We start from the raw sequence: 123,427 nt of genomic DNA, 5'->3' as shown, positions 1-123,427 counted from the left end.
CCAGGATTCAGAGAACAATTAAGCCGGCTGCACAAAGACTACTGAAGGACGCTGGCTTTGATTTAAAAACAGACTTCAAAAAGAGAAACTTGAAACATTTTTGTGTCATTTTAGAATTCGGTCCAACATTTACAGTAAAGAGAGAATTTGAGATTCAGTAAAAAGAGACCCATGCTCATACATAGAGCTTTAAACATGGGTTGTCATCAAGTACTCTATATTTGCTTAGTTATAGAACACCCTTTCAGAAAGGACCTTCAGGTAAGGCAATCATTCATAGTTTGCAGTACATATTACCTGTGGTGTAGCACAGAGTTCAATTTTTAGGTCATTTTTTATTTTCTGTTTACATTTCTTTTTCCACTAGGAAAAATCACCGACTTCCATCAGGTGTTTTGCAGCAATGCATAGTTCAAACCACATCAAGTTCGCCGATGACACGACTGTGTCAGCATACAGAGGAGGTGCAGCAGCTAACGGACTGGTGTAGAACCAACAACCTGTCTCTGAATGTTGACAAAACAAAGGAGATGATTGAGAGCACAGAGAGATCACTGTCCACTTAACATCGGTGGATCCTCTGTGGAGGTCATCAAGACCACCAAATTCCTTGGTGCCCACCTGGCCGAGAACCACTCCTGGTCCCTCAACACCAGCTCCATAACTAAGAAGGCCCAACAGCGTCTCTACTTCCTGCGGAAGCTGAGAAAAGCCCATCTCCCTCCATCCATGCTCACCACGTTCTAGAGAGGGACTATCGAGAGCGTCCTAAGCAGCTGCATCACTGTCTGGTATGGTAACTGCACCGTATCCGATTGCAATACCCTACAACGAGCATTTGAGAAGATCATTGGAGCCTCTCTTCCCTTCATCACAGACACTTTTAGCACCTGCTCCATCAGCAAAGCCACCAGCATTGTGGAGGACCCCACACACCCCTCAAACACACTCTTCACCCCACTGCCTTCTGGAAAGAGGTACCGGAGCATCCGGGCCCTCGCTGCCAGACTGCAGAACAGTTTAGTCCCCCAAGACATCACACTCCTGAACACACAGTGACTGGAATGACACCACACACTTCATACACGTCACTACCAAGCACTTATCTGCAGAATCTCTCTCTCTCTCTCTCACACACACCTTCAGACACCAAGTTCTTTTTTGCACGTTTCCATTGCTCTTCCATATACCAGGATTGCAGTGATTGGTTTCACTAAGGTATACTTAAGAGCATCTCAAATAACCATTTTGAGTTTGCAGTTTAGACTTTACTCAAGATTTTACTTGCGTTTATACATAACCTGTTTATAGCACTAATGTTAAACGCATATGTGCCAGTTCACAGCTTTAATTCGTCAGGTTGAGGTCATTTTAGCTTCTATGAGGTCAATACTTAACTATTTAAAAAAAAAAATCCCCATGTCTAATGTACACCCTTTAAATTCTTTACTATTCTTTTCACTCTTAGAGTTTGTAGTCCTCTGGCATTAACCATCTGAGCATCTTTTCTTCTCTGGTCTTGGTACTGCACTCTGCTGGTGCCGCATTGGAGTACAATGTGGAAAAAAGAAACCAAAACCCAGAGTGACTCTGAGTGGTATCAGACTAAGCACACAAAGGTATGTTAACAATCCACATATTTGGCTAGTACACAAGAATGTTGTGTGACATTCCTTACTTGGTTGTCAATCTAGGGCTAACTATAGGCCTATAAACCCTATACATGTATACATAATTCTGTGTATGTAAATATGTTACCTTTGAGACTTTGTGTATTCTGCCTTGACTTATATGTTGCAAATGTCTAGCTAACAAAAAAATAATAAATAATAAAATAATAATAATTTTTCTTTATGACTCCACTCTTTAACCATTTATACACAGGGAACACTGACTCACCTATAGTTTGTGATTTAGCATTGATAAACTAAAGGAGCACTGATGGTGGCTTTAAACAGTCACATACTTCCATTAGTTGTGTCAGGTATAAAAAAAACAAAACAAAACACCCATATATTCATTCTGTGCCACTTGTCCAGGCCCGGGTTGCGGGGGCAGTAGACCCTCTCCTCGGCCACCTCCTCCCGCTCTTCCAGGGTGACCCCATGTGTTCCCAAGCCAGCCAAAAGATACAGTCTCTCCAGCACTGCCTGAATATGACATCCCCTAAATACCTCACCTAGGAGCCCTTACACAGCACCTTTTAATGCACAGAAATGTCGTCTCTATGCCAAACTCCTCATCAAGCTTCTCACCCTGCCTAACACGGTAAGGTGAGACCATTTGTAAAATAACAAACAAATAAAAATCAAGCTCACTCTCAGTTCCAACAAAGTGAAATTTAATATCTACAGAAAATGTGGGAGACACTAATTTCAGTCAGAGAAAAAAAAAAAAAAGCACACTTTCTCAGTAACATGACTTGAATATTTTGGAGATCATTTTCTAAATGAACTTTTTTCTGATCCTCATTTTAAAATGCAAAATTAATCTGAATTCTAGACAATTAAATTAACTTGTATTTACCATGTCCTCTTCTTCCTTGGAACAAAAAATAATCACTTGATATTCTCTCCATGAACAGTATTTTTCAGTCTGCCCTTCTCTTTTGTGGCCTACAGGGGGCATACAGTGCACATTTTATGTTTATGAAAAGCTACAGCCTGGCAGTGAAATTCAAAATGTGCAAAACCACTCTCAGCATTTTTTTTTAATAGGAGGAATCCTCAAAATGCTCTTTACAGTAATATTTCCAAAAGGAAACACAAACCTCAAATGTTCACCTGCATTTTTTGAAGCTATGATTGTTTATGCTCCCTCGCCTTAACGTGTATACGCTAAAGTATATACAAGAACTTCAAGACTGTCAAATCAGTAATAAAAACATGTAGAAGGCTTCATCAAGAATACAAGTACAGACAGTATACCCTCTCTGACCTTTAAACAGTTAATCATAGGGGGCTGTTTTTGCTTCACAAAATGTCAAAATAAATACCAGCTTTTATAAAATTAAATAGATTCTGAAGGCAAAAGAACACGTTCACAATGTCTCACAGGTTTAAAATGGCATTTGAACTAATTTGTATGTAAACTCAGGGAAAGAAGAAATGAAGCTTTCTGTGATATTCCGTGAAAATGTTACTCAACTTTTTAAAGATCTTTGTCATTTTGTTTCTAACCAGTTCATAGTCTATAAAAGTAATATGCATTCAGCTGTAGAATAATATGACGCACAACTTCAGGCTAATAATAAAGACCGTGTCACTGAAATCTAAAAAAACAACATAAAAAAACCCAAACAAAAATCTGACGGATTTTAAAAATTTTGAGATGTTACATCTTGCAGATAACATCCTAAGATTTCTAATGCCCTTTCAAATGAAACAAAAAAAGTTAATGCAATAACAAGCCCACAGATCAAATAGAAGAGGTGTAGCATTCTGATCGATCTGTTGGAGCTGGGACCCACTGGGGAATGTTCAACAAACTGCAAGGAGTGTTTGTGTTAACTCATATATCGCAACTTTTTCAACACCTTCTGACTCTGCTCGATTTTTTCTCTCTACTCCCAACAGTGTCCGTACAGATGCTGCTGTGATTTTCTTGTACAAATATTGAGATCACAACATGATTATCTCATTATTTTCTCAGACACATTCTGTTTTTCATCGGTCCATCTATGCATCTATTTTCTGGAGCCCCAGCCTATCGCAGGGCAAACACAGAGAGACAGACAATTTTGTGTCACCAATCACCCTAACATGCCTTTAGACTGTGGGAGGAAGCCGGACGCTTTGAACCCACCTGTAGGGTACTGGTGCTACTTTTTCATCCACCAAATTGACAATCACACTGACTATACACACACATAAAGTGTGTATATACGTCACTGAACTCTACCTACAAACAGATGGAATTCCTGAATAGAAGGAGACAGGATGCGGTAGGATGCTTTGAGGGCATCCTACTTACATTTTGGCCATTCACAATAATGACATAATCAAGCAGTGATCTATACCTAATAGAAGACCAGCAAACTTGGCTAACGGTGGAGAAACTCCTTTGTCTACTGATGCTGTGAAATTAAATGTGACCTTCTGCAAAGCCCTAATTTAAAAAGAAAATATACACCTTCCTAAAGGAAATCTGAGAAAACAGTCAAATCACACAGAAACAAAAGAAGCGTATATCAGACAATACTTCTCTGGTATATTGTTTAACATTGTAACAACTTTCAAAGTAAGCCTGCTATGATCTGCGCTGAGCATTACAACAGGAAACCTATTCATTATGCAAAAACTAGTGAAACGTTCTGACATGGTGTGACCCAATAAAGGTAAGTACCACAAAGAAAAACAAAAGAACTCAGCATGCAGTTAAAGGACTAGTGTCACGCGTAAGGCAGCTGAACATCTCGGTCGACTTCCCCGTTCAAAAGCTCTGCAAAGACGCTGCTCGACAAAGACGCTCATCAGAACAGAAGACAGAAATGTGTTAATGAGCATTTGGTGTTTTTGGCAGTTTCTTCTGTTTTTAAGAGCCACAGCTGTACAGCAGAAGAAGAAAGCGGTGTTTGAGGAGAGCACATGAGCTTTAAAATGAGGATGCTTAAGCGAAGCATGTATACTGCTTCCACCAACGTTTCCCCTTGCACTCAATGACACGCTGGGAGGATTCGGTAATTTAACACATGAGCAGCATTGACAACTTTGAGGAGATTTTGACAGGGCTGCTGGAGTGTCTCAATAGTTTCACTTGAAACAGTTATCATCGAAATTTCTACTTTGAGGCTATGAGATATGTAACTTCATCGTGAACTTCTTTAAAACTGAAGCTCTTCTTTCTTGCTTTCCTCTCTCTCTCATAATCATCGTCATCAATAATATCAATTATCATGCACAGTTTGTCCCGATAACCTACACATTCAAAGTTCATTACCCGCCCCGCCCCTCAAACTTCAATACAACATGCCACAGGATACAAAACAAAAAGAACACAAAAGGAAAAACAACAGAAATCATCACCTTGACAGGTAACATAGCTTATAATCAGTCTAAGGCAAAAAGACAAACTAAAGAACAAGTAGTGGGTTAGTGAATTTAGGAGCTTTCTGAAAAACACTTTTTGTCCTCGTCCTCACCAGCCTTCGTCGTGGGAAACCCTCTGCACTCCTGCACGGCCTGATTTCCTGGCTGGCGTCTACATGGATTACTGACGTGGGGAACGTTACACCCTGAAGCTCTCTCCTTTGCCATCAATATGGCGCAGACGGAGATAAACATCAGTGCCAATGCCCTGCATAGACTGAATAGACAGAAAGCCACCGAGGTACTCCGCATAGGCCCTAGACGTGGGTAGGCCGAAGCCAAACCTGTACAACACACACACGCAACAGGTTTAAGGTGATTACGTGAAGTGACAGAATCACACCAGGCTGAAAGTGATTTACTGTAGGTGAAACATTAAGCTGCAGGTAAATACAGGCAGCCATCAGAGCTTTTACTGGCTCATAAAGAAGCCTACTGGAATCATCGAGACTGGATAAAATCAATACTCCTCTCTTATCTCTGACACAAACAGAAGTGCATCTGTAATGAGCTTACCCATGCATAGGGTTAGACTGATTCCCACTGTTGGTGATGTTGTTGAAGAGGTTGCTCATGCGGGGATCCTGTGCACTCTCCTCAGCTGTGCTGAAGTGGTAGTCCATCACCTTGTCTATGATATTGTGAGGGATACCGCCGCCGCGATCCGAGATCCTGAATTAGAAAGAAATGGCAACAAAAACTTGTAACGATACCTTCCGTTTTAGGAAGTCTCCCCTGCAGCGGTGAGGAGCGCACAGATTTGCAAAGGAAGTACAAATTATTGGTCCTACACATTAAAAGAAATCAACTGGGCCGGTTTGGGTATTTGGTCATCATGCCTGGACAGGTAAACCTGCTCAGAGGCTCAGGACACACCTGGATTACAATTCTGGCACTCACCTGATGACAAAATCTATGTCGTTATTAGCGATGGTGACAACCACATCGGGGAGATTGTATGGGGTGTCCAGATGGCTCTCCATGGTGGCCCTGAAGATACAAATTGAAGATCGATGTGACAACTGTACTCCCATTTAATAACAATCCAGTATGCAAAAAAATATATCTTTTTAATAATACTTTTATTTTTCTACAGTCTGTCAATCAGAGGAGGCAAGAGCAAGTATTCAGCTCATTTAATTGATTAACTGATGCAATCCACTTTAAATTTGTGTGCTAAAAAGCAGATGTGTAGTCTAAACTACATACTTTTTCAGGCTTTTGAGCGAACAGTGAAGATTCTGTTGCAAACCTGTTCTTCTTGTGCAGAATACTAAATTAAATTGTGCCAGAGCCACTGTTGTGACACATGGAAATCTCAATTTTTCCAGGTGGATGACACACAATAATCTTTCTAAATGCTGGTCCAATAGCCCAGTTAAAAATTTTTAAAAAGGACCTGTGTGCACACCGACTTGGACTTGGCTTCTATGTCCAAGCTGAAATCAACAACATTCTCTACACTCGTTAAAAGCTACATCAAAAGAGCCAGTCATTTTCCAAATTGCACCCCTTCTCTCCCGCTGTTGCCCTGGAAACCATTAGCAACAGCTACACTGGTGCCAACATTAAGCCAGCTCCAGGGCTCACTCACACCAGTCAAACAGCACCAACTAAAATCTTCACTGCTCTCCCTCAATGATCCTTTATTGCCATCACATCATTGCTCATCTATTATTTTACTGATTCACATAATTTTTCACTGTCAGACAAAAAAAAAAAACCCAGCCAAATCATTCAATATAACTTTATTTAACACAAGCTGATTTGAGGTCAGTGGACATCTCCGTGGGTGAGTGAGTGGTTAGTTTACCTCATGGCGTTCTTGAGGAGCTCTGGCAGGATGTAATCCAGAGGCAGAGGGATGAACGGGAAGCGAGCTGCTACGTGTCCGTTGATCCTCACCCTGGGCGAGTTACCGTACTGGTGCTCGCAAAGACGTCTATCAAACACCAAGAACATTTCTCATGATATTGAAGACTACAAGGTCAAAAATATATACAAATTCGCTGCCTCCACACTATGAGTGAAATGAAACTGTTTCATGACACTTTTTCAAAAATTATTAATGACTTTTTTACCTGATTAAAAAAAGGAGGAGGAGCCACACGTAGTGTAGGGTGTTACCATGGACAAAGCACTAAGTAAACCTCACAGTTATGGGAAAGGTGTTAGTTTTGTCTGCGTGGGATCAGAAACCAAAGCAGTGGACCTACTAATGCTGCTGGATGACAATTACAGTTCATACAGTTCATTAAATGGAAGTCCAATTTCATTCACACAAATGTTAAACTGTAACGACAGAGAACACGCTGCATCGCTGATTGTTTCTTTGCAAACTTCCTTTGAACTTGGTTAAAATAAGTCTATAAAAGGTCATTTGATTAGATTACCAAAGACAAACAAGAATGAGAGCCCATTCACAGCTCCACACGCCGTTTCTGAAAGGCTATCTGATGAACTCGGTCAGCACACGCACAAAGTCACCGAAAGGTGAGATAAACTAAGCCGTACCAAACACTCACCTGGCAAAATCCACCCACTTCTCGATGATCTTTTTGGGTGAGAGACGTCTGCATATGATCCCAACAAAATCAGGCTGAAATGAACAAAAAAAAAAAACAACAACAAAAAACAAACATTCTTTTTAGTCAAGTCTAAAAAGTATTTCACAAAATAACTAAATCCCCTCTGATTAATCAATACTGTTGGTTTAATTACACAATAGCGTTTACTTAAATAGCCAGCTGCCAAAACAAACATGACGTATTTTATGCTTCCTTGTAGCTGAAGGTAAACACCATGAAACCAACAACTTCTATTTGACAGGATCCTGTTGTCCCAACCCAACATTAATCCCATGTTTGCAGAAAAGCTGGACAACTATCACCTTTCCCCTTAACAGTTACCGCATGATTTGCTCTGGGTAACCGTTCAGAGGTTTTCAAATCCTTCGAATAACAGTTGCACGTACATTATCTTCATGAAGGGCGAGATGGTGCGTGGCCAGCATTCGGATTCCCAAACGAGAGCACAGCGTTGTATCCAGGAAGTTGCGGATGACCATCTCATCCTGTGACAGCAAATAAAAAAAGCAACTGAAACTTCACAGTTGAAACTAACTTATCAACTCTAACAGCTTTTGGTGAATCACAGCAAACGTGAGGCAGTCTAAACTGCCAAGATTGCTGCAAAGCAAACATGAGGAGTATCTTTTATTTTAGCTCTACCTCCCATAAAGGTTCTGACATAAAGATGTAATTTAATGACCATTAGAAAAGTTTCCAGGTTTTTCCTGTGTAGCTGCAAATGCAAAGACCGCCCTCACTAATTTCTAATGCAGACCCACTAATTTAGTTCTGTAAGCAGGCCTGAAAGATGACATAAAGAGCATCAAGGGTGACTCCCTGAAAGCTTTAAGGGGTAAAGAGTTAAAGGCAGATCAGCAGCTTTCTTAAGAAAACGCATCATTGTTAGCTGAGAAAGCCTTAAATAGTCCAAATAATAAAATAGTGTTTAATTAAACTGAATAACAAACAAACTGACATTAATAACCTAACCTATGCAGACCGAGAGTAAGTTGTTTTAGTAAGGAGTCATTTCCAGCAAATGGTGAATCAGGTCAGTCTTAGTATCTCTGTACCTGGATGTGTCTGCGACACTCCCTGAAGCCCTGTGCCAGCATTGTGACCACATCCTTGTGGTCGTCCAGCAGCTGCCGCACTAGTTTGCAGAAACGAGCCTCCACGTCCTGATCCTTGATCTGCAAAAAGAGATGCTTCACACTAAACCCGAGAAACCCGACGTTTAAAGAAACAGCCTGCTCCAAGAAGAGCCTTTTAATTATTTTGGATTTTATATTTATTCTGGCTTGAATGACTCAACGCTTCATGTTTACCTGCTGCTCTGATAGAGTCAGCTTCAGTGCAGCAACGGCCTCATACTCAACACTTCTACTGCACAGAGATTTTTCTTCTTTCACAGAAACGCTGCTTCCATTTATGAAATTGTCCGTTTCTTTCACAACTAGGGCTTCACATTAACGGTTGTTTAAATCCATAAATGGTGTATTGAGAAATAAATAAAGAATGCACAGGACCAGTGACTGAGAATCAGTCGAGCAATTCTGTGCAAACCGCTGTCATTTTAAAGCCACCAATGAGAGAATTCAAATGTAAAAGCAAAGCAGGTTTCAGGCATACAGATAAAAGCCGGGTGAGCGTGACCTGCCTCTGTAGCACAGAGATGTTTTTAGACATTATGATTTCCCCTGAGAGCTATTGTAGTATAGGTGACTCCAACCCAGAGTCACATTATCTGATCCTTTGTCTCTGTAGTTTCCTCTTAAATCTAGGGACCTTTTATTTTTAGCCAACCTTGTGTCTGCCTCATCTCTTTAGAAATGTGTTTATACAAGAGAACAAGAGGAGTCTGAAAGTCTCAGCACAGTGCAGTGTTTCAACACTCCATAAAGAAGGTACACACCTTTATAGGCACTGAAATAGGTGTTGTTTTTTCTTAACCTGACAATGTTAGGGTTACTTATCAGATTTAAGTGTTTACATTAACACAAAGGAAAACATGTTCAGCCAGTTTGAAATCTCCAATCATACATGTGCGAACACACTGAGCAACTGGGTGTACTCGTCTGCTTTGTCCAGACCTAAAAAGAACAGAACACAATGATCACTTTGCTACTGCATGCAGCAGTCAGTGAGACAGTTTGGCACTGATAACCACGTCTGCCCAGGAAATGCATTACAGCTAGCAATCAAGGATGACTGTGATGGAACACGTGTTATAGCCCTGACAGTACACAAATAAATACAAACAATAATCAGTGTCGTAGAAAAGCTACAAATCCTAAACTTGATAGCAGAGAAGAGTTATCCACTAACCTTCCCTCTACGACCTTTCAATGCCAAACAGAATGATTGACGAGAAACAGATTTTCATTGACTCGAACAATGCATACGGCTAATGTTTAATTAGTTTTAATAACAGAGTCACGGCTTGTTTACTACTCAAATGAGCCAATCCTAAAGCGGCTGCGGGCAGATTCATCACACGTCTCGACAGGAAAAAGGTTCACACTTCCTGTTTTTGCTCATGAGCAAACCCACTCCCTGAGAAATAAAACTTGAACTTGTGACCCGTGTTTGTGGGCGTGTGTGTTTACTGTTCGTGTTTGAGTGGGTCGGGCACTCACCTCTGGAAAGTCACTGAGCATGTGATAGGCTCTGATATACAGTTCATGCTGTGAGAAAAGAAGAGAGATGCGGGCTATGGTTAGACCGATGTCTCTGTGATCGTTCACTCAGCCAGAAAACATCACACCACAAGCACTGTCCCTCCTGACTGGGCCTCACTGTGTTACTGACAAGTCCACGTGAGGCTTACACGTGGCAACTTTCACCAAGCATCAATGGGATGAGTTTTCTGTTACTTGCAGAGTTGAGCAATTTCTCTGAATCAGAATTCTGCATAAATGACTAGACTGGCTTATTAAAATCCATCTGATCATCTTGATGTGCAAAAGTTGGAGAGTTAAAAATCAGTTCCAGCAATTATTTCACTTCTGATCAAAGAGCTAAACAGTGAAGGTACAGTCACTCCGACATCACAAGTAGTGGCACAGAAAAGGAGCTTTTGCTTTATGTAATCGACACAGAGCGGTTCCGTGATACCAGAAAAGGAAGGAATCTAGGTGAAAGTTCACCAGCAATGAGACATGCAGAGGCAGCGAAATACTCAAAGTGCTTGCAGGGGAATTAAAGGCTCAGCGGGAACAATGACAACAACAATTCTTTTGGTGTCAAAGAGTCTGTTATATCCAGACACATGCGTATTTTTCTGTTTTTGAGATATATGTATAAAGGAGCTTTAAAGGACCTCTGTCTGAAATGGCATCTGAAAAACTAAAACTGCACGATCAGAATCCTGCTGATGTCAACAGTTTCTGCTGGAAGAAACATTTCCCATGAAAAATTAGGAAAGTAGAGAATGACAGCATAGTCATTAAGTATGAGTTATTGATATGACAGGCCTAAGTCATGTGTAAAATAACAGTATCAAAATGATTTACTGAACAGGGTGTGGCACTGATGTCGTTACAGTTAATCAAAAACAACCTTGCCTGTAAAAAGTTTGGAAGACTGTCAGAAACTTAAATAAAACAGTGTTTTCGATGTCATTTAAACCCTATTTATGATTTAAAAATAGTACAATGGTAAATATTACCAAATCTGAGAAATTGCATTGTTTCAAAATATTTTGCATTTGGTGCCAGAAAATCATTCCAAAGTAGTTGCGACAGCTTGAAAACTAAGTGGCAGGAAAACAAACCACAACTAAGTGCCAAAAGACTCCTCGAATGGCCACATCAGGTTGTTTCTGAAAGTGGATCAATCTCCATAGACTCCTGTGTTAAAATGACCAACTAAACAGCCTCAGAAAGCATCCAGAAAATAAAATAATGTTTTGTGGGACTTTTTTTCTGCTTCCTACATTTGGATACTGTTGAAGCTAACCGTTAAGGGCACGGCAGCTTAGACTGACAGGTGTGCTGACACCTTACTGCCTGCGCTCACCTCTGCTAACTCAAATAACTGAACTGAACCTTTCCACTGTGTTTGCAGTGTTGGTGCCTTCTGAAGTTTTTTTAATGACAAATAATAAGACAAGCTTTCTGATAATGACCATCCAGGCAGCCTGTGCCTCAGTTATGTGTATTTGTCTGTTACTAAGCACCACTTATGTGTTTATAAGCATGTTTATGATGCATATTGCAAACCAAGCTTCCTAAAAACTTTTTTTAAAAATCAGATGATAACTTAAAACCCCATCACTTTGTCCAAATATGGGAACTTCCACCTTAAAATGTCAAATGTGCAATTTGTTGCGGAAATATGCAATGCTTTTCCTCAAAAACAACATCTGGGTGGCAGAAAACAAAACCTGCATTTATTGTTCAGCATTAATAGTACCCAGGACAGTTTTACCACAAACTTGAATACAAACATGTGCTTTCAAATCACAAGCTGCAGCTCCTGCGTCAGCAGTGCCATTGATGCTCTTTATTTTAATAAAAAAACAGAACGGTACAACTTTCCTGGTATGACCCATGTTTACAGGATATGGATATCCCATAAAGAGTCTACAGGTTGTTTGATGTCGCCATTATGTGTATAAATAAAACCCCTCCTTTCAGTTCTTGCAGTCGTACCTCAGCTTGGTATTGAACCATTAACCTGCTGTACCTCTTAATGCACAGCCATACCTCCCCTTTGGCACATCAGAGTGGACAGGGAGCATCTTAAGAGCGCTTTCAGTCAAGACTTTCCTGCGCAGTATTGTTACTTTCTATTTATATAATCAGTTACAGGGCCCACTTCCTGTATAGCTCAGCAATCTGTAAACTGTATTTGTGTGTGTCTGGAGAGCTGAGCGCTTACCACTTGCAGAATCGTGGGGTTGCAGCCAATAATGAAGGGCAAACTACGGAAACCCTTGATGCGATGAGCGATTCGTACAGGCAGCTCCTTGTGGAGGTACTTGGCACTGCTCTGTGAGCGTAGAAACACACAGAAATAACAATGAAGAGTCTCAGAAGTCTCATTATTGTTACACTTTACAGAAATCCCAGCACAGCTGAAATATTTACCAAGATGTGGTGTCCATCGGCAGACTTCCCAGAATACAACAGGGTTGCTAAAGTCAGTCGAACAGAGGCCTAGGGAGAAAGCGGCACATAAAATTACACACACATTCATAACAGCAGGGTTGAGATTGTGTTTTAGTTTCAAGTGTGCAGCCGTAAAAACACACATGATTGTTATCCACATAAATGACTGGCTGTTTAGCCTGTGACAGATAAAGTCCTTCAGACAGTTCATGCAGATTTTTTGCTGGGACACTGAAGGACACTCCATACTTGTCTTAGCTGCACACTCTGGTCCATGTGACGAGCAGAGCTGAGTGTTCGCAAAACATAACGAAACATTTTCACTGCGGTATATAATTTATATTCAGAAAGTCCATAATCTGGCCTTCCAAACTGCAGTAACTCAGAAAACTAAAGCATTACTTTGTGATTGTTTGATGGCGGTTAAGTCTACCCAGACACAGACACAGAGACCTGGAGCTGTGAAAGCAGAAAAGACAGCTGTCTTTATCCAATCACTACATTTCTAAAAAGTCACACATGTAAAAACATTAGCAACTTTTTTTGTCTGTGAACTTATTTGCTTGGTCGTGAAAGAAAGGTTCCTGAGACTAAAAGCTCTGGGCACTTTGAAAAAACTGCAAAAGTGCTCGGAGCGAAACATCTAAAACTCAGCTTGTTATACGCTCGCTGCATGACTGTGTGTTTTATTTCCTCTCGTGAGGCCAAGCCTTCAAAAGCATGCACTGATGTCGAAGGCAGGATATGGATGTACAAAACACCACTGCTATTTTGATGTGCTTGCAGCAACAATGATGCATTTGCTTAGTGTATTATTATGTTCTCATTTGGTCCATTTTGGTGCTGTAGATAATAGAAAGAACACATGAAACACCCCCTTCATATCTGCACACACAGAGCCTGAAGCAGAAAAACCGGTCTGCAGACAAAGTTGATAACCAGCTTCGTGATACCTGTTATCACTGACTAGGCCTGTAGATTTTGTTGACTCAATTTGTTAAAACAAAGCCTGAAAACTGTTAAATCACAGTTCTGATAATTGCTTTAATTTAACAAAATGCATTAGAAAGAAAAGACAGTGGCTGCAGCAGACACCCTTCATTGTTTTAAATGCAATTAAATGTTAGAACTTCGCTCTTCTCTACACACAGCCCACAATTAGCTATCCTGTCTGCTAACGCACTGCCAACAGAGAACCACGTTCAGCTCATTACAGCTTCAACATCACCTAGACATCTTTGTTAGACTTTCTTGTAAGAGTACGTTTGTTTTCAAGAATTATTTTCCATCTCTATATCGATTAGAATATAATCAGATTTAAAGAAAAATTATCGATAGAAAGACAAGGAAGATATATATCTCTCAGATAAAGTCAGTGTCTGACAGTGATAGTTACAGAGGCTAAGATGGAGGTAAGTCACTGTGGTAAAGCAAGTCTAATATTTAATACTGTGCTCAGTCATCACTGACTAATGTATGTAAACTTGCCACATTATAAAACCTTACAACGGAGCCACAACTCCACCAACCACATTCATGTGCACTATAACAGTGCACATGAATGCAAGCAATGTTATGGTGTGCTCCAGTACTTTATAGCACTCCAACTCTGCTCACCAGCTGGAGCAAGTCGTGGCATCAGCTCCAAAATGGATCTGAGGGTGCCACAGCGAGATGCCAGTAGCACAATCTGAGCTAGCTAGAAAGACAAGCACACTAAAGAAATGGTTCATGGTTTGGATTTCCTGTTAAATCACTGCAGTAGCCTGATTAAATCAAACATACTACAGTGTGATAAAAAACATAAAAACTGTAGTAACTGTTAGAATAATGCATCTTTAAATTGCAGGTCCAGTCAATAACATTCATTCACACCCCACAGTAAGATGCAATTTGCAGGTGCACAAGTAAAAAGCATTGTGTAAATACACGCAGAATGCACAGCTGTATGCCTGGTGATGGTCTACAGATCAGAACAGATCTTAAGTTAGAACCCAGGATAAATGGAGCCTAACAGGCACACCTAAGTCAAACAGGCATCAGTTTTATAAGCTCTAGCTGTGTTTACCCCAACAGGACACTGACACTCCAGTGCTAAAATCGACATGCACAAGTGGAGAATGTACAAGTGGAAAAACACTACTCATTGCTCCAGGATCTAAATGCTAAGTAATGTCAGTGCAGTCCTAATCTTTACAGTAGGTCCTACACCCGCAGGTAGGACCCACTGGAAACAACAATCTGCTGGATTGGTCGTATTACATTATGTATACTGATGCAAACATTAAGCCATCGCATCGATATCACTGTACAAAACAATAACATTTGTCTTCCGTAAAGTGATAATGTTGTCGTTGGGTAGTGTTTTGTTTCAGTATTTCAATTCCTTCCTCTTTTTGCTGTAAGAGTACTTCTTATATTCACTCCAGCAAGTGAGTAAGTAAGTGAAAAAAACTGAAGAATGTGACCAAAAAAACAAAACAAAACTGAGTCAGGAGGAAGAAAATCATCTGTGCTATTTTTATTGGTAACAATAACAATAATAATAATACTAGTTAACATGGCGACATTCATTCAGGAGTTGTGGGCAAAGTATTTTAGAGACTGGCAGAACAGATTGTTACACTTGCTTCTCATTAACTGGGTCAACGTCAGCTCAGCTCCATCGCTGAAACTTTACACCATCAAGTCTCCTGTTATTGGACAATCTTCTTATATCTATAGTGTAGCTAATATTACAATTTTGCGTTGGCACCTCGTCTGGTCCGGTAAACATCAGCGACAGCAAAGAACCGACATTATAATTTGTCTAGAAGCTCAGCAGGCTGCAGATAAATTTACCCGGGCGTTGCGTTCAGGTCTTCGGTACCGGGCATGTCAGCCGCTTTACATTATTACTGAATTATTATTATTAGATAGACCATTAGAATTCAATACACTATATGACTTAAAACAACAACAAAAAAAATAACAGAACAAAGCACGCTCTTTACTTTTGCAAGAGAAATCTCCGAAATATTAAAGGAAAATTACAAATTATTACAACTACAGACACTGCAATGTAGGTGACAGCTTTATTCCTTTTATAGAAGGAAGTCGTTTTTAAGCTTCTAACTGACAAAACATTAGTTCTGAAGGCTAAAGCACTGCTCTTTTAAGTAGCAGCATTTCACTGCTTTTCCACCTGCCCCTGAACGTAGCACAACCCAGCCACAGCTAGCTACAGCTTGCTAGCTTAGTTACCCAAGAGTTCTGAGACCTTTTCAGGAGAAAAGACCGGGAACCCGTCACATTTATTACCTTTTCTGCAGAAGAATCTATTGCAGACTGGTTATAAAACGACGTGACAGTTTTCGACCGCTCTCGTGCCATCTCTGAATATCCCTGCATCGAGGACGTTGACCGAAATCTCTGGCTCCCTGTGCCTGCCAGCGGCGGTACTGTTTTGGTGGCGGGGGCCAGCAAGAAGGTGCCGAGCCTCGGCCTAGCCCTGCTGGCTGCGCCGCTCAGCATCTCAGCCGCTACACCCGCCAGGACCAGACGCATCTGGAGATGAGCTGTGTGTGCGAACAGGGCTGCCCTGCTCTCATACAAACACGGAATATCACAGTCGCTACGAGGCCATTAGGGTCGCGTCGTACTAGAGCACAAAGGCACGTATCTCTGAATACAGTTGCGTTGAGGGTGCAGAGAGGGCTTTGTGCGCATTGGCCAGTGGGGAAGAGAGCTGGGGGAACGACATGACAGATCAGCCAATCAGTCCACCAGAGGCGGAGCGAAGCAGCATCAACAACACCCCGGAGCCCAGCGTCTACAAAGCCCGCCCGCAATGTACTGTTCTGTACTGTACTGGAGGCAAAGCAGGAACAGCCGGTTGTGAAATTGCACCAGTCATAAGTTTTATTGGCCGACTTGAGGCTGAAGGGGACATTTTAACATATAGTAATCTCTCCACCCACTCTTTTCTTGCTACTCCCTTGTTCGGTTATGTCTGATCTTAATCAGCTACACTGCCATGCCAATTTTTGGTCCAAATTTATGTTACTTATGAATCGTTTATGCAGGTAGAAACGAGCTCAGGACCATTAATTAGAATGCCTTTTGCTACTTAGAATTTTTCCTGTTTGTTGAAAAAAAACAAAACGTGGTTAAGGGCCCTGCAGTTAGTGTTTGCTGTGTGCCTGTTAAGAAGTGAATAGTGCAAATCCCACAAGTTTCACTTCCTGTTAAATAAATGTAAATAATGATAGACAATGTCCCAATAATCCGCCCCAAGAACCACGGATTGAACCGCCCAGCCTCTTGCCTTTTACTGCCACCCAACACACTTTGAACCCAATCCTCATGGGGGATCCTGTATGTGGTGAGCCCACAGAAGACCCTGTCCCTTAAGCTCCTTCCCCAGACCCGGCCCAAGAGTGCAACTCCAGTAACCCTAACCCCCTAACCCTAATCCAGAGTAAACAGGTCCCTTAATTTTTTTTTTATCTTTCATGGTGCCCTCATCCAGGATTTGCCTTGGGAGACCCTACCAAAGGCAAAAGCCCCGTGACAACCCTGGGATCTTAGGATACATAGATCCCAGAAAATAGCTTCCACCAAACGGTAGATCGCTTCTTCCTTAGAGATAGGGTGTGGAGTTAATAAGTAATTTGGGAGGGAGTCCCAAATGAGTTTTCCAGGCATGTCCTAACAGAAGGAGGGCCGAAAATAGGTGTCAGAGGATAGGTGTTAGAAAATGAAATGATGAATAATAAAGAATGATGTGTCATCATTGTGTAGATTTTTTTCAAACCACTGGTGAGAGGGCACTTCTTAATACCTGCTATATTTCAATGTTAGGAAGATGACTAGGGCAGAAACACTGAAGGTGAAGAGAAAGACTCCCTCGGTCTTGTTTTGCACTCATATAGCCTTACATGAAGTGTGGTTGAATTAATACAAAAGTGCATTCTTTCTAAACTGTTAACAAAGGGACTCTGCTGACCTATGAAGACAAAAGAGGACAAAAGTCTGAGGTAAAAGTTTGGACATCCTGCATGGTTGGGTAACCTGTTCAGTAAAACTTGTTTGGGGAAGGTTTTTTTTGTAGCAGCAAGTCTTTTGATTCTTGTGTAGAGAATTTACAGCCATCCCTGCCAAAGTCTTGGGTTCCCAGGAGTCTCAGAACACCTTTAGGAGATTTCCTATTATTGTTTAGGTTTGTGGACCGGGAGAGTCCCGTCAAAACCTTCATCTTACACTTTCTGAGCTGGTCCATTGTAGATTTGTCATGGTTTTGGAACATTTTCTTCTTGAAGCATTCTTCTTTTCATCTTTGTCTTTTACAGATACTTCAATGTTTACGGCTGGAAATCATTTGTGTAATTGAATCCATTCTTCCCTGTAGCACCAAAGTACTCCCAGTAAAATAAGCTGAGTGGTTCTTTTCATCTACTTTTTGAACCCCTTTTCCAAACATATGATTCTGTAATGAAATCTTCTGTTTTTATTGTTGTAAAATGGTAATCTGCTGTTGTTTTTTAAGCATATACATTACTGGGCACAGTGGGTAGCATGCACCCTTCAAGTAAATTCCTTCCAAAGAATGCAGTCTGTGTTTTCAGAGCTAAGGAAAAAACAACCATGCCAGCCACCAAGTGGTTAAAATGAGAATAGTCAATACCAGGTACAACAGAACAACCTGTTTACATCTTTGCTGTACTTCTTAAGAATTCAGACATTTGATTGAACAACAGAATACACTTAAAAGCCAAAAGCAGTTAGAAGCAAGCTAAAAACGTCTTTAATTAAATAGAAAAAACAGTCCACGTTCAGCTTTAAAGCATAAAAACACAATAAGCACACTGACATGAGAAGTATTCAGAAAAGTAAATGTTGCAGCATTTTCACTCTTCAATGTTATCTGATCATTAAAAAGTAGCATGGGAAAATAAAAGCCTCAATCATTCACATTCAAAAACTATACTTATCAACAAAGCATATATTTCAAAAAAGAAACAAGCCGCAGATTCTGACGGCTTAAATCTGAATGAACCAATTTAATGTGAAACATGAAGTTTGTTACAGTGAAAATGTGGATAAAGATCCTACAGACATTGAGCAGTCTTATTATGTGGAGTCACAATCTGCTGTGTGCTAGGACAGCTTTTTCTGCTAAAACCAGGTCCTTACTGGTGGAAACAAGGGTGATGGAGGGGGTGAGACCTTACCACAACACATCATTAAAGTTAGGAATAATTCTTTGACACGAACTCGTGACCGTTCTGTCATTACACACAGATCTGCTAAAAAAAGTTTAACAAAGCTTTAACTACTTCAAGTTAAACTTAAACCAGCTAAATGGCTTTGTTAATGTTGAGCTCGCTTGTACTTTTACACTGAAGTAAACTTTGCACATCCAAACTGTGAAACTGTGCCAGGGAGTAGAAACAAGAAAACAAATTCAGTCATCAGCTGAATTTTGAAGTCCACGGTTCATTATTGTAACCATGTAGATCTAAATGCAGCCGTTTCTGTCCATTCTGGACAAATCAACAGATAATTCTGTCACAGTCAAAGTCACCTAGCTATGATCGCCTATAACTCATAACAGCAGCAACTTTAAGTAAAAACAAAAACATCTGAAAATTACAGTTTTATGTTTAAACTCCACATAATACACTATTGTGTAAAAAAAAGTAACAGAGTTCTTTTGTTCTTCAGTCTGTGATGCTTTTAGATGCTGATGTAGCATCAACACTCGCAAATTATGAATGTGCACATTTTCAGTAATGGGGCACACTCAGATTCTTTATGGCTGTGCAGTCCATGGTTGCTCAGGGCGACTCCTCTCTCTTCCACACTATCACCATATTCTTGTCACTAAGGGCAACTAGATAGCGTAGCTCAGGGTCCATGGCTACGCTGTTGATGGAGGGGCCTTCTACCTTGCCGTGGCCGTTCTTAACTGGGGTCGGCCACTCCAACACCTGCCAAAAACACACAACATGTTAGTGCTGAGTGGAGAGAAAAGCGAAATGCATCTGAAGTTTAGTCTCATTACACGCGGCCGACGTGAAGCTTCCGAAGTCTCAAATCACTAGTCTTTACATTTCATGTGCAGGCTGAAAGAGGCAAGCAAACTGAGCTCTCTTTAAAGAGTAAAGATGGATAGTGACATTTATTTCATTGAAATGTAGGTTTAAAATGTCTCCATCCTTTACGTTATCTTAATGGCCTGCACAGGCACTCCTGTGCACGATAATCCTGTGTTTATACGTGAGAGCTGGTCATTGTGTAATCTTCCAATATGAAATAAAAATCAACTACACAGCTCAGATCTCTCATATTTATGGTGGTTGCACACATCTGTTATCAGAGATGCAGACAAAATCCGAGGAAATTATGCTGAAGCTAAAATAATACTTGAATGGCCCGTGTTTATCTATTGTAAGCTTCCTGTGTGCATTCCTGTGCACGTGTATTTCTCTAGGAACAACACAGTTAACTGCTTCTGCAAATTTAAATGTCTTGTGAGTGCAAGACAAAGAAACTCTCTCTTTACGGGACTTCAGTGGATTCACACATGAAGGACAATGTTTCAGCCCAGTGCTGAGATCTGGGCATGTTGCGACATCACCAGAAATCCAGCTGGAAAACAAACAAGTGGGCAGATGAAGCGCCATGTGTTTTCACTTTTCAGAGCTAAGATTGTGAAACAACTTTAATAAGACATAAAAGTAAAAGAGAGCAAAAACAAGGACAACTAAGGAAAGTATAACTGATGATTAGGATAACGTTCACTAACCTGGGAGTTTGTTTTGTCTGACTGCAACTACCTCCCAGACTAATTTAATAGATTAATTTTTAGAAAAAAAAAGAACAAAAAAACAATCGATATTTCTCTAAACAAGAATCGTAAGAGAAAGCTACTGTCTGAAAATACAGATACCTCAGTGGGCAATATGGGTTTCCCAGTGTGGAAACTGTTTTTCTGGAGGTTGGGGATGTGGTATGTCCATATCTTGCCTTTGTCATCACCGCACACCATGTAGGCTTGACCTAATGATAGGAATGAGAACACAGAAAAGTACACGTGGTGAGTATCTGTGATGTTCTTGATCTAAGCACTATAGTAGTTTTTCACAAGTTACTACCAGGAACCTTTAAATAAACTTTAAAGTCCTTCAGGCCATTAGCTGTCTGCATTTCAAGATCTTCTAAATTAGTTCACATCATAGAGTGATTGAGTTACATCAGCTGTCCTCTCTGTTGTTTCAGAGCTGCAGGTCTGAGTGTGTGGCTTCAGTGGAGGTGTGTACTCATCTATTTGTGCTTTAGAATGTTTTATTTATCTGATTCACTACAACTTGGAGGGTTAAAATCATAACCCTGGAACGTAATTTAGATTGTAAAGTGAAAACATCCAGTTCTACAGTAAAGCCTACAGTCAGGGCAACTATGGAGTGGCTTCAGACCCAGTCTGGACTGTCCTTCTGTGTCCCAGCTCCCAAAATATCTGTGGTGACCTGAAGATGGCAGTTAATAAGCTTACTGCCCTTGTCTACACTGATGATGACCTGAAATGACGACTGAATGTTAAATGCATCCGAACTGATGAGATGAGGTGAACTTACCAGGACAGGTGTTGAGAGCCAGGTAGGGAATCTGAGTGTTGGCCCACTGCAGCTCAGCCAGAACCACAGCACGCACTGCTTTGCTCTTCTTGTCAGGCCGCTGAACCTTGGTCCTGCTCCAGCTCCACAGGTAAATGCAACCATACAGGTAGTTCTTGGATGCTATCATGATTGACCGAGCGCGCAAAGATTAGGAAAAAAAATGAGAAAAGGGAAATCAGGAATAGGAATAAGCAGGAGATTTTAAGCTAGACAATTTTATTTATGTAGCACCAATTTACAACAGGAGTCACCTCAAGGCGATTGATATTGTACAGTGAGACGCTACAGAGTGCCAGAGTCAGATCCTCAAACTTAAATGAAGTCAGGACCAACCTGGACTGACTGCCAACGCCAAGCATCGCTGAAAGGTCTAGTTATATCCAGCATGAGTCAATGTTTCCAGCTCAGAGTTGCATGTGTTTAAAGGCACTGTAAATAAAACTACAGTGGTATTGTGGTACACTTACCCACTATGTCATCATTAAGGAAACTCAGGCCGTCCACAGTGTGGTAGTCATGGTCTTTGTCTTCCTTCTTATATATGGGGAAAGTTATCTCCATTTCCTTGGACCTACCAAGGAGACAAAAACAAAAACACCGTAATTGTTTCTGGGTGGGCCGCATATGTATTCAGTTTTCTCATTAAAACATCAGTGAACAGATATAGTGAGCCAGTATAGTCTAGGTCACTGACTGTCACCAGAATAAAAGGTAGACTGGGAGAGATTCAAATCTCACCTCTTACTGGTGTTGTTGGCACCGAGCTGCGTGTTGTAGCAGTGCAAGCCGTCCTCACAGGCAGTCAGTAGGTGTGCACTGGGAGCAGTGGGGGGCAAGCAGATGTGCAGGGGGGTGGTACCGATTTCCAATACCAGCAGCTGACTGGAGGGTCAAACAGCAAATTTTCAATATCACAGTCTGAACCTTTCATCTTAATGTCAATGGTAGCAGCTTGAAAAAACATAAAAAATATATTTAAAAAATGTATTATTGATAAACAGTTATATATTTTAGAAAAGTCAGTACAACAGATGTGATCTGCTAAAGAAATTGCATCGCAAACACTTTTCCTGGCAGAAAGACTCACACAACTTTGAAGTTGTACTGGCTGTCCACCCCGCCGATATCCCACATCAAGATCTTGTTGTCGTACGAGCCCGCTACAAGACAGAGAAGTTGAGGCGGTGTTACTTTACAAGTAAGCCAGTTTAAACAAGAGCAAATCAAACTATGTAAAGCCCACTACTCTAACAGGTGAGCAAATTATTGCTAAAGCAATATCAGTGAGATGTGAGGACTTAAGAGCAGGCATAGTTAAGAATACAACTTGAACATAGAGACAGGAGTGTCACTTTCCATAGCCAACTGTTTACAAACGGCATCAGATCCCTAAAACCTTAAAAAAAATATCTGACAGAGAGAAAAACCTGAGTGGAAAACAGTCCAGCAAACATTCAAAGAGGCAGTAATAATTCCTAACTGGACAATTACACTACATCAGATCAAAGCTGAAGCAGAGGTTGATATGTAAACGATGGTAAATGATTACAACAGACATGGGAAATGAGTAATCACCTCGCTATTCATTTGTTTTCTCTTCATAAGTTTAAGCCTGACAAAATATTTATTTACAAACCATCTGATTCTCTGTCAGAACTTTAAACTCCCCATTTTTATCCATACTCGCTATTATGGTTAGAGTTTGTGTAATTAATTACTCACTGAAGAGGAAGTTTCCCTGCTGGTGGTTAAATCGGAGGACAGACAGCGCCTTTCGGCTGGCTCTGAACTCTCCGTAGGCCACGTTGTTTCTGGGATGAATCAGTTTGACTATCCCTCTCTTCCCACCGGCTGCAAGAATGCTGCAGTGCTGCGCTGAAGCATTGCCTCCTCTGGACATCAGCACTGTGGACCAGGCCAGGGAGAAGAACTCCTGGTGTAAAGGAAAGCAACAGACAGAGAGCTTTATTGTTTTCTTGCCATTATGAACCAAGTATCCTACAAGTCTGAGCAAAAGACAGAGAGAAAATTCAGGTTTTTAAAGCCTAACTACTGCAGACTAATCCGAATAAATGGAGCATACCTCCCCGGGAACTTTGTACTTCTTCATCACCATCCCCATTTCACAGTCAATCAAACAGATAGAGTCTCCTCCACAAGTAGCGACCAAACGACTTCCTCCAGCGTTGCCTGTTAATAAAGATAAAAAGCCTGAGTTTAATCCCACATTTACAAAAAACAACAACTTTCAAATCTCTTTCTTCTAATCCTTAAAGCTTTGTTTGACTTGGAGATGCCCTGCAACTGTTTTTCAACGTGTATTCAAACAATACCAGCAGAATCAGGCAGTGGCTGGAAAGCACAGGCCCACAGCTGGGTGGAGAAGTCCTCTAAGCTGTCCTGTTTGCTGTGGCACTGAAGAACATGGAGCGGCTTGAGACGCACCGGCTGTTGGAGGAAGGAATCATGAGAACAACAAAGAAGATGGAGAAGGGAGATGACTTTAATGAAGGCACAATCTGATGATACCTATAGCGATGCTACCAATACTGATGCACACAAAGCTCGAGCAAAAAAAAAAAAAAAAAAAAAAGTGGGGGGTTCACAGCTATTTTGACAATAAATCAGGTTATTAGACAAAAGAAAAGACCTGCTGGAGCTAAATGAAAAATTAAAGAAGAGCCAAATTACTAAAATTCATCAAGAGGGGACATATGTTCTGTACCAGCTGCCAGATGTACAAGTCTGCATGAAAACACGGACTAATACTGCCACCTACTGGCTGTCTCAAGATACATTTTGACTTCAGGTATGTTTTTTCCTTTTTTTGGATCTTTTGTCTTGGGAATTCAGGCAGATTAATTTTCCAGTGATCAATGGCATTGGCAGCAACTTTCCTGAGAATCTGACTGGCCAGACTAAAATTTAAATGACTGCATTTTCCCAAGCAAAGAGGTGTATTTCCCTTACCTGTGTGTCGCTGCGAATTTCTACTGTTTGCAGCATGTCAGCATCTCTCCGTGAATCCTTTTTGCCCGAACTTTCCTTCCGTTTCTTCTGAGCATCATCCTCGCTGGTTTGTTGCTCTTGAGAACTTCTCTTGGGTCTCTCTGACCTCCTCTCTCCCCTGCTCGGGGTAATGGGAGGCTGACTTGTCTTGCTGGGGACATTCCCGATTGTGTTGATTGGATTTTGTGTCTGAGGCTTGAGGCGGAATCTCGACTGGCGTGGACTGTCTTCGGCTGCAGAGGCTGCGGGATCTGTGCGAGGCTTTTTGTGAGGCCTCAGTCTTATGCTGGTGTCTATAACTGATTCAGTTTGTTTCCTCTTCGCAGGCTTCGAGACATCCTGTGTAAGACGAAGCCACTGTATGAACTTTAAATCTTCTAACATCACCATCAGTTGACTACAGAACTTTGGATATAGAGACACTAAGTAGGAAGCTGCTGATCTCTGGTGCAACTTCATTAATGCAGCAATATTTAGTGCACACAATGACTCACAGAGTTATTTTGAGTGCCTGTAGTCTCCACGCTATCAACTTCTTTCTTCGGTTCTATCAGTGAGAGAAGATACTCCTTAGCTAATATCCCCACCTAGGATCCAAAGGAGACAAAGAAGAAGTTATTAAATGTAACAGAAAGCAGCCAAAAACAAGTGCTAAAGCACTCTAAACTTACCCTCCACCTGGTGAAGTCACTGACTGAATTGGGCCCAAATTTAACTTGATAAGAAGCAGTGCTGACAAACTTGCTCTCCAAGGCATCTATTTTCTCTGCTGTGATGGGATCAGGGAGGCAGAAGCTATTCTCCCAAAGAGCAGCAATCTAAAATAAATAGCAATAGTTAGGACAGCGATTCCAGGCTACGTGATGAAACGATGACGCATTGCCACATCTGGGCCAGAAGTTGTTTTTTTTTTTCAAAACAACAGCTGCTAAAAATCATTTTTTGGTGCATGTTATGACTTTATGCAGTATCAAATGCAGGAACATTAACACCAACACTATGAAGTAGAGCAAAAATAAGCTATTAGTTCCATACCCTGGTCCTCAGATTATCACTGTAGACATAACGCAAGTGGTTGGCAGAAGTACTGACATCTTTACCGTTGTAAATCCTCAGATTGGGCAGCAACACCATCAGCTTGTAAGTGTCACTCACCTGATAACCAAAAGAAACATTAACAATTAAGTCAGTGTGGCGGCATTTTATGATGAAGGGTGTTCTCTCTGTGAACACTTTCCTTTCAAACATACTGTACATTTGATGTGACTGTGCAAATGTGGAGGACACTGGAGATCACAGCAAAAAAGGAAATGAGTTTAATTCCTCCATTATTTGAAGTTCTGTGAATGATTTATAGTTCAGAATTATTATATAATTACTCATTCTGATCACTGAGCTGACAAAGATCATATATATTTGTTTTGTGCCAGCTATTCGATCTTGTTTATGAGTGGCAGCCAATCAGAAGCAAAGGATGAAAATGAGCGGAAACCATTTTTAAAAGAATTTCTCTGCTAATAATACAGTTTTCATTGGGGCACTGGGATAATAAGAATGCAGGGATGTGTTTTGCTTTATCATATGCATCACCTAGAAAAACAACCAGATCCTACAGAGGAGCAAGGATTTCCTTATTTCCATTTATCGTCTGCAGGATAGTGGGGGCTGAAACTGTGGGGGAAAAAGGCTGGACAACAGTCTATCTTAGAGTTGATACAAAAAAGAGCCATTCACACCTACAGGACTTCATTTCACATCATCAGCATGTGTTTGTATTGCAGGAGGAAACCCTTAAGACAGAATACACAAACTCAGCAGACAAAGGCCTGAGCTGGCTGAGGGAGTCAAACACATGAATATTTTATTGTCATGACAACTGATGCAGCGTGCTCCCTTGCAATGCTAACACTAATAATCAGCTGGTATGATCATTCAGCAATGTGGCCTGACTCAAATATTTCTCCATGAGCCAAGCCAGACAGCAGTAGGTGTAGAAGTATGTGATTTTATGAAATACTGATGACAAGTGTCAGTTATAACCTGTTCATGAATTTGTCATTTGTGCTGTAGCTGCAAAGAGTGACCCTAAAACAGGAGTGTAAGGAGAAAACAAAGCTATGTGCTCACAGTGATGTAGAGGTTGCCATCCATCCTCAGCTCTTCTACGTTGCTTAGCGAGTCCAGAGTGGTAACGTCCTCGATCTGGTTGTCGCTCAGGTCCAGGAAACGAAGAGCAGGAAGCTCCAGGTTCTTGGGAAACTCCTGCAGCATGTTTCCAGAAAGATCCAACTTCTCCAGAGACTGGAGACGGGACAGCAGCTTGACAGGTAGATCCTGAAGCTTCAACCTCATCTTAGACAGGCTGAAACACAAAGAGCACGAAAGTTAGTGTTTCCATGGGGTATGAAATAAAATTACATATGACGCCGTTTAGTGATTATAGCATTACATCTATAATCATTTATTTAAATCTTATTGCATACACACAAATATCACAAAATTATAAAAATATTTCTATTAATTCAATGTTTTATTCCAGTTTTTAAATAGCCAACTGGAAAATGTCTTTGAATATTAGGGCCTTAGCTGTTTATATGCACTCAGCATTGGTATAAATGTCATGGTCATTTAGGGCTTCATAATTTCCAGGGTGGAATGAATGGATACATTTTAATTACTTTAAAAAAACAAGAATCATCATAAAAATACCATGACAATCATGCCCATGATGAGTGGATGTAAACTTGTCACCACAACTGTAACTAAGCATTACCAGTTTACTTCAGTGCAACTTTAACAGCAAGACACCTACAGAGCATAATAAGGAGAAACAAAGTCCTTACTTCAAAGTCATGATTTGCTCCAGTGTGTTGGCTTTTGGAGAGGCTTTCTCCAGTAAAAGTTTCTCAGTGATTTTTTCCATCGCTTATCTGCAGGAAGAAGCACAATTCAGGAGTGAAGATGGCAAACTGAAGATAGGGCTGAGATAAGTGTCCTCCTAGTTTGTTTATATTGTCAATCCTGTTCTAATCACACAACCAGAGCACCGCCCACATGGCCAAAACAAACTAACTACATCAATGACTGAAACTCCGTAAAAGCTCTTTAAGAATATAATTAGATACAAACAATAGGATAAGAAAACATGAATTACAAACATGGTCTGTAACTGCTTTAGAAGGCCTGATTAGTAATCAGCACCACTGATCAGCCTCGAGAACAATGAAAATTCCTGTGGATGAGAAACGCTGTAGTACAGACAAAGACTTAGAAAAGTAGATTTGTGTTTAACATTATTACACAGATATTGTTTACAACTGAGCTTGTTCCACTTGTTTTAGCTGATCTAATTACTCCTTTTTGGTATTTTTTCCATTTAGCAATTAAAATCCCCTCTAGCTCCTCAGCATGATGAATCTGTTAAAGAAATGGAAGATTTCCTCCAAAAACAGTTTACAATAAATTAGCGGCTATTCAACAATAACAGGCTAAATGCGATTTCATAACGCGCTATCCTTTAAGTAACGTTATCATAACGTCTATATAGAGATCCATACATACTAAGGTGAGGAAGGATATTTGACTTAAAGAAGATGAGAAAGCGTTATATGAGAATAAGTTTGAGTTTCTTCTAGCTAACCACGTTGTAGTGCCGACAGCCGTATATATCTCTATATATTTATATTTCTCGGCTACAAACACAAATAACAATTATTGACTTAATTAGAGCAAGCGTTAGTGGTTTTGAATTTATTATTAAACAACTTAAAACTTGCCAATATCTGTGATTAATATCACTTACCAAACACTTGAGCGAACTCACAACACTCTTGCTGAAACCGAGCTTTCCCGGGGAAATGTTACGTATATCCGGTGGGCGTGGTTTAAACACGAGATTGTTTTTACAGCCTGGGTTTTGCCTGCCAGGCACTAACCTTAACCCTATGACAATTGTACAATAACTTAGTTTTTATTAATATGATTCTTTTTCATTTACGTTAAGCACATTGAGTTTAAGTGTAATTAAAAGTGCTGTATAAATTAAATTGACATTGATTTAAAATTACGTTATTTTAAGTTCTTTGGATCACAAAGAAGTGAAATACTATTGACATTTCATTCCAAAAAGCCATCATCTGAATATTTTCTGCTTTTGTATAGTTCCAATGTGATAAAACAAAAAGGTAAAATTCATGTCATTTTTGAATGATTCAGTTGAAGTTGTGCCGTTAATCACCACTCAGAACATTTTCAGGATGTGGTTCAAAAGAAAGGGTCTAGAACTGAAGAGTAGATTATGCTGTCTGTAGCCCCTGAAATGCATTCATCTGGCACTCCCAGTTTAGAGCAATGAACAATGAAGACTTTAACAGAACGGCAAGGAGGGGCAAGAGGTCTAGGCAGGGTGGCACTGAAGTATATGAAAATCTCCTATATGTAAACGGAGTCAACAAAATATCCACAAAAACACTTTAAAATTATTTATTGTACCATTATCTGTTCTAAGAAAACAAAGGCAATAAGAGGCTTTTGGACAAACAAGCAAATAGTTTTTTTTCTCTCTCTCTCTCTCTCTCTCTCTCTCTCTCTCTATATATATATATATATATATATATATATATATATATATATATATATATATATATATATATATATATATATATGTATATATGCGTGTGTGTGTGTATTTTTTATATGCAGAAATTTGTTTTCTTATTTGCATCCTCTTTTAGCTTTGGTTGGATAATTCTCAAACCCTGAAAATACCCGCATTCTCCGCTAGGTGACGATAAAAAATGTTTTCGTTTGCTGCCTCTTCCTGACACAAGAAGAAGATGCAGGACGATGGCTCCCGACACCAGTGACGACTTGCCTTCATGCGCTTGTAAAGGTGTCCGCCGGTGTCTCGTTTGTGAAGGGTTGAAAGAGAAAGTACAGCCGGAGGCGAGTGAATCAAAGGTACTGTTTTCCAACAGAAAACTTTTATATTGTTTTTATAACAGGTAAAAAAAAATCAAATACTGCTAACAGCAGCGCACACACAACAAGCTACGGGTGCCCTCTGAGGACATTCCATCCTTATTAAAGGGATATTACTGCGGTTATAAATGTGTGCCAACAGCGTTTGTCATTATAACAAAAAGGCATTCACTACAAACTGTCAATTTCATCGCCAAAATAATAATAATTCTAGGAATACATTTGCGTTACTGTATAAATAACGATGTTTTTCTATTTATCTATCTTTCTGTGAAGATTGTCCATCATTTCCTCTACGATCCTCAGTCGAGGCTCGCTGTTGGAAAAGATGTCCAGGCTGCATCCTTCCCCTTTTCTGGGGTCTTTCTGTGGGAGAACTTCATATCAGAAGAGGAAGAGAAGGAGCTCATATGTGCGATGGACCAGGATGTGTGGAAGGAGTCGCAGTCCGGTCGAAGAAAACAGGTTAGCATGTTATCAAATAAAAACAGACAAAACATTTTTGTTTAGACTATGATGTCTAGAAGCGATTATCAGGGCTGTAAAATCAATATAAGTGCCAGTCCGAGTTTACTCAGGTCATCAACAGTGATTCACAGAGAGTTTGAGTCATACTTATCCATGCTGCCTTCAACACTGTTGATTGTTGATCGTGATATTTTAATTCAAAGGCTTCGTGATTCAGTTGGTTTAACTCATCAGTTTCTCGATTGGGTTTCATCATGACTAAAGGGTAAATGTGTCAGTTAATATTTTTAGAACTGCAGAAATAAACATTCCGTCAGTGGTTACTTTTTAACCTTATCATCTAACTAATCTAACCTGTTCACAAATTATTAAGCTGCGTTGATGACATTAACGTGTGGATGTCTAGAATCTTTCTAGAAATGAATAGAGACAAGATAGAAAAATCCAAAAAGTCAGAGACAGAGAAAATGTGTCCATATTTATTATCCCTTTCTCTGAAACACAATGAACAAGTCAGGCACCTTGGCATCATTGTGGACTGTGGTCTCAGTTTTGATAATCATATTAATAAAATAACCAGAATTGCTTTCTGCTACTTAAAAATGTATAGGTTAGAAAATTCTTATCTTAAACTGACTCTGAAATTGGGCCATGCTTTCAGATCAAGCAGGTTAGATTACTGTAACACTCTTATTTTGTGGGTGGGACATGAGATGAATTACTGATGTGTATTTGTTTTATTGCCTTTAAATGTTGTAGAGCTACATAGCTTTTTTTTAATCTTTTATGGTAAGCATACTAAGTATACCCATAATAAAATGTGCTATATAGATAACATTGTCGTCAATTCTATTTGATATATGTAGTATGGAAAGTATTTATATATATATATATATAGTAATGGAGTGACCAAAAGCCTCCTCCAATATTGTTGCAGGACTTTGGCCCGAAGGTGAACTTCAAGAAAAAGAAAGTGCGTGTGTGTGGCTTCAGTGGACTCCCTGCTTTGAGCCATAAACTTGTGCTTCGGATGTATCAGGAATCAACTCTAGCTGGCTTCCAGCCAGTGGAGCAGTGCAACTTGGATTATCATCCTGAGCGAGGTGCAGCCATTGATCCACACTTAGACGATTCTTGGCTATGGGGGGAGCGCTTAGTCACCATTAACATGTTGTCAGACACTACACTCACCATGTCTCTGGAACAGGGCCTGCCAGAGCTGGGACTAACAGGGGAGGTCCATGTAGCTGTGCACCTTCCTCGCAGATGTTTAGTAGTGTTATACGGCGAGGCACGGCATATATGGAAACACGCCATTCACAGGAAGGACATTCATGTACGTAGAGTCTGCAGCACCTACAGAGAGCTATCTGCAGAGTTCCTGCCTGGAGGGCAGCAGGCAGACCTCGGAGCCCAGCTGTTGAATATCGCCTTGAACTTCCAAGGCTCTCCAGTTTAATCTAATTTGATGGATCCAGAGGGAGCTGCAATCTAAATCACTTGGACTTGTCTTAAACTGTAAAGATGTGTCCTTTAGGCACCCTAGGGCTTGTTTGCTGGATCTGTGCCAGCTCCCCAAACAGTGAGCAGTGCTCACGAGGCTTGTGTGCATTAATTAGTTGAACATCTGCTGTGCTGCGAAGCCAAGCTGAAGTCAAATTGCTTTGGAAAAAATGTTGGGGAGAAATTGTGTTAAAATAGCTGCAATGTCATTATTTTATTCCACCACAAACTTCAATTTTCTTTTTGTTTTATGACAAATGGAGAGAATAAAGCAATTTTTTTCCAAAATATACATACACACTTATTTAGTGTTTGGATGATGGAGAGCACAGCCTTACACATCTCTTTAATGGTTCAAATCTGGTGAATGGTATAATTTAGTAAGCTTGATTATTTTTATTGTGTCAAAATCATTTTAAATATGGCCTTTAAAGTGAATTGTTGCATTGAATTGCATTTCTGTCTCTGTCATTCTTGGAAATAGACAGTCTCAAATTACAGATGTTTAAAAGTGGAAGCTTTTATTGACACATATAAATATATGTGTGTGTGTGTAGAGAGAGACTGACACAAACCTAATCTTTGACGTTGTGATAAGAACAAATCTTTGATGACAAGCTGAATAGAGAATTATATACTTGTTGGGATTGAAGCTTTTTTTTTCTCCTTCAGAACTGCAGTTATAATTGTTAAGATAAACATTTAACAGTAAAGTATGACTTAAAACAAAAACAAATCTGATTGCAAAAGTGAATCAAAAGATCTGTCACCTGAAACAATCATGTGCAGCAGCTGCCCTTTAATATCTGGCTTTGTTGAATCAGCAGTGGCTGCGAGTCATTGTTCTGAAACCCAGTTTGTCCAGTTCCCGATGAGTTCTCAGACACAGAGTGAGAACTACAAACAGGATGTGGCCCGCACACTCAAAACTAACTGCCTTTACAAAGTTTTTGTGTTCAAGTCATTCTTCTTGAAGTCATTGTCTATTTAAAAGAAACAGGAAATGTGCAATGGTGTCAAACCTTTTATTTTTCAGTTCTCTAAATGTGTTTTTGAGGTTGCTGCCATTATCCACACATTTAGCTTCAGTGGTCACAGATGTCTGTATTCACAACAGAGTCACGTCTCCGGTTCATCCAGCTGGCAACATATGAATTTGATTAAGGACTACAAACATGAAGACAAAACCTTTATTGTTACTGTGTTCAGGATGTAGAGGGATTGGGAGTGCCGCTGCTGCTTAGTGATTTACTTTGTGATATTTAAAGGAAAAAATAAATTATATTGTAAAAGAGATAACTTTTCAATAAAAAGCCAGGGTCAAATGAATTATTGTCTTCTGTATTTCCTGAATAGAGTGTTATTTCTGCTGGGGTTTGGAGCAATTTCTAATAACATTTTTCATGTTGGGGGAAATGAATTGTCACTGGAGAGATTACTTTACTAAATAATACATTTTTAAAAGAAAGCAGTTAAAGTTATGGATTTCTTTTTGCAGCTCATAACTCCTTTGAAATCACTTGTAAGCTCAGTATTTTTTAAAGATTTTGAATAAATGGCAATTTACTTGAAACAGCAGCTTAACTTAAATGCTATTTTAGCTGTTAGCAGAGTTATAATTGATTTATATTTTCAATTTTTTCTTGTTTCGTTTTTGCTTTTTATTTTTCTAAAAATGTTTAGTTTTAGTTTAGTTTTTTTTTTAGTTTCAGTCTCTTTAATTAGTATTATGTGGAAAGCATATGGGGGGGGGGGTGCAAGATTGAGGAAAATTAATGTATTAATATATCATAGTGAACTGAATATTACAGTAAAAACATTTTTTTTAAAGCAGTTGACTCATAGTCTAGTTTTGTTTTGTTTTTTTGAGTTAATTTTTTTTTACATTTAGATTTAGTTCTTAGTTTAGTTTCAGTTAATTATTATAACCTTGGCTATTTGGCTCTGTTACAGGTAATTTACGTTAAGCCAGTTTTAATTTTCCCAGGTTCTGCATGTTTGTTGACCGTGCTTTTACTTTGAAGGTACGGCCGGACATCCTTGTTTACTTTAGCTGCTGGCTTGCTGTTGGCTGGATCCGCTTCTCAACCTGTTTGTTAATCGCGCTGTGTGGCTTATTAACGCCCCGAGTTTATAATAAGCCGGGCTGATTTCTCAGGGGGGGATTTGACTTGCCGTCGCCGGGAGGCGGTAGGTCGATTTTTGAGGACAGATTAAGCAACACGGTGAGCATGTCCTGAGCTCGGAATCAAACTGAGAGGCTTTTCAAATGTAGCTTGTTAGCTAGCTGCATCGCGTACAGTGTACACACTGCCTTTTTTGTTCTGCTCATGGACAGCCTCTGCATGACAAATTATTACCAGTGTTGAGTGCAGGCAGGGCACGAAGACAGCGATCGTTTTGTTTGAAAACGTGTCAAGAACTGATCTCCGGTTGTCAGCCACCCACCCCCAGCCCAGCCCCGGGCTAACCCCCGGTCACCGACCGAATTAATGGCCGGAAATCCGAGAAGGGGCGCCGGTCTCATCGGCTTGATGAAGGACGCCTTTCAGCCTCACCAGCAAGCTCTCCAGCCTCACCAGCCCGCTGTGGTCGACAAGAAAATGGTGGAAAAATGCTGGAAACTCATGGATAAGGTACTGACAGTGGTTTTCCGGTAATAAATCCTTTACAAGAAAGGGGTTTGAAACAGTAAACGAAAAACTTCTTACTTGACTTTTTTTCTTTTTGTCTGTAACTCGACATCAGAGACAAATGCAAGGCCACTTTAACTGATTTTCTTTTCTCACATATTGAAAAAAGATTTAGCTCAACTTTTCCATCTGCTCCTTCACTTAGCGTGAAACTGCGGTTATATTGAATCATCACTAATTCCCTTTGCATGACATGAATAACCTCCAGGACATCCACACAGGAAGGTGCTTTGGCCTAAATTTAAACAATAACCTGTAAAGCAGTCTAAACCTGAAGCCTAGAACTGGAGTACAGTGGTGTCTGATTGTCTAATTGGGGTCATTTCTCCTGAATTAGGTCACATTCATATCCCTGGGAGGACACCCTATATTTAGTATTGGATAAGAAGAGGTGTACATGTTGCAGGGGCAAGGCAAGGTTCTCTATAGTCATTGCAGTCTATTTACTTTCTTTTGCAGTTGGCTATAACTAAAACAGATGAGCGGGAAGTGCAGAGAGATGGTGAGACAAGAGCTCACAAGATATTAATGCAAGTGAGCTGATGTAGGAAGTAACAGTGCATCAGATAATAGAGAGTGAACCACGGCATGCATGTGCAGTGTTCTGTGCAGACTCATTTACACCTGTGCTTGTAAATGGCACGTTTGAGGTCAAAAGCTTTCATACCTGGGTGGTATGCTTCAGGGCTGGGTGCTGAAAATTTTTACTGCCTTGCTGTAAAGTTGTATTGTGGGAATACATTGCCATCAAAGTAGCAAAATGAGGAATCCGAGGGTTTGGGGGAAGGGCTGGATCTGATATAAAGAGTGAGTGTGCAAATGTATGCAAAAAAGAAACAAAACCCTGCTTGCATGCACAGTTGGTCCACAGCAACGTGGGGAAAAGATGCACTTAAATGAATAGTGACAGGTAAAAGTTTCTGGTGAAGTTGATGCAAATTTTAGGTATTCAATGTGTTATTGTACTATGAGCCATTTCATGTTTATGGTCACAATATATTGGGCCTGCAAAGTTATTTGGTGGGTATGGGAGCATAATTGAGTGCAATTTAATAAGTTACCTTAGTTGTCAGGTGATTAGACGGGTAGTAAATGTCCGTCACAGATTAAAGAAGCAGTTCCTGGTCAAACTTTGATCTACAGCTTGTGCCACATTATTCTCCGATTACCGAAAAGACTCTATCAAGAACATTATCATCATAAACATTAGGAAATATTGGCTGAAACTTTAAACCTTGACATCTGTAAGAATGGCAATTTTGTCCGGTAACATCACATTGCAAAAATCGTGACCCAGTTTTATGAGCTTAAAATTTATAGACACATCCATATCCGAACTTGCGTGCGATAGCTGATGATCTAGCTGGAAAACTGTCACGAAATCTGTGATGTCTCCTTAAGCGCCCTCAGTATTAAACTGGTTAGTCCTGTATTTAAATGACCTCAGGCTTTTCTCCAGTACCATACTTAGACAAACTTAAAAAATGTTTTACCTTGACTGTGAAACATGCACATTGCAGCATCTCGCATTGCCACAGCTAAAGGTTTTAATCCTGTTTGTTTTATTGTTTTTTCGTTGTTTGCAAGTTAAAAATAAAAAAACATCTCTGAGCTGTTGCGTTCTCTGTCCAGGTGGTGCGTCTGTGCCAGAACCCCAAGGTGGCGTTGAAGAACAGCCCGCCCTACATCCTGGACCTTTTGCCGGATACCTACCAGCATTTACGCACCATTCTGTCCAGGTATGAGGGCAAAATAGAGATCCTCGGCGAGAACGAGTATTTCCGCGTGGTCATCGACAACTTGACGAACAAGACGAAGCAGACCATGAGCCTTTTTAAGGAGGCCAAGGAGAGGATGTACGAGGAGAACTCCCAGCCCAGGTAGGCGCACGTTATATCCGGACAAAACATGATTTGTCTTTGTGGGGGGAAACGGAATATTGCACCAGCAGAAAGCCAGGATGGAAAAGCTGTGAAGCAGGGAGTATCTGAATCATGGCACAGTTAAAGAGCTAATCGTTGTTTTTCTTGGCTTCCTATCAATAAAATAATCCCTTAAGCTCATGATAGTACGATAATTCGAGACCGTCTCTGTCCTATGGAGCACAGAACTGAGCTTTTTCACAGCATCTGTTTTGACATGAAATAGTTGGAAGGCACAGATGTTGATGATCACATTAATAAAGATCGTTACCTAAATAGAATAAAAGCTTCACTAATGGGCCACCTTTGTCTGAAGGTCTGCTGTCAGCATTGGCTGACTTTTATATTTTTATTTTAACCAAAATAAAAAATGGGTTCTTAATGAAAACCTTCCAAACTACCCAAGAAATACAACTCATACTGAGATTTTTTGTGTGCTATTTATTTATTTATTTTTCCATCAGATGATTAAAAAGATAAAAAAGCGGCATGCTTGCACTGCTGTGGAGTCATTTGTGAACATCTCTAACTCTGTGCATTTAAAATGACCAGAAAACTACTGGAAGTGCTGATGTCATTTAAGCTCTATAACATTAACCTGCAATCTTTTTGTAAATATTAATTTGAAGTATTGAAAAAGTTTGTCTTTTTTCTTGAAATGTTCTTACAAGTTTCCATCGCTGCGATTAAATCAAACCATATGAAGCAAAGTGAACTTTATAGGGAAGTGATTGCACTTTCGCAATCATGTGTACTTCCTCTGCTTCTCAGAAAGTCTTTGCTAAGCAAAAGTTCATCCTTCCTTTTACGCACTGAATTTTTATCAAGTGTAAGATGTTCTACACAAACAGCTGTGTTGGCATTAGCAAATGCATGTATAGGTCATCGGAAAGCCTTTTAATTGAACCGTCAAAGCTGAGGTCATGCTCAGACAATGTCATAAATATATATATATATTTTTTAAAAAGTCGTTGCCCAACTGGCTGTGTGCTCAGTGTGCGTCTGCGACTTTTGGTTCAGTTTTTTGCCATGTGTCACCTTGTGCCTCTTTTAAACTGATTTACTGTTTAAAGAAAACAAAACAAGTTTGGACTAGATTATGCACCCGCACTGGTTACGTTCAACCCCAATGAGGGTGGACTCACTTCCTCTGAAAAGTAGCGTTTCGTGTAGACTGCTCAAACCAGTTATCTTCAAATGTAAAGCAAACGCAAGTGTAAAAGTCAATTTTCAACATTGCTTCCCTTCTTCTGTAGTTATGTTCATCATTTCAGCTCTAAGTGGACATATTTTTATAAATTTGACACTTGAGTTGTCAGGAGTGGGGTTAGTTTGTCTGGGAGGTGGTGCAGCCAGCCACAAGTAATTTCACAGAAAGTGCTTTATATGCATTTAACAAAGTAACACCAGTTGTTTCAACAGCAGGAAAAGAAAAAAGCGAAGAAGAAAATGTCCAGTTGACTGTTGTGTTTGTTGAGAAAGAGGAAAAAAATTAACTGTAGATCCATAAAATGTACGAGACGAGTGGTACCATCTTTGATTCCGCCTGATTGTTTTGTACTCGAAAGTGTCTGGCTGCTGAAAGCTTCTATTTCTGTGTGCATGCAAGTGTAACTTCCCCTTTTTATTTAAAACCGAACATGGCGTTATAGAATACTAAAGACATTAGGCTGATGATACCTGTAACTAACTTGTTGCTACGGTTTCCTTTCATTGTCTCTCTTCCTTTTCTCTCACTTAGGCGAAACCTTACCAAGCTGTCTCTGATCTTCAGTCACATGCTAGCGGAGTTAAAAGCCATCTTCCCCAATGGCTTATTTCAGGGTGACAACTTCAGGATTACCAAAGCTGATGCTGCTGAATTCTGGAGAAGGTCATTCGGGGACAAGTGAGTTTTTGTTTCAGCTCTGTATTCTTATTCTTGGGTGATGCTCGAATGACTCATATTTCACAGTAATCCTTATTTATGTCATGCTGGCCATCGATTCCAGTTCATCTCTGGCTGATACAAGCAGTTTTATCTTACTTACTGCTTCCTGCCCCTTGCAAACAAAAGATTTAAACAGAAGTCAGGTTACCATATTAGCATAATCACATTCACGGGCAACATACATACGAAAAGTAAAAAAACACAACAAAAGCGCTGAAAATGAGCATTTATAGCAGTGGGAGGTCTGGGTTTTGGGGTCATGAGTAAGATGACCTCATGATTTGAAACTTTGACTGTGAGCATCCCAGCCATTTTATTAGGGGCACCTTGCTTCAGAGATGCCTTCATTTTTGTGGCATTGATTCAACAAGGTGCTGGAAACATTCCTTGCAGATTTTGGTCTATAGTGACATGACAGCATCATACGGTTGCTGCCACATACCCAGGTTTCCCTATTGGACTGAGATCCAGTGACTCTGGAGGCCATTTGAATGCTATTGCTTGGATGTTACTTACTGTCATGTTAAACCAGTTTGATTGGAGCTTTATCACCTGATGTGTTATTCTACTGAAAGCAGCTATCAAAAGATGTTAGAGATGTTTGTGGGGGGAAAATCACAGCAGATCAGCAGTTTATGAAATGCTCAGAGCAGCACCAACAAGCATGTCCCATTCAAAGCTCTTTCTCCCACATTCTGCTCAGTTTGAACCTAAGCAGGCAGTGGTAACCATATACATATGTGTCTGCATGCATAAATGCACTGAGTTGCTGTCATGCTCAGATATTAGTATTAATCAGTAGTTGAACACACGTATCTAATAAAGTCACAGTTGAGTGTGTGTATTTGAGGAAAAGCATACCAGGTCCCCTTTAGTCAACTAAAAATACACCTGTGTATATATTTAGAGTTGTCTTTATAAAGGTCTGCTGCCTTGTTAGCTTAGCAAATCTGCAATTTTATTACATTTTAGGTTCTGTTTAACCCCAAATTCTGTCTTAACTAATACTGAAAGGCAATGTTCCCACAACAAACATTTGTTTCCTCTCCCTCCCTTCTACCCAGGACCATAGTGCCATGGAGGACATTTCGGCAGGCTCTTCATGAGTTTCACCCTATTAGCTCAGGTCTGGAGGCCATGGCGCTCAAATCCACTATCGACCTCACCTGTAACGACTACATCTCTGTCTTTGAGTTTGACATCTTTACAAGGCTCTTTCAGGTGCGTCACAAAGCATTCAGAGTAGTTCACTGTAAAATTGCACAGTTTGCACTTTAATAACATTTTAGTAAAGGCGGTGAATTACATGAGGATGCTTAAATTTGTTTATTTGTTTAAAATTGAGTCCAGCTTAGTCTCTCCTGTGTAAATGCAGCAGCAGGGTCTGAACCCACGCGCATATGTTTTTCTGTAGTGTTGCCAGCGATCAGAGTTGGTGTTTGTAATTTTATTGCAGCAAACAGATCTTCTGTCCTATATGCATTATAGTCTCATACCTGATTTTTGTTGTGAATTCAACTTCAAAACAGCTGATGTACACAACATAAATAAAATGTTTGCATTTGTGAATCTGTGTCTTGTAGCCATGGTCATCTCTTCTAAGGAACTGGAACAGCCTGGCTGTTACACACCCTGGTTATATGGCCTTCTTAACCTACGATGAGGTGAAGGCTCGACTGCACAGGTTCATCCACAAACCTGGCAGGTAGGCCTCACAGATCAGATATATCCTATAATACTTTTGGGGGAAAATCCCTACTGTATTAAATATTTTGTTGCAGGAGTGTGAGTTTGTAGCTGTTGGTTGAAATAACTCTCTCTCACAGCTATATCTTCAGGCTGAGCTGCACTCGACTGGGCCAGTGGGCAATTGGCTATGTGACAGCTGATGGGAACATCCTGCAGACCATCCCGCATAACAAACCACTCTTCCAAGCACTCATTGATGGATACAGAGAGGGATTGTGAGTCGCATATCATCGGGGTTAATGAACTAGTATTTAGTGTAGATTTATAGCACTATTAAACTGCAAGCTGTCAGGGGAGAGTATTGTCTTTCAGCCTACTGAGTACATGTTACTTTAGGTTACTGAATTAATAGTGAGGAGGGTGGAGTCTTTGTAGTAGTTCCTCAAAATTGAACAAAAAACCTTATGAGGAACAGGTTGGAGAGTGTAGATGAAATGGTGTCACAATCGATGTATAATTAACTAGTTTGTGTCATCCTGCAGAGAAACAAACCTGTTTTTTTTGTTTGTTTGTTTTTTAAGGATTTTATAATGAGAAATTGTTTGGCAGCCTCGATGAATTGTAAAAACATGGCGAGGTTGTTGTTTCTTACTGTTGATTTCTAAAATCTGAAAATGACCCTTTTTTCGTGACTTGGTTGCGTTTCTGTGTGCCGTGGTTCTCCAGCTATCTTTTCCCAGATGGCCGTGCACAGAACCCAGACCTGACAGGGTTGTGTGAACCGTCTCCACAGGACCACATCAAAGTTACTCAGGTTTGTTTCTCATGTGCGTGCATGTTTTTAATGCAGAGAACAAATACAGATGCATAAAATGAGTGATTTGTAGGAATAAATCTCTACAGGATGAGAGTAACATGAGCAGCCGGTGTTGAACGGTCTCCCTCTTTCCCTCGTTTCTCTGTGTAGGAGCAGTACGAGCTCTACTGTGAGATGGGCTCTACTTTCCAGCTTTGTAAGATCTGTGCAGAGAACGACAAGGATGTGAAGATCGAGCCGTGCAGACACCTGATGTGCACCTCGTGTCTGACCGCCTGGCAGGTATGACCTTATCTGCCACCTCTCCATTTAAACTATAAACTTTTATTACACTGATTTGAAGCAGCTCAATAAATCCTGACAGGGATCTTCTTTTTCCTGCTGTAGAATTTTCTTTAAATTCAGTTTTTTGTGTTCAACGGTGCCTTTTTAAATAGGTGAATTAATAATAATAAGTCTTTGATTTAGATTCATTCTCAGATTGCAAGTGTTTTACTCCACTCTCTGATCTCTGATCTGCATGTTTAAACTTAAGTATAAAGTCTTTTTTTCTATATTTAAAAAAATTAGTAGTAGTAGTTCCTGCAGTAGAGGAGTCGTGTCATGTTCCTCAGTGTAACTGTTGCAGTCCCCAAACGTATACGTTCGGTTCTTTGAGCCATAAGATCCCACAGTGCTGCTGAGTTTTAATAATGAAAGTGTGAAACAAAGGGAAGCAAAAGAGATGGGAACTCCGGCTAAAACAAACAAACAAAAGAGGAAGGAGTCCATGAACGAACCACACCAGACTGTCTGCTTCAGGCTTCACCCCTAAACTACTTTTTTTTTTTTTCTTCCTTTTTTAACTAAGAACCAAAAACAAAATCAAAAACAGGCCTGTAGCAACAGAAAGGCAGGGACAGAGATTCCAGTTACTGACCATCAAGCTTCAGCAGCCAATCGGCACTGAGAATAAATCTAAAGTGAGATCAGGTTAACGAGGGTGCTGATAAAAACACAACAAGGTGACGACTGGACCAACACACCGAGGTCACGTGTAGCTGTAACTTTATTGTTTTATTAACGTTATCTTACAGTCAGTGAAGCTGAAGCACTTTCTTTTTGTACTTCCTATAACAAAATCCTTCTTATTACTAACAACTGTAACAACTTTTCCTCTTCAAACATAAAAGATTAAATAGACTTTACTGGCTGGGAACATAGACTTGCTAAGAGTGACACAAAGGACTTGTTTGCCATGAGTGAGTGATTAAATGAATTCATTTGATGTGCTGTTTATTCTTGATGGACTTTGGACTTTGGACTTTAGACTTCCTTATATGGAATTTATTTTGATTGTGGTTCACATCAGACGAACAATATAATCGTTGTCTTCCCAAGCGCAGTCGTGTTGTTCTCACTACTCTGCTTTCAGGACAGAAATGCTCTCCGGGCTAACTTAACAGATTAATTAATCGCAGCATGACTGCACAGTTCTTTAGACATAGTTTTTGTTAAAGTGCTCCTTCTGCAGATCTTTGATGTACACCATTTATTTGACATCTTCAGTTTTATTTACATTATAATTCATCCTATCCAGGTGACTCTTTTTGTGGTAGTTTTCATGGTTTCCTCCTCCAGCTTTCATTCTTGAAAAGACTTGCAGCTGTAATTTGGGTTTAAAGCAAAGCCTTTCACAAATGATGAAAGCTTCAGTCTGCTCCTTTACCTTTACCTCCTAACCTTGCTGTGTCTTTCTGTGTGTGTGCATTTCAGGAATCGGAGGGTCAGGGCTGCCCGTTTTGCCGATGTGAGATTAAAGGCACGGAGCCTATTGTAGTGGACCCCTTTCACCCGAAGGCCAGTGGGGCTTCCTTTGCTGGTTTCCAGGGGTCGAGCAGAGCAGAAGCCGCAGGCAACGAAGAGGAAGAGGATGATCGGCTGGAAGACCAGCAACTTGTCATGAGCAGGCTGGCCTGCACCAAAGTAAGACGAGCACATACATATATTTAGACGCTCACTGGGTGCTTTATTAGATGCAGCTGTTCGATTGCTTATTAATGCACATAATTAATCAGGTAATTGCTACAACAACTCAGTAAATTTAGCTAATAGATATGGTCAAGATGACCTGCTCAAGTTCAAGCCGAGCATCAGAAAAGGAATGAAAGGTGATTTGAGTGATCCTTATCGTGTAAATTTCTCTGAGGAATATTACAAGCACTTCATCCGCTACAAAATCTGTAAATCAATGTGTGGGTGTGCAGGTGGAGCGCCCTCCGTCTCCAGTGTCTCAGCTGCCTCCGGTGCCTCCGCGACTGGACCTCTTACAGCAGAGGTCCTCCGCCTCCCATAGTGCACTGAGTCAGGGAGCCACAGCCAAAGTAAGTACATGCCTGAGTGCACTAAAGACAAAAGACTTTGAGACCGACTATCTGTGGAAAAGAATTCAAAGGGTGGAAAAATAGTTTTTAGAAAAACACTTGCATTGGCCAAAGGTGCATTCAAGACTTACTGGTCACTGAAATATTCTCCCTCTGAATAGTGCCTTTAAGAAGAGCCCTGTGCAAACATACACTAAGAAGTTGAACCAGAAGTAATAACTGCTTAATCATATGGAAGTCATATGCAAAGTGTTAAGGCCAACACCTGCTGCTGGGACACAAACTTCATTACAAGAGCAGTACATTTAGGTCAGAGTAATATCACAAACTAACCACCTCCTATATCAATACATAAATGTATATGAATAGCTAACGATATAAATATCTAATGAATATCTTCTCTAGAAAAGAGCATTTATAGTTTTAGTTGTGATCAAAAGAGCCTGTGAGATAAAGCTGTAATGAGCCCAAGTATATTTAAGTCAATATTTCCTAGAAGCCTTGAAGTTATCACAGTGTGTGTCAGATGTCCATTTGATAGTCAAAAATAATCATGTGTTAACGTGGCTGCAGGTTCCTGGAAATTATGTGAATTGGCTAAGTGTTGGTATTCACAACTGCTCAACTGTTTGCGTGTGACTTAAAGATTAATAGTCACGCCTTTTTATTAAGCCTCCAGTGTGCTGCCAGCCCTGCTAACACAATTATTGTTATTACCAAAATAGGATGTGTGTGTGTGTACTTGAGTCTTCACATCTCTAACAAAAAACATCCTGTCCTGTGTCTTCTGACCCAGATGGTAGCCACTCACAGGGACAAGCCTCTACCTCTGCCTCCAGCACTGAGAGAGCTGCCCCCTCCTCCCCCACCGGAGCGCCCCTCCCTGGTCGGCCAGGAATCCAGACTCCAAAGGAGACCCCTCCCCTCCACCCCGGACCAGCCAGCCTGGGCAGCCAACTACATGGTGCCGCGCCCTGCAACGAAGGCCTCGTCGTCCATCCCTCAGAGCAACGGAGCCGGCGCAGAGGGGAGCAAACCGCAGACGGCGATCAATGCTGTGTACTGCCTGGCTGCGAGGTACGGAGCTCTGCTGCACTGAGGTGTAGTAGACAGGAAATAATGTAGTGAGACAAGAACTGATGAGGAGCGAATGGATATTTTTCCATCTTTCTTCGACCTTGCCAGCAGCGTTCTTAACATTTGTTTTGGTGATGTAATGTAGAGCCACATCAGTGTTCTGATCTATCAAAATGATGCCTTTCATATATTTCTAGAACTAGTAAAAAAAACTGTCAGTGTGTTTGCGTTTTGTGTCTCCTTCAGGATTTCTCAAATTTGTCATTTATGACCGATGAGAAAAAACACACTCTGTGATGTCTACCTTTGTTCAGGTCGTTGCCAGGGTCAGCGGTGTCCAGCGGGGAGAAGCTGTCGTCAGACGGTGAAGATAATGAGTACATGAGTCCCACATCCCTTCCAGCTTCCGGTGCCCCGTGGGTAATAACAGGCTCCTTGGTGCCCCCACCACCAACCCAGGGAAACAACCACAATGACATCAGGTAAACGGAACAGCAAGGGGGGTGAAGTTGCTTCTATTAGAAGAATGTTTTTCAGGAAAATGACCTCTAAAGGCTTCTCCGCAGCTGGAACTTATTGACACTTAACATGTGGGCTATTTATTTCCCATATTTTTAGGTTTCTGGATTAGTTTTAGTATTCTGACTCAGTTTTTAAAGGCCAAACATAATCAATGACCAGAAGAAGAACACAGCTTAACAGCATTGAAAGTATCACAGTGTGAGGCAAACAAATAGACAACACTGACCTGTGCTGAGCCCAGCAGTGTCTCTGGATTTAGACTACAAGTGAAAGAAAATCAGACCCAAAGGGAGCATAAAAATGACACAATTGGTCCCACTGTATGTATAGTGTAAAAGGAAGAACTTTACACCAGATCAGGTCAGATGACTTGAAGCTCCGGGGTGTGCTGTCTTTTGGAACAGGGCTATATGGCGCTGTCTTTAAGGGAAAAATATAGATGTTGGGTTGTTGGAAATACCAGCAGATCAACAAACATGCTCAGACCTTCCGGCAGATAATAAAATGTGCTTATGTGTGGGGTTATGTAATTGTATAGTGAATTGCAGAGAAAAAAATCTCGCTGGGAAAGGTTGCAAGTGAATTTCAAACAGTTCGTAGAATGAAAAGTGAGAAAGTTGGTCTATAAACAAGTTAAAGGGATAGTCTGACACACAGTAATGCAACCCTCAAATCTGAAGCTGTGTATTTTGTCCAGCAGGGGGCTCTCGAGGTTCCCATTCCTTAGAGAGAACTCTCTTTCACTTATTTGCTGTTTTTCACCTCCTTAAATAATTTAAAGGACAGTGCTTGAAGATGAAGGCAGCTGCATCTCAGCTTGTCTCTTTGATTAAAATGATGACAGTGTCTAAAATGTAGGGAATTCGAATGGATAGGAAATCTGCTTAAATTTTAAAACTCGAGAGCTGAAAGTTGTGGTGTGAGCCTACAAAGATGCCTTCGCTGGGTCCATGCATGACTAATTAGGCTTAAAATGTGTAATATTTGGAAGCATTCATACCTCTGTGTGATTGGTGGATTTTCGTTTGAAGCAGAGCTAGATGTTTAGCGGTCTATTTGTGATTTTAGCACACTGAAATGATGAGTTTTTGATCAGAGGTTTGGTGATTTAGCTTACAAAGTGTAGGTTCAGTCATTGAGAATATTACCTTCTCTGTGAGGATTAGTTTGTGTAAGAGTCAGGCATAAAGGATTGCCAACAATGGCCCTTTTTAAAATCTGCTTCTAATACTTTTTCCTTTCTTTTTGTTTATTTTGGTCATGTCACAAAATTTCAGATTATGAGTTAAGTGTAATTGCAAATAAGCCCTGCAAGTCAGCTCAGGATGCAGACTTTCCAGGCACACCGCTCTGTCCCCAACCACCTACAGTTCAAACATGCTGTTTGCACAGGGCATCCTATCAGAAGAAAACTGACTTTAAGGGGACGGTGGCCTGAAAGTATAAATGGCTTTATTTATTTATTTATTTATTTATTTTAAATCATGGAAAACTATTTGAGTCCAAGAATAAGATTCTTTAAATGAAAACGAGCACAGTTTGTTCCCCTTTAAATGATTCCTCTATCTCTCTCTGTCTCACTGTGTGCCTGCAGTGAGGTGGGGGACAGTGACTCTGAGGACCCCCAGGTCTACGAATCCATGTGTAACATCCAGGCCCAGGCCGGCTCGTCGGAGACGACACAGAACTCTGAGCTGGGTAACGTTCTCAGTTTCTCACTTCAGTGTATGGGAAGTGCTTGATCATTGTGGATTACTAACAGTAATCACACTATTTGTTCTAGTAGTAGTGGATAAACTGACATCACAGAATTAAGAATATCAGTGTATAACCTCATTATTTACCTTTTTTTTCCCTCCAAGACCATCCTCAGCATTCAGCTGTTCCGCAGGACAAAAAGGAGGAGGCCAGTGTGGAGGATGTTTACGAGTATGACTTTCCCAGACCAGTGGTCCCTCCTGCCCCCGCCAGAAGAGCCCTGTCAGATATCGGCGGCCCTTCTGCAGCCTTCAGCAATCTCAACATAGACTCTGCAGTAGATCCCAGTATGTGTGGGTTTTTTGTTGTTTGTTTAGTTTTTTGTTTTGTTCCCCCCCCCCCCCCTTTTTAATTTCTAATGATCAGCAGGTGGCAAAATTTCTGGTTGCAAAAAGGGAGTTGTGGTCATTAGTTACGTCGTACTGAACACAGCGTGATTTATATTTTAATAGTGATCACCAGTATGCTCAGCTTGAGGCTTCAAGATGATGCACGAACAAACCGGTGACATCCAGTTCTCGTGTGCAGGCTGTTGTCCACGGTATTAATGTTGTTTTATTGAGCATTTTTCCTCAGGCTGGAAATAAAACAAAGTGCCAAACTATTTTTTTGGCATTGAAGCTAATCACAATTAAAGAAAAATCAAAAAGTCCGAAAAGAAAAGTAGTCTTAGTCAGACTCAGTAGCGGTGGACAAATGAATATTAATTTGAGAAGTAATTAGGCTACATGAATGTAACTTGAAACTTCTTGTTTAACTTTGGCTTACTGCTTTAACCACACTGAAATCAGTGATGGAAATTGCTTTCATAGATACTCTAACCACAACATGCTGCATGTCGGGCCAGCTTGTGAAACTGCTCAGGCGATTCATGAGGTCAAAGTTACAACAGAATCCATCGTGCCAGGCTTGAAGCTATGTGCTTCTAGATGAACTACAGGTAGTTTGGACCAATCAGCCTTCTGTTAGGAAGCCACATTCATTCTAGGAGCAAGTGTCACTGCTTGGCAGTCAGCTTGGTAACAGTTATTTGGAAGCCAGAACTTTAATGTCATTGACCTAAAGGCCTTTTTTCCTGCAAATTTTATTTCTGCGCCGCATGCTGTGTTTCTTTGCCTTTCACAGACTGTTACAGATGATTTATCCAGTGTTTTTAGTTTTTTCAGAGTGCGGATACTTTTAACAGTTTTTAAGGACTTCCTAAATGTTTCTGTTTCTCAGATGTTTCAGGTTAGCAAATGTCTGGTTATAAAGGGAAATTTAAAATTATTTTTCCCACAAATCATCTGTGTGAATGTAAATGTGTATTTGACGTGTTTATTTTGTATTTGACTCATCACGTTTCTTATTTTTCTTTCATTTTCTCTCATTTGTTTCAGGTATGTTTGTAGCAGGCGGCGATCCCGAACGTCCCCCAAAACCTCTCCCGCGGCGAGCCAATTCTGACCGACGGCCTCGTCCGTTAAACCGCGAGCCACCTCCGCCGCCGCCAGACCTCCCTGGCCCCTCCTCATCTGCCTCCCCTGTTCCACCTCCGACTATTCCTCCTTCAGGTCCTGGAAGCTTGGCCCTAAACGGGGAGATTGAATGCCTCATATCCCAAGGCTACTCCATCCAGGACATCCAGAAGGCCCTGATGATCGCTCAGAACAACCTCGAGACGGCCAAGAACATCCTGCGCGAGTTTGTCTCCATCCCTTCCACAGCGCACATTGCCACATAGTCACTTTGCGCAGGCTCATCCTCTGTCTCGTCTCTCTCCACTCTGTGCCATTATCATTTACCAAGCACTTTCCTGCAGGGCCACAAGTACTTTCAGAAGGCTTTACTCTGAGGGATGATGCTGCGTTCATGTTATATCTCATCCAAAGTCATTTGTAGTGGGAAAACAGCAACGTGGGGTGGGGGTGGGGGGGGACTATTGTTAAAGACGATGTCAAGTGGCTGAAATTACAGTCTCAGAATCTCTTTTACTTGTAATATTCATTTGGAGATTGACGGTTTTGGCCTTAAACGTGAGAGGTCAACTGTAAGTCCGATATGACCTGAACACAGCATAAATGGAGAATCGGACCCTTTAAAATGGGCTTGCTGTGGCCAAGCTGTGACCCTGCTGTGATTCGCTGAGTTAGTTACATGCTGCGGCAGTGTCCCACGCTCTCATTAAGCTAAGTGTTAAAGCCGTGCAGACTTTGTTCAGCGAAGGGACCCCGCACATAGTCGTGTCCGACTGGGCGTCCCACCGCCTGCAGCCGCTCGGTCTGGTGCTTTTACTGGCTTCTTTGCAAATCGTGGCGTACGAATATGTAGCGATACGGTCTGAAACTGGTGATTAACTGTGTGGCAGTCGTGCTCGTGCTGATGAATGTGAACGTGTAGTCGCGGTGCAGTATTGCAGGGCTTCGATGTCGTACGCGTCGCTGTGGCTCGCTCCGTTTTCGATGGTATCTGACAAGGTGAACACAATTCAGTTGCCGTCTGTCAGCTCCAGGTTCGGTGATAGTTCTATGATGAAATAACAAATTTAATGTTTAAGTACTCTCATAATGTGTTGTGGTGTGCGTAGTATTAACAATGGCTGAGTTTGAGTTCTTTTTAATTCCATCGTTTCCTGCCACCGATAGAGGTGGCCCGACACTGAAGGCTGGTTTATTTAGTCGAAAGCTTCTCTCTACGCTCGTAGTTTCTTAGTTAATAACCGAAAGAAGCTCTTAGAACAGCTTCTCTCAGTTCACTGGGAAATCACATCTAAGTCTAAAGCCTAAAGCAAAAAAACAAAAAACTGAAAGTGGGGTGAAGTCACGTGGACTCAGGTACTCAGTAATAAGCCAGGTTATATGTAACGAGCAGATGCTAAAGGACACGCTCCCTCCATCCTCACAGACATTCCATAGAGTGGATTTTCTTTATATTTTTAGGTTTCCTGCAGCATATTTACATACAGCTACCATAGTTAAGATATTAAAATCTGTTTTCTGATTCTTCGATGAGCTCATTTACGTCCTCTAACTTTAAACTCTGGATATGACTCTAATGTAGCTGCGGCAATTCCATCTGTCCACAGTCCTGCATGACCATTTTGTGGATTTCAGTCACTCTGCAGTTCATAAAACTCTTCATGGGAGGAATGTTGGGGAAAGGCAACAAAAATCTCAGGATTGTATTAATCCGTCAAAGCAATTTACAACACATTACAACTGTCACAAATGCCAACAAATTTCTAAAACATGTTTTAGAAATTTGTAAAAACTTGTTTAAACTTGTTTAAAACAAAAAAATTGTATTAGTTATAATGTTAATAATGAACAGAATTCATGTTTTTAATCCCAATATTTGAGCCAGCAAAGAAGTCAAAAATTAAAATGAATCAAGCATAGCAGTGAGCCAGTAAAAACTTCCTGTGCAAGAATGCAAGAAAATAAGTATAATGTGGCATCTTAATTAAAAAAAGAAAATTATATTTCCTTACCATTTAAAAAAACAAACAAAAAAAAAACCATTTTTGTATTTAAACCAATTTCATGGGTAACAAAAATAATTATATTCAAGCATTAAAAATAAAATTTCAATCAAATAGCTTGTTTATACTGGTGGATTAACTGGTATGGAGATGATTTCGGTAAATACTAACACTGTTCTTTTAGAGCAGCTGGGGCACAAACCTTACATTGGATGGTGGTCTGATAAACGTGTTGTATAGCCAGCTTCTAGATGCGCAAGTGGTAACACTAAACACACTGCTGATCACTAGTTTCAAACTTAGAAAGCCATTTTTTGGGGGGCTGATTGGCTGATTTGAGCTATTTGCAGATATATTTCACTCTTGGTAATATATAACTGCTACTAAATGAAAATTAAAACGAAAAGACTAGATGAGCGAAACATCCTTCAAAGATTTATCCGTGATGTTTCGTAGTTTTCCACCAGAGGGCACTCTGTAACTTCCCTGTTGGCAACAGGAATGCTCTGAGCAGAGTGAGAGAGTAAACGAGTGATCCATGACATGTATTGTCTGTATTTGTGTGTATAGACTCAGAAATAACTATGCATAACAATTTTATTTTTTTTATTTCGGCTGCTGAAAGAAAAACAAAAACTGTTGATATCAGATTTTTAAATCACTAAATATCAGTTTTGTTTTATCCTATATGGGTCGGGAATAAATGCCCAGAATAAACTGGCTTGAAATTGTCACAAAACCTTTGAACAGGGACTCATAGAGTCTGACTTCTATTTTAACTTTGGTACAAAAAACAAAGAAATCAACAATCTGCTCCAATTTTACTAACACGTTAACTACTTCACGTGAAATTTCCAGCACGCGTGCTCTTCATCACACCAAAACTCTGGTACCACCACTAAGGATGAACTTAGATTGTAATACTTGTAGTGTTGCAATCCATTACAAATACTAGCTTTCCTGTAAAATGTCTGAGTTGACGATACGGGACTTTCTCCAAATTCCTGCTGCGACCATGTGCAGCTTCGCTGATTCATGTACGCTGCTGTGTAGTTTTACTCCCCTTTTCTCCTCTTTAAAAGCTGCTAAGAAGTAAACATCTGGTGAGATCAACACTCTTCCCATACATACTTTTATGAACTGCTGCTTTTCAGTGCACAGAGACCTTAGGTCCTTAACGCGCCAATAAAATATCCAAATTGACACATAAAAAGCCCTTTAAAGGTTTGGATTTCTCTCAGGTTATATTTTCTTGTCAATGGACCAAAAAATTCAGCAGCTGCCACTTCCAGGCACCACACCTATAGCGTCTGAGATGAGCCCATCGGTGGTATTCAGCGTCATACCTGCATGAGGGCTGTTGGTTTGTCTACTTAAGAAATTAAAGAAAGATTCAGATTGAAGACATTAAAGGAGAACAGTGATCTGATCTGAATCCAAACACAACACAAAAAGAGTTGCAACATCTGGAACATTTATGTTTTTCTGCATGAATATTATTTAAACCATAGGCTGATTTTTGTTGTTGTTCTTACAAGTCCTAAAGGTAGATAACAAGAACCCAGTTTAATCAAATGAGCCTGACGGTGAAAGGAAGCTCACTGTCAGTTGGTCACCTTTTCATTCCTCCGCAGCGACATGTACAGTAAACGTGCCTTCTGTCCATCACAACTTGCACATGCCAGCAGGCAAGCCAAAATAACCCCTCCACATTCACCATTTAAATGTGTTGGAAACTACTGCAGATTGTTTTCAGGTCAAGCGGTCTCTTGATTTCGCCATGGTAACACTATATCAGAACTACAGTTTATGCAAATTTGCCTTTTTAGATTAAAAAAAAATTAACTGACTTAAAAGTTAATAGCTAGAGCTCCACTTTTTACAGTCAAAATAACAAACTTTACCCCTGATTTGGGTGAAAGGGCAAAGGGTGATTGACTTCTATTAAACATGAACTTTATCTGAAAAATGTTTCTCGTAATTATCAGACACTAAGACCCCCCCCCCCCCCCTTTTTTTTTTTCTTTGTTCCCCCAATAAATGTGCTGCTGGATTTGGAGACAGTGCAAAAACCTAATACTTCAAACGGAACGAAATGAAAAGAAATGTTACTAAATTTCTAAATCTGATGCTAAGGGGGAAAAAAACCCCAGTAAATCCTGTTAAGAACCCAAAATACCCTGGAGTTGTCCTGCTGTTTTCTGGCTGTCTGTGATGCCACAGAAATGTTGCAGCTTTAATCGCCCCAAACCAAAAGAATCTTAAAACGTGTGCGTGCGCTGCTTCTCCTCCTCATCTTCCTCGAGTTGCCCCAGAACCGAGACCACGAATGTGTCTTCAGTCCCCTCAGCTTTGTTTTCACTCAGTCTTGGCGTTTTGTACCAAGGCAACTAACTAAATGGCACTAACTCCAGGACTGTTGTAGTCCTGATGTGTGATGACGCACTCAAGGCTCATTGTCCTGCTGTGAATCACTGCCAGAGGCTCCTCCGTCTCACACGCTTTCTCTCAGTGTCGCCGGTAACCTCGGCTGGTGTGTTGGTTCTGATCCGCTGATTAACAAGGAGTGTGTGCGTGCGCTTTATTCATGTTAACTAGCCTTCTCAACAGGAACTTGCCTACTAAAAAAAAAAAACTGTCTTCATTGCTTTATTATTGTCTATGTAGATATTTTATTTATTGTGTTTTTAATATCCTCGGCATTCATTGTGTTACAATGTTTTCATGCCTAAGCCATTAAGATTTTTAATTAAACTGTATTTTCTTTAACATTTGATCTGTGTGGTTTGTCACTAAACAGAAGCAAACAGATTCTCTATTAATGTGTTTGAGCATCAGGTTATTTGCATTTATCAAACTTTACGGGACACGCTAATGAAACGATCCTGCAATAACAATTTTAAGACTCGACACAGTACGCTGCAAGACTGTCATCTGCAGTGCATCACATTTTGTAAACGTAGTGGGTCTCCAAACATTTACTGCTGCATTATTCTGCATTCATTAGGGGTTGTGTTTCTGGCTACATGCTGAAAGTAAAAGTAAAGCCAACGTTCTCCACAAACTCCAGGAGGAGCTGCTTTTTCTCCTTTGTTTACTGCTAGAGAACTTGGTTTGTCTGCTTTTATCAAACTCAATTACTGAACGATTCTGCCTGAAGCGAGGTTAATGAGAGTGTACTCGACAAATTAAAAGATCAAAAAGGGTTCAGCAGAGTTGAAGGCAACTGTAGAGTCACTGCAGGCAACTTATTAATCTAAAGGTGTGCTGCGACCACTGTGCTATGAATTATGGGACACTGGAGGTGAATACATGTTTTAAAAGTTAGGTTCTCACATGTTTAAACACAAGTTCCACTGTTTTTGCATGCAGACAGTTTTGGTTTTACTCGTCGAGGTTCTGAGATTTATCTTAAATAACATTTTTAAGTCTTTTTCCATGAGTAACACCTGCCTCCTGGTTATTATCTAGACAAAGTTATAATATGGCTTTGTCAGTTTTTTGCATTAGAAAACGTTCCTGTAACATTATACCCAGCAGCCTACATGTGTATAAAGATATGCATGACAACGGCTGCACATTTCATTCATTCAGTTTCTTTTGTACTCCACGGGGTGGTTTAAATCCACCATCTGGCCACGGCCATTCTGCATGGAGTTTGCAGGTTCTCCTCATGTCTGCAGGGGTTCTGAGTACTCTAGCTTCCAAAAGATATCCACTTAGTGGGTTATGTTAAGTAGTGATTCTACATTGCTCATATGCAAATGGATTTCTCTGTTGTTGACCTGTCAACGTTGTACACTGCGGAGATAACTCTGGGATAAATGGGGGGAAAAAATTGCATGATGAATCTTTTGCCATCACGTAAGTATGGCTAAGATTGACAAAAGGTGTTTGTTTTAGATCTTCAACTGTATTTGAGAAACAGAGGAGCTGACATGGGATGTGGGTTGCAAAGTAGCTTGCTTTGAGCAGGTTAAATACTGCAATCTGTGTGAGAGATGCCTATTGGATGTGTAAAAGTGTGTCGGCTGAGTCATCACAGCCTGAACTAACACTGTGCTTAAAATGTTCAGTGTGCATTTTTCCTGTGAGGCACCCAATCACACACAATTTATTTCTGATTTGGGTTCTGAATTTACACTCTGACATCAAACCTATTAAGAACCTCTGAAACAAACCAGCTCACTGGGTTCCTATGTGTTGTTCCCCTACTGTTAAATAAACACTAAACGCTTAAAGCACAAACTTTCAGTGTAGAAAATATGATGTACTTTTGCTCTTTTCCCTCAAAAAAAAAAACGTCACAGGCAGCAATCCATCCATGCAGCGTAAATGCAAGACAAAGACAAAGTACCGAGTTGTGATCATGGTGGCGGCGTCTCCTTTGGAGGCTTTACACTAAATGAAGAGAGAATGGCTGATTTGATTTGCAGCTACATGAGCTAACGCTGCCTGAATTCATTGCAGATGTGAGCTTTGTTTTCTGACCTGCCTCCTTCCAGACTCCAGACTTCCAGCTGGAAATCTGAGCTACTGTTGGAGTCACTTCCAGTTCGTGCTGACAGCGGTTTGGAGGCTGCACTCCTTCCTGTCTTCTCACTGTGGGACTGTGCAGAGCTAACACAGAGCACACTGAGCTCACAGTTGCTGGGGTTCATATTTAGCCTCTGGGCTCTCACTTCAGAGCTCCCTTATACCTCTGCAAAAGTAATAACACTTTAAATGAAAACTTTAAATGAAACTTTATTTGGCTTTATTTTCTTGCGAAAAATATAAAAAAATGCAAGCTCAAAGAATCACATGTACAGTACTCAATTTACACACATGTAGAGAAAAAGAAAGAACACAACATTTTTTTCCCCACCAGTGAAAAAAATCCAGAGCAACAAAACAAAGAATCAGAAATGTTTCACTGCACACAGGACACTGTCGGTGTTATGGCTTCGTGCAGCTTTTCTAAACCATAATGACAGTTATTGCCTGAGGACAACCTGTACCTGGATATTTCTTCCAACTTCAGCTCAGTGGAACAAAAAAAGACACAAACCAAAAGCAGATAACAGAAAACACATCACTACTTTGTTAATGTTGCAAGTCATCGGGGCAATGTAGCGCTCTCAGCAACAAAGTGTATCTTTTTCACAATGATGTACACAGTGAGCAATATTCACAACACTGGGCCAAAAAAGGAGTGCACCAATATTTTTGCCTCTTTTCCCTCATCAGGCAGCCGGACTGCATTTGTACAGAGTGTTTAAGGTTAGCCACAGTTTCTGCCTCATGTACTATAATTACATGGGAGTAACAGAGTTGAGCACTTACTGAAATATAAATCGTTGAAGGTGTTTCAAAAAGCTTTGAAGATATTTTTCAAGAAACAAATCAACGTGTTGCTGTGTACAGAAGAATGGAGGAATAAATTCTTGTTTACATTGTACAAATGAGTCGAGAAGAAGCAGCTCATCATTTCTGGATATTGTGTTTTAAACACTGTGAGAAGAGTCTTCCAAATATGTTCAGAAAATCAGTAATGTTTAGTTTTCAGACTTCTGGGTTTGCTGAAGATTGTTCAAGCCTCCAAAATGACTGTAGACTGATATTTCAAGGTTTGAAAAAAAGCACCAAAGCACTTGCTTTAGTTTGGCAGTCCATAACAGAAATCTTAATGTCTGTAATTTATTTTTGTTGAAGGTTCGTGATAGTTTAATGGTAATGCCAAGCCAAGATTGTTTTAATCAGTCTGGCACAATGCCGTTCCTTTGACCAGAAAACTAAATGTTCAAATCTCAGGTCTTCACATATAATTTCTCAAAGTCTACAAAAACAAAAAGTGTGGCTGCCTGAGGGAGGAAAAAAGCTCAAAGCCTGCAGCCAGACTTGAAAACAGTATCTGCAGCATGTGTGTTGTCTGGACTCAAACATGCAAAAACACTGGGACGCCTTTTCAGGCAACTAGCTCTCAGTGGAAACACAAAGCAAACAGCAAACAAACAAATTCAGTGTATGATGCATTCTCAAAAACACAGGCACAGCAGATCTCTAACCTTTGACCTTTTCACCTTCAGTAATAGTTCAAGGCCACCACTAGCAAGTCTGTACAAACATGTATTTACAAACAGTACACGGGCTTGACAGCAGTTTCCAAAGAAGCTGCCAGTGTGTTGCGTCGTTTTGAGGCTCAAATTAGTGTTGGGATTAACCTGCTGATGATCATCGATTCGGGCTGAAATTACTCGTCTTTTTCTTAAATTCAAACACACTGACAAACCTCTCAGTATGACTGTATCATTTGGTCTCTGACAACACGTCCTGCCTTAAACATCACCTGGAACCATGAACACGGATCAACATGCACAAGACCCAGACGCTGCCATGAAATGAAAATCTGAGTGCCAAATTCCTTAAATAACAAAATATATATAATATATACACTTTGATAAAAACAAAAAAATAAAATAACATGATGCACGTAAGACGCCATCATACACACTGAACAACAGCCAAGAGCTGAACACAGTTTCAGGAAGTAGTACAAGAACTAATGAATGGAAGAAAACATTCACTCAAAAGAAAATACAGATCTCTATGTACATACCTGTGTGTGTTAATGTGTGTGCGTGTGTGAGTGTAATGTGCGTGTATGGTTGCGGTTCTGTGTCGATCATCTGAATACTGCTGTGAACAAAGCACGGTGGGTCGAACGTCCAGACTGTGAGGTGGTGTTACTCTGCAGGTATCAGGTCAGTGGGAGCGTCTCCTACCTCTGCTGTTCCAACACACACCCACTGCCGGCTTCATTTATTCTGCTGTCTGCTGCACATCTTCACAGGGGCTTCACCGGAGACAAAGAGGAGAGCGTCAGCTTCTCAGATACTCCTCTCAGTCCAGTGATCACACTGAATAAATCCTGTTTCCAGCTGCATGCACTACATGACTGTTATTCTATATTTATCACACATTCAGTGCAGCCCTGAATGTTACCCAGAATGCGACGGCACAAATGTCTAACTTGGATCAAACATTTAAGTTTAACTGAACAGCTACCAAACATGTGAAACTAACCACAATATAGACAATTTTCAACTTTCGCAGCCTTGGCAGTTGAGTTAAATCTTCACAGAATAAAGGCATTTGATGGGAGTTTTAAAAATGCTGTCACTACAAAAATTGTTGTTGGTGTTTGATGAAATGAAAACTGCAGTCATGGTTCACACAAAATTACTGGCTATACATAGAAGTTGAGCGTAAATTGTGACTGTTCATCCACAACAATAGTTACCTGGTCATTAGGGCCCTTTTTGTCTCCGTTGACAGCCTTTAGGAGGACGGCTTCCTCATTCTTTGTGTTGGTCTTCATCTCCACAACAATCTCATCTTTGGTGGTCTTCTCTTTGGTGCTGACGACAGAAAGAGATGTTGGGACATGTATGACATGGCTAAAGGCCCAGGCATCAGTGCTGGGCTTGGTATGATGGCAAATTCCAATTTAGACAGTTTACCTCTGGTTTCATAGACTCAGTAATTCCGTTTTTCCTTCTTTTATAGACCATACTAATCTTACACACGACTCAAAGTAACTTAGACTACAAATCAACTCAAATAGTCCTTTATTTTTTACACTTGAAGCACTTCACTTTACAGCCAATTCAGAATCGCTGATTAACCTCGCATGCATGTGTTTTAGAGAGCCAAAATCACAGTGTTACTTAATCATTTGGAAGAAAAAATGGATGGATGGCTAGATAAATGGCGAGAGTGTAAACCCAAAAATATATAATAAAAAATATATAGTGTACACATCTTAGGCCCAGATTTACTAACACGTTGCAACAGTGCAAACTGGGTGCAGGCGTAAAAAATATTGTTGGCAGCGTAGTGGCACGATTGCGTGACCGTGACCCTGTTGCAAATGTATCCCTGTCAGTTCCCTTTTCAAGATGCAAAATATAGGGAGAAAAATATTTAAATAAAGTGCACAAACTGATTTACAAACATCTACGATGTGCAATTTACTCCTAATTGAGTTGATATTAAACACAGAAAAAGCATGTTTTGTGCTTTATATTGATAAAGAAACAAATTGACTGTGCCTGTGTGTTAGAAAGCAGCACAACTTTTATAAATCACCCAGAAAACTAGCCACACCTGTCAACGCTCTTTAGGGCCTATTTAGTAAATCTGGCCCTTACAGAGTAGCTGGAGGCTTCAGACTGCTCTAGATAGCCTGTTTCAGCCTGTTTTTTCAACTCTTTTATCTCTATGATGCAGACGTTGCTAATATACTAATATCAGGGACATGTGATGCCCGTGAGCACAGAAGCTCCACCTTACATTTTGTTTGCCATGGGCAGCAAGTTAGAAAGTTTAAGTGTAAGAATGAGCACAATCGGTCACCTTTAAGCAGAATGAGTAGAGACAATACTTACATCTCCTGCTTGCCAGAGCGTCCACAGGGGATTTTTCCCTTCTTGTGCAGGAAGTAGATTACACTGCCAAGGAAGGCCAGCAGCAGCAGACACACTATGATCACAACAATGATCACCCCACTGCCCTCTGCGTCACAAAAACACAGACAGAGGACACACTGATCATAGGTTAATCTAAAAGGTTAATCAGGTTAACCTAGTTAACTTTATCAATAACGTTTCTGTTTACTGGTTCAACCTGCACATAACAATCACACTTCACTGAAGATACATGGTTTACTTTAAATCACTCAGTGATTTCGTGCCTGTTTCATAACATCACTGCAGTCGCCGGAGGAGCTTGTTCAGCTTAGACTTTAACAACATGAATATGAAACAGAAAGACGATGTCACATGTGTGGTGTTGTGAATTTTAAAGCTCTACCAGGGACTTAAAGTGTAAACATTATTGCAATGGCAGTGTTTTCTACTATTATTCTCTTTAACTTGTCTCTTGCAAAACCCTGTAACTATAAGGAAGTATAACGGGGTGTATTTACATACTGCATTACTTGCTGCTCTGCTACAAAGTAGTTTATTTAACAAAGTTCTTCTCTTTACGCGTAAGAAATAATTAACTGACTGTGAAATTATGTCTATTATATTGTCTCTATCATTTAACTGGCAGTGGATGCTGCAGTGCAGCAGGACTGTATGAAAAATCATTTATTCATTCATTTATAATCATCATTTATTTTGCTCAGCATCTGTGACCCGTAGCCCTAATAATTGACTTCATTTGAATTGCATTATCAATCCAGAATGTAGAGGAGCTGTATTATCACGTCATAGTCTGCTGGAACAGCATTTGTAAGAAGTAATAGACTGGTGGGAAATAATACGAATATTTTAAAGGAAAAACAAATTCTTCCAGGGTAATATTGTATTTTGACTCAATATGTCTTTTCAAGTCCGAAATAGCATTCCTTGATGGCTTTTTCTCACCTCATAAGACTTGCCTGGTTGCATGCCATCATCAAAAAATGTCTTAGACACCTCCTGTAGAGGTAACTATCACAAATGTTGTTTTAAGTACTTTGGGGGGTGTTTATATACTGGTCTGTCTGTGACCAATCCTGTCAATGGAATAGTGATGCAGTGATAAAACTTTACCGGTTTAGTAGCTGAAATATAAGTGAAGGCAGGCATAGTCCCATCAGTGGGCACTGAAGGCATCAGAAACAGAGGCACCATGCCATCACTGGCATCCCACAGCCCTGTTACTCATTAATTTTGGTGTATTTGTAACTCACAACAGCAACAATTGTTATCTGATGCATAAATATGTAGTACAAAAGCTTACATCCTTTCCTTTTAATCAAAAGTCTTTAAAAAACCTTTTGCTACATGTCATACAGCCACTGGTATATCTGTGTAGTCTCTCTGTGTCAGTTCATTGTATTGTCCGGGTCTTCTATGACTACAAAACTAGCAACAAGGCCAGGTGGTTATAAACTGATCTGCATTTTCTGTTCTTTTAATAAAATAAAAAGCAGTTAAACACTTCCACAGTCATGTGTTCCCAAATCTAACTCCAAATTTCTCAGTTTAAATCTCAAATAAATTTTGTAGTTTGTATAAATTCCCTCGACTGCACTACTCTAAGCTTTCTGAATATATACTCTATGCAATAAAGATGACAGCTCTTTGTGTCACGTTTATCTCCAAACAACAACGACAACAACAACATCTACGACAACGTAAAAACTACAAATTTAACCAAGTGGCTTAATAGCCTCTTTAATAGAATTCTTAACCTTTGCATAGGTGCGTGGGATGAGAGGCTATATAACCTTTGGCACTGAAACATAATTTTACACAAACAATGTGAATGAGACACTCAGCGTGCAAAGACATGGACAAGAGGTGACATGGGCAGAAGGATTAGAATAAAGTGATACTATTATCTTTCTATTCTGCTTTCCTAGAGAAAGATGCACCCAAAGCCATCCAATGTAAGGGAGAACTACTAAGAAGTTAGTTTTGAGGGCTTCTTCAGGTGTTTTTATACCCGTGGACACACTTCACACTTCACAGTCAGAATTCAAAGGTCATGATATTTTTTTGCATTTCATCCACTGAAATATCCACGAGTGTCCTGAATCCATATAAAAATTGAGAAGCACACCAAACACAGTGCATAGTGTTAATTCACTCTAAAAATACACATAACTGCAGTATTTTGAGTCCAGCCAATCTCCATGTGAGATAACTACAGCTCCCGATAACGCAGTAAATAAAAGTAAACAAGAATTTACTTCCTATGAGCACTCTACCCTAAATGGAGCACACACTGGGTTTTTTACTGTTGTTTTGGTTCCTTTGTATGGCCCATAGGGCCGATGAAGATTTAACAGTGACTGCTAAGATAACGTCAGAAAATTACTTTAATGCCCCTCGCCACAAATAAGTGCAAATTTTCCAGGTATGTAAAAATCTGCTGTAAAACAAGAGGGGTGTCTGGAAAAGTCAGTAAAAGTGAGACAGCGTCTGTTTTTAGTGTTTAATAAGTTATTTTATTTGTTTTAAAAATTCTGGTATAAATAAATAGTATTTGTACCAGGGCAGAGTGTTTGGTCTACGTACCATTCTAGCTTCTGCTGTGCTTGAATTTGCTGGTGTTACGATTTTTTAGTCTATATCAAACAGAATATTTAATGTGCCCACAGGCCATCCCAAAGATCTGCCAGCGAACCAAAGACAGGACTCGTATCGAGTCACTGAAAAGGATTGATAAATAATGTATAGACTCATCCAACCCTTCACTGTCACACACAAAACTTAAGTCAAAAGCGTGAAAACTGAGACACAAGTTGATAGAAACTGAACGAAAGAAAAATAGGCGTCTTTAACAAGAAGAGACTGAAGGGCAATAATCTTACCAGGAGTGAAGGGAGCAGTTGTGGTGACCCTGGGAACTGTGAACAAGTAGAACAAAACTTAGAGCGGGTAGCTGTTCATGTCTACCAACATCCGCAGAGCACACACAGACACTCAGATTTAACTGGATTCTTTTCATTTATTATAAAAATCTACTTGCACTGTGTAACACAAGTTTCTGAAGCATGCAAAGCACTTTTCAAAGAATCAATAATGAGTCACTCAAAGATGTTCAAAAAGCTACTTTCACATGCTCCCTTATTCACAAGGGGTCGCCACAGCGGGTAGCTCCACATATTTGATTTAGCAGACTTTTACGCCAGATGCCCTTCTCGACACAAACCCCGAGGGATTTGTGTCTCCTCCTTGGACCGGAGCAGGGATTTTTCACTTGTTAGATATTTGATCATTTAAACAAAGATCAGTTTATTAGCTGGAACAAGGGAAAGTTTCAGATATTGTTTAAAACATAGCTACCAGTTATTGAGTTCAGTTTGGTAGCTGCGGGCTTCTTTCGTTTTATTCAACTGAATGTGCTTTTTTTTCATTTTACTTCGATCTAAATCTGAGGTTTAATGCAGCAGCCTTCAAGCAATCACAAGACTTAAAGAGATGTTAAAAAAAGAAAGAAAGAAATACTTTGGTTTTTCAAAGATATGTTTGAAAATATCCATGGTATCCAAGAATCCATGAGAACCTTTTTATCAGCAATCATAGGGAGTAATTTTCTGAGAGGCCAAAATAGGTAAGAATCACTGCATTTATGTCATAAATTAAGGTGTGATGTATTTTCTGTGGTCTCAACCTCTTAACAATCATTACCACTGACATTCATTCAAATTAAGTCTGATACGAGGTGTCATCATAAAGCCTTTGTGTGACATCCGTGTCACAAATGTCATGTAACATCCGCAAGTACCTTAAGAGGACATATTTTACTATCACAGAGACCGTCGAGGTGGACCGGACAATAAAACAAAAGAAAGCTTTATTCTGTCAAGGAATAGAGCTGCATCTATATTTCTTACAGAAGGAGACACAGACAGAGACTTTAGATGCTACTGTAAAATTTTAAACCCTTTTGCTATCTGTACATAGAAGTCTGACTTTGTTTATCCCTAATCTAGAACTAACCTGCTCTGGAGCAGATTAGTACAAGCCTTAAGTCAGGAGCACGACCAGGAGCATGCTCAGCACATTCATTTGCAATATGAATTAATTGCTAAGGGTAAGATTATAAAAACCAAACTTCACGAGGCATCTCATGGAGGAAACCACGTGAGCAAGTGGTGTGAACCACTCTAAGCCATTTTCAGTCATCACTCACCCTACTCGAGTCCCTGTAACTTTGTCCTTCAAACTTAACTTCCAGAGAGAGATTTTTAAGAGGGAACGAAGGGATTTGGGAAGCTCTGCCCAAGGAATGACTTTAAAGGTGAGATTAGTCAAATTTAAAGCAGGTGTGTTTTTTTGATTTTTTTATGGATGGAGGAGTTAATAGCTTCACCTCATGAATGCATTTTGGCCTAACGGGTCTTCTGAAAAAAACAAAGAAAAACAAAACAAAAAAAAAACAGAAGACATGTTAGGCCCAGGCTTCTTGAGCTGAGGAGGAGGGAAAGTTCACCAAACCTTGAATGATTTGGGGGCTGCAATAAGTTCATCAAATAAGAAAGACCCACACTGAGTTACAATTATAGTGCATGAGAAGTAGTGATGTTTGGTTAAAATGTGACAATCAATTTTTTGGTGTGTCCTCAAAGTGCATACCCTGAAAAATGCATTTAATCTATTTAATACTGAAAAGTCATCTGCTTGTTTTATATCATCTCACGGTACCCCGAGACTCTTCTTTGCAGACATGTATGCACGCAAACATCACCACATATATTTGTACCACATTTTCTCTATATTGCTTATTTTGTTGTTTTTTATTAATAATATTCATGTTGAAAGTCCAGCCTGTTTTGGAAAGTCGTGTATTTTCAATGAGCAAATGCGAAGGAAATCAGACACTAACGTTGTGCACTGGGACGTTACTAATGATTAAGAAAAAGTATGAAGAAGATGTTTGAGGGCTTTCTCCATATGTGAATTCACAAAGCATAATCAACACACCAGCAGTGCCTCTACAAAATGTTTCATTTCTCCAACTGCACGGATAAAAGGAATCAGCATTATGAATACTGAGCAAATGACTTCTGATTAGATTTAGGAAAATAAATGTTTTCTGGAAAAAACATGTTTCCAATCTTTCCTTTTGCACAGTTATTACAGAGCAGGCGGCTAGTAAGTAAATGGAAAATGTATTTGAAGATTTAATGTTAGAACCAGGGCGAGCTAATGATGTTCATTCATTTAGACTTGAAAAGCAAAATAAGTTTTAAGTTTCAGCACTGATGCTGCCTGGAAGAGGTCAGAAAATTCTGTCCTCTTCATAGCTGTACTTTTTAACTCCCTTAATTAGCCAGGAGCCAAATATTGTGCAAGAGTTGTGGCACTGTGTATAACAGTCCTGTCAAATGGGAATGCAAGCTGGAATTAAACGAGTTAAAAGATGAAAGAAAACTTGTAAAACTCTTTAGCACCGAGAGTTTCCAAACTAGCATGTTGAAGCAAAGGTTAGCATTGAGAAAACATATATGTAAATGAAGTCATAGTTATAGTGTTCTGGTGTAAGTGAGAGAGAGGCTCTTACTGGCTTTGATTTTGAAAATCTTGACGCCAGAGCCCCTGTCACTGGAAACGTTGCACTCAGCGGTGATGTCCGAGGTGACTTTGACCGATACCACGCTGTGAGTCATGTGCTTATGTGTTTTTTTATCCACTTCATGCCAGCTCTGTGGAGACACACAAACACACTAACTAAAGCTGGACTAAAGCTGTTTGAGAATACTGTAATAAATGCTAGCATCATCGTGACACGTAAACAATCACAACAAATCGAGCTAGCTTTGACTGAACATGAACATTGTGGGATAAATGTCATCTCCCACTGTGAAATAAATTTGCGCTGTGAGGCAGACTAAGTACCTGGCTGCCAGTGATGTTCCAGGAGATGCTTGGCAGCGGATTGCCCAGAGCCTCACAGCTCAGGTTCACCACCCTGCCTTCCACTTCGTCTAGCTGGACCTCCTCCTCCGAACCCACCAGTTCAGGACCACCTAGAAGCACACATAAAGAAATGAAGATCATTACATGTCAGTGACAACAAACTCTCACAGCCTTAATGAAGTCTTTCTAGTTTAAGTTCTAAGAATCACCACAAATCCCATCACTTAGCTGACATTTACTGTAATTAGTTTTCAGGGCAAATCAGCTTGAGGGATGTAAAAACAGAGGGAGCAATTCATGACCAATAAAGAGAGTGCAACAAAAACATGTCCACATATCTAATGCTGTTTTCACAATTCATTTTTTCCCTCCAGGTCACATAGGTCCTCCTCTCAATAACTTCTCTCAGTGGCACATTATCACCTGAGAAACTAAAGGGCTTTGCTGTTATTGCCCCCAGACTCTACAGTAGTCTGCCAGCCCATGTAACAACCTGTGCAATCAATGACGCTTGTACGTCACCTCTAAAACCTCAAAACTGCTTATTTTAGTCAAACATTTGTCGCTCTTCAATTTCAACAGTTTTTCCACTACTATTAGAGTTTGTGGGGTTTTTTTTTAACCCTATGTCGAAATTTTATTTTGCCATGTTTATTATATTTTATTGCTGCTATTGTTCTTGTGTTATTGTAAGGAGACCTTGAGGGTCTTAAAGGCGCCTATAAATAAAATGTATTATTATTATTAATATTATTATTATTATTATTAGGTATATATTTATTTTTATTTTTGACTCATTCTGAAATTGTTCTTTTTTTGGAGACCTAGAAAACACTTGGGGTCAACTAATAGTTATAAAATGCATTATATGAATAAAATTGACATGACTTGATATGTGAACCCTGAAGAATGCAAATCAAGTCTGAAGTTGCCCAAAGCGCTCTTTTCTCAAATCCAACACATGCAGGACACAGAACACAGAAAGCTTGATGCATTCTGCATGCTGAAAATACTTTTCAGCGCAGGGTGGTGTCTGACTAGAGCATGCCAAAGGCAGAATACATGACTGCTGTGAATTCTCCACATAATTATCTGCTCTACCCAAACAAATGGGGAAAATTCTTTAATGTGTTGTCTGAGTGATTTGCACATTTGCAATCTAGAATGGAGCTCCTCGGGGTCATTTCTCGAGTATTTTACAAATGGTGTGTAAAAGCTCGATTCTCAGGCACGGAGATAACGGTCCTGTTTTAGAAACCAAAAACATCCACATTACGAGGTTGCAAGGATGGTGAAGTTGAAGTTGCACAATTGTCACCCAAGAGGTCACAGTTTGTAAAGTGAATAGTTTACTAATTAAGTTGATTTTCACTCGCTTTAGTTCTGCTTTCAACTACGGGCTGACTGACTAACAGTTACCAGCTACCAACAGTAATCATCCATTATTACTGCAATATATAACTGCACAAAATGCTAAGAAACAATTGCTAAATAGCTACAGTAGTAATTTGTACACTCTTTTCAAAAACCTTAAAAATGAACCTTTGAGACAATTCATGCAGTTGCAGGATGGTGGAAATTATGAGTGTGACACAGTCAGGCCCATGAATAGCAGCAAGTTGGTTAAATGGGGGGAAATTATAACTTTTTTTGAGTGGAGCAAACCACCATCTAAAGAAAAGAAGAAAAAAAGCACAGGAAGTCTTGCATAAGCTTGTCTTGTGACTTCAGCTGGATGTCAACAGCCCTCAGTTCGAGCACTTCATCTGTCAGTAGACGTTCTCTAACACTAGCATGGTGCCAACAGAGTGTGAAAGACGCCCTCAACCAAACATGTCTTCCAACCTCACCTAATTTTCACTCTAATATTGTTTATTTCCCATTGGTTTGTCGTTATTATTTATTTATTTTCTTCTTTTTAGTCACGTTTCATAATTTTCTTGGCTCTCCACTGGGACCCAATCTGTGGACCGCACTAAACCATCCAACCAGTAGCAGCGACGGGCAGTGTGTACAAAGATTTCACACAAACTCTTATCTTGAAGACCTAATAGTACGATATCACCCCAATAAAGCACCTTGCTCTTGGACGGCAGGCTTACTTGTGGTCACCAAGATATTTAAAAGTAGAATGGGAGGCAGAGCCTTCAGCTCTCAGGCCTTTTTGTGGAACCAGCCTCCAGTTTGAAATCAGGAGACAGACACCCTCTCTACTTTTAAGATTAGGCTTCAAACTTTCCTATAGTTAGTTAGCGTATAGTTAAGGCTGGATCAGGTGAGACTGAACCCACCCTTAGTTAAGCTGCAATAGCCTTAAGCTTCTGGGAAGCCCCTCTGTGAGCCTGGTTATACCAAATATTAAAAAGGTTTCTCCTTCCCAATGTCATCAATGTCACTGCCAAGGTTGTGTGATTGTTGTTGTTTTCTCTGTATTATTGTAGGGTGTCTACATAACTCTCTCTCTCTCTCTCCCTCTATATATATATATTTTAGGGCTGCCACAAACGATTATTTTGATAGTCGACTAGTCACCGATTATTTTTGCGATTAGTCGACTAATCAAATCCATTGGACGTAAAACGTACAGCTTATTGCACCAGCACGCATCTGCTCTTATATAACTATCATTAGCTTACAGCTTTAAGTGTTTAAGGTATGTGCTAACTAAAAATAAAGACAAGATGACAGTTTATTAAATTTTAATGAAATTTGCAGATTGTTTCGGTGAAGTTTAATAAACTCCTTGCTATCTAAAATATAACAGGACACCGGAGTATATTATCGAGCATCTCACACTTCTGATAATCAGTTGTCTGCTTGACGTTTATTCAGCTGTGTAAAAACTATAACTTTAATCTCAGCCAAACCGATTTACTCAGGAACAAATAAAATACTAAAAAAAGCCAAACAATAACATTTTTAAGTTATCTAAATGACTTATATATCATGTTTAACCTGAGTAGCGAAAGACAGCGGTGGGTTTGAAAACGATTAGCCGGGAGTCCGGTGTTCTCACGGGCTCTGGTGAGCCTTGCCCCCGGCTCGCTATCGAGCTGGTGGGTAACAGACGTCTCCAAAAACGTCGGAGCGCTTTTGAAAGTATGTGGTGTCTTGATAAACTGAGCAGATATTTGAGGTTTACACAGCTACATTCTCGCCTGAAAATATGTTAAAACTTTATTTTGTGATCCAAAAAGAATAATAAGAGTAATATTAAAACTAACTAGCTGCCGCCATTGTTGGAAACTGAGCTGGGCTGCGCTATGAATTCTGGGACACAGCTTCTTCTTCTTTAGGGTTTAACGGCAGCTGGCATCCTTGTACATGCAGTGCTGCCATCTTCTGTTTCAGTCCGTTATTACACTCTTAAATCCTACTACTTATTCATGCGTCTTTTGGGATCTTACAAAGCTTCAAACGACGATTTTAATAGTCGACTAATCGTGGCAGCCCTACTATATATCAAATTGGAAAAAAAAAAGAAAAAAGATTTCCTTGCAAGTAAAAGTGATGGGAAGTTGTTCAAGCGGTGCAGGGGATTACTAACCTTGGACGATGATTTTAACAAAACCGTTGGTTTTCAGGTTAGGCAGGGAGGGGACCGTCACCTCACATTTATACACCCCACTTCTTTCATAGGTGGCATTCTGCAGGTGGAACGTGTTCCCTCGACCCACCACCTTCCCATCCTATACATATCCACAGAAAAGATGCACAAACATACAAAAGGCTATGATAGCTGGTCAATCCACTGTGGCTACTACAGAAACATCATCTCATCTATTAAATAGACTGGAACAGTCGCAGAAATGTATCTTCCCTTCAAGGAGAACTAGAACAGTAGTGATGTTTACTTACTTCTGTTTCTTTCTTTTTTACTCTGGTAAAAGGAAGCAGCTGTAAACTCAGTGTTGTGTTTTAAAGGTTCATACCTTGTACCAGACAGTAGATGTTGAGCGGGAGGACAGAGCATTGCAGGTTGCAGTCAGATCTTCTCCTTTGTGCATTAACTCTTCATCTTTTGGTACCACAACAGCTGTATCCAAATCTGGACACAAGAAAAAGAGACAAAACAAGATATGTGAAAACACAGTTTAAAACAGGCTGTAATTAACAGAGTAAAAGAATCTGTGAATTAAACTTGGTTTTGTCTGCAAAGACAGGCAGGAATTACGTCCATTGAGCTGTTGGGCAGCTTTGAAGGTTTAATAGTAACAGCAGCTTAACATCCCCCCAAAATAACCCAAAACAGCAATGAAGAAACCATGTAGAACAAAATAGACAGAATTAAAATTAAAAGCCTTTTTTATAGCAGAAGCAGAAAGATTTACTTTGTGGTAAATACAGGATATGTCGAGTTTAAATCAACATCAGAGCTTCTTACTATAATATAAGAAAAAAAATAGTGAAAGAAAGTCTTCACGTTTAGAGGGAAACCTGAGAATTATTAGTAAACTTTCATTTGTACAAAGCTGTTTCCTCCCATATGTAAGTATGTATGCCATTCATATCAAGTTGCTCCTTACAATGTACTTTGAGCTCCACTTCTCCTTTGACTTCCATGACGCCGTCGCCTTTCAGAGGGTGACATTGGTAGGTGCCGCTATCTTTCCGTGACACTGATGACAGGATCAACACATCCCTACTGCTCTCGAAATTCACATCAGGCTCCTGCAACAAATACTTTCATTTTAATTTTCATCTAAATACATTTTACTTTGGTGTAAAAGCAATAACGGGTAATAATAGTTTGCCTTTGACTTAACTGTAACATATTTGGGCTTGATTAAAAAAAAAAAGATAAATACCTAATTGAAAATATTATTGGCAGGAAGCAAAAAAGCAGTAATTGACTTTTATCTATCAAAAACAGAATCTGTGGTTGGCAAAGAATTTCAATCCTCTAGTGAATCAAGTAATCTTTTGTGTCCTCTTAGAGAACGACCAAAGACAGACTCAAAATTAGTAACTTTAAACATAAATATTTGATGAATTAAAAGCAGATCCTTTCTTGTAACCTGCTATCTTAGACTGACAGTCACTTACAACAAAGAGTTGATTTTTTTTGTCCAACTTTACCAAAATCTTCTGAAGGGACAACAACAAAGTCACCCACTATTTATGTGTGAGTCCATTAATAATAAGCACATATGGCCAGACAATTACCAAGTGTACGTACGAGAAAGCAAAACTAAAAGGCACATAATGTCTGTTGCATTATTCATTACAGTGCAAAAACATTCTGTATACAGCTATGATACAACTGTTAATACATCATGAAAGGTCTTATGGACATTAGAAAGTGATGGGGTGAGTTATTAAAACTTTTCAAGATCTGTTTATCTGAAATTCCAGAAATTGGCTAGAGTCAAGAACACAAATTTTTGTTTCACCTTCTTAAATACTAGTATGATCAGGACAGTGCAGTAAGGATCTTGTAACAAAAGAGTCCATTTTTACAGTTCTGTTTATCATTCAATGGATGTTCCACACTTCAAACGGCTTGACTGACATCATGTTTTTACCATCTTCTCTGAGTTTTTAGCTGTTACTGTGTGAATAAATCATGTAACCTCGATGATGGCTTAACAAAATGGAGAACTTTTCTTTATTTTCTCAGAAAAAAATCTTTTCCAATTACTCTTATGTGCCTAAGTCAACAACGGGAATAAAAAACCCTGACAGCCAAGTTAAGAAAAGTTGACAAAAGTGGACAATACAAAAACTCCGCTCACTGCCACTTCAACTTTTCTTAATTCGGCTGAGCTGAGGTTTTGCATTGTCTATACGTACAATGAGTGCGTGTCTGACATGGGAATGAGTCCTACCCATGAGCCCTGTCATTGTGGCCTCTGGTCTCAGACCCCAGCCTGGACCTGCAGGGTCAGAGCTGACAGAGTCTTCATAGACCTTGCACACTCATGTCTACATGGGTCCCTGTGAGCTATGCATATCAAAAACATTCCCTACATGTCTCTTGTGTGTCACCCATTCTCACTCTGGGACTTGCAGGGTGAGAAAAGGCCGTCCATTCTTACTTCTACTTTGTTGAAAATGAAGTGCGGTGGGGGGTTGCCATCACCCTGGCAACGCAGCTCCACAGTATCCCCCTCTTTGACCAAGCCCTGGGGCGACTCCTTCCAAAGCTCCACCATGGTGGTGGGGTCTGTACGCACACACAAAATCAAATTAAGCAGGCTTATTCAGCGAGCTGTTAAAGTCACTTTATAACGCCATTTCCATATTGCTGACAGCACAGACTGCATTTGGCTCTGCCTGCCAATGAAGGAAAGAGGAGATAATGAGGCTGTTAAAATTCTTATAGGTGACGGAAACTGAAATTATATTTGTTTTGATATTTATTTTTAGTGAAACAAGGTCATTTTATGAGTTGAGGACATTTTTAAAAAGTTGGGGCCCAAAGAAGAAACTACTGTACTACCACTGTAAACACCATCTTAGGATGAGTTGCTGGTATGGACAGATTCTGTGAAAGACAAGTGACTTATTTTGGGATTTGTGTGATATTGTCTCTGTTTTGATGGCTTTTGTTTTTCATTCTTACAGAATAAGCTAAACCAGCATGGTTAAAAATGGTGAGCAATAATAGCTGTAGCTTCAAAAACACCTTTTTGTACATTGCGATACAACAAGCATAAACGTTAACAAGTAATCACCGCAGCTCCTTTGATGTGTGTCTTATGAATATTCCACCGACTGTGAGCAAGTTCAAACGAATTAGCATCTATTACAGTAAAATGAAACACAAGCAGCTTCCTTTGAGGGTGAAGCCAGTTACCCAAATACAAAACAAAGGAAAAGGATTTCATATATATCAAAGGTGTTAATATTTCTGTTACGTTATGCTCTGTTATGACACTACATATAAAAAAGTGATAATCAATTAACAACAAATGCTATAAAACAGACCAGAATGTTAGCTACAATTCAGCTCATGATACATCACAACTCACAGGTTAATGTGATGTTTGAATACTAGAAATAAGGTTGTGAAATGTAAACAAATTCCCACAAACCCAGTTAACCTGAATAAACTAAAAGTTTATAAAGAAAGGCCAAAACTACCCTAACTTGATGAAAGACTAATAAAGTCATAAAGAAATAATTGCTTGACGTTATTGCTTCTAAAGATGGTTCTATAAGTTACTGAATCTTGGGTTATATATTTACTTAGTACACTTATTTTCTTAAGTTTACATGACAATATAAAAACCCTGAGTGTTAACTCACAGTGGACAGTGATGTTGACGCTTCGGGACTCGATTGTCCTGATACCGTCCGGGACAAAGAAGCTGACTTCACAGGAGAAACGGGCATCCTTGTCCTCCTTTTCCACTTTGTATTCCAGAGTGCTCTGGACGCTGTAGAGGTCACTGGACATCCGAGAGCTCAGGATCACTATGTTTACACCTGGGAATTGGACAAGACTAAATGTGAACATGCATCGACCAACACCATTATGTAATTTAATTGCAATATGCACAATGCAGTTCTCTCTAAATCACATCTTAAATACAACATCATGCAATCAGCTGATCTGAACAAAGTGCACATATTTTGCTCCTGTTTGAGTCCTTGTTCATGGGAACAGTTACAGAGTTACACTAGGCTAATGTTGTGTTCCCATGCTAACATGATCACAAGCAAAAACACAGACATTTAACATGTAGTGGTTAACATTGTTACAATTTCAATCTAGCTTTTAGTATAGCTTGCAGGCAGTTTTTCCTCTAGTGCTGGACATTGTCGAAGGCAGCCTACATAGAGAAATATTTACTGAAGGTGATGGATGTACTGATCCAGTATGACAGCATTCATTTTATCATTTCCTAGCTGGTATGTGCAAAAAGGATTTTCTGTTCTAGTCCTGTGGGGTGTGTTTGAGAAAACTATAATAAAACAGGAGAAAAGTGAATTTTAAACAAAGGGAGATTTATTTCTTATTTGATCCAACTACAGTTTGTACTCACGTCCTGATTCGTTCATCAGTGGCTCGCCGTCCCTGTACCAGGTGATGTTAGGTTTAGGGAAGCCGTTTCGTGTCTCACATGATGCAACCTGGGTTAAAGGTCACATAGAGAAATCTTTGCTATCTTTAACTTGGTAATTTATTTGTTTGTTTTAGTGACTTTCAGATGCCTCCTTCACATTGCCATCTCAAAGAATATTTATTTGTCAGCGTCTAAAATTGAATGGCTCACCTTAGATGGTGTGTCTTTAGTGACAGATATTCCAGTAGTGACACTCTCAATCTCTGGAACATCTGGAGGAGCTGAATAAGAAACAAAAAACAATTGTAGTGGTTTATAATAAATAAAGATAGAGCTCAGTGACATTCTAAATGTTCCTTTAGATTGATTTGCTTGTTTTCTGTGCTTTCTTACCAAATACTCTGAGGTGTGTCTTGCGCACCCCGCTCCCAGCAGCCAGCCCATTAACATGGCAGTAGAATTCCCTCTCGTCAGACAGTCTGACGTCCTGGATTGAGAGTCGAGTTCCTTTCTCGTCTGTAACCACGTTAATGCGGTCGGTGTAATCTGTGCCGCTATCAATCAGTTCTTGATTGGCATCAGCGTAATAGAGCCGTGACCGCGAGCCACCACGTTCAGCCTAGTAGAGAAGGACATACAGTAAGAACATGCCATATTTAAAGTTCTATCACTCTTTTTCAGTCAACTCAGTTTTTCCTACACAGAAAAACAATTTGCCTAATGGGCAATTCCCTGGCTTTTATTTTGAAAGTTTAGCTGTTGCTAAACAGCTATTCCTACTGGCTGGCTCATGTCCCTCTGAGCTAGAAAATCATAACAAGCACTGGCATCCGAAACAAAACGTCCAAAATGGCCAAGTTGGAGTTCATCCTCGCCCCCAACCATCCGTGGCAGATGGTTGCAGCTCCCTGAACCTGGTTCTGCCTGTTTAAAACCAAGTTTTTCCTTCCCACTGTCACCAAGTTCTTGCTCATATGGAATCTGATCAGCGGGTTTTCTTAATTTACCTTAATTTAACTTACCTCAAGTTCCTTGAGCCAACCTTTGCTGTGATTTGGTGGTATAAATAAAACAGAATTGAATAGAACTCACTTAAGAAGCTTGGATTTTTTTTTTTTTTTTTAACTGCACATTTGAACCCTATTTACATAAGAAACCCTGCTCTGTGAACAGATCTGCATGAATCAAAACTAAATCCAAAATGAATGAGAGCCTCAAAGACTTAGGATTGCATGTTACTTCACAAATAGAGCACTTTAAGAAATCTCTGGAAATGACACAAAAGTTTGATGTTGCAACAAAAAAATGGAGCTCAGGGCTCCCTAATGGTGAGGTAATGGCTTGACTTTAAGACTTCATATAACAGCAGTTGATAGTTTCAGATAGTCTGAGCGTCAATTTTCACTCACCACAAACCACTGGATCAAAAATCTGGGCTTGCTGTCACTGTTCGTAGAGGTGTACTGGCAAAGGATCTCAGCCATGTCACCGACGTACACATCCACAGTCTCATTCATAGACAGCTCTACCTTGGCCAACACTGAAAAAGACAGAAATACATGTGCATAAATCAACTTTATGCTTCCTGTAAGCACTACATGGTTATCAAACATTATTCAGGAATCGTGTAAATCCAGAGAGCATTGTCCAGTGAAATTGACTGGATGTATTCATCCTTACCAAACTTTAATTCTTAAAATATGTTTTACTTCTTAAAGCATTGCGCCTGACAGATGATTGACTGTCTTCTCAAGCCAAAATGAAGCTAGGCTGCCCTGTTAGCACAACAAAGAAGAAAAGGCTTCCTGTCCACATGGCATAATTTTAATCTCCCTTCTGCCTGACTGACTGTAACAAAAAAACCCACAAAAACATCTTGGCCAGAAATGTAGTTCCCTAGGCGCCGTTGGGAGAATGCAGGCAAGAAAAAGACTAGCCAGTTTGACACTGTGCTGTTGATTCAGAGAGCCAAGAGCTTTTTCAGCCATGTTGGACTTGGCTGCTGTTCTAGTGGGGCCCACTCACACAGTGATGAAAAAACAGAAGGATGGCACAATAACGTGTATTTTCTCTGCTTAATCTTGTTTGGAGTTACTTTGCAAAATGGCACAAGACACCCCCACCTTCTTACACTGTCAGGCGTCACCATGCGATAACCATTACAGTAACTCGTATATTTTCATTCACAAGTCAAGCAATCACAGGATAGAACAGATAGAACTTGTATGAACAGTTGCACTTGTGTACCCAGACAGCAAATACCAACGTCTCTTGATTCGTAATCTGCCCTACTTCCAGATACTCCTCTGACTTTGTGTACTTCCACAAAATGAATATCAAGTTAAAGATTTGCTGTTTTTACACACTGAATGCGAGGTCAGCCAAATTTAAATCAAGTTAGTTTGTTTTACGATTGTTTACGATTCCCAGAGCAGTTTCAACACATCTTATAAGATTTATTTAGTCCAGGGAATTATTCATAGATATTCCTTTAAGTCTATTAATAATTACTACATACAGATGGGGGAAAACAAATTGCATCGCAATTTTTTTTTTTACCAATGGCTTCTAAAACGAAAATAAAAATAATGAGTCAGAGCTACACCATGGTGCCCTTAAGTATGTTTTCAGCGTTGGTTGAAACCGATCAAGCATGAAAGGAGCATTAAGAGTCCAGTTGCCACCCTGCTGCCCCCATTCTGCCGGCTGCTCCCCATCACCATCTTGTCAAGCCCCCCTTTCTCGGCACCAATCATTTTCGCAACTCATTTTTTCTTTCTGTCCCTCCCCTCCTCTGTGTGGGGCTATGCTCAGCCAACCATTCCTTTAAGACAACGGGCGAACTATTGTTCCCCCACCTGGGTGGACCAAATCCCCCCCTTGCATACATAAATAAAAATCCCACACACCAGTCAGCCAAAAAGTGTTATTTTCATCCAAAGCAAAGGTTAGCAACAGTTCATCATGTACTGAATACATTGTTTACTGTGACAAAGATGACGTGAAACGGCTTTGAGACAAGAAACAGATTACGGGCACTGAAGAGCAAAATATGTCACAGAAGTCAGTGTAAAAAATGTTGCGTCTCTTTGGGGCCATGCTGCTAACTTTTCAGCTAATCCGATTAGCAGTGGGGGGATTTAGCTTCGCAAGCCAACCTGGGACCAGTCTTATCTGTTCCTGTTGTGACTTTATGCAGCATGGACTAAAGGACAAGCACACATGACCCATGATCTATGGAGCCTGACAACCGAAACTGCTGCCTGTGGGTGTGAATGCGCATACATTTGTGGCAGTCTGCTGTCTGTGTCTGGATGATATAGAGCTAATTAATTCAGGAAAAAAAAACACTACTCCAGAATATTTGGATGTGTTGACAGCATGAGGGCTCTGAGTGGACCTTAACTGAGTGGCCTGTCAAGAGGACAATATAGGAGGACTGGAAGAAAGACCAGTTACAACGCAAAATTATAAAATAAAATATTAAATATAATCCATTATTCAGTCAATTTCCCATAATGACAGCAGTAAAGCAAATGAAACCACCATGCTAGAAAACAAGGAACCAGGCGTGGTTGAAACATGAAGCCAAACAAACCAAGTGACTAAAACTGCACTTTCTCAAATGATCATAGTTCAGGCTTGAACTGAAAGAAGAGTTCATCTAAGGAAGCGCTGACTGAGATATTTTGGATTATTTCTGATACCAATGTTTAAAATAACAATTTAGTTTATTCAAATGAATTGAATTTTACTTATTTAGCAACAACAGTCACCTCAAGGTGCCTAAGGTAAAGAGCCTACAATAATACAGAGAAAATTCATATTTCTAATACTAATATTTATTTGTTTAGCAATAAGTTTTCATTATAAAAACTTAATTTTCCTCTTTTGTTTAAATATTACTAAGAATATTGTCTGAACATGTGGCTGTTTTAGTTTTCAAAACCTGTTCTTCAATGTCTTTGCATTCAAGGATCAAAAACAATCACAGTTGTTCTCTGCAGACATGTTGGTGTCCTCCATGAAAACTACCAGAGACTGTAGCAATCTTTGGTGCCGCACCTTTTTGTGACCAATTTTACATCAACCACTCGCCAACCAGTCTGGGAATACACGTCACTGTGTCATGTAAATGCCTTCAATACACGTGTCTATGTAGTGTGTAGATGAAGACAATTAAGATTCTTAATTAACATCTCAAATGATAAAGGCTGCTGTGTGAAGTATGCACAAATTTATTAACTGCCTTGATACAATATTACCCAGACTAGGGATGTTTAGTCCGTTCTGTTGATCCAGTCTGGAATTGAATTTGTTAGAAAGTTTCAGTGGATTGCTCTCAATGTTCAGCTCAGTGATTCCTTCACATTCATTTAAGAAATTGTTTTACTTATTCTCTTATATATCTTGGCATCCAGAAGCTGAATTAGCGTTGAACTGTATACAGATGTTTATGATTCCCACTAAACTGAGCACAGTGAGGTTCAAACACTGATGTCCTCTTTGGGATAAATAGCAATTTTCATTTTGTGCTACAATGATCCCTGACAGTCCTAACGTATTTATACAGACTTGTGACTATTTTTAATAAGATATAGGAAAAGAAAGAGTACTGGAGAGAAAGGGCTGAGGTGGCTGAGATGGTTTGGACATCTGCAGAGGAGGGATAATGGACACAGGACGTTGACTGTCCAGCTGCCAGGCAGGAGGAAAAGAGGAATAACATAGAAAAGATTCACAGATGCAGTGAAGTAGGACATTCAGAGGGCTGGTGTGACAAAGGAGGATGCTAGGGATAAGGTGAGATGAGAGAAGAAGGGGAAGACTGGAAAAGTAAGAGAATCCACAGACGAAACCATTTTGTCTGATGTCTGGGTAAGACTCACATGCTCTCACAATACTAATAAGACAATAATACACATTATAAGGGGATAGTTCCAGGATAGCATCTGTGTACAGTCACTCATTATGCACGTCGGACAATACTCAGACAGTATCCTCACATGCTAACTAAGTAAACTGCCATTACTGCAATCTCCATCCCATTAAGGCTGCAAGCTTAGGCCTTTAGCAGATCTGCAGCTCTGCCGCCGATAAGAGTCCAAATCAACTCTGACATCACAAATCTGTAATCCTGCACATGCCTGGTGACCCGTGAAATAGGACTGAGTGCCTATTAGAACAGGAATTTTACTGAATGAAAATCAAATTGGTTAAGATATATTTTGGAATATTTAGATATAGTTAAATCAGCACATTTAATGTTATTTATTTAAGCTACTTTAGAGAAAATGTATGAGAAGATTAGCCTTTCAAAATTTCAGAGACCTGGAAACGCCTAGAATAAAAGCTGTACGCGGGCACTGAGTGTCCCCTCAGAGAGTGAAGGGTGTAAAAAGCTAGCATGTAAGTGTGGATGACAGGGTGGAGGATTTCTCAATATGCAACCCTGGTTTGGTGCTGAACACCTGCAGGACACTGTGTACCGCCTGACATCAAAGAGCACACACACACACACATAGTGAAAGCATACAGTGAAGAAGAGCGCTCCTTGTCCTCCCAATGTGGCTGTTCTTTCAGAAGCAGCATCTGGCACAAATCTCCCAGCAGCCCCTTTCCCGTTGGTGCAGCAACTGTCACCCATGCTCTATTCTTTCACACAGACAGATAAGGAAGTGCTGCAAATCTCCTCAAAGCCACCTCTTTATGCATGTGTGATCTCTCCTTTCATGCAGTAAAGCATATCGCAGCTTCAGGTCAAGACCTCAAACAGTCCTCCATGATCAATGCCAAGGTGAACTCTCTCAGATTCACGACAGTGCACCCTTTAAACTTGGTTGCAAAGCATTTTTAAACTATGTGACCAATTTGCTTTGCACATCTTTTGCAGTTCTTTGACTGTGAAGGATTCTCAACTTCAAATGTTGCATATTAACTTTAATCTTATATGATAGCACTGCAAAAAAACCCCAAAACATTTACAAGTCCAATGGGATCAGCCTTATGGAGGTTTTGCACTAAATGAAGGTGATTGATTGTTTTCTGTCAGAACAATACTTACCTATACTTCAGATTAGGAAAAGAAAAATGGTTAAAAGATACATTCTCACTAATGATGTGTCTGCACGTCATCAACGTGTTATTGTTTTTGTCATTTGCTTACTAGACTTTTACATCTCCTGACCATGTTCCTTGGTCTATGAGTGAGTTGAAAGTGGCAGGCTGCCCACAGAAACATTACTTATTTGAAATTAAAACTATTTAAATGTCAGCTTTGCTGCACTGGTTTTGAATGTACTTTGGCAAAGCTCCTACACACCAGGTCTCTTTGTCTTTCATTATTTTCTTTATCACTACCTCAGCCAAAAAGGTTGCGAGTCGGTTCAAGTATGTCTGACTGTCCGTCTGTTTGGCTGGCAAATGGGCTTAGCCCAACTAAACATTTTTCAAGTTCATTTAAATCAACATTTGGATCCAGGAATTTTTCGGAAGGATTCTTTAACCCTGAGGTAAAGGGTAAAAACTGTACATGTCACAGTGTATTTTCACAAATATATATCAATTTTCAATAAGAACATCTGAGAGACATTGTTTTAATATTCTCATGATGGTCTTTGCAAACATCCAGATATCCTGCAGGATTTGGGGGCTTAGTTCATGCATGATTATGGGATAAAATTTCAGCCATGGTAGAGGTATGCATGACTGCTCTTGTTTAACTCTTATCCACCTTACCACTCAAACCTCTGCTCAAATACCTGGAGATGGCTTACAGACACATACTGGGAATGTTTCTCATCTTTTCTCAACTGTTTCACCACATCTTCCAATCACCAACAAACACACTGCCATTTTTGGCTTTTGAGGAATTACTAATCATTCCCGCTGGTTAGTAACTTCTTCAGCAGCTGCATACATTTTTAATCATCACACCCGGTGGGTGAAACTTCATTAAAGAAGCAACATGAATGTTTTATTTATGCTTGTATCTGATGTTCAGCACTGAGTGCCGCTTGTTCCTCGGTATCTACTATCCATCAATAGATCCCCTACAGAGCTGCTGGGCTCTGGCACGCAGGCTGCTCCACAGCCACAGGATGGATAATTAAAGGTCAATAGGCTAAACACTGTATCAACATTATGGGGGGTTCCTTTTGCTATGAGAGAGAACCAAAAACATCTGGAAAATAAGCCTATGGTAACTCATTTTGCTAAAAACAAAAACAAAATTTGACATATGTTGCGTAGGGGTGGAAACTACAAAGCCACCAGCTAAAAACATGGAAATACAACAAATATATTACACAGTCATTCCTCTCACCAAACACTGGTTTAATCCAGTGTAACAACTGGATATATGATTTTATAGTTCCTAAATGTTAGTAACAGTAACTGAAGTCAGACTGGGAACAAGAGCAAATGCAGCTCAGCAATCCAGAAATACCCCTGACCACAATGTTGCTACTGCTATTTGGTTTTCTCTTTAAACATAAATATAAATTCAAGAATAAATGGCATGGTTTCCCTCTACTAAATGGATAGGTTGGATAAAATATTAACCACAAGTTCAAAGAAGGTTCTGACCTATAACGACATGTTTAAAAACCCTTTCCATTAATTAATTTAGTTTTCAAAAGCAGGTCATGCGATCCTGCTCTGTGAAAGGTAGGCAAAAATGATTTCTGAGGTAGACAGAATCTGGAAATGACAGCGATTCCTTCTTCATCTCATATTAACGTGTGTGAAAGACGAGACATTAAGGTAAAAGGGGCCAAATATGAGGCTTTGGCTGTTATCCTAACACTATAAATAGGAGACCTTCTTTCCAATCAAACCTCTGACGACAGCACACTGACTTGCTGCTCTACTCCAACAAAGGCCTTCTTATCCCAGCCCCTGTGGTCATCATCACAGTGCTGAATATCCTTGAAAGCTACAAACTAGGTGCCAACTAAATCAGCTTTCCCTCAACCGCACAGCAGAAAGGCCTGGGATGAATTAAAGTCCCCAGGAGCCAAGAGCTCTGCTAACTTTGAATTCAAAAAGTTATTATAGAACAAAAGCAGCAATATAATCTATATTTTTTGGCACTTTTGGCTTCACTTCATCGTTGACAGAGTATTTACAAACAGAAAACATGCAGATGTTGTATGGTATGACATGAAACAAGAGTAACTGGCTTGAATAAAACTCATTATATTTTACATTTCAATCAACAGGACATTAGCAGGATTTCTGCAGTCCTGTTTTCTTTGAGTGTGATGTGTTTGCAGGAAGTTTATTGCTACAAGATTTATATCCCTTCTTCGGGATCTTCCAAGCTGATTATATGTTATTCTTTCAATACCAATGCAATTATGTTATTCCTTCAGAAATCAAACTCACTAGTGTAAACCTACGTTATCGACCACAATCGTGTTTTTTTGCACATTTTGCACACTCAACATGTAGCTGCTGGTTTTAATCTCTCTGAGGATACAGGTCCTATCTCTTATCGTCAAACAGACTAAGGCTTAAAGATGTTCAACATCAATAGATTCTAATCACTAAAGTCTCTCTTTTCTGCTAACCTCAAAATTGGCGACCTTTTTCTTTAAAAGTTAAGTAGATGGTATAAAACAAATCAAATCAACTAACATACACTCTCATTGGAGCACTGTAACCAAGAAAGCCCCCCCCCAAAAAAAAACCCACAAAAAGAGGGATGATTAATTCCAACTACACAATCATGTATGCAAACAGGTCAAATCCATTTAGTGGGATGTTCTCTGATACAGCCACACACTGATTTGTCAGCCGAGTTTTTACAGAAAAAAAAAAATGTACACATTTATCTTTAATGGTGATTACATGCGATGTGACACACAAAGTCGCTCACATAAACACTTATTTCTGTGCTTATGAGCTTCCATGTGTTTGAACTTTTGTGGATTGTTTTGTGCATCTGTGTCTGTTTTTATGTGTGTATTAGTATTCAGGCAGGCCTGTGCTACAACAAAGGCCTAATTGTGCTTTCGCTCTCCTTTTATCCCATCACCCAGACATGAGGGGAGCTGTCGGGCAGGCGTGCCACACCCAATTCACCGGGATCAAAATGCTGAACCCCAGCCCCCCCAAATCCCACGCTGAGAACCCTAATGCTCTCAAAGAGAATATCATAGTGATCACAGGTGCACTGCTGTGTTAATGAGGAGAAAAGGCTACTCCCTGTGCCCAGGCCAGTCGTACCCTCCAACATTCACAAAAGCATAATCCAAAACCAATGCTGTTTTGGTATTATTAAAAAATAATCTTAATTCTCATAGCACACTCCCATCAAGAAAATATCTGTAGCCAACAGTCCAACAACCATGCCCGATTTCACTGGCGACAGGGCAATTTGAGAATTGGCCACAATCTCTTCAGAAAATCTGGTTTCAGTTTTCACAAATCATCATATTTGCCACTGAACTAACCATTTCCGGGAAGACTCAGAGAACCACTAATCAGATATAGATACAAGCCAAATAATTTGACATAAATAAATGGAAAAGGGAGACAACAAACGAACATTTTGTGGAAGAATGGTGTTCAACACCAATTTAAAACACCAATTTTTTGCAAAAAGACTGAAATGAGTGGTCCAACACTTAATTTAACACAGGGTTGATTGTGGGGAGTTTAATACATGTTTTCATTTAAAGTTCTCAGTAAATACAGTTGTAGTCAGAAGCTTACATACACTCATCATGGGTAACTTTTTTTTAAATGGAATGACTTTACATGATACATCTTTAATGCCTAAAAACAAAAATTGGATGCACACATTTGAATCATTTTGGATTTTCTCTAACCCATATGGGGTCAAGTGTATAAATACTAGCTCGAATATATACATACACACTCACTAATACTTGGGTAAATGTTCCTTAGCAAGTTGCACCTTGATACGTTTGGTAGCCATCAAGAGGTTCTAGCATAATTCAAGCTGAATATTTGACCAGTCTTGGCAAAGTCAAATTTAGGTTGATATAGGCTTGGGGTCAGGCTACGTTCACACTGCAGGCGAAAGCGCATCAAATCCGATTTTTTTGACCCTATGCGACCCATATCTGATCATGGTATGACAGTGTGAACAGCACAAATCGGATATTTTCAAATCCGATCTGGGTCACTTTCGTATGTGGTACTGAATCCTGTCACGGTTCTGGGTCATTTTGACCCAGCTTTTTCAGTTTTTTATATTTTGGTATATTTCTATAGTATTGATTATTATTCTAGATTAAGGTCAGTGTCTGTCTGCCTCCTTGTAAATTGTTTCTTGTTTACTGTTTTACTTTGGAGGTTCGTGTCTGGTGTCAGTGTGTTCGGGTTACGTTTCCCCTGTCTCGTCAGCTGTGACTTCTCCCAGGTGTGTTCCCCTCCTGTCTCTCATCCCTTGATTACTGCCGTGTGTATATTAGCCCTGTGTTTCCTTTGTTCTCTGTCGCGTCGTTAATGTCTACTCACCCTCAGTCTATGCTCTGTGTTTCGGTCCCTGTTTATCTGCCTGTTAGTTTATATTTTCCCAGTGTAGTTAGTCCGCTGTTCATCTGCAACCTGCAAATAAAGCTGTTTACTTTGAGTTCAACTTCGCCTCACTGAATCCTGCATTTTGCATCCTTCCTCCTTGCCTGCCGGTACACAGCCATGACAAATCCAATACATATCTGATGTTTTAGAAAGCGACTGCTGTTTGAACGGTCATGTCGCATTAAATCCGTCTTTTACGTCACTGACACAAGACAGACGCCAATTATCAGCGCCGGAGAAGACATTGCGAACGCTTCCTGGCCATCCAGTGTAGATGTCAGTGAAACTGTTGGGAAGACAACGTTGGAGAAACGTGAAGATTTTATTTATACTGCATAATCTGCAGATTCTGACAGAAATCTGCAACTATCCTTTGAAGCACCGCTCCTCTCTAAAACAGCAATAAGGATAATTTTTAGGTTATTTACATAATAATGTAAATAACATTATTATGTAAATAACAAAATAACTTAAAGCAAAAATTGGGAAACGTAAAGTCCGAAGTCTTTATATTAAGGGCCATCAGTCAAACAATACTGTTTGCTCTGGGTCTAAACAGAGCGCGTTGTGTGTGACGTCTTCTTTTGCGTACTTGGGCCACTTTGAGGGTTCACACAGGAGCGCGTTTCCTGTCGCATTTTATTTGTAGTGTGAACAAGCAGACAAAAAAAATCGGATTTGATCAAAAAAAATTGGAATTGAGCATTAAGACCTGCAGTGTGAACGTAGCCTTAATGTCATCTCTGATGTGTATTTGGGATAATTATCCTCTTTCAAAACCCAACTATATCTAGTTTTCTTAAAGCTGTTGATTTGAATTTGGAGGTAGTCCTCATTCCATTCACGTTGCGCAATGTACCAGTACCACTGACAGTAAAACAATCCCACAGCATGATGCTACCACCACCATGGCTGAGCTGGTACAGCGTTCTTAGGTTTAAAACATCACCTTTATCGTATCGTAGTGAAATATCAATCTTATATATTTAATCTCTGTAATATTCAGGATACTTATAATTGAGCTATTTGTATATACATTAGAGCTATTTCTTTCTTATATTTTGTAACTTTGTAATATATTGTATTATTGAATTTAGTTCACATTGTTACTGCTCTTATTGTCTTGGAGCAACTGCGGCCACATAATTTCCTTAGGGATTAATAAAGTATTCTGATTCTGAAGATCCTCAACACCACTGGTTGAAACGTAGCTCAAACCATGACAGAGCCTCTACCGTGTTTTACAGACGGTTGCTTGCCCTCATGTTTACACCTCTCTCCTGTCCTCCTCCCTATATATTGAAGACGATTTCAACCAAAAATTTCAACTGAAATTCAATTTGTCATGAGCACGAGTAAACCTAAATGTTAAATGGACATACTTAACATTTTAAACCTATTATCTGAATATACATATCACATGTTAAGTAAATACAAAAATCTAGCTGGTTCAAGTAGTTTCTTATCCACATTTCTCTCTTTTTTTCCCTTTAAATTGTAACTAACAGACTTTTAAAATAATCAGATTTCTAACAGTAACTGCCATTTTGCTTTTACACAATGGCCAATAATACAAAGAACAAGAGATGGCTTGCAGAAGCATTGTTTTCTAACATCATTTCAATCCTTACTCACTCAAGGACAGAGCTGAGGTTGTCTGATTGTCAGCGAGATTATGCAAAAACAACCAAACCTCATGGAACCAGCAAATTTTGGGGCCGATCTGGTTCTCTTGCTTTACAAATTTTCAAACAGGACATTAGCTGTGGCTCAGGACTCCCCAAGCACACATCTAGGCCATATATGTTTCACAGAGATCAGTCACGCCTGCTTTTCACATTTGAAGCAACATTTGAGCAAACATGCATTCAGTTCAGAAGAAGAGAAAAGGGGAAGATGAGAATACAATGATAAGAGGGTCTGAGTATATCTGTCTGGTTGTACCAGAATGTTATCAACCACATCTTCCAACCGCTCTTTGTGATCACACACTCACACAAAGTGAAGAACTGTGGCAGGGATCACACCAGATTTGGAGGAAACCCAAAAAAGGGAAGAAAAAAACAAACAAACTTGGATGTCAATTTTTTTGTTATCCAGGTTTACTGACTGATCTCTAGGCCTGTGTGAGACCTTAAGCATACAATTACATCTAAATCTTAAATCTGACTAACTTTATAAATCCTTTTAATTGCACTTTGTAACAAAATGAAACATGTCATCTGTTAATTAATCCAAGTAAATCCAAAAAGACTTTGGAACTGGTTGCCAAAACTTTTTTTTTTTTTTTTTTTTTTTTACAATGGAAACTGAAAATCTGTTAGCAGTAACAACCATTATGCTGTTATGCTATTATGTCACAGTCAATAATATAAAAGAATAAGAGATGACTTGCAGAAACAGTGCTTGCTCAAGTAAATCTGGTTATTCCTCTTCCAAGGAGAGAGCTGCGGTTGTCTGCTTGTCAGCAAGATTACACAAAACTCCCAAGCTGAATTTCATGAAAATTTGTGGACGGAAAAGTGATAAAGAGAGAACATTTAGGTGCAGATACATTGGCTGTGGCTCAGCCAAGCACCCATTTAGGCCAACTATGTGTTGCTGAGATCAATCATGCTTGTTTTTTATATCTGAAGCCAGGTTTGAACAAACACACATTCAGTTCTGCAGTGAGAAAAGATAAAGATGAGAAAGAAGTTATAAGAGGATCTGAATACATGCATCTAAACTCCTGCACTGGAATCTTATCAACCAGCTCCAACTCTTCAGCAGCTAGACTGAAGTAGCGATCACATCAGCTCCAAAAGAAGCCCAAAATAAATATAATTCGTTTATTTTTTGAATGTTAGTGTTTTGTCTAGTTAATCAGTAGATCATTTGTTTGTTGCGCTTTGCAGGTCTTCTGTGGCTGGGTGAACTTGCATTACTTGTTCATAACACTCAGAGACGGGGGAGGGAAACTTGTGGTGGAGGGCAGAGCAAGAAGCAAACGAAGAACATGTGGGTTTTACTGCTACTAGATAACTGCAAGCATTCAGAAATGCTGCACAAGCAATTACAATGCTTCTTTCTTTTCTATAGCTAAAAATATGTTTATGCTTCACAACTTCTAAATAATTGGTGGCGATGAATCACAAATCCCAAGACAGCAACATCTCCCATAAATTAACCGGTTTTAGAATGTCTTACAATCCCCAGGGTATCCTAAGACACTTTATTTCAGTGATTGAAAACATCTTCACCTTCACCTTCCAGCAGACTTACTGACAAATTTCCGAGACCTAAAAGTCATCTATTTTCACAACAAACCTGCCCTGTATTTCACATCAAAACACAGACCTTGCCTCCGGGAAGTAATAAACACTTTCTCCTTTTTCTCTAACAGGAGTCAGATGTGTGCAGTCGGTCAGACACAATGTCAAACACAATGATATATCTGTGTTCAAAACTCATAACCAGCCGCATTGTTTGATATGAAAGTAGTGAGCAGCTCAGCGCCTACTTTATCTTGATCTCCAGACTGGGAGACTCCAGTTCTCAGAGCTCAGCAGACAATATCCACCACTTGTTTTATTCAGTGGGCTGCAGCATGCCAAAACCTTGAGCCAGGGCCATGGTTATGACTGGATTCCCAGTCGTCGGGTGGCAGTGTGTCCTGCTGGGTTGGGGAGGATGGGGGCGGCGGGGTTCACGTTGACACAAGCAGCTGTGAATAATAGGAAAGTCGCCCACATTCCCATGCTGCAGGGGACGGGGCAGTTGGGGGGGGGGGGGGCAGCAACACCTGTGGGCAGCCCATTTGTCAAGTGATTTGTGGGGCAGAGTGTAGAGGCAGTGAGAACAGAGGACGGAGGGCAAATAGGGGTGTGTGTATGTGTGTGTGTGTGTGAATGGAGGATGGGGGGGTAACTTTGTAGAGTATTATTACAGGACCACACACAATGTCATGCCTGTTGATTTCCGCTGTTACACACACCTGTGCAACTTAAAAAAGGCTTCACTCCCTCAAACTACAATTGGAGTGGAAAACAGCAGAATCCAGCTGAACTGGCCTGAAAGCAATGAAACTGTATGCCTGCAAGCTTATCGATTTGTTTTATCAACTAGGGCATGTTTTTCTCACACCTGCAGACTACAAACCACTGATGTCATAGCACCAGAAATTTTCCACACCTGAGCCACATGCGTGTCTTCGTCCTCTGTTTCAATTCTGGGCTCAGACTAAAAAGATAATAAAATAGCTGCACTGATCCTGAAGATCCTGAACCATGGCAGTGGCATCAATAAAATGCTGTGATCTTATTGCACTTTGTCCTACTCCTGTCCAATATTGAGCTGGTTCTACATTTTTACTCAGGTACCACCTAAGCTTAAAAGTCCCCAAAGAAAGATGACTCTGGCACAGTTTATCCATTCAGAGACAAACAGAAAGCTAGTCAGGGCACTATCTACTCTATTCTTACAGCTGGACTTAACACAGTGTAAATATAATGTAAAGCATTCAGCCTGGCTCTAAGGTTCCCAGAGATTTACTCTCAAACTAATTTCAACCATTTAGCGAACAGAAAGAAAATTATGACTATTACAAAGTCCAGCTCATCAATAGTAATAAAGTCAGCATGTTGTATTTTATTATCAATGCATTATTTCTTGTCTATGGTATATATTTTGGTTTACTTTAACCGCTCTCATCATAAGTGCTTCCGAAAGCAGCAGCAGTTTGCAACTTTCAGTGGAAAAAGGATCTGATAAATGCGACCAACACAGTGGAGAACTCAAAAATAACATGATGTGACCACCAGGGATTTATATGGTTTCATTGTTAGAGTGCTTTTAATTAATAAACTAAAAGACTGAACATCCATTATTTAATAAGTGTGGAAATAAATAGTGGCTCACAATAGCAGAATAATCCACTCTCACAAGTGCCTGTAAGACAAAAGTTAGATAACCCAATTTTATGCTGAAACATGTATAAATTAAGTTCCACAGATGAGCACACCGGGAAAATCCTCTGCTCAGAACACTGCTCTTTGATTAGGCCGTTGATCTTTTAACAGCGTCCAATATCAGGGCTGAGGGCGTGGGGGAGGATTTGATATTTAAGCATCTCTTTATCCTCTTCCTTTTGAAATGTCAAGTTCAAAGATCCAGACCAGCAGCCTTGATCTGTGAGCTAAGACGACCCAGAGAACTACCCAGCGACTCCTAACCATCATCACACGACGGCTTCACGGCAAGTAGCAAAACAGTACACATGGAGTGTTATTAACTCTGATTACATTAAAACCAGTAAATAAGCTTTTGATGTTTGCGCCTCGTGCTCAGTCAGTCCGTCTAAATCAAACCAAAGCTGTGTTTTCTTTGTAAGGAAATGCTCACTGGATGTCTGAGCCTACTCTAATCAAATAGAACTGATTCAATTAGGAAACTTTCCCAGGCAGACTCTCATAATCCCACAGTGTATCTTCAGTTAGTGGAATTTTTAAAGACAAACAAAAAGAAGATTTTGATGTCTGTAATAAAAAGAAGTGATATGCTGACCTTTAGTTTTAAGCAGGGTGCCAGTGCTAGTTAATGAATTACTGCCAGTTCATCCAAAGCCAAACCAAGCATGATGCACTACTGAACCTGATTTCATGGCTCACGAGAGAAAAAACACAGAAAGGCAGCCCCCCTATAACTAGATAAAATTTAGACCTGCCTTGCATTTAATTTTTTTGCATCTTGCAACCGATGGCAAACAGCTGCTGTTAACTTCTGAGCGACCACTTTTAATCTCAAGTCGACTGTCTCGTGAGGGCACCCTGCCTCCAAAACAATCACGTTCCGACTTGGGCTGACCGCAATCTCTCCCAGACAGACTGGCGAAGGTTTGTAAATAGCTGCTGTCCAATTTATAGACACAGACAGATTGTCAACATGTTGCAATCAATCTGAGTTAGTCTGCATCAATGAACGGAACTCAAACATGACATTTCTCAGATCAGCTGGATGCCAACTGGTTGAACCATGATTTCTGTCACATTGCTTTGTCATTCATTTCTGCAAGTTGTTGGCATGAACTTAAATCTGAACTCAAGAAGAAGCCAATGTTATTTGCACCAGTGTTCACAGTTAATCACTGCATTAAAACAAACTCTTTGTCATGGTTGGCTGTGTGGCAGGCAGGAATTGGACCCAAAATGCAGGACTCACGGAGGCAAAACGTGAACTTGAAAGCAGTTTTAATGCTGACCAAAGGAAAACCAAACAGAAAACCTAAACTGGAAAGCTAGAACTAAAATACACAAGAAAACATCAGGAGAGACACAGCACGAGAGAGAACTGACGTTAACAACGCGACGCAGAACACTAGAGGACACACATTATAAATACCCGGGCAGGAACATGAGGGAACGAGGAACAGGTGGGAACACAGCCGGGAGAAATTAGACTAAACGAGACAGAGGAAGCGAAACTAGAAACACTGACATAAGATATGAACCTTCAAAATAAAACAGAAAATCCACAGACTGAACACAGAAAACTCTGACCAAGAACAGGAGGAACACAGTACAGGGGTCAGAGTGACATCAGGGGCAAAGGAATACACAAGCTAAGAAATATAGAACAGAAACCAAAACACCAAGAACCAAAAGGAAAACACCATTCAGTCACAAACTGACTCCATCTTATTGTTGTTTCATCGGTCTTGAAGCACCAAAGTTGCCTTTGTTTGTGCCAGTATAACATTTTTCACTTACATCACCCTCATAGTTCTTTCAAGTTTAGCATTTACATGTCTCTGAACATTTATAAGCAATTCAAGGTGCTTTAAAAACGTGCAAAAACTATAGAATTTGTCTTCCATTTCCAGAGTTTTTGCAGAGAGTTACTGAGTGCATACAAGACCCTTCTTGAACTTGACAGATTATATTTTATTTATCATACATTTCTATCAGTGTAATAGTGACTGCTTTGTTATCAAGACCTATCTTTGAAGCTCAGCTCTCACCATGTAAAGCATTTAAAAAATGATTCAGCTCAGTTAAGACACGTACAGGTGAGATCAGAAAGACAAGGTGATCAAACGATTAGAGCAAATGCTTCTGGCAGACTGAGTCCATAATTTGTTCATATATGAAAAAGATAAGGGGATTAACATTAGAACACCAAGGTAATATAGCACTGAAAATGTTGAATCGGAGATGAATAAAGTTGCAAAATTAAAGATTCGGTTCATTCAGTGAAGTTTAAAAAGTTTGAAAGTAGGTTAAAGTCAATTCAGTTTCAAAGTATTCAACACCTCAGAGTTTTTTAAGGTAAAGGTACATCTATCGCTATGAACACGTCAGCACTGTGTAAAGCATGACTGCTTCTTATTAAAGGGGCGAACCACTGATTTAACACAAGAGAATCTGTTCACTAGCCATGGAGAGAATTACCAAACCTGCAGAAATGGTTATACACCATCTCTGGCTCTGAAGTAGCTGAAAAGACCCAGATAATGTCATCTCAGCTTGGGCTTGGAGGACTCAGTTTTTTAAGAAACTCTACAATTTAAACTGAGGCATTGGAAGAACCAGTCAGAAAGAATTCATGGGAAGTGTGGGAAATATTTTCAGAGTTTGATCCATGCAAAGAAACTAATGCTCTCTGCTGCTTCAAAGTTAACATTACATTTTTGTTACCAGCCTATCACAAGTGCTCTAACTTTATAGCAGGATTGTCCTGAGTGCAAATTTTTGGGCATTTTCTGGTGCTAGTCAAACAGAAAATATTCAAAGTGTAAATAGTGGCTTTAAAAATAACTCATTTCGCACAGAAAGACCTTTAAAAGCAACAGAATGTCTTGTATTTTTTTCGTGCACAGTGCACAGCCTCCCTGAGGGCCGAGAGTAGTGCCTCACTCTACAAAACAAAAGTCTTGTGGGAGATAAAGACTCTCCACCACTAAACAAAACTGTCAATACATTTCTCACTAGGTACTTTTTAAAAAAGAATCTCGAACAATTATAAAGACACACAATCTTGTAATAAATGTGTTAAGTTAGTAAAAATTAACTAACTAATGAACTAATGAACACTACTGCTGTTATTAGAAAGGACTATTGTATTGTATTGGTCTACTATCCCGCATTAAAATAACCCCAACTCTGAAACTGAAAACAAAATAAGGTCTAAACTGATCCTCATCACATGAATAATTGAATATATTAGTTAAAAAAATACTGATTTTTTTTTCTTATTGTCACCAAAAGAAGTCAACAAATGAAACCGAACAATTTTACAGCTTATTCCAATCTTCCAAAGAGTTCAACTGCTGTCTGAAGCCATTAAAAGAAGTGCATCAGTAAAGCAAATGATTAAGATTCACTGCACTGAAGCGAAACACACATTAGATCACTAAAAATTTTCAAATTCAGAAATTCTCAAAGCAAGAATTAGTGTTGGAAAACTGCTGACTATAGCCTCTGTGTCAAAATGACCTTACAACACATCATGAGATCTTGCGCAGACTGCTAGCAGAAGGGGAAATGGAGATGATGGATGATAATCAGATAACATCTTTGTCACTGGGTAATAGGCCCAGCATGGTCGTGACCAAGTTGTAAAGAACCACCAGTCTTGCAGATAATCTCAATAAGGGATGACACAATAAACTGGCTGTCTGATTTCTGGTTAAAATACCATTAAATCAACCATCATGTACATTTGTCTTGGAACTCTCTAAAGCATTGCTTACTCCTCCATAACAATTGGCTCTGTGTGCTGTACCCTTTAGCAAGCAGCAGTGTTTTTTTCAGGCCTGTCGATATCAGTGTTCCTGGTCTCTGCTGGGCAGCAGATGCCAAGCTGGCTGGAGGTGGCGGAAGCCCATGGTGTTCTGACTCCTCCGGCCCTGCAGGGGGCTTTGCCTAGTCAGAGACTTCTTCAGCAGGTTTTCTGCTTGTTAGCCATACTTGGATACTGTCTGGCATGGTTACCAAAAATCTAGTCGCCATTACCAAGCTTTTTTTTTTCCCTCCTTGTGTCTGTAACTATGCGACAGCGTATATGGAAAAGGAGCTTAAACTGAATCAAGCAGCTAATGACTGTGTAACACTTCAGGAGCCATAATTTATTAAATGGGAGCCTGCATGGGGTCTGTTATATCAATTTGACTGCATATTAGATTAGTATGACATGTTGCAACTTAAACACCTCCAACGGGGTCTTAAAGCTGGACATTTTTTGTGGGGTAATGTGGTGTATGTACTTCCAGGAAGACTGAGCAGAGGAGAAAAAGGTGGGTCTGTTACTTTACCTTACCTATCTTTCATATAAATGCAACAAAATAAAATATAAGTGCACTGAATTAATTAAGAGACTGCATGTTCACTAAGTATAACTGCATAAAAACCTGTTTATTGCATCCATTTTGAGTCACATATTAAGTTCACAGTCACTTTAACAACAGGTCAAGGACAGCAATGACTTCCAGGCTTGTCTGCCTCCATCAGGGCATCTCCATCAGATGCCCAAACCACCCTGAATGACTCCTCTCAAAATGGAGAAACTGTAGTTTGACAGTAAATTCTGCTCCTGCCACCCACTAATGTTAGAGGAACTACAGGGAGACTTTGGCTAAGATGAGAGTCATGTTTTTGTTTTGCCTCGAGGGAAAATGGGCAGTTTTGCTGCTGCTCCATCTCCTCTCAAAGCTGAGAAGTGCATTTACAGAGACAAAACCACTTACCACACACAAAGATTGTTACAGTTTTCTCCGAAGTTTACCGGTTTGTAAAAGCCTGAGAGCCAGAAGTCACCTAGGGACCTCACTTTGTCAACTGCATCGTGTCACTGTTACCTATGTCATGGTTTTTCTGTTATCTGTGGTTTCTATTGTAATCATTAATCTATCTTGCAGTGTGTTTTCAAATGTCCGTTCCTTTTCTCAATGTGTTCTGCGTTCTCTGTGTCTTATTGTCTTGGCTTTATGAGTTTATTCTTTGTACTGCTTCCAGTTGTCTCCCGTTTTATTTTGAAAGTTAGTTCCTCCTGTGACTTTGTGCTTTTACCTCCCTCCCTTGTTCCTTTTCTGACCTTGTTACTGTCATGATTGAATTCACTTGTGCCTTATTACCCATTTTTCTGGTTTGTGTATTTAATCTTTATTTTCTACCTATGTCAGATCACCATATGGTCTCCCCTTTGTTCCCGTATTGCTGTCTCCCCAGTGGGCTCTGGTGAATTTGCTCCATTCTTCATATTTTTGACCTTCTTAGTACTTCAGGGTTTCCTGCCATCACATTACAGCATGTTTTCTTTTTTTTCAGTATTAATTAAAGTACCTTTCTGCAATACCTGTCAGTCTGCCTTCATCTTTTACTTTTTCACTGCTTTATGAAACATCAAATATGGCATCTTTACATAATGTTAAATGAATGTATCTTAAAATGAAAACTGTTTTTTCAATATCAAGATCAAAATTGTTTTTCCCCCCAAGACATTTTGCCAAAGGCCAAAGGAAAAGGAATCTCTAAATCATTATCAGCCATCGCATAATTTACAGAAAACCCTCTGGGTGGTTACCATTTGTCTGTGACAAACATTCACTTTAATATGTTTGGAGCAAATTAATGACTGCTATGAAGCAAGATAATCCAGTGCAGTAAGCATGATGTCTTCATTTGGTATTGATTCAAGTTCTTTATTAAATTGAGTCCTTTCCAGGGACAAAATAAATCACTAACATGATTTTCATTTGTACGAAGAGAAAAGTCTGTTTGTCATAATACATTTTGGAAAACAAGTAAAACCTTTAAAAAAAAAAATAAATACACCACAAGAAATACTAGCAAAAACTGTGTCAAAACTGCATCTTTGGTTGAACAGGACGGTGCCTGCCAACAGCTAACCACAGGTTTTATCTTTATTGTCCTGAACTAAAGCTATTTCAGAGTCTTCAGTCCAGTTTTCACATTGCAAGGGACAGTGTACACCTGGAGTCTTGACATGCCTTTACACTTAAATTGCACTTGTAGAAGAAGACCCCCTGAAGGCAGATTCCAAACGCTGAACTTGAGCTGCAAAGGTAGATCACATTACAGCTCTCATCAGACAGGTCTTTAAAAGCCATTCCCTGTGTCTGGCAGCGACCAAATCGCCCCTAAAGTCAACTCTGCATCATGTCTCTTTAATAAATCCTGTCTGTGATTTAGTTATCACCCTTCAGCATCTGATTCTTATCTGTGAATACAGCCAGTTGTCACAGCCCACAGCAAGATCAGGAAGATGTTCCAACAAAAGCCTAAATACTCTTGTTATATCTACACATCTCATCCGAATAAACTCATATTAATCCATCTTCATATTGTGGGAAGGCATTCTTTTCAGTTCGAATACATATTTTTAGATCCTTTCCAAATCGAATTCAGCTCATCTCACTCACTGCAAGGCATCTGTCTACAAATCCTCCCACACATTTGCCCCATGACTTCTGGTGGCTGTACACATAGTGTGCACACACAGATTGTAAAAAGATACAAGAATCTCATTTCCAGTAATACAAATGAGTCATTTCTGGAAAATCATTAAAGGAAAGATAAAGAGTCTTTTGTTTAGCCAACATTTAACATTTGCAAGTCCGTTTTTTTTGCCATTTAAAATGCAAAAGTTTTTCATTCTTGAAAAAACAACCTCTTTAGTACCAAAATCAGATATATTTTCTCAAGGCTTAAGAAATACAAACTATTAGTTTGGTGAGGCAATCGACCTTTTAAAGAAAATTTTAAATGCAAAAATAAAAAAACACCAAGTATTAATCTGAAGAACTGGTAGTGAAAGCGAATAAATATTTTGGCCCTGATGTTAAAATGATGTAGAGAAACATTTTAGACAAATTCCTCTGTCCGATCAACAGTAGTTGTTGGTTTTCCTTAATTGCTTAATTTTCTGCCTCTCTTGCGCTTCCTGAGGGACACTTAAACAAAGAGATCAGCCCTCTGGGGAATCAATCACACAAATGCAACAAATGCCCCGCAACCACTCACTGAACAACCAAAAAAGACCAAAATAATTAGCCTGCACTACAAGTCAGCTAAAGGGGAGAGACCCACTCAAAGCATGAAATGTGAGTTAAATCAGACACTTTACCTCTGCACTGATGGTTGAGCCTTAGGGGCCAGAATAACATTAAAAGACATGACTGACACAGGACTCTCTAATGTTGTTCATCCCCTATGCATGGAATCATGTGCAGACATGCCTCCACTCCTTCAGACAAACTTTATTTTGCAAAGCATATAATGTTGGGGGTGTTTTATTATGTTAGCTTACACTAATGTGCAAATTTCACGCTAACAATTCAAGAAGAAACCCTGAAATTTTGACAAGTTACAAAAGGCGGTCAAAACCAGCCCCTAAGAAACAGCAACACTGCCAGATGCATGCTATATCCATGGCATGGCACAGCCCATTAGATTGAAGCGAAAACCATGAAAGACTGTCTGGTTAGCCCTGGGGTCCTCATGAATATTCATCTGCACATGCACACACTGAACACAGAGATTTCTTTTCACCATCAAAGTCAGTCTGGATTCAGACTGGTTTCATTTTAATTTAGCAGATGTGAATGCAGGTTTATGTGGCAGGCAACTGACTGGCACAGTGCCAGACATAATGAGCCTCATCATTTTATCTGGAGGGAGATGAATAAGGAAAGAGAGTACAGCTAATAATGTAATGGTAAATGCATTTGGCAGGTTATTTTTTTCATCATGTTTCCTTCCTGATGGTTATGAAACTGTCAAAATCTATGACAAGTCTTTGTTTCCTACAGACAGCAATAATGATATCAGATATGATATTAGAGGAAAAAACAGCCAACAGGACAACCTGCCCTGACATGGCAAGATGTCCCGTTGGCTAAAAGTCATGACATACAAAAAAGCAAATACATAAAAAAAGTAAAGCAGAGGACGGACAAGTAAAGTTAATCAAATTGAAGACAATTTGTTTCTTAGCCGTGAAGCAACAAGGGAGAATGACTGTCTTATTGATTTGTTTCTGAAAAAAGAGTGAAGCAGGAAAACCTCCGTTGACCCCATGACCCGTCCCTACCCTCGCTTTACTAACCCATGAACACCCTGAAGCAGTCAAACTGTCACTTTATTTTTGGTATCTGACACAATAATCAGTAACCCATAAGCCTTTGTCCTCTTTGTGTCTTACAGCAGGTATTGTCAGTAACATGTATTTACTATTTTGTTACTTTCCTCATATATAGTGCCGATATCACTTTGCAACTTAATCCTGGTTATGGGCTAAATGGTACTCTAAATATATTTCCCCACAGACACATCGACTGCATTGACAGTTTGACATAAAGTCAAAGAACAAAAGAAATCAGAGGACATGGCATTCACTAGGACAATGGCATGGTCTGAGGGGAAGCCTTGAGCAAATACTTAAGAAGCTTAATGACATCTGCATTGTTCGAAGAAGAATCATATCTCATATCCATTACAAAAAAAACAGAAAAACCAATGACATAGTGCTGTGGTCACATTTCACAAACACCTGAACCCCGCAGGATGGCAAGGGGAATCTCTGCTTCCCACTTTCCAGGAGTAATAATTTATGGACCCTTTTGTAACAAATCGTAAGCAACAATGTTCGTAATTAATGGGTAAATTCTGGCCCAGAGATGTGGCACTCTATCCTTTTTTTAGTGCCTGCTGCTTGAGGTACTATTATAAAATAATTTAGTACTAACCTAATGGTGCTAACAGTAGAACAGTAGAAAAATAAATATATATAAATATTGCTTCAGTTTCTGCACAATCCAACTTCATTTGGACATGATGGTAAGCTTTAAAGTTGCTGGCTGCAGAAAGACAAAAATCTTAATACCAACATCCAAAATTAAGCATCTTAATTTCTCAACTCTAGGAAATATAAAATATACTAGCTTGCATCAGATTCTACTGCCACGAATTAATGCCAAAGTATAATTTCTTTAAATATCCGACATAAGATTTTACTGATTAACTCAGATAAGAGTAAACTGAAAATTAAACTAAGCTCTATAACCAACATATGCAGCACAGTATGGAATAAATTCTATCCCTTTGTGTGTGCTCCTGTTGATTTCAACAACAGCAAAGCAAATAATCCCAGGCTCTGGCAAATATAAAAAAAACAAAGCAAAGAAGAGGGCATGAGAGAGGTGTGCAGAGCACAGGGTGTGGGGGGGAGATGGCTCAGAAAAAGGCGGGAAGGAGGCAAAGACCATTGTGGTGTAAAATTTCTCTGTAACACAAGCCCCTGCTTGTTGCCCCACGGCAGATTGTGCCTTGTCCGATGTACTGGCGTCAGGTGTGTGCAGCTGCTCTTTAAGCTCTGTTTGTGGACCAAAAAGGGAGAGAAGAGGGAAAATGAGAAATGAAAGACTTCTCAATGAAGGCAATACTGGAGGGTTTTTTTGTCTCTCGCCCTGGCACTCAAGGGACTGCTGCCAGGACTTGGACTGTGGCCCAAGACAGTGCCATGTGTCCCACAGATGGGCCTTCTAAATATGAAGGGACATAATGTACAGATGGCCAATTTTGCCTGGGCACAGCTCAAAGACAAATGGCCAAATCTGCTGAAGACTGAAATACTACAAATTTGTCTTATTTTAAGACAAAGAACCCAGTAGTTGTTATGGTACTCCCTGTAGTGCTTTTTCAATAATACTTAGATATTTTACTTATGAAAAAGATACATTTTAAACTTTTAGTTGTTATTTTATAATTGCAACTAATTCTACTAACAGTATGCAGTATCTATGATTATCAAATCCTGAGGATTCTACATAACATACATAATTATAGAAGACACGGGAGGAGAGTCACAAATAATCACACATTTCTTGGTGAATGGAAATTTTAAGCAAATATTTAGGCTACTGTCAACATTTCAAGCTGCATGTTGTTTCTTTATCATCATTTTCCACTGCAGAAATTCTCAGGCAGTTTAAGACTCCTTTGTGCTCATTCAAACCAAAGAAATTTTCCCCCTGTAGGATGCCTTTCAGCACCGTTTTCAAGGGATAAAAGAAGCAGCTTTTCAGGGCAAGGTGCTTCTGAATGTCTCTGAAAGACTTCTTGCTGGGACTTGACCCTGACTGATTAAACTTGTGACTAGTGTTGTTCTTAATACCATATTTGCAGGGCCCCAGAGAGCCACGAGCAGAAATGTGAACATGTCAAGGTATGGCAAGTTTGTTACTGTGATGTTGTCTCACATTGCCACGGTACACAAATGTTAAAGAAATGGTCTCTGCTATAATTTTTGCTACATTTACAAGTCAGATGCCTACTAAGAGACAAATTTACGAGCAGTAGAAAATGTCGGTATTCTTTTCAGTTCCCCACTGCTGAACAGAAAAGAAGAGAGAGAATGGTGCTTTAAAAAAAAGTCCCCAAAGAGCTATTAAAAATTGCTAAGTTGGCAACAGTGAGGTGAAATGAACATGATAACCAATGCTGTGAGTGATAGGGATGTCACGCACACAAGCTGAGATGGTAAATACTCCTGGATGAATATCCAAATATGCCGGCAGCATCCCACAAGAAGGAAGACTACTCCTCCCAAATATCACCAACAACAAAGCACAGTTTGCCAAAGTTAAAAAAACACCTAGCAAAGCATAAACCACATCATTGCCCTGTGTTATTATTTTTACTCTTGCAATGCAGTCCAAGCCGCTGCACAATTATAATGCTACTTTGTGAGTTCTGTGGGTGCTACGCTGCAGTGGACATGAAGGATATAAGGAAATGATTTACAGTGCAAGGGCACTGTAACTCTTAAGGTGTAACTCTTATGCTCTGACTGTGCTGACATCATCCGCACAGCCAATCCAGCAGGGTAAAATATACCTCTACTTTACTTCACACTGCTCTTACAGTACTGGATAGAAATAATCAATCCTGTGCGAGCAATGCAGCCAAATCCAATATTTGTGAGTCAAAGAAGTGTGATGAAAAAAGCCCCTGAGCACTCTCTCAACAAGACGAAAAAAACCTGAACCTGCAAGATTCCTGAAAAAACTGAATTCTGCAATGCCTTTTAAGGGAACAAGTATTAAAAAATGAACTTAATGTGTTTCTGGGGAGATTTTTCACGTGTCTGACACTGTGTGATAACAGTTTAACGCTCTGAAGCAACCGTATGACAAATTCTTTACCTCCTGAATGGACACATATCTTCTTAAGTCTCATGAGTAATTTCCTGCATCCTTCACCCTGACTGAGTCTGCTTAGACAACCGTCTCTAGCTCTTAAAAGAGGTCCTATCTTTTCTGAGGTGATTGTTCACTTTATGGATTTCTCACTGTGGTGAATGATGTGCTTTGAATAACATACCAGGCGAGGATGTTTTGGGGCAGCTCTGAAGCACCAGAAAGGTAGTCGATACAGGAGAGTCCCTCCCAGAAGGACAGGGATCAAACTACAGAGGCAGCTGTTGGAAATAAAATCCCACTCAAACATCAACCATCCACTACACATGCAAGACAAGGCCCTTGAAAAACCTTTCAATTTAGGCTTAAGGGTGATGTCAGCTCTGTTCCTGCCAGCTAAACAGCTAGGGCTTTGATTTCCCAAAACATGTCTTGGATCTTCAGAGCATGCACTGGCTTCAAACCACAAACTGAAACAACAAACACCAATGAGTGCTCAAGCAAAATGCTTTTTTTTTTTGTTCCAGTCGATTTGCGGCAGAGAAGCAGCCAGGTTGAGCACCTTTTAAAACAAAAGGTATCAAGCCTGCTGTCTTGGTGCTGGCACACATTCAAAATGAAAAAAATAGTTATGTTCTCTGGGAAACTATGATACTTAGATCATCTTTTTCTCCGACAACAAAGGAAAATGCTTGGTTTGCTATCATATACAATATCCCCTCATAACCTCTAAAGCTATATCAAGTCAAATTAAACCACTCAGGTTTAAAGAAAGTGCCAGTCTTTCTGTCAAAAATGTCTTAAAAATCCTAACATTTACTAACATTTAAATAGTCTAAATCAAAACATGCAAACCCCATGTCTTAAAAGTCTGGAATAACACACAAGGTATTCTGCAATCTATTTAGAAGCTTTTAAGTTTGAATGATTAGCTAAAGTAATGAAAAAAGTTAATGCAATTGCTTGTATTTATTTAATTGTCCACTGTGCTGACCTACATGTTAGCCGAATTAGCTTACATATGCCTAATGCTACAGCAAGTCACCATTATAATACTACAGGGATCAAACAGCACACTCTCTTTAATGAAAACAATGAGCCAATACATTAGATTACATGGCTGTCATGCCTAGCTATCACTCAGCAAATGCACTAATCCCACATGGACAACTGCAGCCAACAGCTGCACACTTCCTGCCACATCCAGACAAGCCCAACAGCAAAGCGCAGGCATTCCCAGGCATTCAGCCACGGAGACGGATGAAGAGGAGGTCAGGGAGACCAGCCATTATTTACTAGAGAAGACTGACTCACTGCTTTTTTATTTTTCTACATGCTGCAAAAAATATTTTCTTAGAAGTCGAAAAAAGACCTGCAGGTTTACAGCAAATACATTGCACCCAACTTTTTTTAATAGCATATTTATATCTCTATGAATTTATTTTCATTTTCAAGTATTTTTCAATATGACCTTGGAGTCAACATGAATTTGAATGTCTCAATTACAGGATTGACTGTTTAATAATTCAACAGTCTGATATATTTAGAATATAAATAAATGTATATAAACCACAATGAATTATAAATAACATTGTAGAGGACTGCATGGTCATCACTTATTGACTAAAAATGACATTATTATTTTCATAACTCAACAATTCGAGAAATATTTAAAGGCGACATCTTTAGAAAGCTTGATTGATTGGCTTACTGTCCACGGATATTAAAATATGATATATGATGACAACCAGGAAACGCTTACATTTCAGGGTTTGAAACTAGAGCTGGTCCAGCAGTTGTGCTAGACAAATTGCCACTGCTATCTATTCATTATATTTCACATAAATAACAAATTACAAAGTCCTTCAGATGTGTATTAATTCTATCAAAAATGCTTAAAGCCAAAAGAATTTAAGAAAGTCTGAATGTGGGTAAGCATATGAAAGGGAAATAAAAGGGAACCCTTAATGTCATTTAACACTTCAACACACATAACACCAGCAACATGGTATTGTTTTTGATTAAGCATCATACTTTTAATACTTCAACAGATTTTTTTCCCCAAGTGATGTTAAAACTGATCAAATGATGTCAATACAACCACTTTTTAAACATCAACCCACCCCTATAGTATGCGGCTATCCGATACACCCATACTATAGGGGTATTATCAGGAGTCACTCCCTAACAGGCAGCTGAATTGTTCTCGTGCGTGTTTGGATACTGAATTTTCTTTAGAGCTGGAGTGAGCTGCTATGTAGGAAAACTTTCAAGTTTACTTCCAAGTGAAAAGTGTGTCTAAGGCCAGTAAAACTGGGATTTGGGGCTAACTTTACGACTTTTGCATTTTCTAGAAGGTGCCCTTAATCATTTTCAACAACAATGCGAGTTCACGGTACAGCTGGGCAGTATATCAATGTTTTTCTTTGCTTTCTTGTTATGTTTCCAAACAGAATATAAGTTGAGACATTACCAATTGTATTGATATAGCTTGCTTTTGACACTTGGTTCGACTTCCTTATGGTCCAACAATAAATAATATCTCCAAGGTTGAAGGCATATGTTATAACTGCATGGGTGTTCACAGTAGGTGGTGATTTGTGGAAACACTGTACTTAGAAAGAAATTGCTCTTCTTATTAGGGCTGCAAAAAACACTGATTCTCAGATACTGACCACTGGATTAGGTACTCATTTGCATCAGTATTAATAGCAGCAGTCCTGTTTTTATCTCCTCCAGTTGACACATAACTTCATACAGCCCCTCCCCTCACTAGCATCTGCAGTAGTTGACATTCACAACACTTAACAACACTTTAAGAGGAATTTCGAGAAGCCAATAAAGCTCCAGTTGCAACATTAATTGCTTAACAATGAGTCTTAATTACACTATCCGTGGGTCTGTTCGGATCCCAGTGAGGTAAATTTCAGCTTGCGATGGTCTGTGTGGACATCTGTGTAGCTACCTGTTTTTTGTGACAGTATGGACTTGTAGAAAATTTGAATTACAATGCGATCCAAGTGACAGACTTCAAAGAAGCGTAACGGGAATGACTACTCATCTGTTGAGTCTCCAGCTGTCCCTGTCTGCAGCAGAGTATAATCAAGGCATTAGCAATTTACCCAATAGCTACAAACCCAGACTCAGGGAGTCACAAGGTAGTGTACTCCTAGTGCCCATCCCAAGCCTGAAGGTGCATTTATGTAACAGCCACATTAGCTGACTGTTAATTATCATTAAGGTAACAGCCATGGCTAAACTTTGCAGGTGGGATGTGAACGTTATCAGCCCTGCACGTCTGTAACATTATAATAGACGATGTTAATTCACCAGGATAACAGAACTGTTAGGGTCTAAAAATCATTATGTTTCTCCCAACTGAAGCTAAGAAAAGTCTACCAGCAACCAAACAGAAATTGTGGCAGACTACCTTAACAACTGTGTTTCATCAGCAAACAAAGTATGGAGCCAATTCACCAGAAGCACAGCACCACCTCAGAAAACCTAAAAATATTGACTTTTTCGTTGTTAGCAGTCCCCAAGACAATCTTAAAATATTTGTCATAAATACACCCTGCAATTATGTTAAAACCTTTTTTGCATGATAGTGCCATCGCTGTTCTTTCTTTTTTTTTAACCGACTCTTCACTTTTAACTGATTTTCTGTCATTTTTTACCTCTTGTGGGATCCAAAACAGTGAGGAGGATTGAGGAATTTCCCAGTATCTGTATTATTATGACAACGATACTCCTTAAACACAACAGACTTCTTTGACAAAAATCGCCATTTCACCCTGCAGATCATGAAAGTTGCTGGTCTACCACTGTGTGACCTTTTTTTTTAACAGGTTAATCCAGTTCTGAACTAACCCTTTCAAAGACCAAAGTCAAATAACAACACAAACAAACTAACCAGTTGATGCAACAGTAAACCAGCACCTCCTATCTTTTAGCAGGTACGCTGAATAACTGACTTTGTCAACAAAGCACAGTTAGCGGTACACTACGAAACAGCTGCTCGTTTTAACATCACAAAGAAATATTTATTCAGGTAAGTTGCAGCAGTTTCTTACTACAGTCTGCGGTACTCACATGTAGTTACACTAACATATATTATATAAAAGCATCTGCCAGTTTTCTGAATGCAAGAGGCACTTTACACACACAAACTCAGAGCGGATCCCTCCGAGCCTCCAAATGCACCGATGGATAAAACCTTGTTTGGTTAGAAATATTTCATAACAGCATTAACTAAAAAGGCCTGTCTGCTTTCCCTACTCTCTGTTCTGTAAATGTCATCGTAAAAGCTCAGCCACTGCTCAGATTTACTGCTCCACCGCCATTCCCGGACCACTTGCTCATTCTTTTAACAGAACGTGATGATCATATTGATGAACATTGGACTCTGAAATCAATAGTGGGTTGTATACAGTGCATCAACAAAGCTTCATGTTTGGGTTTCTTCTCATGCTCAGGATGGGTTCATTTCCATGCAGCAGAAATGCTTTTAGCCACAAATTGTATTCGAGTAAGTGCCCTTCAAGGTCCATTAGGGAGTAGTTCAGTTTTGACAGGGGCTGGTTTAGAAGCTCTTTAGAGGTCCGGGGTCTCTACCAAAGGCTAATGACCTAATCCAAAAACAGACAGCTTTACTTGGTCTCCAGAGGAGGTAGAGGGGAGATGAGGATTAAATAGAGATAACCCAATTAAGACAAGGCTGATGGAGTAAAAAAAACGTGGATTTAAGGAAAAAAAGAGGGATAAGGTCAGGACAAAGTGAGTTGCGAGAGGGTGGATGGTTTGGGTGGAGAAACTGACTTAATGAGTTTTGATTAATGTGTTTTGCAAATATGATTCTAATAAAAATTTAAAGACACCCATATCAAATGAATAATTTATCTTTCTTCATTTTTCATGTTCATTTAAAAGGATCAGCCACTGTAATGAAAGCAGTACAGCATTTAACAGTCCAATATAAAGTTGAAAGCACACAGCTGTATCGTCGATATACAACACACTCTGGTTGATCATGTCCTTCAAAATGAGAAGGTGCATGGTGCCATTACCCTACACTGGTTAGATAAACGGTAGAGTTGCAGTTAGCTATCCAAAAACTTCAAGTATTTTCCCAGTTACCCTACTACTTCTACAAAATTCCATAAAAAATTAATCATCATAATTTTCCACAGCTCAAGGGAAAAGCTTAAAATAGCTAAAATTGTCAGACAGTACAAAACCCAACAACCCAAAAAGGTTCAGATTGTTTTGAACCTTTAAAAAAAGTCAAAATATTGAAATTGAAATGTTTCAGTCCACCCACCTTGTTTTTTAATATGTCATGTAACTTAAAGGGGCATAAAAGGAAGAATTTGCAGTTATTACAAAAGCATTCAGTATTGTACTTTTTTGCAGATTGATTATTCAACAAGCTTCAAACCTTAAACTAATGTTTGCTTACCTGTGAATAGGTTTGATGAGCCCCAAGTCCTTAAGGCATACTGCTTTTCTCCGTCTTATTTTGTACTCAGACAGACCAGACAAACAATACACGAGAACCTTTCACTACCGGGAAACTATAGGTATTTTTCTCAATTTGAGCCAATCTGGTCAAGAGAATCAAAGAAAATTGTTCATAGAAGCCCCAACTAAAAAGATCTATAAACAGCTTCTAACCTCCACAGCTCCCTGAGGCAATGAGTCACGCCTTTGCAAAAATATTCACAAAAGGTAAACTCAGACTGGCTCTTAAAATGACACAAGCTGAGGATATACAGACACAGAAGCAAACAAACAAACACATTGCACTGCTCTGTGCTTATCTATCCCATCCTTTAACTAAAGAAAAACAAAATGCCCCTGCCTTGAAAACTCAACCCTCTTCTAAATTTGGTGCTGTGGTCTACATAAAGTGTTGTGGTTCTTTAGATGTTCACAGCAGTCGCATTAAACCTTTACCAACTTTCTTCGCAGACCGAGAAGAGTTTTATAACACACGAGCTCGACGCATGCCCGCGTGCACGCGCTTAGCTCTGCGGGCTACAGCTACGCATTTGGTGCTTAATTAGCATCAATTACGCAGTAATTAAACACACCTTTAAAGGCGACATTTCACGAAGACGACAAGCAACTTAAAAAAATAAAACATGCAAAACGTGTAGAAGTCAACACCAGGAGGTTCATATTTTACTATATTAAAATGAGGATGAAAATTCAACACAGAAGCCAAAAGCTTGTTAACGGAATAAGATAATGAACTCCTCAGAAGCACGCGACACAAAAACACGTCAACGTCTCGAGCAAACAAAACAAACGCTCCGAAAATTGTCGCCGCATCCAAGAAGAGACACGCATCGTATTCTCATTCAAACTCTGCACTCCTCCACGAAACTTTTTTTCTTTGATAAAAACGAGCAAAAAAAGCAAAAACAAAAATAAACCGTGCTCTTTTACTTCTCGATTTTTTTTAAACTCACCGCTCACGTGCAACAGGCAGACCTGAAGAAACAGCAGCAGAAACGCTCTACGAAGGAAAGCCATGTCTTTTGCTGCTTGTCCGTATCCAGTCCAAAACAAACTGAAGCCAAGTGGTGCGTCGACGAGAAGTTAGCAGCCCGCTGGAGACGGAGGAGAGAAGAGGAGGGGAGGGTGGAGGAGAAGAGAGGGGAGGGAGTTCAATTAAAGTCTCAGTGCGGCTGGGATCTCGTATTGTGGGGCCTTAACGTGTGTGGCAGAGGCACAGAGCTTATCGGTGTTTTCTTCTGCTGCAAATTCACGTTGCATAGATTCCTTCTTGGTGGAAAGTCCTCAAGGTCACTGTTTAATATGCCCACCTTATCACGCCTCCGCACCTTTGAGGCCAAATCGCATGGCCTGTTGGCTGCATTCAGTTTAACTTTGCGCTAATGCTAGATCAAGGTTAAAAGTTTATTTATACAGGAGTCTGAAATTTAATTTAGGAGCTACCGGGCTGTAGATTTTTGTAAAATATGCTAATAAGCTGTCCAGATGAGAGTGATGCCACATATCTAGAGCCAGCAGGCAGTTAGCCTCGTTTAGCATAAATTCTGAATGACAGCTTAACAAAAATATGCCTACCAGCATTTATGAAGCTTACCAATTAAGATTATATATCTTGTTTAATAGCCTACATACAGGAAATACGTGTAAAGGGGGAATAAAATGCTCTCATATGAACTAGATTACACTATATCTTAGCCTCTGACTTATCACATTATGTGCAGATTGTAAAATTAAAATAAGCTGACGTGTATTAATTAAAAAGCTTCATAGATGGAGGTTTGTTTGTTTTTTTCTGTTGTGTTTTCTGATGGTTAAGACTGCTGAAATGAGTGTGCCAAACTTAAGACTACTGAGAGGCCAGCAAAGCCTGTTTTTAAGCCAGACAGTGATTTTAAAAAATATTCAGGGTTAGAGGAAAACCTCAGCCCTTGACTTGTGCATCTGAAGAACCAGATGGCTCTATTAAGATGTGGAGGACATTTGGCTGGTATGGTTTGGCTCCCTTTGCCTTTTCAAGGAAGAAGTGCCACTCCAAATAAAAACAAAGCTGTTTTACTCTGCAAGGGGAAATCTTTTTATTATAATTAGAGATACTGATGACAGTGCCCACAGGAAGGATGAGGATTTTCACAGTCACCAGAGTTCAAATTATCAACACACTTATGGGAGATTACAGTTTAGACAGCACTATCCACCTACACGGTTGGCAGCCGACCTTATGAACTGGATGTGCAATCAACTTTGACAAGGACATTTGCCTCTAGTCACCTTGCTTTTCAAAATATAAACAACAACAACAACAACACAAAAAGTGCATATTTACAATAATATATGCATAGGACACTCACAGAGAAATGCCTTCACAGTTAAAAAAAATGTCAAAATATTTGTCTTAGATTGAAGATACAACACAGAATGCAAAGAAGACAAACAGAAGAGAAAATTTCTTTAAGTGCAGAAGTTTTGTGTAATTATATTATGCCTTTCTTTAATTGAAATATTCAGAAGATTCATCAGAATATTGTTCTGTATTCCTCAACTATCTCATCTGAACTTACTTCACCCACTTACTCTTTCCCTTCTTTCAAGCTCCACAACTCCTCAGATATTTCAGACCTGATTCGTAACTCCAGGCCATCTACTTGCAACCTGGACCCTCATCTAGTCCTCTTTAGAAGTTGCCTCCTCTCTCTGGTCCCTCTCATCTCTGTCAAAACTGCTGCAATAAACGGGATTCTGAAAAAAAACAACTGGTGCTGATCCTACCAACTTCCTTTCTAATCAACTTTTCATTTCCAAAATTCTTTTTGCTATTCAACGTCATTCACTTTTATCTCATAACATGTTGTGTGAACAATTTCAGTCTGGTTTTTGCTTTGTTCATAATTCAGTGACTGCACTTACAAAAATTACCAATTACATGGCAGCTGATTTCAGTTTACTTACTATTCTCATCCTTCTTGACTTCAGTGCGGCCTTTGACACTATCAGTCATATCACCCTTCTCAAAAGATTATCTTCCATTGGTATCACTCACACTCTACGTGTCTGGTTTAAATCCTACCTATTTGGGTCGTAACCATTAACCACCACCTTTGGAAATTCAGGGCTTTGTCCTGGGCCCCTTCCTTTTTATCGTTTATCTTCTTCCCCTTGGCAATATCTTCCATAAATACAACATCAATTTCCGTTCCTGTGCAGATGACACCCAGCTCTACCTCAGTACCAGACTTACATCCACTTTGCCTCCACACTCTCTCATCCACAACATATCTGAAGTAAAATCTCGGTCATCTTCAAATTTTTTTCAAATTAAACACTGACAAAACTGAGGTTCTCCTCATTGGTTTCAGCAGTATCCAAAATTGACCATTTTTCCTTAGTCATTAAGAATTCCTCTGTGTTCCTCTCCTCACAGGTTAAGAGTCTGAGTGCCATTGTCGATAGTAATTATATTACCTGGTCGGCATATTTGTATCTATGTAACATCAGCCACCTTCACCCCTCCCTCCCTCCCCATACCACTTCTATCATTGTTACTTTTCGCCTGGATTACTACAGTTCCCTCTTCTTTGGTCTTACTCACAAATCCCTTCATAAGATTCAGCTGGTCCAGAATTCAGCTGCCCGTATTATCACTAGAACCACTCTACACACCACATCACTCCTGTTCCGGCTTCACTGGCTCCCACTGAAATTCCACATCAACTTCAAAATTCTCCTACTGGTATTCAAGGCCATCACCCCTCCATATCTGTCTGACCTTCTCCATGTTGTCACTTCCTCTTGTACTCTAAGATCTTCTTCCTTCCTACACCTGACTGTTCCCTCTGCTTGTCTCACAATCAAGGGGTTCAGAGCTTTTAGTTGCCCTGCTCCCCGGCTCTGGAACTTTTTATTTTCCAATATCAGATATATTGATTAACCACCACCTTTGGAATTTCAACTTTAAAGCCCGTCTGTTTAAAATGGCTTTTTACCTATGGTCACATTTCCACTTATAGTTTTTATTTGTCTTTCTGCACAAAGCCATCCAGTTAGTGTCCTCTTTAGTTATGCTGCCCACCACAATTTTAGAAGAAGCACTGTAAACTACTAAACTGCAATAACTTAGCCCTTAAATTTCAAACTTAACACTCTGAGTGTTTAAGTTTTTCATTGCCAAACTGCATGAATTAGTGTAATTATAGTCAAAGTGTATCGGAAGAATTCATCTGAGGATGACAGTGACTTCACTGGCCTGGACTCCCGAGGCCCATCCATAACCCTGGCATTGTCCACTTCCATCATTAGAACATCCAATGGGGAAATGTATTCTGAAGGAACAATCTTCCAGATTGTTCCAGCACACCACTATTTGTTTTGGCAAATAGTAGCTCAGCACCTTGCAAAGACACTTTATTTTCTCTAACTTGTCATCACTATACACCATTTATAACACGGATGAAAGATACAAATTGTCAGTCTTAGATACAGTAAAAAGGATATGGAGCAAACTATGTTTAGGAAGGTACAAAGCCAACATAGACATAAGCTCTTCTGGGCTCTCACATGTTTTGAATGGCCTCGGTTCATTAATGAACTATGTTATTTTTTCCTCCGTTTGAAATCTTTGACCTAAACTAAATTTGCCTACAGTGGGAGGGACCTCTTCCACAGTACATGGAAACATCTGATTTACATTCTATCAGTAAAGCAAATTTGAAGGTTCAAACCACCTTGTGGTGCAGTTTGAATTCAATGATGTGTTGTTTTCACTTCAGATAGATAAAAGTGTTAACACTAGACTGTGATTTCAGAGACAGCCACTTAGTGTTTGCTTGCTTGTTACTGGTGTCCGAGGCAGCAGCTAGTTGAAAAACCCTATCTTCTTTAATCTCTGAGTTACTCATGCAGCAGCTGCTAATGTAAAACTGCAATTCTGGAACCAGCTTTTACGACTTTACTACTAAAAAACAGTCCCTTTAAATCAAAAGCTTTTCACAGTTATTCCAGTTATCCACTGCTGAGTAGAATATATGCTCATAATTACTCAAAGACACAGTGAATTTACTGATTATTGCATCTATGCATGGTTGTCAGACACCTGTCTAGGTATGTAGTCTTTTCACCTGTTTGTCTTTTGTCTTCAGACTGAGGGACATGTGGGTCTACCTTACTCAAGTCTTAGAACTTTGGAGTTTTGTCCAAAAATCACATAACCCACAAAAGGGGTTTGTACTAAGACACCTGGTAAAAAAGACTTTTCTATCTTTATGTCAAGCAGTTTTGCTCATATGTCTTCCTCACCTTGAATTATTGAATGAATCCTGTATTTAAATATTTTTTGCTTGATGGAGGTTAACAAATTTATCATCACTGTAAGTTTCATCAACATATATTTAGTTTTGCGAGTTTCAGTGTGAAAACTGAGCAAAGTTTAGACACACTGGACTGCTTCCAATACAGCAGCTCCCAGTGTTTTTATCACTGCATGTGGGGTCACCTTGGCTAACAGCTGCAGCAGAAAAGTTTCCTGGAGTTGGTCACCCAGTTGTTCGACCCCCATCATAAGTGAAATTACAGCTATGGGCACGATGCAGGCATTAGGCCTGGAAACAAAAGCCACTTTGCACAAAACACTTAAAAACCCCTATAGGTAAAACAGAAAGAGCTTCCAAGCATGCCAGTGATTGGTGCACAGATTTTGTCCTTTGTTAGAAGCTCACTATCTCTTGCCTCTTTCTACCTCACTCTGACCTAATTAACTATGTTACTGATAAATACAACCTTCCTTTAAGGTATAAAACCTTGCAGCAGCATTGTAGCCAAAAACTTTGAATGAATTCTTTAATAATTTGCCATACTTACATACAAAATTCCTAACACTAAACAATGTTTTGCTTTATTTACATGGATTTGGCTGCTGTATGGAATGCTGTGGGAAGGTGTTTGTCTCTTTAAAACCCACCAGTCACACCATGTCTTTCTGTTATTCCCCTTCAGGCTGTTTCTCTGTATGTTTAGTCAGCAAACTGACTCAACCTACACCTACTTTGCTCACATTTGAGACTTTTATCGTGAAACTGTTACACTATGACTTGTCTGTAGTGATGTTATAGCAATAATTACAAAAAAATGAATGTTTTGTTGCTTTATATTGACCAATCCAGTCATAAATCATCTGACCATTCAAAACAAATGCAAACAGATGTTCTGCTTCATTTAAGCATGAATTTTACATGTTACACACTTAATTGTATGACTGCATTTTTTTTTTTAAATAAACTGGATTAGCTAGAATTAGAAACTTGGAGTATTAGGAATGTGAAAAATAGTGACGTTATTATGTTTGTCCTAATTTGTCTGTCATATGTTATAGTGGTGGCTGTTACCAATGGTCAGACTGACAGATGAAGTTAGGCCGGAGTCTCTGTGGAGTCTATGTTTGCAGATGACACTGTGATTTGTAGTAAACAGGTGGAGGGGAGCCTGGAGCCTGGAGAATGAAAGTTAGTAGAAGCAAAACAGGAAATGACAGATAAAGTTGCAATGGGTAGCGGTAGTGAAGGTGGATGAGGTTAAATACCTGGGGTCAGCCATCCAAATAACAGACAGGGCACTAGAGGAGAAGAGAGTGCAGAAGGACAGCTCAGGTTAAAGTTAGAGAGACAAGACTGGGAAGGTTTGGACAGGTGCAGAGGAACGTTAACGCTCAGTTCATCACTCTAAGATTTCCTGTTGCTGCTGATTTTTGGTGCCTGTTTGAAAATGTACATGGATTAAAAAAAAAATTTATTCAAGAACAAGAAAATGATTTTTTAGTAGATTTACACCAGTCAGTGCTCACAAACTATCCTATTTTTGGAAGCCACACAAAGGGCAGCCAATCAGAAGAAAGTATTTTGGATACTTTTGGATAGTGCAAGAACAGGGGGGCTGCATTAAAGGTCAGTATATTTGAACTCAAAGAATAAACAGTCTAGTCTGACAAACACCTATTTCTTGATTTTGCACTGGGGTTACACTTATATGAGTCATTACTCAGTCAGCGTTGTCAACTCAAAATAAACCTAATGCTTCATGCTGAAAAGGGGATAGCAGCAGCTGCACGCAGTGTAAAAGTGTATATTGCGCCTCACATCAGAAAATATTTGGTTTGAATAGAAGCCAGCTTTTCTGTAGGAAATCTTTCTCACATGTACCTACCCCTTACTCCTGAAATGATTCTCACCAGGCTTCTCTAAAAAGGGAGTTTTTTTTTTCCAACTCTCGGCCCACACATTTTCTCCTTTGTTAATACCAGAGGCTCGGTATCTCTCGTCTTCTTCCACCTCAGTCTGACCTAGTTACCCGCATTACTGATGAATATAAGCTTAGACCTCCCTTTGAGGTAGAAGCCTTGCAACAGTATTTCAGCTGAAAACTTTAAGAGAATTTATTTAATAATTTATCGTACTTTGAGATGCATGAGAGTTGCTTCAAAACACAGTATTCAGATAGAAAGTGAAGTAAATGTTTTGCTTTATATGCATGAATTTGACTGCAAATGGCATGGGGATGTCTTATGTCTTCAAAACCAGCCAGTCACGTCATGTCTTTTCTTTATTTCCCTGCAGGCTGTGTCTCTTTATGTTTAGTCAGCACTTACCCAACCTGCATGTGTTTTTCCATCATTTTTAGCTTTGCACCAAATTGTGCTCATATTCAACCGCTTCACATTGGAGCTGTGATCCAAACTTATGCAAAAGTTTTCACATTTAAAATTTGTGGACTTTTAAATGCTTGTTAATGCATAACAAAGTGAGATGTCTGAAACCATCAATTTAACACTGCAGTGTTGGTAAGGAGTAAAACGCCTTTACAAACATGGTGACACATACCTTCTCAGACACAATCTGGTGCTGTGTAGTGGTCATCTTAAAAGCCCTGTCTTTTATCACTTACTTTGAATACAGAAATAGCCACAATCAGCGACAGCTGTTGCCATTATCTGTGACATTTCTGGCATCTGATGACTCTATGTAGCACTAAATAGTGTTGTGATTATTGGGCTCACTGATTCAGTTGTCTTAGAGTCATTATTTTAAATTTTCGCATTGTCCAACAACAGAAAAAAATGTCTGGAGAACTAAATTGTGATGTTTACATAGTTTGTATTGCTATAGTTGCAGCTTTTCTTTTGCAGAAATAAAGTGATTGGAAGGGGAACAGAGCAGAGGCTAAAGGGGTGCCTGCTCCACTTGGTACCAGATATAAACTATATATAAACTTTTTGCCAGCACATCTGTGTAAATCCAGTGGGAAGAAGGAGGATGTAATGGTTTTCACCATGAATGTTTTGGAGACCTTCAGCTAGATGATCTGATAACTTTAGTGTAGACACAACAAGCATCATGTACCTGACTCATGCTTTAAAGCATGTGCAGTTCCTCATCTTTGCTTTGAAGCAACTATTATTACTCTCTCTTGAAATTACAAATGCAATATTATTATAACTCCTGTTCTGTTACATGTTAGCTCATTTATGACCATGACATGCATACAGAATGACATAGTTCCAAAGTTTGAACAGAGTCAGCTTTTCAAAATTAAAACTGTGTTTTGATGTGTTGGTGCTGTGGTTGACGGTTAGTTAAATGTAGCCTTTAAAAAAGAGATACTGTGGTTGCTGTGTGTAAATAGATCTACTTTGTTAAGATTGGGGAATCTTGTTTATGTGCTTAAAAAGAGAAACTATTTGTTTGAGGTCTAGGAATAATTTAACATGGTTAAAGGAACCAGTGTTGGCAGAAAACAGGAAGTAAATGGTGATTGCCTGTATGTTAGTATATCAACATATAGTATCTTCCCTTTTCAGAGAATGTGGCTTTATATTAAAGCTTGCTATATCTTTCATTTATCAAAAACAGTGTTAAATCCAGTTGAGTCTCAGTTAAATATCTGCAATGTCTGTTCATGAACTTTTTTCTTCTTCTAATTTAGAGCCCAATTCCCTTTGCTCTGCAGTCATTTTACTATCACTTCTGTTGTCCGGGGAAGGGTGTGTACAGGCATGTGCTACATGCATGACAGATGGTATGGACAGCCCACTTCTTTTCACCTGCCATGAGAGGGGAGCTCCATCAGAAGAACATAACATGCCTGAGGTTTTTGCTATCCCCTCTAGTTCACAGCCCCCCCTCTGTGCAGGCGGCCCAACAAAGCATGTGCTCTCATAACTCAACTTTGACTGGAGCTCGTGAACTTTTTGCCAGGAGGCAACAAGGAAAGTTAGGCATCTCTGTAAAAGCTTTTTGAAATAATCGAATGCATCTGACCTGCTTTTCAGTGTTCGTTTAATCATTTCTTTGCCTACTCATGAGACACTTCACTAGTTTTTGAACATAGCTACAACTTAAATCACTGCGAGGAGTAGTAGTAGAAATAGTTTGCATTTTTTTTTTATTAGTAGTATGAGGTGAGATGTGTAGAATCAATCAAAAATATACAGAAAACAGAGCCTCTGTCCAGCCAGACTCCAGTTTGGTGCAGAAAAGCCACACACGAAGGCTGCCACAGAGATTAAACATCCCTCTCCAGTATCAGATTTCTCAGTATCTCTGCCTGAGTTATCAACCAAACGAGGACTGGAGAGCCACGAGGAAAACACCAGCCAGAAAGAAAGAGAGAGATTAAACTGAGAAGTAATTCTGACAAGCTTAAGGCAGTCTAAGGCATCTTAAAAATCAATAAACAACCATGAAATGTATGATTGATCAGTTAACAGTAAGGTAGTGGTGTCATGAATGGTTTATACTTGTATTACTATACTTATAGTGACGAATAGCCAGAGAAACTCTTGATGATTACATGTCTAATAAAGTGCTGATGTTATAAGTGTCTTCTTGGAAAATCAGAAAGTGAAAGGATTTTGAAAAACAACCAGAGAGGGTCAGTGTCTGCTGGTGACTGGGAAAAAAAGAATGTATACAAAGGTTTTAGTGAAATTAAACATGGTAACTAATTTGATTATTTACCCATAATGTGTGTCATCACACCATCTATTACCCCACTTGACCTAATAGGTAACTGGGGTAAGCTTATGCAGGATGTTCAGCTACGACTGGCAAAAATGGTTTAGAAACATTCAGACTTTATAAAGTTTACTGCTGCCTTGGGCTTCTGCATCACTTTAAATCAGGATTCTGAATCTATGCAGAGCTCTCAGCCGTGTTACACGGTCAACAATGACTGAGTTTCAACTGATTTTGGATGAAGTCTTCAGCTTTCAGAGAATAGTAGCCTGAGTGGGCTGCTAATGCTACCAATTACTGCATGCATTAAGTAAAGTAAATTACGTTAAAGGTTTTATTAGCATTATTGTATTTGAGTTAAAGGCTTCTTTATGGTACCCGTAACCTCTCTTCACTGACGTAAAGGTGTGTGCCTAAATCAAGCCCATTAGATGAAAGCTGTTGTTGCTTTGTCTAGACTCTGAAAGTAACAATCCCTCACCAGTAAAAGTTCATTTACAGCATAAAACTATTCATCAATTAAGAACTATTACAATTTTTGTCATTAGGCAAAGAGATTTCATAGTTTTCTTGGGGTTGGTCGGTATGGGTGTTGTTGAAAAACTAGCAGTGAATGGTTTGGGAAGTAAGACCACAACTAGACATATGACCTTGACCTCAGGCTTTTAGTAAAAATAATTAGAGTCTTGCTGTGGACAGATCATTAGCCAGGCTAACATATCAGTTTAATGTGATGACTGAACTAGGCTCCTGAGTGGAGTTGCCAAAGTATCAGCGTTGCCAGATTGTAGTCAGTAACTAAAGTGCACATTCCTGAGACAGGATTTTGATTCAACACGCGCGGCACTAAAGTGAGAAAAAAGGACTGGAGTCAGAGAGACCGGGGTGGGTTGATAATACACTAAAAAATCTATATTCGTCTCTTTAGTTCTTGGTTCACAGACATAAGTGGAGGGCCACACAAACATCCCTCACCCATAGAAATGAAGTCTGTTTTATATAACAATGAAAAGACAGCGAGAGACTTGTGAGAAAAGGTCTTTGAAGTGGGCAGAAATCCCAACCCTGATCGAAAATCCTTCATTTCCCTCCAATAATGGAGCTGGGGGGAGTCAGAAAGAAAGATGATTCCCCTCTGCCAAATCTTTCCTCTGCTGTATTTTAAATCAACTCTGCCTCTTTGTCATATTCCTGCCTCTCACCTTTTTCCGTACTTATCTTTATTGCAGTCATCCGTGGCGCCGAGGAGTGGCTGGAAAGCAAGACGGGAGAGGGCGGAGGGAGAAGCCATGTGTCAGCTGTCACCCGTTAGTGTGTGGAACTGAAGATTTAATGTTTGTGTACACATAACCTGGCATGAGACATAAAACTGATATTCCTGTTAACTCGGTAAGGTGAGCTTTTAAATGACAACAAACAAAAAACTGTAAATGTCAAGTTAAATGTTTCATTGTGTTTTTTTTACCAAGCCAACAGAAATCTTTGGATGTTGGAACCCCAAATATTGTTGCTAAAACAAACACATTTTTATCTTGATAGGACTGTCTGACTCAAGGCTCAGGTGAGAACTTATAGACCTCTAACTGTATAAGTGTAAACAAGAATCCTAATTTAACCATTTTGTTTTCTAGCCAAACATGTGCCACATATTTAATTCAACATGTTGAAAAAATCTCTGATGTCTTCCAGTAACTAAAGAAATGTCAACACAGGCCCTGGTTTCTCATTACTATTAAAGCCAGTTATACTCAGATTGCACATCACTGTGCCATTCTTTGTTTTGAGCTTGTATACAGCAGATAAGGGATGCGGTGGAAGATAAATGGGTCATGTGGGGTTTCAGAGCCAACTGTCATAGGGCAAAAGGTGAGATAGCTCTTGGAAACGACTGCAAGTCTAAACAGGGTGATAACAGCTTTGTATTTTCTCTTATTTGGTACTTATATTGATTTAGTTTAATCGATGGTGCAGATTTTTCTGGTTGAACACTATGTGATACAGCAGTGGATGCTGATAAACATCATCAATTAAGATTGCATAAATTTCTCATTTCAGTCTAATCATTAAATAACTGCCTCCCAAACTTACACGATTAAAACTAGTAAACTAACATAGTAGATTTACAAAATTAAAATTACAATTATTAACTACGGAAGGACAACACACCCACATGAGGCTGGTGAATTTCTTTATTTAGAGGTTTTGCTACAACTGAACTGGTTTTCTGCAGATCCAGGGGTCAAACAGGAAGCTGTAAGAGCAGGTAGAGGAAGTACGGTGGATTATTCTGGGTGGGGTTTAGATGCAAGTTTGTTTGGCTGCACTGTAACATGAGTTATTAGCTGTTCTGCTGCAGTGTTTTGGATTAATCAAAAAAAAAGGAAAGAAAAAAAAACAGCTTCTCCAGCTGTGCTTCACTTGTATGAAGAGTCAATGTGGATTTTACTATAATACTAGAAAAGCACTACATAAATGTCAGACCATTTACCAAAACTAACCAACTACCAAAAATAACCAAGCATTCAAAACAGAATAACTAAGCAATTCACTATATCTATATCTATATCGATATATCCATATCGATATAGATATATATCTATATCGATATATCCATATCGATATAGATATATATCTATATCTCTCTATATATGTATATATATATATGGTAAATATTAAACAGCTCCAATCTCTCGAGCTGTTCCCACGAGATGATAACTGTACACTTTCGTGCACCAACATAAAAACGTAATCACCTAATGGCTTAAAAACTCTTTACAGTAAGAAAGGACATGGTACTTAATCATCATCATCATCATCATCTTGATGTCCGGAGCCTGGAGTGAGCCCACACACTGGCTGCTCCGCTCACACAGATTGGGAGCAGAGTGTTTCACCACAGGAGTGCCAGACAAAGTCAAGGGCCGATGGTTTGAGCAGACAGACACTTACAGAGGAAGGGGTGGGAAAGAAAGGACACCATTCACTAAAAAAAAAAAAAAAAATGGCAGGGGGCTTTAAGGGCACGCTTCCCTGTTCAAGCAATGGATTGCAAAACCTTGCCTGTGTTGACCAGGGGAAAAAGATTTATGTCTGTGATGTCTTAAAGAAAATTGCAGCAATCAAACTAACAATCTTCCAAATGGGAACGGGAGGACTGCTTGGCCAGAAACGACATAATTAGACAGAGGATTCTTGTGTGTATTGACTTAACTGCTTAGTATTCAGGCTGGAAATCTTGCACTGCACATTGCAGTTTGAGTTTCAAAGCAAAGCTCATCCTGCAGCATCACCCAGGAAGACAGAACGAAAACATTAGGCTGGAGGAGGCAGAAGAGAAGAGTGATGGAAACTGCCAGGCTGGGCATTAAATTATATAACAGATTGTTTATATTTATTGCTATAATGGTCTTTTTGTTCCAGTGTTTCTTCCTTAAGTCGTGTTTGGTTAAGGGTTAAGCTTCTCTGGTTACCAGGTTATCTGTTTATATAATACGTATTGGTAAGCATGCTAAACAAACTAAATACACAGCATATTTCTTGGTAATAGAGGAAAACACAATTTTGCACAAAAAAGTTGATCCGTGATTGACTTCTTAACTTGAATTCTTGGTATGTAATGTTCATAATACAAATCAAATAAATGAATAACCCATTGTTTACATTTCTTTCTTTCTTTCTTAAAAAAACAAACATTATTTAACATATCTTGTACGGCACTCGTGCACTGGAAACACTGAATAAATTGAGCTTACAGTCAGAGCAGATTCTGGATAACACACAAAAAAGAGATCCATGTGCTTTCACCTCCATTAGCTGCGGTGAATTTTGCCCGACCGGAGGCACACTGGAACTATACAGAGACACTACCCAGAATTTCTGATTAGATCATAGCTGGAGCATTGTGTGTTGAGGCGATCTGTGTGAGTGTGTATACGTAGTTGTTTTTTTTTCTAAAGCTGAGGGCATAAATGGGTTAGGGGACCTCATGATGTTTTGGGGGTGGGGCAACTGATTGTACCTCCTGCCATTGCTCAGATCGTGTGACAGGGTTTGCCCTGAAGGAGACTGTCATGTTACCGGTGACCCCGTTAGAAAGATTGTTGCCATGGCCACAAGACGCCTTAATGAACTAATGAATCACTCTGGCACACCTCAGCTCAGACGCATCAGTGTCTCGTTGAGGGCACGGTGGGAGGGAGCAGAGGGGTGCGGTCAGGCCTCCGCACTGACTCAATAAGAGGGTTTGCTTGAAGCAGACTTGGGGACCCAGGTGGCCAATTGTTCGTAAATGTACTGAATCAGAATTTGGTCAGGGGGAGCTCTTAATCATCTGCAGAAAGCACACTTCTCATTCATTCTTCTCTGATTACATTAACAAGGCGTCTAGGAGCATGCCATCTATTTTTTCTTCACATAATGGAGAGACTGAAACCTCTTTTGTTTGCACTGAATTACATTATGTAAAAAAACAAGACCGTTTAGTTGTTATATCCCATGATGTCAATCCAGTATTAAGGAAGAGTTTAGCATTTTGGGAAGTAATTGTATGTTTTTTACTTACTAAGTACGAGATGACATTGCTGTGGTATGAGGAGATAATCAGTCAAGTTCAGGATAACCTCTTGAATCTGAGGTAGGAAAATCTACCTCACCTTACACCTGGTCTCTATGAATAAAGGGGCAACATCAGGCAGGTGCAGTCACTGTGTATCCTTAAGTTCCGTTATGGCAGTCAGGTTGCCAGGTTTGGCACCAATGGCAACTTTAAACGCTACAACGAATTACTTGGTGGGTGGATAAACTGTTTGTCGGGACACAATTAAATCACACATATCCCTCCCAAACCACAGATTGCCGTAGAAGTAAGCAGAGCTCATACAGCCACATCAAAAGCAGCGGATTAAGGACACATGCTGAGCGCTCGAGTTGGGAAGCCTCTCCTCTGGCTCTGATTACCTTCTTAAAGTATAAGTAATGTTATCCGTCTTAGCAAGACTTCAGAAAAGTTGCCTACAGATGCCGTCGTCATTTGGGTTTTAAATCATGGGGTTTGATGGGAGCTTAGATTGTATATAAACAGTAGATGCAGACACTATGATGTCACTGACTGGCATATGAACTCCACTCTTGAAGATTCAGCATTTTGGTTGTCGCCATGCTTTTTTTCTTAACCCGACATAATGAGTGAGGGGATGGTCTGACTGAGAAACAGAAGATACTCACACAGTAGCTACTTTCCAGTAAAAAATAGCAACACAGTAAAGTATTTCCTGCTAAATATAAAATAAATATGACCATAATTTACTAAATTTGCTTCATGCCATCTTGAAAAAGACCCGAAACTAGTGACTGAGACCAGAAAATCATTTTTAAAGTCTTTACTGAAGTCGAAAATTAGGGGAGAAGTAAAGTGATTATCTCATAGATTTCAATATAAATGGACTTATTTCTGCAGCCAGTGGTGTCGCCACCTGCTGGCTAACAGAAAGACTGCAATTTTAAGATGCTTCTGCATTGGTTCTTTCATGGCAGCACTTTGAGACAGTTATCCACGCCTTTCTTACCCATATGGAAAAGAAATAGTAAAAACTTGCATAAAAAGACTTGCATAAGATGTGGCCAACTTCATATAGTGAATCATGTAAGGCTTATATGATTTACTCATGAAAGTGGCCACTTTCTCATTACTTTCATATATTGTTTTAGGAAGTATCCAAAACATACAAGTTTCATTTATATAATTTTTCAAGGGATCTTATATCTGTTTTCACTCTTGTATGCTTTTCATACAAGTTTCACACAAGACAGATGCAAACTTTACAAGATTTATATATATCTTTTCCATATGGCTAGCACTCAGCTGGATTACTGTAATGCACGTTATATTGGGGTCAGTGCATCATGCATTGCTCATCTACAGAGTGTGCAAAATGCCGCAGCTTGTCTTTTAACCGGCACTCGAAAGTTTGAGCACATTTCCCCTATTTTAGCTTCACTTCACTGGCTGCCCGTTCATTTTAGGATTCATTTTAGGATTCATTTTAAAATTATTTTATTTGCTTTTAAAGCCCTCCATGGCCTAGCCCCATCTTATCTCTCTGAGCTGCTACAGCCTTATACACCCACCCACTCTCTCAGGTCAGCTGATCAGCTGCTCCTGAATGTACCCAGGACTGAGCGTAAACTTAGAGGAGATCGTGCTTTTGCTGTAGCAGCTCCAAAACTGTGGAACGATATTCCTTTAGAGATTAGACAGGCTTCTTCTCTACCTATTTTTCAATCACTCCTGAAAACCCACATCTTTACCCTGACCTTTGACACCACGTGAGATGTTGGCTTTTATTTTTAGTTTTATTTTAATTGTTTTTAGTTGACTCTGTGCTGTTTTATCTTGTTTTTCTTAATATAAGGCTGTTTTAATTTTTATGTATTATGTGTTTTATTTAGTTATTTTTGCTGTTTTCTGCTATTCTACTGTTTTTAACTTATTTTCTGTACAGCACTTTGGTCCTGTGCTGGGTATTTTAAAATGCTTTATAAATAAAACTGGATTGGATTGGATTGGATTGGATTGGTGTCACCTTACAGATCCAGAAGAGATGTCCATCTTTTACTAGAAATACAGTTTACATTGTGTTTTTGCAGCAGAGGAATTGAAAAACAGAGCGGCAACAGAGCTGTCTTCTTCAGCGGATTTAGTGCTGCAGTTCATGTAAACCTAAAGGATTTCTCCCAGATTTATAAATATGTAGTGACTCACACTCACAACAAACTCCTCATCCTGAACACAATAGTTCAAATCCTTCTTAGCATTTCTCCCCCCCTAACATTACACGGAGCAGCTCAAATTATATTTGCTCCTGTTGAGTAATCCTGCTGAATTTAATTTACTAAAAAACAAAACAACAACTAAGAAAACAGGATTTGAATTGATGAGTTTGAGCCTTCGGGCAGCTCTGATAACAAGCTTTAACCCCTCCTTGCTCTGCCCTTTTAGCTGTTTACAGCTTTACACAGAAGAAATGGGAGCTTTAATGCACTTTTCTCGGGTATCTCACTGACTGACGCATGCACTTCTAAACTGAAATGAGAAAATGTAAGCAAAGTCTTGAGGAGACCTGGCGACAGACCTCTTAACACTTCACAGGACTAATGGGAGCTTCTATTCCTTGTTTATGCACTGAAGGGCATGTAGAGGGCCAAGACGGGCCCCTCGAAACTGGCCTCCTGTTACTTGAATGACAACCCCAAGTGTGTTTGCTAACACCATTAACCTTAAAACATTAAATTATCCAATCACATAAAAAGTCAAGTGTTTAGTATTCCCAGTGGTGTTATTCCCAGTGCTCAGAAGGGCAGCAGGTCTGTTTCGGTGCAAAGGGTTAGCAGGTTTTATTCTCATCATCTTTTTAGTAGGCTTGTTTTCTTAGCAGTACTTACATGTAGTTATTTTATGTTCTTTTGATTTGGGTTCCTGTTGCATTTAGATTCTCTTTTTGACCTTTTAATACTGGGTTAGCTGAAAGAGGTCTCCCTGTTATTTTTGACTGGTGTCTTAGTTGCGATCCCATTGTTTTTTGCTGGTTTATTGCAGTGTTGTTAAGTGATGTGGCACTGTTTTCTTGCCCCTCCTGTGCACCACAGGCAGCTGTGACACAGCATTCAACTCTATTGTCCGGGGTGGCTTTTTATAGTGTGACGTGTCTTGCAGCTGCCAGCCATTTAGTGTTTGCTTGATGTTTCATTTGTGGAAAGTGAGTAATGCCTGAATTGCAATGTGTAATTTAACATCATTAAGTTTGCTTGTGTTCTTTAGATTTACTCAATTTTGCATTCCAAGCATTGGATTTTAAAGACAGTGCCAGACAGTATTGGTGGGTATTGCATGTCTATCAAACAGTTGTCTCACAACATTCAACACCAGCGCAGGGAGTGTTGAACAGTTTATATTGCAAAGTGGAAAGTAATAGGCTGGAGGTTGTCTAATTAGTATAGCAGACTCACAAGCTTGCACTTAAAAAGAAAATGCAATTACTGACCTACGTCGTCCTTCCGTAACTATGACTAAATGTTTTTCTTGCTTAAACTTAACCACAGTTTATTTACTGCCTCCGCAATCTTTCTGTTAACTCAGCAACAGTGTATACATAAGACAGAGACAATGTAGAAAGCAGTGCTGACAATGGAAACTCTGAATGTAGCATGTTGCAGAATGATCTAATACTGGTGTTCTTGACTGGTTGTTCTCTCTGTCCAGTACTTAAATCTTATCCAGAACAAGATAAGTCAGCACATTTGCAGCACAAATTTGCTACAGTAATTACATTTTGCCAGAGATTACATTTTCCCTGACCTGTACTCAGGACAAGAAAAACACTTTTGTGAGAAAGTTCAAGTCTTAACAGGCAGATAGACATGAAACTTATGAATGACATTTGCATTTTTAAGTCCTGAACTCTTTCCATTTTGGGCACCGCCATCCGTGAATGTGAGATGTTGTTACTTTCCACTTCAAATACTCATTATCATTAAATGTAATGGCAGCTACTCAGTGTATTTAAGCATGAAGACATTGTCAAGGTTACTCACTGAAGTCAAACCTGAGCATCACAATGAGGAAGAACGGTGATTTAACTGACTTTGAACATTGCATGGTTGTTGGTACCAGACGAGCTGGTGATCTCCTGGGATTATCCCACATAAGCATCTCTAGGGTTAAAAAAAATGGTCCAAAAAAGGGAAAATATCCTTGGGTGAAAATGCCTTATTGATTTTAAAGGTTAAAGGTGACTTGGCAAACTGCTTAAAGCAGATAGAAAGCCGACAGTAATTTATGTAACAACTCGTTACAACCAAAGTATGCAGAAGAGAATCGCTGAACATGTTGAACCTTGACGTGGGCTACAGCGGCAAAGGATCAGACCAGGTGCCACTCCTGTCAACTAAGAACAGAAAACTGAAGCTACAATTCACACATGCTCACCAAAACATTGCCTGTTCTCATGAGCCTGGATAATTGCTGTGACATTCAGATGGTATGGTCAGATCCATGCTTTCATATAAACAACATGAAAGCATGGATCCACTGTTCAGACTGATGATGGTGTAAGGATGTGGGGGATATTTTCTT

General features: G+C 39.6%; 5 protein-coding genes across 7 annotated transcripts; 2 read left to right on the top strand and 3 right to left on the bottom strand.

Annotated features, from left to right (window-relative positions):
* Window positions 1–2,318: 2,318 nt before the first annotated feature.
* Window positions 2,319–16,484, bottom strand: bckdk (branched chain ketoacid dehydrogenase kinase). The gene is made up of 11 exons (XM_084940833.1): window positions 16,072–16,484; window positions 12,751–12,819; window positions 12,542–12,652; window positions 10,297–10,344; window positions 8,731–8,850; window positions 8,062–8,160; window positions 7,613–7,686; window positions 6,901–7,029; window positions 5,988–6,077; window positions 5,604–5,759; window positions 2,319–5,371 (listed from the first exon to the last, which is right to left on the bottom strand). The coding sequence occupies exons 1-11, from the start codon at window positions 16,315–16,317 to the stop codon at window positions 5,227–5,229; spliced, it is 1,287 nt and encodes a 428-aa protein (XP_084796959.1). The 5' UTR covers window positions 16,318–16,484; the 3' UTR covers window positions 2,319–5,226.
* Window positions 16,485–18,533: 2,049 nt separating this feature from the next.
* lrwd1 (leucine-rich repeats and WD repeat domain containing 1) lies at window positions 18,534–28,313 on the bottom strand. Its single transcript, XM_084940831.1, has 16 exons — window positions 28,243–28,313; window positions 27,284–27,370; window positions 26,568–26,802; window positions 25,476–25,595; window positions 25,112–25,258; window positions 24,935–25,027; window positions 24,402–24,779; window positions 23,765–23,879; window positions 23,515–23,621; window positions 23,154–23,364; window positions 22,519–22,591; window positions 22,170–22,313; window positions 21,899–22,002; window positions 21,390–21,551; window positions 20,705–20,814; window positions 18,534–19,742 (listed from the first exon to the last, which is right to left on the bottom strand). Exons 2-16 carry the CDS (start codon window positions 27,361–27,363, stop codon window positions 19,590–19,592), a joined length of 2,232 nt encoding a protein of 743 aa, XP_084796957.1. The 5' UTR covers window positions 27,364–27,370; window positions 28,243–28,313; the 3' UTR covers window positions 18,534–19,589.
* A 933-nt stretch (window positions 28,314–29,246) lies between these two features.
* alkbh4 (alkB homolog 4, lysine demthylase) lies at window positions 29,247–32,720 on the top strand. The gene is made up of 3 exons (XM_084940827.1): window positions 29,247–29,399; window positions 29,697–29,885; window positions 30,826–32,720. The coding sequence occupies exons 1-3, from the start codon at window positions 29,286–29,288 to the stop codon at window positions 31,345–31,347; spliced, it is 825 nt and encodes a 274-aa protein (XP_084796953.1). The 5' UTR covers window positions 29,247–29,285; the 3' UTR covers window positions 31,348–32,720.
* Window positions 32,721–33,432: 712 nt separating this feature from the next.
* Window positions 33,433–52,391, top strand: LOC146379552 (E3 ubiquitin-protein ligase CBL-like). The gene is made up of 15 exons (XM_084940822.1): window positions 33,433–34,027; window positions 35,717–35,964; window positions 37,748–37,894; window positions 39,001–39,157; window positions 39,520–39,641; window positions 39,763–39,900; window positions 40,352–40,439; window positions 40,593–40,724; window positions 42,198–42,407; window positions 42,689–42,805; window positions 43,602–43,882; window positions 44,197–44,364; window positions 45,999–46,102; window positions 46,267–46,449; window positions 47,542–52,391. Exons 1-15 carry the CDS (start codon window positions 33,884–33,886, stop codon window positions 47,883–47,885), a joined length of 2,583 nt encoding a protein of 860 aa, XP_084796948.1. The 5' UTR covers window positions 33,433–33,883; the 3' UTR covers window positions 47,886–52,391.
* Window positions 52,392–54,348: 1,957 nt separating this feature from the next.
* On the bottom strand, window positions 54,349–105,515 carry mcama (melanoma cell adhesion molecule a). 3 transcript variants are annotated; one of them, XM_084940823.1, is made up of 16 exons: window positions 105,256–105,513; window positions 73,446–73,576; window positions 72,430–72,655; window positions 72,247–72,317; window positions 72,016–72,103; window positions 71,276–71,455; window positions 70,063–70,190; window positions 68,551–68,695; window positions 67,957–68,072; window positions 67,572–67,713; window positions 64,004–64,134; window positions 63,669–63,810; window positions 60,973–61,008; window positions 58,052–58,178; window positions 56,905–57,022; window positions 54,349–56,457 (listed from the first exon to the last, which is right to left on the bottom strand). In XM_084940823.1, the coding sequence occupies exons 1-16, from the start codon at window positions 105,317–105,319 to the stop codon at window positions 56,449–56,451; spliced, it is 1,854 nt and encodes a 617-aa protein (XP_084796949.1). In that variant the 5' UTR covers window positions 105,320–105,513; the 3' UTR covers window positions 54,349–56,448. The 3 variants fall into 3 exon arrangements, with proteins under 3 accessions (XP_084796949.1, XP_084796951.1, XP_084796950.1); XM_084940825.1 differs by lacking the exon at window positions 105,256–105,513 and adding an exon at window positions 104,241–104,768; XM_084940824.1 differs by lacking the exon at window positions 60,973–61,008 and having other exon boundaries at window positions 105,256–105,515.
* Window positions 105,516–123,427: the final 17,912 nt, after the last annotated feature.

Source organism: Perissodus microlepis, chromosome 10 (genome assembly GCF_051167445.1).
Source record: "Perissodus microlepis isolate ML-2025 ecotype Zambia chromosome 10, ASM5116744v1, whole genome shotgun sequence".
NCBI classification, from domain to species: domain Eukaryota; kingdom Metazoa; phylum Chordata; class Actinopteri; order Cichliformes; family Cichlidae; genus Perissodus; species Perissodus microlepis.
Note: the sequence above shows the minus strand (reverse complement) of the source record. Positions and strands in the feature narration are given on the sequence as shown.

Bases quoted from the DNA above. Each gene is read 5' to 3' on its own strand.
- bckdk (XM_084940833.1), bottom strand. From the start codon at position 16,317: ATGCGTCTGGTCCTGGCGGGTGTAGCGGCTGAGATGCTGAGCGGCGCA. The intron at 8,161-8,730 runs GTACAGAGATAC...TTGCTGTCACAG, and splicing joins AGTGTCGCAGACACATCCAG to GATGAGATGGTCATCCGCAA. The intron at 7,030-7,612 runs GTGAGTGTTTGG...GGTGTTTGATAG, and splicing joins AAGTGGGTGGATTTTGCCAG to ACGTCTTTGCGAGCACCAGT.
- lrwd1 (XM_084940831.1), bottom strand. From the start codon at position 27,363: ATGGAAAAAATCACTGAGAAACTTTTACTGGAGAAAGCCTCTCCAAAA. The intron at 25,596-26,567 runs GTGAGCACATAG...TTTGGTTATCAG, and splicing joins ATGGCAACCTCTACATCACT to GTGAGTGACACTTACAAGCT. The intron at 21,552-21,898 runs GTAAGTGTACCA...CAATCATGATAG, and splicing joins CCTTAATGATGACATAGTGG to CATCCAAGAACTACCTGTAT.
- alkbh4 (XM_084940827.1), top strand. From the start codon at position 29,286: ATGGCTCCCGACACCAGTGACGACTTGCCTTCATGCGCTTGTAAAGGT. The intron at 29,400-29,696 runs GTACTGTTTTCC...CTTTCTGTGAAG, and splicing joins CGGAGGCGAGTGAATCAAAG to ATTGTCCATCATTTCCTCTA. The intron at 29,886-30,825 runs GTTAGCATGTTA...ATATTGTTGCAG, and splicing joins AGTCCGGTCGAAGAAAACAG to GACTTTGGCCCGAAGGTGAA.
- LOC146379552 (XM_084940822.1), top strand. From the start codon at position 33,884: ATGGCCGGAAATCCGAGAAGGGGCGCCGGTCTCATCGGCTTGATGAAG. The intron at 39,901-40,351 runs GTGAGTCGCATA...GTGGTTCTCCAG, and splicing joins GATGGATACAGAGAGGGATT to CTATCTTTTCCCAGATGGCC. The intron at 42,806-43,601 runs GTAAGTACATGC...CTTCTGACCCAG, and splicing joins GTCAGGGAGCCACAGCCAAA to ATGGTAGCCACTCACAGGGA.
- mcama (XM_084940823.1), bottom strand. From the start codon at position 105,319: ATGGCTTTCCTTCGTAGAGCGTTTCTGCTGCTGTTTCTTCAGGTCTGC. The intron at 68,073-68,550 runs GTAAGGAGCAAC...TCTTGTGTCCAG, and splicing joins AGTGGAGCTCAAAGTACATT to ATTTGGATACAGCTGTTGTG. The intron at 64,135-67,571 runs GTTAGTAATCCC...GTGTGCTTCTAG, and splicing joins TGTTAAAATCATCGTCCAAG to GTGGTCCTGAACTGGTGGGT.